The 141268-nt window shown below is 40.3% G+C and overlaps 6 protein-coding genes, 1 non-coding gene and 1 pseudogene across 26 annotated transcripts; 5 read left to right on the top strand and 3 right to left on the bottom strand.

Annotated features, from left to right (window-relative positions):
- Window positions 1-5283: 5283 nt before the first annotated feature.
- On the bottom strand, window positions 5284-6288 carry LOC123949680 (heterogeneous nuclear ribonucleoprotein A1-like). The gene has a single exon (XM_046017252.1). It carries the CDS (start codon window positions 6224-6226, stop codon window positions 5327-5329), a length of 900 nt encoding a protein of 299 aa, XP_045873208.1. The 5' UTR covers window positions 6227-6288; the 3' UTR covers window positions 5284-5326.
- A 2750-nt stretch (window positions 6289-9038) lies between these two features.
- Window positions 9039-21303, top strand: ZFP69B (ZFP69 zinc finger protein B). 2 transcript variants are annotated; one of them, XM_045998177.1, is made up of 6 exons: window positions 9039-9110; window positions 9576-9983; window positions 12323-12408; window positions 14651-14777; window positions 15041-15136; window positions 19212-21303. In XM_045998177.1, the coding sequence occupies exons 2-6, from the start codon at window positions 9857-9859 to the stop codon at window positions 20375-20377; spliced, it is 1602 nt and encodes a 533-aa protein (XP_045854133.1). In that variant the 5' UTR covers window positions 9039-9110; window positions 9576-9856; the 3' UTR covers window positions 20378-21303. The 2 variants fall into 2 exon arrangements, with proteins under 2 accessions (XP_045854133.1, XP_045854138.1); XM_045998182.1 differs by lacking the exon at window positions 15041-15136.
- A 6780-nt stretch (window positions 21304-28083) lies between these two features.
- ZFP69 (ZFP69 zinc finger protein) lies at window positions 28084-43499 on the top strand. Of its 6 annotated transcripts, none has more exons than XM_045997293.1 (6): window positions 28084-28218; window positions 29547-30178; window positions 31501-31586; window positions 36819-36945; window positions 37474-37587; window positions 41772-43499. In XM_045997293.1, the coding sequence occupies exons 2-6, from the start codon at window positions 30052-30054 to the stop codon at window positions 42902-42904; spliced, it is 1587 nt and encodes a 528-aa protein (XP_045853249.1). In that variant the 5' UTR covers window positions 28084-28218; window positions 29547-30051; the 3' UTR covers window positions 42905-43499. The 6 variants fall into 6 exon arrangements, with proteins under 6 accessions (XP_045853249.1, XP_045853272.1, XP_045853257.1 ...); XM_045997316.1 differs by lacking the exon at window positions 28084-28218 and adding an exon at window positions 28591-28725 and having other exon boundaries at window positions 37477-37572; XM_045997301.1 differs by lacking the exon at window positions 28084-28218 and adding an exon at window positions 28591-28725 and having other exon boundaries at window positions 37477-37587.
- A 2633-nt stretch (window positions 43500-46132) lies between these two features.
- On the bottom strand, window positions 46133-48854 carry LOC123947599 (annotated as a pseudogene).
- A 4172-nt stretch (window positions 48855-53026) lies between these two features.
- EXO5 (exonuclease 5) lies at window positions 53027-59221 on the top strand. 5 transcript variants are annotated; one of them, XM_046019106.1, is made up of 2 exons: window positions 53027-53044; window positions 57750-59221. In XM_046019106.1, exon 2 carries the CDS (start codon window positions 57770-57772, stop codon window positions 58883-58885), a length of 1116 nt encoding a protein of 371 aa, XP_045875062.1. In that variant the 5' UTR covers window positions 53027-53044; window positions 57750-57769; the 3' UTR covers window positions 58886-59221. The 5 variants fall into 5 exon arrangements, with proteins under 5 accessions (XP_045875062.1, XP_045875030.1, XP_045875038.1 ...); XM_046019074.1 differs by lacking the exon at window positions 53027-53044 and adding an exon at window positions 53125-53443; XM_046019082.1 differs by lacking the exon at window positions 53027-53044 and adding an exon at window positions 53721-53855.
- Window positions 53032-78137, top strand: ZNF684 (zinc finger protein 684). 5 transcript variants are annotated; one of them, XM_046019159.1, is made up of 5 exons: window positions 53032-53044; window positions 68325-68363; window positions 72284-72410; window positions 72747-72842; window positions 76806-78137. In XM_046019159.1, exons 2-5 carry the CDS (start codon window positions 68349-68351, stop codon window positions 77705-77707), a joined length of 1140 nt encoding a protein of 379 aa, XP_045875115.1. In that variant the 5' UTR covers window positions 53032-53044; window positions 68325-68348; the 3' UTR covers window positions 77708-78137. The 5 variants fall into 5 exon arrangements, with proteins under 5 accessions (XP_045875115.1, XP_045875095.1, XP_045875075.1 ...); XM_046019139.1 differs by lacking the exon at window positions 53032-53044 and adding an exon at window positions 53376-53443; XM_046019119.1 differs by lacking the exon at window positions 53032-53044 and adding an exon at window positions 53864-53973.
- Window positions 75739-75842, bottom strand: LOC123928078. Its single transcript, XR_006815600.1, has one exon. It is a non-coding gene; the product is annotated as a U6 spliceosomal RNA (small nuclear RNA).
- A 5651-nt stretch (window positions 78138-83788) lies between the features above and the next one.
- LOC123950768 (zinc finger protein 684-like) lies at window positions 83789-117859 on the top strand. 6 transcript variants are annotated; one of them, XM_046019195.1, is made up of 6 exons: window positions 83797-83912; window positions 84454-84568; window positions 88102-88228; window positions 88563-88658; window positions 111029-111075; window positions 117592-117859. In XM_046019195.1, the coding sequence occupies exons 2-6, from the start codon at window positions 84566-84568 to the stop codon at window positions 117643-117645; spliced, it is 327 nt and encodes a 108-aa protein (XP_045875151.1). In that variant the 5' UTR covers window positions 83797-83912; window positions 84454-84565; the 3' UTR covers window positions 117646-117859. The 6 variants fall into 6 exon arrangements, 4 of the variants coding, with proteins under 4 accessions (XP_045875135.1, XP_045875151.1, XP_045875131.1 ...); XM_046019179.1 differs by lacking the exons at window positions 111029-111075; window positions 117592-117859 and adding an exon at window positions 92016-92371 and having other exon boundaries at window positions 83789-83908; XR_006820298.1 differs by lacking the exons at window positions 111029-111075; window positions 117592-117859 and adding an exon at window positions 93811-93868.
- Window positions 117860-141268: the final 23409 nt, after the last annotated feature.

Here is a 141268-nt window from a genome sequence, read left to right as displayed (position 1 = left end):
GAGTTGATAAACAATTCTATTCTTTGCATTGAGAAATTTATTTTCAGATATGTACTTTAAAAATTGACTGGGTTTAGGGGACACTTGGGTGGCTCAGTCAGTTAAGCATTTGCCTTTGGCTCAGGTCATGATCCTGGGGCCTTGAGATCAAGTCCTGCATCAGGCTCCCTGCTCAGCAGGGAGTCTGCTGCTTCTCCCTTTCCCTGCATCTCCCCTTGCTTGTTCTCTCTCTCTCTCCGATAATTAAGTAAAATCTTATAAAAATAAAATAAAATCTTTTAAAAAATTGACTGGATTTAGTAATTGTTTTATTTATTTAAAAGTTTAATTTCTTCTGGGTGGCTCAGTCAGCTGGGCATCTACCTTTGGCTCAGCCTGTGATCCCCGCATCCTGGGATTGAGCACCAGGCATCTGGCTCCCTGGTGAGCTGGAAACTTCTCCCTCTCTCTCTGTCCTCTCTTCTCTCTCTCTCAAATAAACAAATAAAATCTTAAAACAAAAATATTTAAAAGTTTAATTTCTTGGATTTAACATTTTTATCATGTTTTATGGCATTGCTGCTTTCCTATTTACAGTAGATAAATCGTTCTCTTATTGAGTACATTTGTTGAAATAAAAAAGGGATTTGAGAGCTTCAGTAGGATACAACTAACATCATTTGGGATAAATCCCTAGTTTGAGCTCACGATTATAATTGCCTGCTTTTAGCTCATGTTATATTCTTTTTGTTTCATTGTACATGTCAACAACCTAATATGTATTTTTCTTTATACCCTATATTCACATAATCCTCACTACGGTGTATGCATATATATGTGTGCATATATACACACACAATTACATATTGATGGGATAATTATTAGGCTTAATCATACAAAATTGCCTTTTTGTATGTTGAAATTGATTACATACCAGGAAGCTCATATGGTTTAATCTAATACTTTCTCACTTAAAAATATCTCATGGAGGCGTGCCTGGGTGGCTCTGTCGGTAAAGTGGCCAACTCTTGATTTTTGGCTTAGGTCATGATCTCAGGGTCCTGGAATCAAGCACTGCAGGGGCTTCCGCACTCAGCAGGGAGTCTGCTTGAGAGTCTCTCTCTGCCTCTTCCTCTGTCCACTCTCCTCTTCACGTGTGCACTGTCTCTCAAATAAATAAATAAATCTTTAAAAAAAATCTCTTGGAAATTCTGCCAAGTGATGTATAGCTCTAATTCTTTTATAAGGCCTTTGTGTGCAGGTATATCATGATTTATTCATCAGTTTCTGTACTCTTGGGCATTTACCTTCACATTTTCCGCTGGTAGAAATGGTTCTGCAGTAACCATCCTCCTACAGTTGTCCTTTGTAACAGTGCTTTTGTTTCCAAGGGAGCGTGAATGCTTTGTCAAAAGAAGTATATATTTTTTATTTTAAGAGATATTGCCAGATTGATTTCCAAAAGGCTGGTGCATACTTTCTCTCTTTTTTAATTTTAATTTTTTAAGATTTTACTTATTTATTTGACAGAGATCACAAGTAGGCAGAGAGGCAGGCAGAGAGAGAGAGGAAGGGAAGCAGGCTCCCTGCTGAGCAGAGAGCCCAATACCGGGCTTTACCCCAGGACCCTGGGATCATGACCTGAGCAGAAGGTGGCCGAGGCTTTAACCCACTGAGCCACGCAGGCACCCCCCCGCCTTTTTTTAAAAGATATATTTATTTGAGAGAGAGAGAGAGCGAGCATGCATGAGCAAGGGAAGGGGTAGAGGAAAAGGAAGAGGGAGAAAGACTCTTCAAGCAGATTCCCATGTGGGTCTCGATCCCAGGACCCTGAGATCATGACCTGAGCCAAAATCAAGAATCCAGCATTTAATCAACTGAGCCACTCAGGCACCTTGGTGCAACTTCTATTAGCAATGTATGAGAATAATCTCTCTCTGCATTCCCATTTGCAATAGCTGTTCTACTTCTTATTTTTGACCAATTTGCGTATAAAGCAGTATCTCATTATTACTTCTAATTTCCGTGTTTGGCTATTTTTCATATGCTTGCTATTTGGATTTCTCTTCTGTGATTTATCTAATTATATCCTTTGCCCATTGTACTGTGGAGTTATTTTTTCTCCCTCTGCTCCCACCCCTTTTACATGGCTGAAGATAATCTGAAATCAGTAGTTGAGCTATTGTTATCGACCGTGATTGCCCAGGCATCAGTTATGTGCACTGTTGGTACTAGATGTGTTGATTTAATTACTATTTTAAATATCAATAGTTAGAGAGTGATTTGGCATTATAATGAAAAAACTGTTATGGTCATAAAGATACAGAAACCCAGCAGCATGAGATGTGATAAAAACTGTTGTGTAAAAAAATCTAAAGAGCTCTTTCATTAAGTGTAACATAAAATTCTAAGCTAAAGAAAGCATTGTGCATTAATTGCAGGATTTTTTTGTATTAGTGCTACATATAAAATGGTGTATTTTAACATAAATGGTATTTTAGAGTCAATCAAATACCTGTTTTGTCTGTCATCTGCATTACACATGTATTTCATGTCATATTGACTGTTTCAAACATCTTTTGCTTACAAAGGTTTTTAATTTTTATATAGTCAAGCATGTTAATTAGGTTCCCAGACTTGGTTAAAAGCATTTCTCTCACTGTTAAATTGTATATGTACTCTCTTGGATTTTCTTGCAAGATTTTTTTTTTCTTGGAGCGCCTGGGTGGCTCAGTCATTGGGCGTCTGCCTTCAGCTCGGGTCATGGTCCCTGGGTCCTGGGATCGAGCCCCGTGTTGGGCTCCCTGCTTGGCGGGGGGCCTGCTTCCTTCTCTCCCACTTCCCCTGCTTGTGTTCCCTCTCTTGCTGTGTGTCTCTCTGTCAAATAAATTAATTAATGAATAAATCTTTTTAAGATTTTTTCTTATAAGATTTTTGTTCTGTTTTTACATGTAAGGGTTTAATGCAACTGGCATTATTTCTTAATACAGGTTAAGATAGAGATCTATTTTTTTTAAGATTTTCATTCATTTATTTGACAGAGAGAGATCACAAGCAGGCAGAGAGGCAGGGAGAGAGAGAGAGAGAAGGAAGCAGGCCCCCTGCTGAGCAGAGAGCCCGATGCGGGACTCGATCCCAGGACCCTGAGATCATGACCTGAGCTGAAGGCAGAGGCTCAACACACTGAGCCACCCAGGCACCCTAGAGATCTATTTTTGTTTTCTTTCAGATTGCTAAATACTAAAGTTCTATAAGCTTCATTTATTAAACTACCATATTCGTCACTTACTAAAATCTCACATAAACCAGAACCTATTTTTGGATTCCCAAGTCTGTTATGTTGGTTTTCTTTGTCATTTCTCACCAGTATCATAGTTACTTGGCCATAACGACTTTGGTATGTTGTAATATCTGGAAGGCAAGTCCTCCATCACTGTTCATTTCCTTTTCTCTTTCCAAAAAAGATAATTTTTGTCTCTTCTTGGAATTATTCTTGCGATCTTTTTATCTAGTTAAGAAATCAAAGTGAAACCCTGTTGGAATTCTAAGAGGAATTGCAATGAAGTTTTATATTACTTGACAGTTATGATCAAATCTCCCTCAAGTGTAATATACTTTTTTACATTTATTCAGATCTTGTTTTATGACTTTTAATAATGCTTGTTTTTACTGCTCTCATCTACATTTCATTCTAGATGCTTCTTTCTTTCTTTCAAGATTCTACTTATTTATTTATTTAGAGAGAGAGAGAAAACATTAGCAAGGGGAGGAACAAGCAGACTTTGCCTGAGCAAGGTGCTGGACATGGGTCTCGATCCCAGGACCCCGAGACCAGACCTGAGCCGAAATCAAGAGTCAGTCGTTTAACCAACTGAGCCATTCGGGCACTCCTAGATGCTCATTTCTAGAGTGAGAAAGATACTTATTTTGTGTGTATTTCTTATGAGGCAAGTCCCTCACATGAAAGTCTCCCATTTATTTTAGTCTTTATTCAAGACTCAGGTTTTTCTAGGTGGTCTGTCATATATCATATTATCAGCAAAAGGACACATATAGCTCTAACTGTTCTTTTCCAGTATATTTGCTAGTTTCCTTATATTATTGTATTTGATAAATCCTCCAAGACAATGCTTAAAAATAATGCTCTGGCAGATTTCTGATTTTAATCAAAATGGTTTTAGTGTTGCATCATTTTAGAATACTATTTGCTATGGTCTTTTGTAAATAGTTTTTTTTTAATATTCAAGTATTTCCTTCTAGTCTTCTTTTAGTTGAGTTTTCAGTATATTAATCAGAACAATAGTTGACAAAGAGTAAGTACTCTATAACTACTTGTTAAACAAATAAATGTATATTAGTAATGACTGCTAAATGTTATTAATGCCTTTTGATCTTATGGTTTTACTCTTGACCTTACTTGGTCATATATAGTATGTCTTAAATGCATTGCTGGCTTTATTTCCTAATATTTTATTCGGAATATTTGAAATGTCATAAATTTATCTATTTGGGGTTTTTTGGTACTTAAAAATCATGTTTTAGCATCTTTCTTATGTCATTCAATGAATCAAGGAACATGCATAATTTTTCTCAGTCTGGAACACTTCTCCTTTGTTGAGAACTGCCCCCTACTCGTCGGGGTGAGTGCCCAGAAACCAGGTCTACTAGGACCCTGCCTGCCCATCTGGTCACCACTCACTGATTAAATGATCTTGCCAAGATCTAGAATTTTGAATTGAGCAACAGACTCTAGGATATGCTAAAACTGAACCATATTAAGGGTGATGGTATAGAGTGTAGAGGGCATCCCTTTGAGCACTAACCAGATACACTGGTCCCTAACCTTCCGCAGACTGGGCTAATCACTTCTTCCTTGGATTCCCAAAGACACTCCAGAATCCTGCCAATTATTATCACCACCACCATCATCCTTTTTTTTTTTTTAAAGACACATTTATTCAGCGTCATGATCAGACTATTACATTTAGCAATCAACAGCATGGGTGCAAAAAAAAAAAAATCTACATTAAAACCCTTTGTTGGAATGCTTTACACTTTCCACAGAACAGAAACTAAAATAACCTGTTATACAATTAGTCACAAATACAATCCTCGAGGTTTTTTTGCCCATACACATGAGTATTGTCTAAAACATGTCTTCTTTGTAGCAGCTAGGCCCTACCCCCACTGTGCTTGGCTGAGTTCACAAATCTGTTGTAATCTGTAGCTTCCCTGTCCCTTCTCTGGCTCTCCTCTCCTGCTAAGCTTTGTTTCCTGGCAGGAATTAAAACCTTCTGCCACTGCCGCAGCTACTGCTGCTGCTGGAACCACCATAGCCACCTTGGTTTCATGGTTTGGCGAAGTATTGGCCTCCACCACCATAAGGGCCAGAGCTTCTGCCTCCAAAATTGCCTCCTTTCATGGGTCCAAAATTTGAGGATTGATTGTTGTAATTGCCAAAATCATTATAGCTTCCGCCACCTCCAAAGTTGCTTCCATCATTACCAAATCCATTATAGCCATCCCCACGGCCACCGTATCCACCACCACCTCGACTGCCACCAAAGCCACCTCGACCACTGAAGTTTCCTCTGCGACCAAAGTTGTCCTTCCCACCAAAACCACCTCCACGACCACCACCAAAGTTTCCAGAACCACTTCGACCTCTTTGGCTGGATGAAGCACTAGCCATCTCTTGCTTAGAGAGCGCTTTCCTTACTTCACAGTTGTGGCCATTCACAGTATGGTATTTTTGAATGACAGTCTTGTCTACAGAATCATGGTCATCAAATGTTACAAAAGCAAAACCCCTCTTTTTGCCACTGCCTCGGTCAGTCATGATCTCAATCACTTCGATTTTCCCATACTGTTCGAAATCATCTCTTAGATGATGTTCTTCAGTGTCTTCTTTAATGCCACCAACAAAAATCTTTTTCACAGTTAAGTGGGCACCGGGTCTTTGAGAATCTTCTCTTGGGACAGCCCTCTTTGGTTCCACAACTCTTCCATCCACCTTGTGTGGCCTTGCATTCATGGCTGCATCCACCTCCTCCACAGGGGGATATGTGACAAACCCAAAGCCTCTGGAGCGCTTGGTGTTTGGATCTCTCATGACCACACAGTCCGGAAGTGTTCCCCATGGCTCAAAATGGCTCCTCAGACTCTCATCGGTTGTTTCAAAGCTCAGACCTCCGATGAAGAGCTTCCGCAGCTGTTCAGGCTCTTTGGGAGACTCTGACTTAGACATGACGGCGGTGGGAGGGGAGATTTTAACGATGCTTACTCGGCGGCATCCACCGGCAGAAAGCCACCATCATCCTTTTAACTTAGCAATTCTGGTGAACTTGTTACTTGCAAATAAAAGAGGCTTAATCACAAAACTAGATATAGAGTCACCTCTCTGAATATTTCAAAGCTTAACTTCCCCAGAATTACATGATGTATAACATGTATGGTAGAAATCTCATTTGATTTGTTCCTTTTATAGACAGAGTGTTTGTTGTCCCAGCCAAATTCAAATTCATGTTGAACCCCCAAAGTGACTATATTTGGAGATAGGGCCTTTATGGAAGTATTTAAGATTGAATGAGGTCATAAGGATAGGGTTAGTATCTTTATTAGAAGAAATACCAAAGAGCTCCTTCTTTCTTCCCACATACACACAGGAAGAGGTCATGTGAGCACACAGTGAGATGGCTCCCACCTACAAGAGAAGAGGCCTCAGATTGCAATCTATATTGCCAGCACCTTGATTTTGGGCCTCCCAACCTCCCAAACTGTGAGAGAATAAATTTCCACTGTTTAAAGTCATCCGGTCTATAGTAATTTATTGCGGTAGCCCAAGCAGACTAACACAATTCCCTCAAATGGCTAACTAGTGATCTAATGTAACTTATTGAACCATCTATCATTACTCCACCAATTTGAAGTATCACTTTTATAATATATTAAGTTTAAATAAATTATCAAGTCTGTTTCTGGGCTTCCAAAATCATGTCACTAATTTATGAGTTATTTTGACACTAGTTTTATCTTGATTATTGTTCCTCTATAATACAAGATTATATCTTATATCATATTAGTAGGGCAAGTCTGAATTTATTATTGCCGCACAATTTCATTGACCATTCTAGAATATCTACCATTCCAAGTAAACGTCAGCATCATTTAACTGAGTAAAAAGAAAAGTTGAGATTTAGTGGAGGAGCCTTAAAGTGGAGGAAAAGTGACATATTTAGAATACTCTATTTCAATCCATGAATGTGGTGCTTGTCATAGTCTATCTAAATCAGTAACTTTTGTAGTTTTATTTATAATGTCCCATATAATTCTTATTTATTCTTTGCCATGTTTTCCAATGTTTTATTATGAAAATATTCAAACATACAGAAAATTTGAAGTAATTTTACAGTGTGCATTCTTGTATCACTACCTGCCATTAACGTTTTACTCTATTTTATGCAGTGTTTTTGTTGGGCAGTGAATGGGAGCATAGACTACCTGGTTTCACCACCTGCAAACGGTATCATGCAGGGCAAATTACTTAACTTTTCCAGACCTGTTTTCTTATCTGCCAACTGGGAATTGCCTCAGGGGGTCTTATGAGGACTGCATAATGCACTGAGAACAAAGCCTCGTGCTCTGTAAATACTGTATGCCAAGTGCATTAAACTCCTTGGGCCATTATAACTAAATATCATAGACCTGGTGATTTAAATGACAGAAATTTATTTTCTTATATTTGTGAGGCTAGAAGTTCCAGATCAACGTCTGGCAGGGTCAGTTTAGGGTGAGAACTCTTTCCAGCCTGTAGATGGCACCTTCTTGCTAAATCCTCACATGATCTTACCTCAGTGCCTACACCTTCAGAGAGTGAGTCCTCTGGTGACTCTTCTTTTTTAAAATTTATTTATTTGTCAGAGAGACAGGCACAGCGAGAGAGGGAACACAAGCAGTGGTAGTGAGAGAGGGGAGAAGCAGGCTTCCCGCGGAGCAAGAGCAGCCGGATGTGGGGCTGGATCCCAGGACGCCGGGACCATGACCTGAGCTGAAGGCAGATGAGCCACCCAGGCGCCCCTGGTGCCTCTTCTTATAAGGACACTAATCCTGTGGGACACGGGCCCCACACTTATGGCTTCATTTAATCATAATTACTTCCTCACTCCACATACAACTACACGAGGGGTTTAGGGCTTCAACATACGAAATTGCAGAGGTGGGTGGGGAGACACAAAGATTCAGTCTACAACAGCTAGCAAGTATATAGGTTCATTTTATTTTCTAAATTTTTTATAAGCTACTGATATAGAAGTGTTTTTGGAATGATATACTCCTATTTTGTCGAGGAGACAAAACTCACCAATAAAAGTGCATTAGAGTATAATCATTTTTGCAGAGAATACATAAAAATGCATGAAAAAACATGGTGTGTGTGTGTGTGTGTGTGTGTGTGTGTGTGTAAATCTGCACCAAATGTTAGCAATGCTTATCTCTGCTTGATGAGATTCTAGGTAATAATTGTTTTTCTTTTGAGTATTTTCTGGCATTTCAGAAATACAAGGAAAGCAATTAACATAAGAATTTATTGAGGGCAGCACAAAAAACGACCTGATCACGGTATTCTTTTAGTAAGACACGGGATTCCATTCCATTCTCAGTCTTTTCCACGTACAGATGAAGTAAAAGCACTATGGAATCGTTTATAGCCACGTTGTTCGGACAAAAAAGTGATACAGATGTTTCCCTTTTGTCAAAGGTTTCCAATCTCCCCATGGAAACATTCACTTGCCTCCAGCCGGCCGAGGGCAGACGGCTCTATTCAGTAGATTGGGTGGGGACAAGAGCACCGGCTCCCTCTCCTTCCGCAGGAGTGGGGCTGCGTCCCCCGAGGTGGGGATGTGGAGTAGCAGCGAGCCTGGAGTGACGGAGCGACCGGGCCGCCGGGCGAGCGTCCCGGGAGGCGCAGCGAGTCGGAGACTGTCCCGGAGGACGCTGGGAACCACGCGCGGAGGCCGCTGCCGCGCATGCGCACCGGCCACGGCTGCGCTGCGTGGGAGCATCTCCGAGCTGTGCGGAGGGCTGCCGGCCCCGGGGCGAGGGAGCAAGGGCAAGCGGGGCGAGCGGACCACGGGGTGAGCGGGGGATTGTGCGGAGTCTGGGGCGGGGGCCACGGAAGTGCGGTCCGCCGTGGCGCGTGGTGCGCCCAGCGGCCCGGGGTCGCGCCCAAAGGCTGCGAGGTCCAGGCTTGGAGAAAGCCTTATTCTCTCCGCTGCGGGAGGAAGAGACGGGATTGCAGGGGTTCCGTGATTTGCCACGGCCAAGCAAGGCAAAGGAGCTGGGATTCAAACCCAGCGCCTTTGGGATTCTAAATCTCAAGACTAGTTTAAACATAACTACCTACAACAAAGAACTGGGCTTTCGTCATCTCTTTGTGCTTCACGACACCAGCACAGGAATTTGGACCGCGTGGGCTGCGTAGACGCACCATCTCCCTGTATCTTTCGTGAAAAATATTCGCTGATTGGTGTAAGTTCTAGAATTCTGACTGTGCGACTCAGCTTTCTAGATGCTTTTGCTGACTGATATTTTCTGTCCAGTATCCCCAGGGGGCTGCTTAGAAACCTGGAGCCTCCAGCTACCTGCTGAGGAGAGGGATGGAGCTCAAGACGAGATGGTCCTTGCGAGCCTAGACATTAAAAGGTTCAGACTCCGGATTTTGGTACTGTATGTTCCCTGGGTGTGCGAGAGTGGAGGACTCCAGCACAACTGTGAAGCCCGAGGTCCCAGCAGTTTGCTTACCCAAAGTGGCCAACCCAGATAGGACCTTCTGAGTTGTGGGCTGAGGCAGAGAGCCCCAGGAAGGAGTACTGAAGTCATCATGCTACAGCAGCGCCTGATCACCCTGCCCACGGAGGCCAGCACCTGGGTGAAGCTGCGCCATCCAAAGAAGGCCAAGGAGGGGGCGCCCCTGTGGGAGGACGTGACTAAGATGTTTGAAGGAGAAGGTGAGAATAGACTGTATGGCGGGAAGCAGGAAAGGCAGCGTCCTCTAATGTGAGAAGGAAGGTAGAGAGCTGAGCAGAAGCATTCTTTGGGGAGGCAATTGGGTAAAAAAGGTCTCTGGAGTTCTTGATTATGGCTCCTGGCCTGGGGTTTTCCTGAATAGTAGTGGTCAGTTCAACCTGACCCCATGATCTAAGTGTCATGACTGTATATGTTATTTCTTTTCATTTTCCCCATGGGCGTATGAGGCAGGGAAGACTTGCCTAATTTTCTTTATTTTACAGTGGGGAAATTTGAATCAAATGAGAGACCTGTCCAGGCACTTGGTGGCTTGGTCAGAAGTAGAAGGCAGCAGGGAAAGTACCAGGTGAGCCTGGAGTATCTTGTGCTAGAAAGTGAGGAAGAGTGCCAAGACTAATGGACGTGTATCAGCAGGATGGCAAGTTTGGACAAACTTGGGGCTGTTCACTATCCAGATTGATTGTAACACCTTGAATAAATAAAATTCCTGATGACACTTAAAATAGAGAAAGGGGAAAGACTCATTTACCAACAGTGGTGGTGATTCATACACTGATTTCTTACTTTGAAAATAAATTATTATGGGAATGAAGAATGCATTTACCTTGGATTTTAGATCATTTTCTGTTGCTGAGGGAAAGCTTTTTACAGAAAATATCTGCCAATAAAAAGAGTAGAAGGAACGATAGACTATTTTGCTATAAATGAACTAATTGAAAAGCTAATGGGGAACAGGGCATTCCCAGGGTGCCAAAGTATTGCCCCCATGAATTACTTGCTAAAGGAAAGAACATTCTTTTCCAATGGCGATATCTGGTGGTTACTGTTTTTGTTTTTGTTTTTAAGATTTTTATTTATTTACTTGAGAGGAAGAGGAAGAAGCAGGAATAAGGAGCAGGGCTCGATCCCAGGACCCTGGGATCATGACCTGAACCAAAGGCAAATGCTTAACCAACTGAGCCACCCAGGTGCCCGTGGTGGTCACTGTCCTTAACTAAGTGTGTCAATGGTGTCACAGTTTTTGTCTTCTGGGTAGTGTAATATAAAGCACATGGTATCACTCATGAAGAATTCCTGCCAAAATATTTAACCCAATCCTAAATTGAGCTTAAAGCCTGAACTTCTGTTTTAAAGAAAATACAGAGGAAAATACAGGGGATAAAGAAGTAAGGTAAACGCTAGCACAGTCAGACTGCTGGTCTCTCAAAAAGCCAATGTCAAGAAAGAAGGGGGAAGTCCTATTCTAGAGAGAACACAGATACTACCACTTTGAATGTATGACCCTTGCTTGGCTCCTGGGTTGGAATCAACACGGAATAAAAGATAGTTTGAGGAGAGTTGAGGAAATCGGAATATGAATTGTTAATTTGCTTAGGTATGATGAATGGTATTATGGTTATGCAGAAGATCCTTATTTGAAGTATTTAGGGATGATGTATCATGATGTCTGCAACTTTGAAATGTTTCAAAAAAATAGATAAATGAAGCAAATATGGCAAATGTTGACAATCATTGAATACAGGTGGTGGATATATGGGTGTTCAATATTGATGATAAAAAGTGGTGAAAAAAATACAAGGACAACAATTCATTTGCCTTAATTCCTAGTTCATATTTCTAGTACCTCAAATGCAGTCAGTATTGGAAATCTAGCAGCCTGGCAGCATGTTATGCTTAACACGTTAGCAGATAGGGAAAAAAATGAATCAGATATTTTCTACCCATATATTCATACTAATATCCAATTGAGGGAGATAATTATATAAATAAATAAAACAGGTATCTGAGATGGATATCCAAGTAGAGATAAAAACTAACTTTGTAAGAGTTTAGGGAAGAGGAAGCTTTCTTCACATTAAGAGTGTTTGAGAAAACTTCACCTGAACCGGTCCAGAAGGATGTCTCAGTTTTTCACCAAGTAAGAGGTATGTTCAAAGAACAGTGATTGGGGCTATAGGGGTGGGGGTGTCCAGTGGATGAAGAAGGGTAGAGAAGCAACGATGGACTGGTTGTGGAGGATCTTGAAATCTATGCCAACGTATTTGGATTTTTCTTATCAGTAGGGAAACTTTGAGGATTTTTGAGCAGAGGAGTGGCCAAGTAGATCTGTGCTTTTGGACCATTGTTGACCCTTGGGGAGTAGTAATGCTCAAAGCTGTGCACTGTAGCTCCTTTTCATTAAGGAGGCTTCAGCCTGCTCTGAGTTGCTGTAAATATCCCTCCCTGTGAGTGTTTTGGGAGAAGAGCCACGTTCAGCATGTCTGCAAGTTGTTTTTCTATTTGGGGAGATGTAAACCTCACGACTCTTTTCCTTTCTCAGTTTTGCTCTCTCAGGATGCTAATGAGACCCAGGGAGAAAGTTTCAAGGATCAAGTCACCTCCAGGCCCTCAACAGTGGAATCTCAGGTGAGTTGGATTTTCTTGTCACTTTCTTGAAATTGTTTCTCAGCTTTTAAGAGCCCTGGACTTTGATTTTCTTTGGCTCAACTTGCTGGATTGGATTTTCTTAGCATGTTCTAAACCAGGCCACATTAATCGTTTCACAGGTAATTTTCCCACCAATAGTAGAAGGTTCCTCATAATAGGAGGTTCATCATAATAGAAAGTTCCTCAGGAACCTTCTTGTTTCAAGCACACTTCTTGTCATTTATCCAACACATTTAAAAGTCATGGGGGATGGGCTAGATGGGGGTTGGGGATTAAGGAGGGCACTTGTTATGATGAGCATTGGGTGTTATTTGTAAGTGAGGAATCATTAAATTCTACTCCTGAAACCAATATTACACTATATTCAACTATATTCTAACTAGAATTTAAATAAAAATTTGAAAAATGAAAATAAAAAATAAAAATCATGTTGGGGTGTGTGTGTGTGCGTGCATGCATGTGAAGGTAATGTAGCTCTTGCCCTAAAATGTGTGTGTAAAATTGTGTGATGTAGTTCTTGCCCTGAAACCTCACAGGTGTCATCCAGGGGAAGGACAAACATTGTAAAACATTCTTTAATTTAAATTCAATTAGCCTTGGGGCGCCTGGGTGGCTCAGTGGGTTAAGGCTCTACCTTTGGCTCAGGTCATAATCTCAGAGTCCTGGGATTGAGCCCTGAGTTGGGTTCGCTGCTCAGCTTGGAGCCTACTTCCTCCTCTCTCTCTGCCTGCCTCTCTGCCTACTTGTGATCTCTGTCAAATAAATACATAAAATCTTAAAAAAAAAATTCAATTAGCCAACATATAGTACATTGTTAGTTTCAGATATAAAACATTTTAAGTAACATTTAAAAATTAACAGAATGCAGTTCTGACATTCTTGGAGATGTATACTCTTCATTAATGACCTTTAAGAGAGGATCTCTGGTCGGGGCGCCTGGGTGGCTCAGTGGGTTAAGCCGCTGCCTTTGGCTCAGGTCATGATCTCAGGGTCCTGGGATCGAGCCCCGCATCGGGCTCTCTGCTCTGCAGGGAGCCTGCTTCCTCCTCTCTCTCTGCCTGCCTCTCTGCCTACTTGTGATCTCTCTCTCTGTCAAATAAATAAATAAAATCTTAAAAAAAAAAAAAAAGAGAGAGGATCTCTGGTCATGTTTTGGAGCAGAATTGTAGATGAAAAGGGAAATAAGTAGAGAAGTTACTGGCAGGTCATGAAGGGCACTACATAGGCTGACCAGAAAAGGAAGGAAAACTTCTAAGAGCAGTTTAGTAGCATCTGTGTATCATAAACGAGCTGATTAGAGAATGACTGGCACTGGCAATGAGCACAGCTCTCTACTGTCAAACCCCAGAATCATAGAGAAACTCAAGAAAAATTAGAGATTAATCAGAGAAAATCGATATAGAAGGAGAGATTCTTAGAGAACAGAAGACTTTTATATATGATATGATCTTAGTTTCCAAAATAACATGGTATAGGGTTTAATCCCATATCTTCAACGTTCTTCAAATTCAGCTTTCTAATTGGTTCAATATGCATGCTGTTGCCAGCCCAAGAAGCCTCAAATGCCTTCCAGACTTTCTTATAATACATAAAAAGCATTAGAGTCATTGTTATACTTAAGGAATGTGTTATTATCTTTGCCTTCTGGCGTCTGGATTCTCTTTGCATTTGATAATATTTTTAAAAATAACCGTAAAATGGTTAATTTGTATAGATTGTACATGAGAGACTCTTGTACTTTACAACATGGTATCTACTTTGGTCAAGTCTTCCTTACTAGGTAGAATTCATGCTCCCTCCAGAAATGTGCTGTTCTCACATACTTTTCTTACTAACAGAAATACCCAGCTAATGATATTTTACCCATGCTGAAATGTTCTCATTTTAACCAATTCTCTCGGCCCACCAAAGGTCCCTGTCATCTTTTGTGACCTCAGCCTCTTTTGAACTCTCCCCTTCCTCAAATATTCCTGATCTTTATTGTCCTTAATCCAAATGATCATATACTGCTCTGAGACCTTCTTTAATAGTTCACGAGTATTTTTCCTTCAGCCAAATGATAAGCTGCAGAAGACAATTTATAAGCTTGCTGCATTGTGTTGTAACTTCCCAACCAAGTTTCAGCCAACCAAGTTTCAGGAGGGTGTCCAAGAAAACTTGGCTAGAATCTCTTAGTGTGTAGGCAATATTAGAACTGAAAAGGACATATTTGATGTTCTAGGGACTGTTGACCTTCAAGGACATATCGGTGGACTTCACCCAGGAGGAGTGGGGGCAACTGGCCCCTGCTCACCGGAATCTGTACCGGGAGGTGATGCTGGAGAACTATGGGAACCTGGTATCAGTAGGTAAGGATGAGTTCCCTTTATCACTAGAACTTGCCTGTTGGAAGAAAATCTTTGTTTCTAACCAAACTGCTGTGCTTGGGCTTTGGGTTGTGATATAGGTTTCTAGTTCCTTTTAAACAGCAAGTCAGGATTGCTCTGGTCTATTCTGCCTTGGTCTTTCTACTCTACCCTCTCAGCAGGCCTGAATAATAAAGAGTTCTCTTGAAATTCTTGGGATGGCTCTTTGACCTCAGCACATGCAGTGTTTTCTTCTTCATGAGCAGGATATCAGCTCTCCAAACCTGGTTTGATTTCCCAGTTGGAGAAGGGAGAAGAGCCATGGCTGATCGAGAGAGAGATATCAGGAAGTCCAAGTTCAGGTAAGAGCAAGGCAGATGGGGCCTTTGTCATGTTTGCTGGAGAGCTCTACTGAAGCCTTCTCCAGGCTGTGGGAGAGACCATGCCATCTGGATGGGACCCACAAGAAACCTGATTACCATCTGCACTTGCCTCTTCTTGTTAATTTCTCTAGAGTAGGGGAGGAAAGAGATGCCTTTCTCATCAGGGTTGGTTTGCTTGAGTAATTCTCCTGACCCGACGTTCATGATTTTCTTGCTTTCTCCAGAATTCCAGACCTTGCCATGATCATAGCTTCCTTCTCCTGTCTATTCAGGTATTCATGGATCTCCTCTCATTAAGTACAGCACCTTTCACCAGATTCTCGTGTCATTTTATCATAGATCTCTCTCACAATTCCATTTAAAATTTTTCCCTGAATCTTATTCTGTAATCATAGTTTCAATCAGAATTTTAAATTTGTGTAGTTTAACTTTTTATTTCAGATAACTTAGGACTCTGGGGAAAATCCCCACAGAAGTCCTTCCTACCAAATCAATACCTTTTAGCAGCCTTCTTCATCTAAGAACAGTAATAACGACAGCTGTTCATCCAGCTGGCCTCCATGAGTCCTGTGCATACGTTAGTCACATCTTACAGAGGAGGAAAAGAAGGCCCACAGGTTAAGAAATGTGTCCAGCGTCCTTAGGTACTGGTCAGTGAAATTGGTATTTGAATTTGAATCCTCCTAACTCCACAGTCTTGTTCTTATGACTCTATTCTCCACAGCAGCACTGGGTTCATAGATCTCGCCACCTTCTTGATATCTGTCCTTTCCTCCACCAGCCAGTTTAATAATTTTTATCTCCTCTATCTCTTCCGTTGCCTTTTCAGTGCTTCTCATCAATATCCTTTTTAATGCAGATACATCATTTCCACCTCCGTTAGGATAGGCTAAATAAACTACTGTAGCAGGTAGACTCTAAAATGTGGCTTCAATGAAATAGGAATTTCTGGCTCATACACTGGTCTGGGGGAACTGGGGAAGCCCATGGACATTTCTTTTGGACCTCGCACATCAGGGATTGAGATGTCTTCCACATGTGGCTGCACCATCCCCAAGGGCCTCCTCCCCATCTAAGCATAGCCAGGAGCAGAGTGAGAGCACACAGGAGCCCACCTGGGAGGTTTTTATGGGCCAGCCTGGAGTGGTTCACATGACTTTTAATCTGAGTCACTTACGGGAGAAAACTTTGTCCCTTCACTCAAATCAGAATCAAGGAAGATTGGGGAAATATAGTGTAGTTTTGTGTCCAGAAAGGGGAAGAACAGATTTTGGTGGATATCCAGCAGTGTCTGCCACAATCCCTGAGGGGCCTCTGTCTTTTATGCTGTTATTCTATATCTGCACAGATGCCCACAGATACATCGTGGTGGTTTTAGTTGTTCCTTGACACCTATATTTTCCGTGTTTCCATCTTTGTTTCATATATCCATATGAATATGATATTCCCACATATTCCCGGGATTTAGAACATCTCTATCTAGACGCACTGTTGTCACTTCAAGCCCAGTTCATCCGAAAACAGAGACAATCTTCTCTCTCAAGCAAGTTTCTCATCCTGACTCCTCCAGTTCTTTTAGTCTGAAAGACCAAAAGTCATGGTAACAGCAAGAATGTATCGTGTTTTTCTACTCTCAATGCTTCCTCATCTCTCATGCTTCTCTGATACTACCTGCTAGATCCATTTTTCCTTATCTTTAAAAAAATTTTTTTTTATTTTTAAAGATTTTATTTATTTATTTTTTGGGGGGTGGGTAGAAAGAGCACAAGCAGGCAGAGGGAGAAGCAGGTGCCCAGCTGAGCAAGAAGTCCAATGCAGGACTTAATCTGAGGACCCTGGGATAATGACCTGAGTCGAAGGCAGAGGCTTAACTAACTGAACCACCCAGGCGTCCCTTCCTCTCTTCATCTTTGTTGATGCAGTGCCAAGCCAAGTTCCCATCATCTCATGCCTATTACTAAGATTTTCAGTTGTATTTTTAATGTTTTATTATTTTTCTGAATCATTTTGAATGTTACTGTCAGGTTTGACCTCTTGAAATACATTTATCTTATTCTTACCCTGAAAAGTTGAGTGACTCCTTATTCCCTGTAATAGGTAATATAAACATCTCTACCTTCTTTTTTAAAAAAGATTTTATTTAATTTTTTTTTAAAATATGCATCTTTTTTTTAATATTTTATTTATTTATTTGACAGAGAGAGGTCACAGTAGGCAGAGAGGCAGGCAAAGAGAGAGGGTGAAACAGGCTCCCCACTGAGCAGAGAGCCCGATGCGGGGCTCAATCCCAGGACCCTGAGATCATGACCTGAGCCGAAGGCAGAGGCTTAAACCGCTGAGCCACCCAGGCGCCCCAAGATTTTATTTATTTATCTGAGAGAGGGAGTGTGAGTGCAAGCCGGGGGTGGGAGGGGCAGAGAAAGAAGGAAAGAGAGAATCTTAAGCAGACTCCATGCTGAGCATGGAGCCTGACACGGGGCTTGATTTCACAACCCTGAGATCATGACCTGAGCTGAAACCAGGAGTCAGATGCTTAACCAACCGAGTCACCCAGGCACCCCCCTCTCTATTCGCTTTTTCAGTCCACTCCAAGATTTACCCAGCTATTCTCAAGCACTTTGTACATGCTATTACTAAGGTGAGGTTAGAAATCCTGGGGAATAAGAGTTTGGTGTAAATAGGAGATATTGGTGGTTTAAGATGGCAGGGTCCAGAATGGATGAAAGGAAATAGAAAGAGAATAAAAACAAGAGAAACTCCCTCTTCCAAAAATATTGTCCCATATATACTATGGATAAACTATATAGTCTCTATCCTTCAAGATTTTACAGTATAAGGATGCCTGGGTATCTCAGTCAGTTAAGCATCTGCCTTCGACTCAGGTCATGATCCCAGGGTGCTGGGATCGAGTCCCACATTGGGCTCCTTGCTCAGCAAGGAACCTGCTTCTCCCTCTCCCTCTGCCTGTCACTCTCCCAGCTTGTGCTCTCTCCCACTCTCTCTCTCTCTGACAGATAAATAAAATCTTTACAAAAAAGATTTTACAGTAAGTTAATAATGTGTCACCTAAGAAGCCCATTTTTCATCTCATGTAGGTATAGGCAAGAATTATGAAGAGTGATAAAAATCAAATGAACTTACTGGGAAGGGCACCCACATCCACTGAGAGCGCACATACCCAGAACCCAGTAATTCCTCTATAGTAAATCCTATGAAATATTTACAGGAATGTAAACAAATGTTTGTATAATGATGACATGAAAAAGTAGAGACAACCTCAATATTTTTCAGTAAAGAAAAGTCAAATTATGCTATGTCCATCAGTGGAATATTTGAATGCATTGCACTTGTTTTAAAAAAATGAGATTAATCTAAATGTATAGACATGGAAGGGGTCCAATAAGATATAGTTGAATTAAAAAACAGATGCAGAAATAAATAAATACACACACACACACACACACACACCCCATGATCCCTTTTTGTACAAGTGTATGTTTGTGACCATACATATATAAAAATGCACACACTCACATGTGTTGGGAATATCTAAATGGACATATCCCAAAATCCTAAGAGACTAAGGAAATGGAGAGGAAATTGAGAGAGGCTATTCCTCCTATATTATTTAATGTTTTATGTAGAAAGATGAGATAAATACATGAAAAAAAATTTTTAAATAGAGAATATTTTGTCATAGAAATATGGACTTGAGATGATAATGGTGCTAGAATCCTGTGTTCCTTAATCTTATCTCTTATATTTACCCTTACAACAATGCTCTCTTCTTAGTGCACTTCCTTCTGGAATTCACATCGATGAACTCCTCCCAATTCCTAGAAATCACCTTACATACTCTGAAAGCTTCTTTCTTTTGACCATTTCTTCATTTCCTTTTATATTCGCTTTCTAGGAGGCAGAACTACCTTTGAAGATAGTCCAAGGTTTCTATGCTTAGTACATTTTCATTTTCACCCCTCCTATTCTCACTATGACCATTTATTTTTTAAAGTGCACTGAATATGGGTCAGTTCTATTTTGGGATTTCTTTCAGACTTGGAGAATAAAACAGAAACCAGGGAGTCAGCCTTAAAGAATGATATTTCATGGGAAGAATTACACCATGGCCTCATGAAGGAACAGTCCACGAGAGGAAGCACCTTATATTCAACACTGGGAAGAGTCTCCAAATGTGATAAAGAAAGCCACCAGGAAAACCAAGGAATGGGTGATGGGAAAACCCCCTTGACCCACAAGAAAACACTCACTCAGGAGAGAGGCCGAGAATCTAACAGATTTGAGAAAAGTATTAATGTGAGCTCAAAAGTTATTCCCAGACCAGAAGGTCCTCCAAGAAAAAGAGACCATAAGTATGATATATCTAGAAAGAGAAGTAGATACAATGTAGATTTGATCAATCATTCAAGGAGTTTCACAAGAATGAAAACCTTTGAATGTAATATTTGTGAAAAGATCTTCAAACAGCTCATTCACCTTACAGAACACATGAGAATTCATACTGGAGAGAAACCTTTCCGATGTAAAGAATGTGGAAAAGCCTTTAGCCAAAGTTCATCCCTTATTCCACATCAGAGAATCCATACTGGTGAGAAACCCTATGAATGTAAGGAATGTGGGAAAACCTTCAGACATCCATCATCTCTTACTCAGCATGTTAGAATCCATACTGGGGAGAAGCCCTATGAATGCGGCGTATGTGAGAAAGCATTCAGCCAGAGCATTGGGCTGATCCAGCATCTGAGAACTCATGTTAGAGAGAAACCTTTCACCTGCAAAGACTGTGGAAAAGCATTTTTCCAGATTAGACACCTTAGGCAACATGAGATTATTCATACGGGTGTGAAACCTTACATTTGTAATGTATGCAGTAAAACCTTCAGCCATAGCACGTACCTAACTCAACACCAGAGAACTCATACTGGGGAAAGACCCTATAAATGTAAGGAATGTGGGAAAGCCTTTAGCCAGAGAATTCATCTTTCTATTCATCAGAGAGTCCACACAGGAGTGAAACCTTATAAATGCAGTCATTGTGGGAAAGCCTTTAGGCATGATTCATCCTTTGCTAAACATCAGAGAATTCATACTGGAGAAAAACCTTACGACTGTAATGAATGTGGAAAAGCCTTCAGCTGTAGTTCATCACTTATTAGACATTGCAAAACACATTTAAGAAATACCTTCAGCAGTGATATGTGATATATGTTGAACATCAAAGAATCCTCATAATGGAACAAAAGTCTCTAAATCAGGTTTTCTGACTTTTGGATTTTAAGAAGCAATGATTTTTCTCTAAGGATTTGACCCAGTTTACAACTTTCTGTTTTGCTATGTTAAATAAACTACCTTTTACTAACATTGATACAGAAAAGAAAGGGCATTTTAATATTTGTAAATATAGGAAGGATGTAATCATTAGGAATAACACCCTTAACATTGAATTAAGTTAACTATGAAAATCTCCCAAATTTGTCTTTATTTTTCTCATTTCATTATGGGCCAGTGAAAAGTTCATTATTTGCAATTACTGATACTTGGATTGGCTTTTGAGAGTCACTATTTTAAATAGTCCTTAAATAATCAGAATAAAATTTGAAGTATAATTTTTTACTATAGCCCTTTATGCGGCTAGAAGAGGTATGAATAAAAATACTGATTGGCTCATTTCTAGAATAAATAGTGTTAAAGGAAGCTTTCTAGAATTGATAGACAACCTACTACACATGAAATACTGAAGTATATTTTATGGTTTCTTGTAGAGAATGGGCAAACTTTTCATAAAGGGCCAGAGAGTAAATATGTTAGGTATTGTGGGCCATATGAGCTCTGTCAGACCACTCATCCACCATGTTAGTGCAAAAACATCCAGAGAAACACATGAACCAGGGTATCTCAGCCGTGGCATTGCTGATATTTTAGGCCAGGTGTTTTGGGCAGCTGTCCTGTGCCCTACAGTCGGTTTAGCAGTATATCTGGCCACAAGTTGCCAGTCATAGATGCCATAGCTCCCCCCACCCCCCATTGTAACAACCAAAAATGTCTCCAGATGTCACAAGATGTGCTCTGGGGGTCAAGATTGTACTCACGAAGTATTTGAAAACCACTGACCTAAATGAATGGGTGTAGCTCTGTTTGAATAAACAATAAACTTTCTGTAAAAAACTGGTGTTTGGTTGCATTTAGCCTGAGAGCTGCAGTTTACCATTCCTGCTACACAGTACGTAAATAACTGTCCCTCCTTGCCCCCAAGTAAGCACAGCAAGAATAGTGATTGCTCATATAGGGGTGTTTATTTTTTAATCTGTTTTGCTGGCACTTTTGGTATGTCCTGCTATAATGTCATATTAAAACCTTAGTAATTTTATATAATTCCTGGAATAGTTCTAGTATTCAACCATATACTATAACCTGAGGAGGCTTCTCATCACTTATTTGACAAAGCTCCCCATGTGATTTGATGTACCAAATAAGCCTAATTAGTCAAAAAGACTTCATTTAGAAGTTGAATTTTGGGAAGTTTGTCTGAAATATCAGATTTTAAAGTACATTCCTAAGTAAGATTATAGATCATTTAAAAACTTAACTAACTGGGGCACCTGAGTGGCTCAGTTGGTTGAGTGTCTGACTTTTGGTTTCAGCTCAGGTCATGTCTTCAGGGTCATGAGATCAAGCCCTGTGGCAGGCTTCATGCTCAGTGGAGAGTCTACTTGAGGTTCTCTCTCATTCTCCCTCTGCCAGTTCTCCCATCGCTCACTTGCTCTCAAATCTTAGAAAAAAAAATAAATAATCTAGTTACTAAGGTGGCAATAAGATTCTAAAGATAAATGTCTTTTTATTTATTTCTTTTAATTTTTTTCAATGTTCTAAGACTCATTGTTTATGCATCACACCAAGTGTTCCATGCAATATGTGCCCTCCTTAATACCCACCACTAGACTCACCCAACCCCCTACTCCTTCCCCTCCAAAACCCTCAGTTTGTTTCTCAGAGTCCATAGTCTCTCATGGGTTTTCTCCCCCTCCCATTTCCCCCAACTTACTTCTCTACAACTCCCTGTGTTATTCCTTATGCTCCACAAGTAAGTGAAACCATATGATAATTGACTCTCTCTGCTTGACTTATTTCACTCAGCATAATCTCCATTTCCGTCTATGTTGATACAAAAGTTGGATATTCATCCTTTCTGATGGAGGCATAATACTCCATAGTGTGTATGGACCACATCTTCTTTAGCCATTCGTCTGTTGAAGGGCATCTTGGTTCTTTCCACAGTTTGGCAACTGTGGCCATTGCTACTATGAACATTGGGGTGTGGACTCTGAGGAACTAACTAAGGCTTTTGGAGGGGAGAGGGGTGGGAGGTTGGATGAGCCTAGGGGTGGGTATTGTGGAGGGCATGTATTGCAGGGAGCAGTGGGTGTGGTGCATACACAATGAATTCTGGAACACTGAAAAGAAATTTTAAAAATAAAAATTTTTAAAAAATACTGAATATTTTCCAAAATCATGTGAACTTATAAAACATTTGGGTTAGTTTTTATCTTTGAGTTTTAGAATGCCCAGCTCCTACAAGCACTTACTTTAAACCAACTAAATAAAGCTCTTTTATAAGTTAATTTTAGCAATACCACCCTGGGGTAGAGAAAATATCTCACATTTATAATATTGATGGACACACAAGTACACAAAATGCAAACAAAGTCTTAAAGGCCTAATTTCCAGATGTCTCCTTTTTGCAAAACAAATCTAGTGGTAAGATGAGATTATAATAGATGGATATATTCATTGGTCATTTTTCTCTGTATGTGGCCGAGCAGCATTATGAAAAAATGCCCAATTTTGGAGAATACAGCCCAAAGGTCTGCATGTGGGGTCAAATTGTCATTTCCCATTTTCCAATGAGAACATAACAAGTGTTATCCAAAGACACCAAAATATGCAACAACAAACCAACTGATGAGGCCCAACCTCTGTGAATGTTGATTCCTCCCCAAAAGTCAGGGCTTCACCGACCCAACCAAACAGCTTCCTCATCAACATTTTAGAAAAGGAGGCTAAGAGAGCCCAAACCCCCTATTTGGAGGCATCAGAATGGGAGGAAGAGATCTAAGATTTAAACCAAATGGGAGAAAGAAAGAAGCTCACATGCCCTCCATATAAAATACTCACCCAGAGACCTCTGTCCAAACCAAACCCCAAAATGTCTCCCTGCCACATGAGTTAAATTAAGCAGGAGATGCCCCGTAGGGTAGGGAGTGCCTGGGGGTGTTCCCCAGGACAAAGAATTTAGGCAAGGACTAGGACTCATCCTGTTACAGGCTGAGGGCCAATGAAACATACACAAATAGCTCCTCACCAAATTTGTAACCAAACCCAAGTTCATCCACCTAATGGATAGCAAAGACAATCAGGCATTGAGTATGCAGCGAGGAAAGGGTTATTCGAGAGGGGGCAAAACGAGAGGCACATTTCAAATCTGCCTCTCCCAGGAGAGTCCAGGAGATTTAAAGGCAAACAAAAAGGGTAAAAAGTTGCAGTTGCACACATAAATCTGCAGCTACAATTAGTCCCATTAACACATTGGTTACAGGTTTCACTAATTTTCTCAGAATACTGAAAATGTAATATTTACTCATGGTTGGTGTTTGGAGGGTGGGGGGGAGCACCAACCTGGACCATTCAGTATATAATACTATAGAGCTCAAATAATGTTTCACCCTCCTTCATTACAGGGAAACATAGAGGATGATTTTTGTTATCTTGAGTCTTCTTTGTGTGTGCTTTTACATAATTAGAATCATGGTTTACCTGCCTTTGGAACTGGAATTGTTTTTCACCGAATATTATGTTGTGCTCAGATCCTAAGCCTTCATAGCAGAGGGGTAGAGTTTGCATTCAGGAATCATAAAAATATGTGTTCAAATTCCAACTCTACCATCCCTAGCTTTGTGATCTTAGTCGAATTTCATCCTATTTTTTCATCTGTCAAGAGGCATTTGTAATAGACACCACACAACAGGTTTATTATGCTAGGTACACATAACCGCTCAAGCCCAGAAACTATTCATACTGCATTTTATGGCTTTCCTGCTGCTTCTTTTTAAAAAGATTTTTTTTATTTATTTGACAGAGAGAGATCACAAGTAGGCAGAGAGGCAGGCAGAGAGATAGGGGGAAGCAGGTTCCTGGAGGAGCAGAGAACCCCATGCGGGGCTCAATCCCAGGACCCTGAGATCATGACCTAAGCTGAAAGCAGAGGCTTAACCCACTGAGCCACCCAGGCACCCCAGCTTTTCTGTTTCTTATATAGAAAAACAAATGCTCATTTATGAAATCATAGAGATGTGTAAAGAAAATAAACATGACAGCACCCAGACAGATATACCAATGTTAAAACGATGTAAAAAGACAACGTTGTGGGGCGCCTGGGTGGCTGAGTCAGTTAAGTGTCTGACTCTTCGTTTTGGCTCATGTCCTGATATCAGGGTCATAGGACTGAGCCCTGTATTGGGATCCGTGCTCAGTGGAGAGTCTGCTTGTGATTCTTTCTCTCTCTCCCCCCACCTCCGCTCCTCCCCACTCTACTCACCATGTTCTCTCTTTTTCTCTGTCTAAAATAAATAAATCTTTAAAAAAAGACAACACCATATGATTTCGTTTACATAAATTATCAAAAGTAGTCCAGTTCATAGAAACATAAGGTAGAATGGCCGTTCCCAGAGACTTGGGGGAGTTCTTATGTAATGGGTATAGAGTTTCAGATTTTCAAAAGTCTGAAAAAGTTCTGGATGTCTGTTTTGCAATATGAATATAGTTAATGCTATGGAACTGTACACTTAAAAGTGGTTAAGATGATAACTTTTATGTTATGTGGTTTTTGTTTGTTTGTTTGTTTTAAAGATTTTATTTATTTATTTGACAGAGGGAGAGATCACAAGCAGGCAGAGAGGCAGGCAGAGAGAGGAAGAAGCAGGTTCCCCACAGAGCAGAGAGCCCGATGCCGGGCTCGATCCCAGGACCCTGGGATCATGGCCTGAGCCAAAGGCAGAGGCTTCAACCCACTGAGCCACCCAGGTGGCCCTGTTATGTGTTTTTTACCACACACACACACACACACACACACACACACACACACACACACATTTTTGTATTTTTTTTCCCGGTGGTCACACACTTGTACACAGTTGGAAAAATTCTTCCAAACCACTTGTACCAATGCCATATCACTTCTTCACTGACCTTTACTGGTCATGTCCTCCCTTCTCTCCCTACCCAGATTTTAGTCATGCAGCAGCAAACACCCTCCACTCCATATACATATGTCGTTAACACCTTTCCTCAGGGCAAAAGATCGTTTTACAAGTTGGATTACCTCCTGGATCCTGACTTTCTCTTTTTTGCCATCTCTTAGACATCTTGTTATGGGCAGAATTGTGTCCTCCCCCATCCTTGCCAAATTCATATGCTGAAACCCTAATCTCTAGTATGTCCAAATGTAGCTGATTAAATTTATTAATCACTTTAGGGGCACCTGGGTGGCTCAGTGGGTTAAATCCTCTGCCTTCAGCTCAGGTCATGATCCCAGGGTCCTGGAATCGAGCCCCGCATCAGGCTCTCTGCTCAGTGGGAATCCTGCTTCTCTTCCTCTCTCTCTGCCTGCCTCTCTGCCTACTTGTGATCTCTGTCTGTCAGATAAATAAATAAAATCTTTTAAAAAAGCAATTTATCAATCACTTTAAATACGGGATTAAGAGAAAGTGAGTCATTAGGGTATGCTGTAATCCAACTGGACCCGTGCCCTTATAAGAGGAAATTTGGACACACAGAGAGACACTAGGGGCCTGCAAGCACACAGAAGAAAGACCATGTAAGGACACAGAGTGAGGCTGCCATTTACAGCCAAGTCGTACGGCCTCAGGAGGAACCAACTCTGCTGACGTAGGCAGGCCTGGTCTGGGGACCTGGAGGGGTCCTTGCAGGACCAGCCAAGAGAGTCTTTCGCTTTGCACAGGACAGAAATCAGGCTCAAGCCAGGAGGAAGGGAGAGCAGAGCTTATTGAATAATGGAAGTGATAGAGCATAGTAGACGGAGCGTCTGGGAGACTCAGAAAAGGAGAAGCAAGTCTCCGTGTTGCTTGGGGTTAAGTGTTTATACTGGAAAGAGGTCCAGGATATGTGTTCCTTTAGGAATCCAGGTCTGATTAAAGGTGTCAGGTGAACAATAGCTGTTGTCCTAAAAATCACCGAAAATAGGGGGTATGGATGCCAGTGTTGGCAGAGGTTTGTTCAAAGCTTAATGTCATGGAGCTCAGGATCTGGTCCTTCTTCGATGTTATCAGTTATGTGGGAGCCCAGGATGAAACTCAGGGAATGATTAACTTTCTTGCTTCTCCCCCTTGGAGTGGGAACATATAGCTTCCTTGGCTTACTCAGATGCAAGGTGAAGTATGAAACACGAGTACATGGGGCCTAGCAAAGAAACAGCAGAAATAGAGCCTTCCTAAAATGGAGTCCCTTCAGTTTCCTTATCTCTGCTGACACCTGGATCCTGGACTTCTAGCCTCCAGAACTGTGAGAAAAGACATGTCTGCTGTTTAAAGCCACCCAGTCTGTGGTATTTTGCTGTGGCAGTCCTAGTAAACCAGTGCTCTCCTTTAAGAACATTAAAAAATATATATTCCAGGCTTTTACTTTCTTTTTTTTTCTGAGAGGGAGAGAGACAATGAGAGACAGAGAGAAAATCAAGCAGATTCCATGCCTGATGCGGGGCTTGATCTCACAACCCTGAGATCATGACCTGAGCCCAAACCACGAATCGGATGTTTTATTGAGTGAACCACCCAGGCGCCCCCAGACTTCAGTTTTTAATGTTATTGTTTTCTGAGGTCGGTTAATATAAATATTCTAGCCCCACTATTATCAGAAAGAGAAAGTCCTCATTATCCCATTTCCACAGGCTGCTCCCTCATAGCCCTTACCATCAGCTGGGATGATATTGATTTTCCCATTTTTTATTGTTAAAAGAAAACCACAGGCTCAAAATGGGGCCACTGAATTCAAGTCATTAAACCAGGACTTGATAGCTAAGCTAACTGCAATTCCAATCACCCCCAAAATGTAGTCTTAACAAGTCATCCAGGAATTTTGTGATCTGGCACCACTGAGCTAATATGGACATATGGGCCCTCTCCATCCCCCAAAGGTAAATGAGGTAATCCACCTAATTAGACCCCCAGCTCTAATCCTTAAAAGAAGGTGACCTTACCTGGAACTATCCTTTCTTTTCTTTTCCTAATAACTTCCTTGTGTTCCCCTCCCCCCCAACCAAAACCCTTCTATTTTATACAACTTGTAGTGTTCCCCTCTATTTGCTAGATGGGATGCTACCCCATTCATGAATCAATAAAGACAGATCTTCAGCTGTACTGGGTTGAATTTCTGCTCAACATTATTATCTATTTAATTCCTCACGAATGAAGAACCAAGAGAACAGGGACCATTTTGATAACTGCTCTATGCTCAGAACCTGTGACAATGCTGGACCGATGGCAGACCCTCCAGATAGTTGCTGAAGGAATGAATGACAGGATGACAAAGAAGGGATTCCCCCACCGGAGGAGGGGGCGGGCCAAGTGGTCCCTCCGGCTGCCGACTGGCCCCGCCCATAGTGGGCGGGCTGGCGTGGTCCCTGGGTCTGGGCTCCCCGGGCGCGCTCCTTCGCTCCGGCTCCGGGTTTTCGGGCGCGCCGGCTTCCCGGGAGAGGGCGGTCTCGGGGCGGCCCCTCGTGGGCGGAGCCCGCGGTGGGGCGTGCTGAGCCGCCGGAAGACGCGCGCGCAGGGAGGGTGGCTGAGCCGCAGCTTGTGGTGGCAGGACTCTGGGCGAGCGGGGCGGCGCGGGGGCAATCTGCGCCGCAGGCGACGGCGGGGCGCGGCGGGAGGACGAAGGCGCCAGGCCACCCAGGGCTGCGGCCCACGAGGCGGGGCGGCGGGTGGAGTCGGCCGCTGCCGCCGGCCCGGCGTCAGAGCGACAGCCCGCGAGGTGTATCCTCGCCCGCATCTGGGAGAAGCCGGGTCCGGACGGCCCTCCCACTGCAGCCCGCGGAGCCCCGCTCCCCGGCGCGCGGCCGCGGAAGGCCGCCTGAGAGGGCGGCGGCGGGATGCGGTGCGGCGACCGGCCTTAGGCAGGCTCCGCGGGGAGCCGGGAGAAACCCCACGTCCGGGGCGGAGGCCGAGGTCCCGCGGGCTTCCTTCGGGAGCCAGCGAGAACGTGGGGGCGTGTTTCGGAGAATCGTTGGTGAGCAGGGGTATGTGGTCTAGGAGGGCTGGGGAAGAACAAAATCTGCTACCTCCGGGTCCACCGAAGAGACACCCTGCGGCGCCGAAAGCCTCGGGAGCGAGCGCTCTTGCGGCTGCGTCCCGGATCCCAGCAGCGTCCAGGGCTGAGCTGCTGAGGCTTCGCGGGGTCTCCGCCTCTGTCCCGGGAGACACGGACGGGAGCAGTGAGGAGGGCCAGCTTCCAAACGATGCTTGGAAAGTTTCCCCACTTTGGTAACTAGACGTTTACTTTTATGTATTTGGGGCAGGATATTTCCACGTGCGGGATGCAGCTCCTTTCTGTGCATCGAGCGGGCGTAGCTTGGGGCCGGGCGGTGGGGGGGGGGGGGGGACGTAAGCTACGTACCCTTCCTCACAAACTTCAAAAAAGTTGGGCCGGCTCCCTTTGCTCGGAACTCGGACTGTGCGTGGGGAGCCAAATGTGCTGGACCAGGTCGCTGCGGAGGCACCTGCTCCAACCCCGGGGCGTTGGCTGGGATGATAGATTTGAGTTGTTTCCAGATTGTCCTGTTACAAACAGTTCTGCAGTAGTCCTCATGATACCCAGCGTACTGTATTTCCTCCGTCTGAACACATTCCCCTCCCCCATTTTAACATCTCTGAAACCAGGAGGCATCTTAACAGGTTAGAAGGACTTGCCAGTTGCTGGCCAGCTGCGTGAGTCGGGATATGTCTGGCGCTTTTTGGGCATGTGAACATGCAGTTGTGTGATTATTCCAGCCTTGTGACACTTGAACTTTAAATTGAAATCTCTAGTTGTTTTTAAAAAGTAGCTTGAAAAGACAATGCTGTGACGCAGCATTAAAACAAAAGGTTTATAGTAATATTTATTAAGGGTTTTCTGCATGCCTGACATTGTTTCAATTAGTATTACAGCGCTATAAAGTAGAATTGTTATCCCCATTTTATAGATGAAGAAACTGAAGCTTACAGAGTTGAAATGCCTTAGAGCTTTTAAGTGCAAGTGTCAGGATGCTAGCCCAGGCTGTCTGATTTCAAAGCTTGCTCTCTTAACTCCCAAAACCTGTATCCAGGCAGAAGATGCATGCAACTTACAAAGAGGGACGTCAAGGCAGCGTCTACGCTTGTATGTGCATATGGAACTGAGAGACAGCCGCATCCACGAGCATTGATCATACTTATTCCCACATTGATGCCAAATCTTTGTTTTTGGATCTTTTGCAGTTTGAAATATATTTTTGCACATTCTGGAGTTCTGACTGTGTGTTGGGTGCTTCTGGATTCCTCTTCTGCCTTTTGCTCCTCTAGAAGAATATAGAGGCATATGCACTCAAACCTACTCAAATGGCTGCCTCCCAGGGTGGCTGTACTTAATCTAAGAGAGAAGTCGGTTTTTCAGAGTTAAAGTCACCTGAGCCTCTAGGAGCCCCCAGCCTCTCTGGTGCCACAGGGACGCACCAAAGTTCCGGGGCAGGAGATTGTGCTCAAAGGAGACGACACACCTGTGAAGCCTTTCAATAGAGGTTCTGGCGGTTTTTCTCACCAGAAGTGGACAAGCTCTGTTGGGTGGGCACCATCATGCTGCAGCAGCTCCTGATCACCCTGCCCACGGAGGCCAGCACCTGGGTGAAGCTGCGCCATCCAAAGAAGGCCAAGGAGGGGGCCCCCTTGTGGGAGGACCTGACTAAGATGTTTGAAGGAGAAGGTGAGAATAGGCTGATGGAGGGGAATGGGGAAAGAAGAATTCACATTTTGTGTGTGAAAAGATGGGTACACACTTCGCTGAGGTGGTCTCTTGGGGAGAAAATTGGGGGAAAGCATGTCTTTGGGATTCATGCTTGTGACTTTTGGGAAGGGAATCGCTATGAGAGGAAATGTGGGGCTCTCAGCATGGGCTCCTTGTTTCCATGGGCTCCATGCTGCTCCCGTCTCCAGTCCTCAGATCCAGCACACAACAGTGTTCCCCCACCAGTGGCTCCCAAGTATATAGGATTCATAGACAGTGGGGTCAAAGGTTTCCAGTCCCTAAAGCCCTCCCAAAGTCTTCCTTCATAAGTTTTGGTCATTCTGGCCCAAAGCCAATGTTTTTCAAAAGGAGCAGTTCTTTTCTTCTGAGAGGAAGGAATGACATGCTTGATGACGCTCAATTTATAAGAGGTCAGTGGGAAACAAGTCCAAGGTTACACATAATCTGGTGGTCTGGTCAGGACAGACAGATGGACAGAGGAAATTATGTGTCTCACGTGGTCTCTTAGTTCATACCTTTAACACTTCAAGTCTGACTGATACCGATTCTCGCTGCAGGAGGCAGGGACCTTGCTAAGGATCTTGACGGATGGAAAAATGAATAATGATCTCCAATGCTTATTATTAATTGATGGAGATGGACACATAACCAGATCAAAATAATAGAAAGTAGCCAAAGAAAATGCTACCGTAAACTTCTTTGGAAGACAAGAGACAGGAAACATTCTTTTGATTGTATTTATTGGAGAAATTTTCACAAAGCAGATAGCATTGACTTGGGCCTTGAAAGATGTCTAAATTTCTTGTGGACGGTTTGGGGAAGGGTACAGAAATGACTGCCTTGAAGAGTGGTTCAGAGAATGGGTACTATGCTAGTCTGACTGAGGGCCAAGAATGTGGTCAGCGTATGTGTGGGGTGGATGAGGGATGGTGGATAGCAGAAACTAACGCCGGGAAAGGATGCTTCAGGTGAGTCCTAGAGCACCTTGAAGGTGATGGGAAGTGTTGGGATTTTTCTTTCTTGTCAGAAACCTTTGAACAGAGGAGGGGCCTGATAGATCTTTGCTTTTGGACCCGCATTGACCATTGGGATGCGTTAATGCCCAAAGCAACGCACTGCAGACCCTCCTCATTGAGGAGGCTCCGACTGCTCTGAGTTGCTCTAAGTGTCCCCTCTGTGAATGTTTTGAGAGAAAAGCCATGTTCAGCAGATCTGGAGGCAGTTTTTCTATTTGGGATCTATGGGGAGATGCATGCCTCATAGCTCTTTCCCTTCTTTAGCGCTGCTGTCTCAGGATGCCGATGAGACCCAAGAAGAAAGTTTGGAGGACGAAGTCACGTCTGGGTCCCGAGCAGCAGGATCCCAGGTGGGTTGGTTTCCTTTCATTTTCTTGACATGCTCTTTGGTTTTTAAGGCTTTAACTAGCCTTTTCTTTGGAGTGTGAGAGGGTGTTGAGGCTAACAGATTCAACATAAGGAGCTCTTGTACAGAAAACTGGGCTGTAATGGTGGCCATTCCCCTACTCATGGTGGCTTCCCTCCTATTAACTCTTGTTTGTGACCCACATCTAGATTTAACGTTGTGCTGATTTCTGTAAAGAAAGCAAAATGAGTGAGAATTCTAGCCCCTAAAAACAAACAGATATTACTTGGAGTCTAAGATGTACATCAATTTTTTTAAGTATTTCATATTCAGAAACAAACTTTGCTAAGGGAGAAGAAGGTTCTGACATTCCTAAGTGCCAAACACATGTCACTGGTGAACTTGAGTATTAGGAACAGAGGTCAAACTTCAACCAAAGGAGAAGTGAATGGGGAAGATGTGGTCTGGCCACACAGCACACACTTTAGACAAGATGGGCAGTTCTCACGGGCTATCCTCACTGCCTTCTGGAAGGTTAGGAGAAACAGGAGGAAAATTGTAGAATGAATGAAGGAAGACTATTAAAGATCAGATGTTATTCAATGACAGAAGAGTTTTAAGTGAAAAGAACTTGGGTTCTGAAGTTAGTGGTACAGGATTTGTACTTTTCTCTTGTATTTATTTGCTTGGCAATCAGGGGCAATTTTTTCTAGCTGTTTACAATCCCAGTTTCCTCAGCTGATTCAGATGCTGATTCCTTCTGGGATTGAAATGCATTTCAGAGTTATTTACAGCAATAGGAAAGAAGTTACAATTATCTAATTGTTTAAAAAGTATCTCTACATTGCACAGTCTGAAATTCCTTGCCTCTTGACATTTATCAGAAAACTGATGGGATTCTTAGTGCTAGGAAAAGATGAAATTTTTAAAAAATTGAGGTACAATTTAAGTATAGGAAAATATAGTTAAGAAAGTGTATAGTGCTATTTGGTCATATGAATATACTCTGTAACCAAAATATAGACCATTTCCATCATCTCAGGAAGTTCCCTCATGCCCCTTTCCAATCAAAACTTTGCTTCGTTCTGAGTAGAGAGTACATGGGATCTCTGGGTTATTTTTTTTTCACCCAGAATAATATTTTTTTTATTAAGTTCAATTATCCAGCATATAGTATATCATTAGTTTTTGATGTAGTGTTCACTGATTCATTAGTTGTGTATAACACCCATTGCTCATCAGATCACTTGCCCTTCTTAATGGCCATCACCTTATATCATCCCCCCACCACCCTCCCTTCTGCAACCCTCAGTTTGTTTCCCAGAGTCCAGAGTCTTTCATGGTTTGTCTCCCTCTCTGGCTTCTTCCCATTCAGTTTTCTCTCCCTTTCCCTATTGTCCTCTGTGCTATTCCTTATGTTCCACATATGAGTTATGTCTTTCTCAGCTTGACTCATTCACTTAGTATAATACCCTCCAGTTCCATCCACATTGATACAAATGGTAGGTATTCATCCTTTCTGATGACAGAGTAATATTCTAGTGTATATATGGACAACATCTTCTCTATCCATTCATATGTTGAAGGGCATCTCAGCTCTTTCCACAGTTTGGTTATTGTGAACATTGCTGCTATGAACATTGGCGTTCTTGTTCCCCTTCTTTTCACTATGTGTATCTGTGTTATTTCTTACAACTCTATGGGAATCTATATCTCAAAAAGTTTAAAAAAGAATTTATATTCTGTGGTTGATAATTATAGTGTTCTATAAATGTCTGTTAATTTAAGTTGGCTGATAGGTTGTTCCAATCTGAATCCTTGATACATTTCTGCCCACTTGTATCAGTTACTGAGAAAGGAGTATTAAAATCTATATTGTGGTTTCGTCTCTATCTCCCTTTAGTTCTGTCAGTTCTGCTTTGAGTTCTGTTATCAGATGCCTTAATGCCTAGGACGGTTGCCTTCTTGATGAACTGACAGTTTATGAGCTGTGTCTTCTATATGGCTCATAATATTCCTTCTCCTAAGTCCGCTTTGTCTGATTTACTATAGTTCCTCCAGTGTTCCTTTAGTTACTGCTTATAGGACATAGCTTTTTCTTTTGCTTTTAACCTTATCTGCATCTTTATATTTAGAGTGCGACCTTCCACATAGCCATGTCTTGCTTGTTTCATGCATTTACAGTTACCATAACCCTTGATACAGTTGGATTTAAGTGTATATTCTTGGTCTTCGTTTGCTGTTCACCCATCTTTGTTTCTTTGATCCTCTTCTGCGTCCTCTTGGATTGCATAGTTTTTTAGTATTCCACTTTATGTCCCCTGAATGCTTTTTAGCTATACTTGTTTGATTTGTGCTTAGTGGTTGTCCTGGCCATTACAATACACAATATTAATGTATTACAGTTGAATTACTATTATACTGTTTGGTATGAAAACCTCATATTTCCATTTACTCGTTCCCATTCTTTGTATATTGTTATACATTTCACTTTACACGTTATAAGCCCCACAGTACATTGTTCTTATTTTTATTTTTAAAAAAGATTTATTGGTTTATGTTAGAGTACGCAAGTGTGCATGCAAGCAGAGGGGAGGGGCAGAGGGAGAGAGAGAATCAGGTAGGCTCCCCATTGAGAGCACACTCCCCTCTTATTTTTATTTTTATTTATTTTTTTAAGATTTTATTTATTTATTTGACAGAGATCACAAGTAGACAGAGAGGCAGGCAGAGAGAGTGAGAGGAGGAAGCAGGCTCCCCTCCGAGCAGAGAGCCTGATGCGGGGCTCAATCCCAGGACCCTGAGATTATGACCTGAGCCAAAGGCAGAGGCTTAACCCACTGAGCTACCCAAGCACCCCTTATTTTTATTTTTAATAGTAAATTGGTTTTAAGATATTAAGAAAAGGAGGGGTGCCTGGTGGCTCAGTCAGTTTAGTGTCTGCCCTCAGCTCAGGTCATGGACCCATTAAAACATGGCATTGAGCCCCATGTTGGGCTCCTTGCTCTGCAGGTAGCCTGCTTCTCCCTTTCTCTCGGCCCTTCCTCCCCACTCATGCCCGCATGCACGCACTCTCTCTTTCTCTCTAAAATCTTTAAAGGAAAAAGAAATTAAGAAAAGGAGAAAAAGCCCAGTATTTTCATATCCGTCTGCATAATGATCAGTACAGACCCTCTTCATTCCTTCTTTTAGTTCCAAACTTCTAACTGGCATCATTTCCCTTCACCCAAAAGAGTGTTGTTTAGCATTTCTTATAGTGTGGCTGTTCTGATGGATTCTCACAGCTTCTGCTGATCTAAAGATGTCTTTCTGTCGTCTTCCTCCTTGAGAATCTTTTGCTGGATATGGAACTCTAGGGTGACTTTTTTTCTTTTCAGCAGATCGTATTCCACGATCCTTTAGCTTGTACTGTTTTGAATAAAAAGTCAGCTGTTACTGTTCTCTCCCTCTAGGTGATATGCCTTTCTGTTTGTTTATACCAAGGTTTCTTGTTTTTCTGTTCCTCCTTTCCTGCCTTCTTCTGGCTACTGTCATGATCTTCCCTTTTGACTTTGCCTTTCAGCAGTTTTACTATGATGTGCCCAGGGATGATTTTCTTTGAATTTATTCTTTTGGGGGTTTGCTGAGCTTCTTGGATCTGTGGCTAGATTTTTTTTTTTTTTCCTGTCAAATTTGGAAAATTTTCAGCCTTTGTTTCTTAGTATTTTTTCTGCCCATTCTTTTATCTCCTGAGATTCTAATTACATGTGTATTAAACCACTTGGTATTATCCTAGGTTATTTGTTTTTTCCTCTTGCTTCAGTTTGGATAATATCTATTGACCTCTCAAGTTTCAAGTTTTACAGATCTCGTCTTTGTCGGAGTTCAATCTGCCACTAAGTCCGTCCAGTGGATTTTTCTCATTTGTAGAATTTTCTTTAATTCCTTAGCATTTCTTTCTCTTCCTCAATTTCCCATGTTTTCGCCTATTCTAACCTTTTTTTTTTTTTGAGTGAGAGAGTGAGCAGGGGCAGGAAGGGGCAGACGGAAAGGGGGAGAGAGAGAGAGGCTCTCAAGCAGGCTCCACGGCCAGCACAGAACCTGACATTGGGCATGATCTCACGACCCTGAGATCATGACTTGAACTAAAATCAAGAGTCGGATGCTTAACCGACTGAGCCACCCAGGTGCCTCTCTAGCCATACTTTACTGTAAATTTTTAACATATATTTTAATAATTGCTTTAAACTTCTTGTCTGCTAATTCCAATGACTTGGTCCCCTATGGGTTTGCTTCTATTGATGTTTGTTTTCTTGATTCTAGATCAGGTTTCTTCCTCCTTCACACGTGTAACAGGTTTTTTTTAGTAGTTCAGATATTGGGTATTAAAGGACAGTGGGGGATGAAATATAGTTTTCTTAGTTCTATTTATTTCCAGGAGACTCAGCCCTGTCCTCTGTCTGGTGGTTAAGGTGGGGTCTGATTACTCATATTTCCCCTAGAGCTCTGGCTGAGATAACTTTTATTTGGTGAGTTCACTTCCGATTAACCCAACTACAAAAGCCTGTGCCACCACAGCTGGGGTGGGGGAGCAGTGATCTTTTTCAGATCTTTGAGTATTTGAGCTAGGAAGGGGTCAGACTGCGGTTCCAGACAGCTTTGTTCATCTTTGCATTAAACTCCAGTGGGGCCCCAGAATGTAAGCTCAGCAGGAATGCATTGGTGTCATGACAATAAGGGTTGAAAGCCTCTCTCTCCTTCCCTCCCCCTTCTGAAGCCTCTCTAATCTCATCTCCCACTCCTTCCTTCACCACCCTCTGCCATTGATGCTGTTCTCTCTCCTGTTCCTGAGACAAGCCGAGGATGCTCTTGCTTTAGGTCCTGTGTACCTGCTGGAGTGCTGTCCCCTCAGATCTCCACAGAGCTTCTCCCTCACTGAATTCATGTCTCTGATCAATACCACCTTTTTCCAGAGGCCTTCCCCTACCATCCTGCATAGAAGATCGTCCTCTCCCCTCACGGTGTTCTCCATGTTCCTCCCTTATCCTGCTTAATTTTTTTCGAAGGCACATTTGACCATTTGTTTTTCTAAGTATTTATTGATGATAATCTCTAGAGAAAAGATTTTCAACCACTTCCAGAGGAGGCTTCCAGTAAAACTAGTTTAGAATCTCTCAGAACTTAGAATTCTGTCAGAACTCCTTGGACCTTGATGGAGGTGGTCTCTGTCTGAAAAGGAATATATTAAATTTTCTAGGAACTATTAACCTTCAAGGACATATCCGTGGACTTCACCCAGGAGGAGTGGGGACAGTTGCCCCCTGCTCACCGGAATCTGTACCGGGAGGTGATGCTGGAGAACTATGGGAACCTGGTCTCAGTGGGTAAGGACGGGTGAGACAGTCACCCAGAAAACCTGCCCGTTTCAGGAGAGTCATTATTTCTAAATTATCAGATGTTGTGGGTTCCCTGGAATTTGGCCTTGGGTTTGTTTTCTTTCTTTTTTTTTTTTTTAAGATTTTATTTATTTATTTAACAGAGATCACAAGTTGGCAGAGAGGCAGGCAGAGAGAGAAGGGGCAAGCAGGCTTCCTGCTGAGCAGAGAGCCCAATGTGGGGCTCGATCCCAGGACCCTGGGATCACAGTCTGAGCCGAAGGCAGAAGCTTCAACACACTGAGCCACTCAGGCACCCCTGGCCTTGGGTTTTGTATTAGAGATGTCTCATTTCTTGGGGATATAGCTTTACTTGGTAGAGCTAGAATAGAAAGACATTCTGTGGTGCCCCTTTCCATCTTTAGAGACCCTGAATATCAGAGAACTAGAATGACATTCTGGGGATGGTTCTTAGAATCCAACGTAAACATTCATGCTTCTTCTTCTTCCTTTTTTTTTTTTTTTTAACTTTATAAGCAGGATATCAACTTTCCAAACCTAGTGTGATATCCCAGTTGGAGAAAGGACAAGAACCATGGGTGACAGAGAAAGAAGGCCCAGAAGATCCTAGTTCCGGTGAGACTCAGACAGGTAGTACATTTTAATATATAGGCCCGAGTTCCTGAATTCTTCCCACAGCCCCTGGACAGGACATGCGCTAAACCTGACTTCACCCCGCCCTCCGTTTCCTTCACCTGACCTTGCAAAAGTCTCTTCACGGTTGGAGGGAAGGGAATCTTGTCTTCATTAAGGTTAAACTTGACTTTTCCTCTTTACTTCAGCATCCTGACCTCTGAATTGAAAGCTCCTTTCTCTAAGCAGTAAGATGTGCATGGTCTCTCCTCACAGGAAACACCTCTTTTCAGGAGTCTCACTGCATTTGACAGATCTTTAATTTTCTCTCTTGCATTCTATTTCCACTTTTTGTTAACTTCCATTTTACAATTTCAGCTTTGATTCTCACTCTCTTTTAAACTCGTGTATCTTTTGTATTTTTGTAACTACTGTATGAAAATTCTTGCAAGAGAAATTACCACAGAATACTTTCTCCCCAAATTCAGTGGTCCTTAACCATCTCCTTAAATTTTGCTTTATTATGAAATATATGCTTTATTTTGAAATATTTTAGGTGTTCAGTAAGGGATAGAGAACATTGTGACAAACTTTTAGGTAGCTTCCAACTAGATTAAGATAAAAAAGAGTCGAAGCCCTGCCGTGACCCTCCTACCTTTTCAAATAACCAGCTCTTCAAAGTTTAAATATAGTCATTTTCACACGTGTCTTCCTACTTTTGTTACATGTGTATATCCCAAAACAATCTATAGTTTTGTTTTGCATGTTCTTATTCTGTCAGTAAATCGTGTGTGTCCTTCTCCTTGCTTTTCTCATTCAACATGGTTGATATCTGTGTTGCTCTACTTCTTTTATTTCCATTGAATCAATAAGCCACAATTCATTTAGCCATTTTCCTATTAATATGCATTTATATTGTTTCTGAGGTTGAGGGTTACCAAGGTGCAGTGTCTTCCTGTGCACATAGGCAAGGATTTCTGAGATGTCTGGTGGGAGCAAAACTGTTGGGTCATGGTGTATCTGCACCTTCATTTCGCTGCGCTACAAAGCAGTTGCACCAATTTGTACTCCCATCAGCAAGCTTTCAGAGTTTCCAGAGCAAATTCTAAAATTATCGTAGGGGTGCCTGCGTGGCTCAGTCATTTGAACATCCGCCTCTTGATTTCAGCTCAGGTCAGGATCTCAGGGTTGTGGGATCGGGCCCCATCTCAGACTCAACACTCAGCGTGGAGTCTGCTCCAGATTCTTTCTCCCCTCTGACCCCACCCCTCAAATAAGTAAAGTTTTTAAAAATTAAATAAATAAATACATACATACATAAAATTATTTTGAATTTATGGGTGAGTATGGTATCTTGTTGTGTCCTTCATTTTCCTGATTACTAGCAAGAGAAGCATACTTTTCATGTTTATTGACCATCCAGAATTCTCGTATGTAAATTATTTATGTCCTTTGCCAATTGTTCTATTATTATCTCTTTTCTGGATCATAGAAAAATGATGTAATATTTATTATATTAAATTTTTAAAATTTGGATATTCATATTTGGAGTTAATTCACCTGGAATTATTTTATATGTGAGGTGAGGATCTACTTTGACTTTTTCCACATGGATGATCAGTCCAGGAACCCTTTATTTAATAGTTAATGCCACTCTGTTACCTCTCAAGCTTCCTTAAACACTTGGTTCTGTTGTAGGCACTCTGCATTCTGTTCTGTTTTTCTATTCTAACCCTACTCTGATGGCAGGCTAATTACTGTATTTCATTGTGAAACTGCATATTTGATAGAGGTAGTTCTCCCATTTTGTTCTTCACAATTGTCCAGGTTATTCTTAGCCTCTTGCTTTTTCCATATAAATGAGTGCATCAGATTTCACACACACACACACACACACACACACACACACACACACGGTATGTGCATGTGCACAAATACTCCAGTGGTATTTTGATTGGAATAGAAGTGGATTTATAGATCAGCTTTGGGGGGAATCGATATTATGATACTGAGTTTTATTATTCCAGAAACATGGTATATTGCTCCATTTATTGGTATTTCTTAACGTTTTTAAAAATAAAGTTTCAGTATTTTCCCTATGAAGGTTTTCCTTCAAATTACATCTTTTAGGTTTGTCTTGAAGACCTTACATTTTTCTATCATAAATAATGTATATATTATATTTAAAAAATATATTTATTTATTTTAAATATTTTATTTGATAGAGAGGTAGAGAGAGCACAAGTAGGTGGGGTGGCAGGCAGTGGGAGAGGAGGAAGAAGACTCCCTGCTGAGCAGGGAATCTGATGTGGGCTCAATCCCAGAACCCTGGGATCATGACCTGAGCCGAAGGTAGATGCTTGAACGACTGAGCCACCAAGGTGCCCTGATAGTATATTTTTAAATTATGTTTTCTGTTTGTTGTTGGTGTGTAATAGCATATTTGATTTTATATATTGATCTTACAGCTAGCCACCTTGTTTTCCTCCATTATTAATTCTAATAATTTGTTTATATATTCTCTTGGGTTTTCTCTTTTTCAGCTTCTCTCTTTCCCTGTCCTCTTCTCTTCTGCCTCCCATATTCAGGACTAGAATAAGAAGCCTACAGAACATAGACTCTATTATTGCCTTTAGTCACTAAGAATTTGGAAGTACTGAGGCGCCTGGGTGGCTCAGTTGGTTAAGCGACTGCCTTTGGCTCAGGTCATGATCCTGGAGTCCCGGGATCGAATCCCGCATTGGGCTCCCAGCTCCATGGGGAGTGTGTTTCTCCCTCTGACCTTCTCCCCTCTCGTGCTCTCTCACTCTCTCTCTCTCAAATAAATAAATAAAATCGTTAAAAAAAGAATTTCGAAGTACTAATGATCCTTTTGTGTTGAACAAAAAAATCTTATAAGAAGTTATACCTTTCAGGATACAGATCTGTCATTTGAAACATTGGTAATGGGTACAACAAATTATCAGTAAAAAGCCAGTCAGAATTTTAAAGGTTAAAAGATATTTTCAGGGACACCTGGGTGGTTCAGTTAAGTATTTAACTCTTGATTTTGGCTTAGGTCATGATCTCAGGGTTGTGAGATTGAGCCCCGCTGGGCATGGAGTAGAGCCTTCCTAAGATTCTGTCTTTCCCTCCCACTCTGTTACTCCTCCCCCCCCCCCAAAAAAAAGATAAAAGATGTTTTCATAGAACATAGCAATAATAGCAACGTAGTTGGGGTTTCTTACAAGTCTCCTTTCTAGGGACAGACTACTAACCACAGAAAGTAAAACAATGTAAATATTAATACAATTCACTAAAAGCTTAATGTTTTTATGAAAGTTCTTAGTTCAGACCTTATTTTTTGAACACGCTTCTCCTGCTGCTGTTCATGTGGGGAGATGGTTTTCTTTTCTTCTTTTTTTTTTTTTTAAGATTTTATTTATTTATTTGACAGACAGAGAGGCAGGCAGAGAGAGAAGGGGAAGCAGGCTCCCTGCTGAGCAGAGAGCCCAATGCGGGGCTCGATCCGAGGACCCTGGTTTCATGACCTGAGCCGAAGGCAGAGGCTTTTAACCCACTGAGCCACCCAGGCGCCCAGGAGATGGTTTTCTAACAGTATTTGTCAATGAAAAAGATATTCATAAGCCATCACTCTGAAATTTCATAATTTAATATTAGAAAGAATAGGTCTAATGTGCTCAAATTTTACTCTGTATATTAAATCACACATTTTTCTTGTTTACTGTTTCTTAACTTCCCATTACCTTCCATGGTTGCATCACCATATTCTCTTGTGCAGTTGACCCTTGAACAACACCGGTTTATACTACGTGGGTCCACTTATATGTGGATTTTTCACAGCACTATAAATGTATTTTTTCTTCCTTATAATTTAACATTTTCTCCTTATTGTAAGACTATAGTGTATGATACATATAACATAAAAAATGTGTTAATTGACTTATCAGTAAGGCTTCTAGGCAACAGGAGGATATTAGTAGTTAAGTTCTGGGGGGGGAGTCAAGAGTTATACTTTGGATTTTGTTTACTGTGTTGGGGTTGGTATCCCAACCCCGATGTTGCTCAAGGGTCAACTGTAATCAGAACCTCGTATGTAATATGTGTAGTTATCCTAGTTTCTATTTCCTACTCATTGCAATAATTGATTTTTCAAAGCATAATGAATCGGAGTTACTTGCATTTCTTTCGATTTCTTTCAGACTTGAGGACTAAAACAGAAACTGATGCATCAGCTGCAAAGAACGACATTTTACAGGAACAGTTTGATCACGGCATTATGATGGAAGGGTTCCTGAGAGATGATGGCATTTATTCCACACTGAGAAAAGTCTCTAAATATGACGGTGACTTCGAAAGGCACCAGGAAACCCATGGGAGAGATGTAAGACAAGCCATCCTGACTCACAAGAAGAGTTGCCAAGAAACTAACAAATTTGGGGAAAATATTGTCAGTTCAAATGTTATTATAGAGCAGAGGCACCGTAAATGCGATACACCTAGAAAGAGGAACAAATACAAGTTAGACCTGATCAATCATCCGAGTTACATAAGAACAAAAACCTATGAATGTAACATATGTGAAAAAAGCTTCAAACAACCCATTCATCTCACTGAACACATGAGAATTCATACTGGTGAAAAGCCTTTCAGGTGTAAGGAGTGTGGAAGGGCCTTCAGTCAAAGTGCATCCCTGACTACACACCAGAGGATCCATACTGGCGAGAAACCCTTTGAATGTGAAGAATGTGGCAAAGCCTTCCGACATCGCTCATCTCTTAATCAGCATCACAGAACTCACACTGGAGAGAAACCCTATGTGTGTGATAAATGTCAGAAAGCTTTCAGCCAGAACATTAGCTTGATCCAGCATCTGAGAACTCATTCTGGAGAGAAACCCTTTACGTGCAATGAATGTGGGAAAACCTTCCGGCAGGTCAGGCACCTTAGTGAACACATAAGAATTCACACTGGGGAGAAGCCCTACGCGTGCACTGCGTGTTGTAAAACCTTTAGTCATAGAGCGTATCTAACACATCACCAGAGAATCCATACTGGGGAGAGACCCTACAAATGCAAGGAATGTGGGAAAGCCTTTAGGCAGAGGATACACCTTAGCAACCATAAAACTGTTCATACAGGAGTGAAAGCATATGAATGCAGCCGCTGTGGAAAAGCCTACCGGCATGATTCCTCCTTTAAGAAACATCAGAGACACCACACTGGAGAAAAACCTTATGAATGTAATGAGTGTGGAAAAGCTTTCAGCTATAACTCGTCACTTAGCCGGCACCATGAGATACACAGGAGGAATGCCTTTCGAAATAATGTGTGAAAATAGATTACTCAACATGAGAACAAAAGCCAGCTCTAAATCAATGATTCTGTGTTTTTAAATTCCAGGATTCTGAATTTGAGTAATTGGTATCACGATGCCAGCTTTTAATTTTGCCCATTATGTAAATAAACAGTATATCGATAACTACTATCTACTAACACCTCCATACAAAGTACTTAATCAAGAATAAAGGATGGTCCTTCAAATTAAATTCAGCATTATGACAAGTGCACACATAATTGTTATCTTTCTGATTTCATGGTGGATCAATTGTTCTCCATGGCCATTCACTGATTCATAGACTAACAATTGGGATGAACTGTTGAAAATGTCACCACCCCTATTTTTTAAGTAAACTTTTATTTTTTCAATGGAGAAACTTAAAAATGGGGTAAGGTTCAAAAGGCATAAACAGTCATGTAGGGAAGTCCTTTTCCTACATCCCCAAATTTTTTATAGAGGCAGCCATTTTTTATAACTAATTTTTTTTTTGTGCACCCAGAGATTTTTGTATTTGTATCCAAGAGAATACAAATGAAGAGTTTTTCTTTTTAAGCATAACACATCTGCACTTTACTTTTATCATTTACCCATATATCATGAAGGTCATTCCATATTAGTGGATAAAGTGCCTACTAGTTCCTTTTTATAACTGCATAGTATTCCATGGTTTGGATGTACTTTAATTTATTTAGCCAGTTCACTACAGAGGGACTTTTGGATTTCCATTCTTTTGTCGCAATGAATAGTCTTAAACGTTTTTAAATTTCTCAGACACATAAGTAGACATGTAGGGTAAATTTTGAGAACTGGAATCTCTTACTAGAGGGCATGTGCATTTTTATGATGGATATTGCCAGACTGGCCTTTATAGAGAGGTTCGACCAATCTCTTTTCCTACCAGCAAGATAGAGAACTGTAGGATCCACTTGATGCCGAAGCATGTCCTGGACCAACTGCCCTTTTAATCATCAAAGAAGTATCCGTTTGTCTCAGTAACTTAGCCCAGAAGTACCAGCTGAGCTGCAGCCCCAGGAAGAGTGGTGCTTGCCGTTACTGGAGCCAGAGAAGAATCTGCATCTTCCTGAAGCCAAGCCCACCAAAATCTCAGCTGGAGAAGGAGAAACCCTTTCTCCACCAACTGCTCCAGTCCCTAATTCTGAGGCTGGAGCTGCCTGATCAGTGAGAGTCCCTTTGAGACCAATACACTTGTCATAGCAAGTAAAATTGTGGCTGCAGCCCTTCTGATGGGATGGAGGAACACGGACAGTTGAGTCAGGGTACTCAGGATGGCAGGGTGTACCGTGGATGATCAACCACACAGCCTTTTACAGGACGGTTATGTTAGCAAGTTACAGTTAACACACGGAGGAAGACAGGAAAGAGGGAGGGTGTGACTTTCTAATAAGTGTTAATGAATGAATGAGAGCATTAATATTGCTTATGTCTGAGAAAACTGAGCACCAAGACTAGGAGCACATGGTTTTGTACATGTTCATTTTTCAATTTGGTAAACGTTTACCAAACGTATTGCAGTTTTAGTGATTCTGTGAAATAGTAATGGAGTTCCCCTTAGCTCCAGCCCACTGCCACTACTCGTGATAAACCAAAGCCTGGCACTTGGGTCCTCCTTTGTTACTGGTGCTACTTTATAGTTCCATCTCCTATTTTCCTCTTTCCCATGTGGGCTCTGACTAAACAGATTAGTTGAGACTCTTTGATCAAATAACACAAATCATTTGGGGGCAATTTAAGTCTTAAAGTGGGAGTGTTGTTAGAAAGATATTGGGGTATCCTGTAATTCTTGGGCTGCAACACAGTCCAACGGCAGACTTGAACTAGGACCTGAAGCACTTGAGAAAACCCAGGCAGCTTTCTCTCCATCTCTTACAGGAGCTTTTTATGTCTTTTTTTTTTTTTTTTTAACACCTTGTAGCAAATCAGTTACCATCAGCTCCAGATTTTATATATATTGTTTCTATCATCCAGAAAAAAGGTAACTGTCTTCTCTTTCTTCTTTCCAACTTTAAAATCCTAGGGAAGGTCTTGTATTGGCCCAGCCAGATCAGGTGCCCACCTCTAGGTAGGCAGAGAACTGTGGGAACCATGTGGATGGTGTGAATTGGGTGGGTGGTTTGAGGGGGTGGGGTGTCTGGAGGGGCAAGAGAGTGGAAAGGGTTACTTACTGTTCATGGAATTCCAGATCCTAACTCACTCTTTGATACCAGTGCATAGGATCAGATTTTTAGAACTGGGAAGGGTGTAGGAATTCACTTAATTAGAATTCCTCACTTTAGGGATGCCTGGGTGGCTCAGTCAGTTAAGTGTCTGCTTTCAGCTTAGGTTATGGTCCCAGGGTCCTCAGATTGAATCCTTGATTTACTCCTTGCTCAGCAGGGATCCTGCTTCTTCCTCTGCCTGCCACTCCCCCTGCTTGTGCTCTCTCTTTCACATAAATAAAATCTTAAAAAAAAAACAAACCCACTTTATAGATGAAGGAACAGAGAGTGTCCTTTAATTATTCATGTCCTTTACTTGTGTTTTTGAGCATTTTTTCTCCAGGTTTAGCTTAGCTTTACAAACACGCACCCTTAATGGCTATACGAAACTGTTCTTTGCCATTCTAAGTTTTATTTCTTATATCTGCTACTGCTTCAGGAAATCTTAATTACTTTAGAGCCTGTCCATTGGTTTTGCCTATTTTTGCCTTTCCTTCTTTCTGGTTCTCTTACAGGCACTTCTCCCTTTGCTGATCACATAAATGCTCTTCCCCAGGCCTGGGTCCTTTAGTCATGTTCTTTCCCCAAGCTACACATTTTGTCTAACTGATTTTGTTAACATCTCAACACTTTTTAAATCTACATCTGTATCTTAGGAATGTGTCCTGAACTCCAGAACATCATAGCATCCTACTGAATATCTCCATTTAGATATCCCATAGTCACCTCAAAGTATGTCCAAAACCCAACTCATAATCTTCTCAATAAAATCTGTATCCTCAGTCCGGTGCTTGGTACCACCCTCTTTCCAGTTCTCCAGTTTAAACTTCCTCCTCATCCATCACCTCTCTCAGTCACTAAGTCCTATATATTCTATTTGGAATCTCTTCACTATCTTCCTCTCTGTTCCCATTGTCATTTCTTTAATTAGGCTGTTAGCATGTCCTAACTGCTTAAATGGGATTCCAACTGGTTTTTCTATAATCTGGACTCATCATTTTTTTTGAAGTTTGACATTAATTTTATTCTATTTTCTGTATAACTTTAAGTACATAAAGGTTTATTTCCACAGGCCTCAGGAAATGGGTAGAAGTCACAGGACAATCTCTTTTCCCACCAAAAAAGTTGCATTATTTTGGTAAATGTCCTAGAGAGAAAAACTGTAATTTACATTATCAGTGCTGTGCAAGATTCTTACATAAGACCTAAAACCAGGCTGCAGTGGAGATTTTAGTCCTTTGTTCAAGTGCCTGGACAGAAGCCAAAAGCAGTTGAGCATGACAGGGCAAAGGAGGCAGTGAAGGTGGAGGACAGGCACCCAGCATGGAAGGAGGAAGGAATTCCAGATCCCTTGGAATGGTGTGTTTTCCATTTTTTTTTGTTTGTTTTTTTTCTTTTTTCTTGTTTAAATCGTCTCTGTAGGAAGGTGCTGGGCAGGGATCCCAGTGAAAGGAAGGGGCCAAGACTCCCTTAACTGGCCTGGGTGCAGGGCACTGCCACAGCGGCCGACACGGGAGAACCTACTCTCCCAGGTTCAGGCAGAGCCAGGATGGAATGCAGAATGAAAGGAATGCTTATGGGAAACAATTCTGCTTGGAATGCTAGCTGGCCAGCTTCAGCCTTTGGTCAGGTACAACCCCTGCCTCACATGTCAATGGTGAAAAATTAGTTTGGTTAGAAGAACCCGCTAGAATCACACTGGCCTCTGCTACCTTCACGCTCATTGTTAGAAAAAGGTGAACTTGTGTGAACATTCTGATCTGTTAATCCCCGGGGACTGCTTTAGTCTTCCCGAAGACTGTTGGTCAAATAGCCTGCAAAGGCTGAAAGCTTAGACACACCAGTGCTGGTGTGCGGTTCCTTAAGGAGGGACTGGCGGTGTGGTTGAGCCGATAGGGAAAAGCGGCACCTTCCTGCAGGAGATGAACTGACCTGCTCTCCCGCCCCAAATCTCAGCCTGAGGTATATTTCAGTGAGGGCAGGTAGCTGTGCTTCTCAAAGCAGAGAAGCAGTTTAAGAGCAGAAAGGTAGAGGAAACCTAGAAAAGAACCGTCTTGATACAGATTTATCCCATGGTGTGAGGGAAAGGGCAAAGAACCCGGTGGCACCTCGCTTATCCAGCAATTTCTGTCACTGTGGTGACCAACTTCTGCCCATTCCATAGGGTCTTGAATTGCTCAGGGACTGGGAATTTATTAAAGTCATGGCCTTCTGCAGGAATGAGGACATTCATCTCAGAAGATTTGGCACTGGGCCGAGCCTGGGTGGCTCAGTCTGTTAAGCATCTATCTTCAGCTCAGGTCGTGATCCGAGGGTCCTGCCCAGCGGGGAGCCTGCTTTTCCCTCTCCCTCTGCCCCAATCCCCTGCTCATTCCCTCTCTCTCTCTCTCCTCTTCTGTCTCTTAGATAAATAAATAGATAAACAAACAAACAAATAAATTAAAATCTTTAGAAAAAGAAGGTTTGGCAATAACTATCCTGCAATCCAGGGAATTCTTGCTCAGGTAAATGGGCAGGCATCTGTTTTGTTGATGAAAATTATTGGCCCTTTACACATTACCTGAACTTTGACATCCTACTATTGATTATATCCATAATGCCCACCAAGTCATCAAACACCAGACCAAGTTTCTTAGTTACCTACTGTAATGGAGTTTATTTTGCCCTTGATTTGCAGTGTCGTGTTGACACACTTGTATATGTAAGCCACCTGTTTTAGCTCTCAGTCACCAGGTTGGGATTGTTCTCATGATTTTCCACTCTCCACTTCTTGCCCTCCAGTTCCAGTACAGCTGGCTCCTTCTTTGTGGTTGGTCTGGGGAATGGGCTGACTTCTGGTTTAGGTGCAGAGAACAGTTTGGGGCCACTTCGTACTGGACCACTCTGAGTCTTCAGGGCAGGGTTCCTATCATCTGGACACAGGATTCTGTTCCTGTGTCTTTGTGTCATCAGATACAGCTTTCAGGGAATGTGTGATGCTCTCCCCCATGTTTGCTGAGTGGGAAGCAGACTCATCTGAGCCTGAACTGGGGGACTGGGTGGTGGAGGATCTCATGGTGGGGGAGGACCCGAGCCAGCACAGGGCCCAGATGGCAATGCACTCAGTTCTTCTGCCACAGGCTCCGTTTTGCTCCAGGCCAGTCCAGTGGGACGTAACTCCTTAATGTAAGCCTGTAGCTCTGTCCATATCCTCAAGTAAGCTTTGGTCCAGTGTACATGCTTCTCATCAACTTCTTTGTACTCCTTGAGGACCAGGTTTATATAAAACATGGCTGCATCATTCATTTCTTTCACACAGGGACCAGGCTTGGGAGCCAGAGCCACCCAACCTAGAGCCTGGTTGACATGGCTGACATGTGACTGAACAATGTGATGCCTTGGTTCATCTCCAGAAAGGTTCTTGGATCTGCTCTGAGCTGGGTGCCAGCAAATCAGAAAGCTTATTGCCTGCTGACTGCTGGCGCTGAGAGGCTGTGACCAAGAAAGCTTGCTTCAACTTCAGCCCTGTGTGGAACCTCTCTGCATGTTTCTACACATCTCCCCCAATTTCTTTACTGATCCAGAGGTACTCCGCCACAGACCTGGCAGGCAGTGAGTCAAATAGTTGCACGTATGGAGTGGCTCCTGCTTTGGGAGCACTGTCTCCGTACCCTCAGTGCACGTCAGAGCCATGGGATTCTGTCTCCAGGAGGTCCACTGCCCTCCAGTCTTTCTACCAGATTTTGCATGTCAACCGCAGCATACCACCTGCTCAGAGTTCTGCCTCACTTCCAGACTTGGACTCATTTTTCTCTCCTCCCCACTGCTGCTAGAGTGATCATTCCAAAACATATATAGAATCAAACTTAATCTAATTGAATCACATTGCTTAAAATCCCTCAATGAGTTCTCACAACTTGAAGATAAACTTCATCTTCTGTATTCTTTTTTTCCCCAAGATTTTAATTATTTATTTGACAGTGAGAGACACAGCAAGAGGGGAACACAAGCAGGGGGAATGGGAGAGGGAGAACAGGCTTCCTGCGGAGCAGGGAGCTGGATGTGGGGCTCGATCCCAGGACCCTGGAATCATGACCTGAGCCAAAGTCTTACACTCAACCAGTTGAGTGACCCAGATGCTCCTTCTGTATTCTTTTTAATACAGAACACCTGGCATAGAACATTACCTATTTTCCTGTCAGTGGCTCCCAAATTTCCCCTCAAGCATACTTTGCTCCGTCAGTAAGATCTTATAGTCCTGTAAATATTCCATTCAATATGTTACATGGTTTCTGGTCCTCAGTTATGCTATTTTTCTTCCTTCTGCCTAATTTCTTTGTTCAGTTATTCTCCCAGATTAAATTTGTGTCACATCATCAGGGAATACTGCACACAATTTATGCCTTCTTGGATCAACACTTGAATTTTTGGCTGAATTTACTAAATAGAGAGATAGACCTTATCTTACAGGATTTTAAAAATCAAAGACTGACAACATGGGGTTTTAATTTTATAATATTACTCTGGAATCAGCATGTAAGACCATGGGATCAACATGAAGCAAGAGCCATAAACAGTGCACCACTTCAATTTACTTTAAGTTGTTGCCTGCTTCACTTCCTTTTCTTATTCTTGCTACTATGGGTTTGCACTTCCAAAAAGAAAAAGAAAAAAAACAAAATATCTAATCTTTGCTCTAGGCTCTGTTTTCTGGAAGACTCTGGCTAAGGTCAGGTTATAACCCCGGTTTGATTAATCAGGGTCAAGGGGACAATTTTGGGATTTATCTTTGAGAAATCAGGGAAAGAGGCTTCCTTCTTTGCCACTAGACACAAATCTGGAAGGTTATATTACTGGAAGCTGCTGGCAGTGGAAAAGGAGGGAGGCTACTTGGAAATGGAGCAAACACAGAAGATCCAAGAAATGGAGACAGACAACTCAATTCTGGTCACACTATTTGATCCCTGGATCAAGTCTCATCTGAAGGTAGAACCCTGGGTTTTCAATCTCTTATAAATGAATAAGTCCTAATTGATTCAGGCTTCATCAGAAGCTGCTGGTTTTTAGAACCATGCCTCAGTCTTACATCCTTAGTGCAGTCTGACATCCTTAGCTCATTTCCATCTCCCTCAACCTCATCACTTAGGGCCATCTTCTCTGGCTCTCTCCAAGCAAGCAATGCCCTTTTGAATGACCAGAAATAGGTGTTTGGCTAAAGAGAGTCTGATCTTAATATGTGGAAGAAAAGATTTTCAAATACAGAATATTGTCAATGGGCTTCTCTTGAGCATATAAAAATTATATTAATAACTGTTCTAGCACCTGTGAGGAACACAAACAAGCAAAATAAATTCCCTGTCCTTAGGCTCTGATGCCCTAGAGCAGCATGTCCAAGAAAAATACAGGTGAGCCACAACACAAATGTGAACCATATACGTAATTTAAAATTTTCTGGCAGCTACATTAATATAATAAAAATAAGTAAAATTCATTAAAAATATATTCATTTGGACCCAATATATCAAAAATGTTATCATTTCAACATGTAATTAATATAAAATCTTGCATCATTTTCTTTTTTTTGTATTAAGTCTTCAAAATCTACTATTTTGTAGTTAGGGTAGATCTTTCTGGACTAGCCACATTTCTAGTGCTCAAGAGAACCTCATGTGGCTAGTGGTTACTTCACTTGACAGTGCAGCTCTAGAGAGTAACCATACAGAAACACTTTTATCACATAGACACTTATTTGGTAGATTATAATCAGTGCAATGTTAGAGGTACAAATCATGTGCTCTGAAAGAGGAAGGAAGGAGAGATGGAAAGAGAGACAAACAGATCATCTGTGTCTAACAGTATTTCCATGGTTACAGATATCCTTGGAGATGGATGAACTGTATCAGTGAGTTTTTTTTTTTTTAAAGATTTTATTTATTTATTTGACAGAGAGAGATCACAAGTAGGCAGAGAGGCAGGCAGAGAGAGTGAGAGGGAAGCAGGTTCCCTGCTGAGCAGAGAACCCGATGCGGGACTCGATCCCAGGACCTTGAGATCATGACCTGAGCCGAAGGCAGAGGCTTAAACCACTGAGCCACCCAGGCGCCCTATCAGTGAGTTTTGTATAGGAATGGGCCTTAAATGCCCACACTTCTTAGAATAGCCTTTTGGAGAAAAGGTATCACTTTCTAAAATTTGAGTTCCACAGTGCTGAGAATGAAAGCTTTGGGGAACATGGTCCTCCTGTCTTGGGAATCTCTTCTGCTTCACTCCCCCAAGCAGCATACCCTGCACTGCAAACTTCATTTGAAGATACGTCCATGTGTGAAAGGGTTGAGGAGAGATTTTCCTGGCTTTGGAAGTTACATTTTGGCAACAGAAAATTATACTGGGGAGGAGGCAGAAAACTTCTCCAGCCTCAACCCAGCAATACCTACTCATTTCACTTGATTAAAAAGATTGTCCTCAACTTTCATATTTCTGAGATCAAGGATGTTTTTCTACACAACCACAAAATCATTATCACACCCAGGGTACTTATAATTGATAGATAACTATTATCTAATATACAAGTCACATTTAATTTACCCAACTGCCCTTTCTAGTATTCTTTATTTTTTAAAAGATTTTATTTATTTATTTGACAGAGATCACAAGTAGGCAGAGAGGCAGGCAGAGAGGGAGAGAGGAGGAAGCAGGCTCGCCGCTGAGCAGAGAGCCCGATGTGGGGCTCGACCCTGGGATCATGACCTGAGCGGAAGGCAGAGGCTTCAGGCGCCCCCTCTTTATTTTATTTTTAAGAAATCTTTGCCTATTTTGAAGTCCAAACAATAGTTTATTGTATTATATTCTAAAAGCTTTAGGGTGCCTGGGTGGCTTAGTTGGTTAAGCATCTGCCTTGGGCTGAAGTCCTGATCCCAGGGTCCTGGGATCCAGCCCCCTGGGTGGGGGCCTCTCTGCTCAGCAGGGAGTCTGCTCTCCCTCTGCCACTCCTCTCACTCCTTTTCTCAATCTATCTCCCTCTCAAATAAAATAAATAAGATCCGAAAAAATAAAAACTTTCTAGTTTAGCTTTTCACATTTAGGACTTTAATACTCCTGGAAATGATTCTGGTGAGGAAGTAAGATAAGAGGTCTCATTTCATATATTTTTTTCATAAGGATACCCTATTGTCACAGAACGTTCATTGAAAAGACCATCTTTTTTCTCATTTGCTATGCGATGCCACCTTTATTGTAAATCAAGTTTCCCACATGTGATAAAACTGTAAAGCAAGGAAGTGACTGTCCTAAAAGTCAGGCTAGTGCGTTTCCTCAGGAAGGGGCGTTGGGGGTGTATTTGGAAAGCAACAGTCATTTTTCCATTTTTGATCTGAGGATGACGTATCTTTTCAATACTTAATATTTACCTTTATTTTCTATTTCAGAATATAGCTGTGTTAGGGGGTTACAAGACGGGCGCCAGCATCTTTGCAAAGGGAGCTCGTGGCTGTCCTCAGCAGGGAACGCTGGCGCGAGAAGCAAAGGCGGTGCGGAACCCAGGAGAGACAAAGCCAAGACCGCAGCACCGAACGGACAGAGGCCGGTGCACGGGTGTACAGGGACGCGCGCACACGTCTCTCGGACCCTGGCTGGGAGGTAGCCGGGAGCCCCGCCGCAGTGAGGGCTTCCGGGTCAGGCGACAGCGCCGTTCCGTGCCGAATTAAGCCAGACGTACAGCCAGCGGCGCGCGGGGACCGCCCGCCGCAAAGCGGCCGGTCACCTCAGCCCCCTACTCCACCTCGCCGCGAGAGGGAGTCCGGGGCGCCCCGGCACTCGCGACCACCAGGCGCCGCCGCTGAGGCCTCTGGGAGGGGGCGGGTCTCGGGCGGCCGCTGAGCATTCTGGGTGTATCTTCCTCCCGGAGGCGGTACCTACTCGGCTGCTCAAGCTCGGCGGGCAGGTAAGGGGCAGAGCCCGGGAGCAGTTCCGAGGCGGCGGAGGAGCAGGGAAGAGTCCGAGGTTCGGAGGCGTAGCCAAGGACAGGACAAGGCCGAGGAATGGGGGTGGGGAGCTGAGGGGATGCGGTGTGGAGCGCAGGGGTCTGTCCCCGCTGTCGCCGCGGCCCCCGGCTGGGAACGGCCCGGGCAGCGGCTTTTTTTTTTTTTTTTTTTGCTTTCGCAGGCCAGGCTTCTGGACCTTTCGCGGAGGTCCACTGGAACCGCTTGCCAAGCCGGCGACCCCTTGCTGTCATTTCCGACTCCCCCAAGACATTGTAGGGAGTGCTCAGTAAACTTTAGGGCAGGCGTGGAATTCCTGGGCCGACAGTGGTTTGGGGCTCTTGGAAAGGTCCGGGCTGAAGGTAAGCACTCTCGGAGCCCACAGGTCAGGATGTTGAGGGTGAAGGTCGTGGCAGCCCCACAGGCAGCAGGAACCCATCAGAGAAGCAAAGCCTTTCACCTGAGGTCTGCGGAGCACCTGGGCTGAGGTTTGGGGCTGGAAGAGGGACCTGATTTTGGAGCTCCTGGGGGACTTTCGTTATTTTTGACTCTTGCTTGTAGGGAGCAAAGATTGGATTAAGTAACTGTATCCGGGTTGCGGGAAAAACGAGGTCATGGAGAATTTGATCCAGGAGAGAAGCAAGCGTTACCTCGCATCTGGGATGAGCAACAGCCTGTGTCGAGTGCATCAGAGAGGAGGAAACGCCGCACTGTGAGGGACTGGTCAGGCGAGAAAGGACCAAAAGTCTCCGTTCTACCACAGCATGCGCAGAGGTGCTGATCTGGATTCTTCAATGCAGACCTGGTTTTTCAGAGCTGTTTTCTCCTCCCCTGGCCGTCATTTTAGCATTCTGCACTTCCTGGTGAGGAGAAAGATCAGCCACCTCCCAGGGTAGTAGAAGTTTCCTCTCTCCTAAAGTTTAATTTCATTTGTCAGAGGGAATAGATAGACTATCATCTCTTCCTTGGGAAGGGAAGGGAGCTCCACATTTGTTGAATGTTAGTATGTAAATAATGTTTTATCATTATTTTGGGTATCTGAGTAGGGTCAGAAGGAGTGCTCCAAAGTGTCAGTAGCTTCAGGAAAAGGAAAAACTTGCCCAAGAATATTCACAAGGCAAGAGCATTTTACTAAATACTACTGACCTAGTCAGGATAGGATTTAGAATGTAGATCCATAGGACTCCAGACTCTTGACATTTTTCTGTTTCCTGGACATTTCGTTTCATTCACTTAGCACCTAATAATTTTAACATTCCTATGTACTACCTGTATTGTTATTTTCATATTTAAAATTTTATACTTTCATTTATTTAAAAACCAGATTTGTCCTAAGAAACACTCTGTGAAATCATGATTTGCTGGAAACTCTAATAGCTTTATATTCTGAGATAAGTCTAAAAATGTTGACCTTTGTGCCATGTAAAATCATCTCATGTCAGAAAGATACAAACTTGCATTAGGGACACAGTGTACTACATCGCCTGGATTTTTTTCTGCATAGGAAAGTCCAGGCCACACATCTGAGTCTAAATTGTCCATCATCAGTGTATTGTTTTCTTCTTTTAGATGAATAATTCCATAGAGCATGCCCCCTTTTTGTGTCTTCTCTACGAAATGTTTCGTTTAACCTGTTCAGGGCTACCCTATGCTCATTATGTAAAATAAATACAAAGTCCATACCTTCCAGGAGCTTACTCTCTGGCAGTTAATACACATGAATTAATCTAAAACAGTCTAGGGCCATGCCACCCTGAACGCGCCCGATCTCGTCTGATCTCGGAAGCTAAGCAGGGTCGGGCCTGGTTAGTACTTGGATGAATTAATCTAAAACAGTACTGTTCAATAGAACTTTCTGTGTCAGGGTAATGTTCTGTATCTTTGCCTTATGATGTAGTACCCACTAGCCACATGTAGCTTTTGAGCACTTGAGATGTGCCTAATGCAACAGAAAAATGGGGTTTTAAATTTTATTTTATTTTAGCGACACCTGAGTGGCTCAGTCAGTAAAGCGGCTGCCTTCAGCTCAGGTCGAGTCCCACATGGGGCTCCCTGCTCAGTGGAGGGCCTGCTTCTCTTCCTCTGCCTCTGCCTCTGCCTGCTGCTCCCTCTGCTTGTGTTCGTTCTCTCTCTCTCTCTGTCAAATAAGTAAATAAAGTCTTAAAAATAAATAAATACATAAATACATAAATTTTATGTTATTTTAGTTAATTTAAATAGCCACATGTGGGGCACCTAGGTTGCTCAGTGGGTTAAGGTTCTGCCTTTGGCTCAGGTCGTGATCTGAGGTCATGATCTCAGAGTCCATGGGACTGAGCCCTGCATCGGGCTCTCTGCTCAGCAGGAAGCCTACTTCCCTCCCTCCCCTCTCCCTGCCTCTCTGCCTACTTGTGATCTCTGTCAAATAAGTAAATAAAATCTTAAAAAAAAAAAAAAATAGCCACATGTGGCTGATGGCTACATATTGGATAGCCCAGGTCTAAATAGTTGAAAAAAAAAAATACTTTCAAGGTCAGTTGATTTGGATTTAGTGCCATCCCACTAGGGGGGTAAAACACCCCAGGTATACATGTTAATTGCCATTTAACTTCAGTTTCTTGACAGAGGGTAGATTCTCTCCCAACTTCCAGGGACTTCATAGTCCAACTAACATTACTCATTTTGAAACAGACATCACCTAAGGCACATTTATAATTTAAGACACTTGTACAAATGTATAGATTCTGTGTTTTATTACTATTAAAGTATCTTATAAAGCAGTAACTGTATAGGATAGAAGTAGAAGTCTTCACATTGTATTACTTTTGTTCATTGCAAATAACTTTTCTTCCAGCTATATCTATGTTTCCTTTCATTAGGGACATTCAGACTATTTAAAAATGAGTTGGATACAACCATAACTAATAATACCATTTTCAGGGTATCAGTTCTTAAGCTTTTAATATGGGAATTGGTGCATTCAGTTTATTCATTGCTTATTAGATTAGCAAAAGGAAAACTTAGCTCATAGTTACCTTAGTTACCATAGTTATTTTACTGGCCAGAGTCAAATACTGGTGGACTGGTCATACCTTGATTTGTTTTGTCTTGTCTCTATGCTAAATTAGATATGTGAGGTTGGGAAGAAGGCTTAAGAAGAGTATCTTTACAAGGTAATTTGCCTAGTTTCTTAGGATTAAAAATGTTCGAGAGACAAAGCAAATCAAACATAATGTGTGGTCTTTGTTTCCCGGTTTAAAGAAAAGCTATCCAAGACATTATAGGGCAGTTGGGGAAATTTAAGTATCGATGGTAGTATTAGGGAATTATTAGTTTTGTTAGATGTGATAACAACATTGTAGTTAATGTAGGAGGAGGTCCTTATCTAGAAATGTATGCTGAAGCATTTGTATCTATAAATGATATGTTGTGACATCTACGATTTACTTTAAAATAGCCAAAGTAAAATAGCCAAAGAAAATGCACACACGAAAGATGCAAATACAGCAACATGTCAGCAATTGTTTGTCTACATGGTATGTGTATAGGTGTTCCTTGTTCTATTTCTCTGTATATATGCAGTTGTTTGCAGCAAATTTTTAAAAAGAGTCCCTGTCCCACAGTAGAATAGTGAGATCTTGGATGTAAAGCACTCAGTAGCTAGCACTCAGTAACTATGCAATAAAACATTCACTATTATAGCAGATATAGTGGTATTTTATAGCGCTTATTGATATTTTCAATCATAAGCTAATTTCTTGTGGAAGGAAAAAATAAACCTAGTGGGAAACACCAATTTCTGTGAAGTTAGGAGGGTAATTTACAAAGTCTGTAGGGTAAAGTAGAATGCAGCAAGAGCTTTTCCTTTTTACCTTTTCCTTGATATATCTCAAATTTAAAAAGCCACTGATTTCCGCATGTTCCTGTGAACATCCTCTCTCATTACTTCATGTCGTTAATCTGTGTGTGAGCAGATCTATTTGTATTTATCTATACTTAATCTTTGAATTTTGCCATATTGTATTTCTGAGAGCTACATTAAAAAAGAGCTGATTTTTCTCAAAGAACAGTTTCTAATTGAGTTTCCTAGTCAAGGACTTTGTATCGAAGGAATCATAGAAGTGAATATGGTTTTACCAACATTACCCCAACATTTACAAAGATCTGTACTCACTTAAAATAATGAAATAATGTCCCAAGTCAGTAGAATTTTGCAGCAGAAAAGGCAAACCTCAAATCTCCTCTTTTTTTTTTTTAAGATTTTATTTATTTATTTGACAGATCACAAGTAGGCAGAGAGGCAGGCAGAGAGAGGCAGGTGGGAAGCAGACTCCTTGCTGAGCAGAGAGCCTGATGTGGGGCTTGATCCCAGGACCCTGAGATCAGGACCTGAGCCGAAGGCAGAGACTTAACCCACTGAGCCACCCAGGCGCCCCCTCAAATGTCCTCTTAAATGAAGAAATTGAGGCCAAGGCAACTCTGTTACATTACTAATTGATCATAAATAGATAGGCTTCTATTACTGAATACTACATCTGAAACTAATGATGTACTATGTGTTGGCTAATTGAATTTAAATTTAAAAAAGGCTTCTTTAAAGAATGTAAATAGTCATGGTTCTTTTAACCTATTAGAATTTGACAGTGTTTCAGAGAAATTACTTGTTTGGATAATACATTTCTTTAACAGGATATGCAGGGCTTTGTGCCATGGCAGAGACTGGGGAAGAGGTGTCAGCAGAGGCCTCAGGGTTCTCAGACATGAGTGACTCAGAGTTTCTAGAGTATCTGGATCTGGAAGATACTCAAGAGTCAAGTGCTTCACTTAGCAAGCCTGGCCCTTCTTCTGAACTCCCTGGGAAGGATAGCAAGCTCATAAGCCTACCAACGTGGAAAAGAAAATTGGATGGCTCATCACCTATGGAGCGATTCCACCTTAAATATTTGTATGTCACTGACCTGTCTACTCAGGACTGGTGTGAACAGCAAATGGTATATGAGAAGGAGCTTCCTGGTTTCTTGGCTCCTGAGAAGGCAGCTGTTTTGGACACTGGTGCCAGTATCCACCTAGCTAGAGAACTAGAAGTTCACGATCTTGTGACTCTCTCCATCACTACTAAAGAAGATGCTTGGGCAGTTAAATTTCTGAATATATTATCAATGATTCCTGTCTTGCAGTCAGAGGGACGTGTCAGAGAGTTTCCAGTGTTTGGAGAAGTGGCCGGTGTGCTGCTCGTTGGAGTAATTGATGAGCTGCACTATACAGCCAAGGGGGAGCTGGAACTGGCTGAACTGAAGACACGCAGGCGCCCTATGCTCCCTCTGGAAGCTCAGAAAAAAAAAGACTGTTTTCAAGTCAGCCTGTATAAATATATCTTTGATGCCATGGTTCAAGGGAAAGTGACCAGCGCTAGTCTAATCCACCATACAAAATTATGTCCAGACAAGCCACTGGGACCATCAGTGCTGAAGCACGCCTGTCAGGGAGGCTTCTCTGTGAAGTCCCTGGGCGACCTCATGGAGTTGGTCTTCTTGTCTCTAACCCTGTCTGACCTCCCAGTTATTGATATCCTGAAGATTGAATATATCCACCAAGAGACTGCCACTGTGCTGGGTACAGAGGTGGTGGCCTTTGAAGAGAAGGAGGTGAAAAGCAAAGTGCAGCACTATATGGCCTACTGGATGGGCCACCGAGAGCCTCAAGGGGTTGATGTGGAGGAGGCTTGGAAATGCCGGACATGCAGCTATGCAGATATCTGTGAGTGGAGGAAGGGCGGTGGGATGCCCAGCTCCATTCTAGAGCCCCAGGCCAAAAAAGTGAAATGAACAGAAGGGCATGCCTTCTTCAGGAACTTTGATCCTTCCTGCTCCAAATGTACTCAGCAGAATGAAAGAGGACCAGTCTTTGAGCTTGGCTTTCATGGAGAATGTTCTTTGGTTCTTTTCATATTTCCTCAAATTCTAACCACTCAAATCATTCAGAGGTGAGTGGGAGGAACCTCGGATCATATGATCTCTGGAACTGTGCTGCGAATTGCCAAGAAGACACTTGCTCAGCGTGGCTGGAGCAAAAGGTATCTTTCAGCAATCATTGCTTTCCTAAGAAGATTCTAAAGTTTCTATTAAGTCTCTTCCCCTTTTTTTCTAGGTCAAGGCTTTTTACATTTTATATAATAAAATGAAATGCTATCCAGGTCAGTTGAACTGATTTTTTTTTTTTATAATCTGAATCATTCAGAGATGACCTCTATAAAGAGTTGTGCATATGTAATTCAAGCCTTTAAGTACATAACATAAACATATCTCTGAAGCAGAATTAGTGGAATGAACACACCAAGAATTTAAAATAAGCATGATAAATAGCTGAAAGAAATAAGGGAAAACGAAGCAGGAGAGGAGATCATTAAAAAATGAAAACATTAGATATAAAAAATAGAATATATGAAGTAACATGTAACATTCACACCTAACTATACCACTCCTAGGGGTAGGCCAAGAGAAGCTCTCACACATTTGAGGAAGAGTATACTTTCTAGTACTTTCACAATAGCAAAACCTAAACCTAGAAAGTATCCAGGTGCCCATCATCAGAAGAGTGTTGGTAATGTATAACAGCCAAAAGAAATGAGCCGCAATGACATGCAACATGGGTGACTCTTAGCACGATATTAAGTGAAAAGATAAGTCCCCAAAGCTTACATACAGTATGGTGCCCTTCTTATAAAGGGAGAATCAAAAAAATTAAAAACATTTTAAGGAAAATGTGAAAATAGTGGAGCGGAATCTCCATGTATTTAAGAAGGCAGTAGAACCCTTAATTGCAAACATCAGCAAAGAGGCCAGAGGAAAGAATGATATGGATATCATCCAGAAGGAAAAGGCTTGTTTATGCAAACACTGCCAGAGAATTTGCATACTTAGATGGAAGGGGGAGAAGAGTTGGCAGGGGTGGGGTTTCCATATGAACTAGAAGGCCATGAACCAGCAGAATGATGAATATTGTAAATGTGACTCCAAGTTCTACATGAACTGGTAAAACCTGGACATTTTTTGGAGTCATGGTAGATTACCTCTGGAGGTGTTCCAAGCTACACATAAAATTTTCTTATGGACAATGGGAATCTTGTGATAAGAAATCTTTTCTCATTTACTGAGTGAGTGTTATGTGCCAGGCATTGTGCTAAACACTTTCATGATTAAATCTATATATCCATTATTATCCCTGATGAGGGATTTGAGGCTTTGGAGGCTTCCAAAACTTGTCCGAGATCCTATAGTTTGAAAATGGGAGACTCCAGGCCAGATATGTCTGACGGCAGTGCTTATTAAGCTCTTAACCATTATGCCATTGAGTATTTCTTGCTGTTGTTAAGCCTCCTAACTGTATCTTATTCTAGGCCCTAGGAAGTTTGGACTGGGGCATAGTTAATAAACTGGACTTTATAGGATAAACAGTATTAAGCTAACAGTCTTCAAGAAAGCAGCTTGCTCAGGGGCGCCTGGGTGGCTCAGTGGGTTAAGCCGCTGCCTTCGGCTCAGGTCATGATCTCGGGGTCCTGGGATCGAGTCCCGCATTGGGCTCTCTGCTCAGCAGGGAGCCTGCTTCCCTCTCTCTCTCTGCCTGCCTCTCTGCCTACTTGTGATCTGTGTCTGTCAAATAAATAAATAAAATCTTTAAAAAAAAAAAAGCAGCTTGCTCAGAGTTCTGTTGGCATCATTTTTAGTTATACTAGAAGTTTTAAAAAGAGGAAAAGGAAAAATCAGTTGGTTTCAGACAATGACTGTCAGAATTCAGTAGTTCCGTAATTCAGTGATACCCTGAGCTCTCAAATCCTTATGTTAACATCTTGTCATCGTTTTATGGTCTCTCACAAGATAAGTTGAGACATCTGTAGGGATCACCCAAGGATCACTGATGCTGTTCTCTACAGCAAATGCTTCCCTGGTTTGCAGCCTCCACATGGCTAATAATGTCATCTCTCCCTTGGAAATTCTGCTCAAAGTTATCAACTCTAAATTATGTACCTCTTGGATATTTGTTCCATGAGTGGGTAAATGAAAAGAGACATAACACAAAGCTCTTTCTTGATTATTTAAAAATTTGCTTCCTGGGCCAGAGAAGAGGTTGAATATTTTAATTAGGACTAGATCCAACTGTTTATAGTAGAAATTGCCAAAACAAAGTGTTAAACAAAACAGAAATTTATTTCTCTTATGACAAAGAACCCTAAATATAGTTAGTCTAGGTCTGATGTAGCACTCCACGGTGTCAGGAACCTAAGTTCCCCTCTCTTGTTTCTCTAACATCAACAGGTATCTTCCTACTTAATAGTAGGAATAAAATTTAAAAATTATTTATTTTAGAGTGAGAGTGAGTGGGGGAGGGGCAGAGAGAGAGATAGAGAAGAAGGCTTTCCACTGAGTAGGAAGCCAGACACAGGTATCAATCCCAAGATCCTGGGATCATGACCTAAGCCGAAGGCAGATGATCAACTGTTGGAGCCGTCCAGGTGCCCCAACTTTACTATTGTTTTAAATTGCACTATTCAATAAGCTGGGAAGCTGAGTATCTGTTATTTATTGGTAATTTGTATTTCCTCTAAGAATTAACTGCTTATATTCGTTGCCCCTTTTTTTAAAAAATTTTATTTATTTATTTGACAGACAGAGATGACAAGCAGGCAGAGAGGCAGGCAGAGAGAGGGAGGGGAAGCAGGCTCCCTGCTGAGCAGAGACCCCGAAGTGGGGCTTGATCCCAGGACCCTGGGATCATGACCTGAGCCGAAAGCAGAGGCTTTAACCCACTGAGCCACACAGGCGCCCCTCATTGCCCATTTTTAATGAGGATTTTAATCTTCTAAAATAATTCTTAAAAGCCAGCATATTGCATGTCTTTTAATTTCCTCTGTGGTGGATTTTTCCAATTAAATAATACATGCTCATTTTAAGACACATTAAAACAAAAAGAAGAAAGTACTTCCACTAATATATTTTCAACCATTGCTGTATTTATTGCTTCTCTGGGTATTGCTTCTCTATTTTCTCTTTCTGGAAACTGTTGCATGTATTTCTATTATATACACTTCCTGATTCTAATTTTTTTCATTATTTTATTCTCTGTCATTTTCTTTAAATACTGAGATGATTTTTGTGCTTTTCTTCGACTGCTCAACTTAGAAAGATTTCTTTGCTTAGTATTCCAATATTCTCTTCTGCAGTGCCTGTTATGTGTTAAATTTCCTTGACTTGCCTTTTACATCTGTTATCTTCTCATATTTCACTCTTTTTGTTTTCCATCTTTACATTGTAAGACTTCTTTGACCTGGTTATCTAGTTAACTGAGATCCTAGCATTTTCCCACTCTTCTGCTATTGGCAGAAGCTATTCTGCAGTGGCTAGTGGCCATTGAAGTATTTTGTCCAGTGATTTTATTTTTCATTCCCATACCCAACTTTGCTGTTCTCTGATTTTCCCCTCTTTCCACACAGGAAATAAGTATTAGTGTAGCAAGTGTGGTAAATGCTTCAGTAAGTATTGAGCTCATTAGAAAGGTCACAGAGAAATCTTATAAGTCTGATTAACATGTTGGGGATTCAAACAGAGCATAGATCTTTGCTATAATGAGAGAATTCACACAGGGAAGAAATTAGAAATGTGATACATATGGTAAATGCTTCAGCTGTAACATAATTTTTCATGTTCTCCTGAAAAGGAAAAAAAAAAAGGTGAGGGGTGCAGAAAAGATTCAGTGCTAACTCAAATTTTCATATTCATCAGAAAATCCATATGGTTAGAAACCTGTGACAAGAGCCTCAGGTAGAATATAGGTTTTCAAGTTCTTCAGAGAGATTACATAGGAGAAAGGCCCTCTAAATGTGTGAAGAGAGGTAAAGGTTTTAGTGATAACTCAAAACTTCACATCCATCAGAGTGCAGGCAGGAGAAGAACCCAATAAGTATGTTGTGCATGGTAAGAGCTTCAGCCAAAATGCAAATCTTCATGTACATCAGAGTCCACACTGGAGAAAGACCTTATACATGTGATAATTGTTGTTCTAAAAGGGAAGTTCATGTTGATACAGGTCTACTTCAAGAAACAGAAAAATCTGAAACAAATAACTTTACACCTAAAGGAGATAGAAAAGGAAGAATAAGCAAAACCCAAATTTAGAAGAATAAAGGACCTAAGGGCAGAAATGAATGAAATAGAGATTAAAAAATAGCAAAGATCACGGAAATGAAAAACTGGTTCTTTGAAAAGATAAATATAATTGATAAACCTCTACACAGACTCATCAAGAAAAAAAAGAGAGCCAAAATAAAACCAGAAATGAAAAAGAAGTTATAACTGACAGTACAGAAATACAAAGGATCATAAGAGACTTACCAAGAACAATTATATGCCAACAAATTGGAAAACCTAGAAGAAATGGATAAATTCTGGGTGCCTGGGTGGCTCAGTGGGTTAAGCCTCTGACTCCAGCTCGGGTCATGATCTCAGGGTCCTCGGATTGAGCCCCACATTGGGGCTCTGCTCAGCAGGGAGCCTGCTTCCTCTCTCTGCCTGCCTGCCTACTTGTGATCTCTCTCTCTGTCAAATAAATACATGAAATCTTAAAAAAAAAAAAAAAAGAAATGGATAAATTCCTAGGAACATACAACTTTCCAAAACTGATTCATGAAGAAATAGAAAATCTGAATAGACCAATACAAGTGATGAAATCGAATCAGTATTTTTACCCCCCACCCCGGAAAAAAACCCCAAAATTCTAGGACCAGATAGCTTCATAGGTGAAATCTACCAAACATTTAAAGACAAGTTAGTACTTCTCCTTTTCAGGTTATTCCAAAAAATTGAAGAGGAAGGAACATTTCCAAACTCATGAGGCCAACAAGTACATGAATACATGCTCAACATCAGAAATCATCAGAGAAATGCAAATCAAAACCACAATGAGATCACCTCACACCTGTGGATTAGATATTATTAAAAGAATAAATAACAGGTGTTGGCAAGAATGCAGAGAAAATGGAAACTTTATACACCATTGGTGGGAATGTAAAGTGGTGCAGCCACAATGGAAAACAGTATGGAGATTAGTCAAAAATTAAGAATAGAACTACCATGGGGCGCCTGGGTGGCTCAGTGGGTTAAAGCCTCTGCCTTTCGCTCAGGTCATGATCCCAGGGTCCTGGGATCGAGCCCCGCATCGGGCTCTCTGCTTGGCAGGGAGCCTGCTTCCTCCTCTCTCTCTCTCTGCCTGCCTCTCTCCCTACTTGTGATCTCTATCTGTCAAATAAATAAAGAAATAAATCTTAAAAAAAAAAAAAGAATAGAACTACCATGTGATCCAGCAATACTACATCTGGGTACTTAACTGAAACAAAAACCAAAACACAAACACCAGTTTAAAGAGACACATGCACCCCACGATTCACTGCAGCATTGTTTACAATAGCCAAGATACGGAAGCAACCTAAGTGCCCAACAGGTGAATGGATAAAGAAAATGTAGTGTGTGCATGTGTACACACACACACACACACACACACAGAAATATGGAATATTTGTCATTAAAAAGAATGAAATATTACCATTTGTGACAACGTGAATAGGCCTAGACAGTATTATGCTAAGTTAAATCAGTCAGAGAAAGACAAATACCATATGATTTCACTTAAATGTGGAATCTGAAAAACAAAACAAATGAGCTGTGCTTGCTTCGGCAGCACATATACATGAGATCACAAACAAATGAGCAAATAAACAAATGAGCAAATGAGCAAATAGAACAAAACAAATGAGCAAATAAAATAGAACAGAAACAGATTCATAGTTATGGAAAACAAACAAGTTCCATGACATATTTATGGAGATAAAACTATAGACATGCCTGGTCCTCTCCCCAACTTCAGATGCCAATCACAAGTCCAGGTTGTCACCTGTGCTTTTGACCTAATGGCTATAGACTGGAGGTTCCAACAACCCCTCCTTGGGTTTGACCAATTTGCCAGGCAGCTTATAGAACTTGGAGAAACAACTTTATTTTCTAGATTACCAGTTTATTAGAAAAGGATATATAACTCAGGAACAGCCAAATGGAAGAGATGCATAAGGCAAAGTATGGGAAAGGGGTAAAGAGCTTCCATGCCCTTTCTGGGTCATCACTCTCCCTGTACCTCCATGTATTCACCAACCCAGAAAGTCTCTGAATCCCATCCTTTGAGTTCTTATGGAGACTTCATTACATAGGCATGATTGATTAAATTAATGGTCACTGGCAATAGATTCAACCATCAGCCTCTCTCCCCTCCTCAGAAGTAAGGGAGTTGGGACTGAAAGCTCCAACCCTCTAACCATATGGTTGGTTCTCCTGGTAGCCAGCCCCCATCCTTAGGTACAGTCCAAAAGCACTTCATTAATATAACAAAGGACACCATTATCATTTAGGAAATTCCAAGAGCTTTAGGAACTCTGTGCCAGATATGGGGTTGAGGATTAAATATATATTTCTTATTATGGGTCACAATATCACAAAAACAGAAATGTGTGCTTTCATAGAACATATATACAATGAGACAAAGAGAAAGGAAAAGGAATAAAAGAAATAAAGGATGTTAAAATATGAAAAGTGTATTAGAATCAATGTAATACAGTATTTCTTTTCTTTCCTCAAACCTCCAATACATTTTCCTTATCTTCTTTTTCTACTCATCTTTAAAAAACCAAACTTTTTAAAGTAGTTTATATTTGCTTTCTATGCTTCCTCTCTTCCCATTCTTTCATCCCAGTCTTATCAAATTCCTATCAAATTTAATCAAACTTCTTCCACTACGCCAAAATGGCATGTTTTCACAGCTTCCACAATGCTAAATCCAATGATCAAATTCTTAGTTATCATCCTACTTCTCATTAGCATAAAAATACTGTGAATCATTCTCCACGTCTTGAAACATTTTCTTCCCTTGATTTTGCACATCTAAACTCTTCTGCATTTAAGTCTGTCTCACTCATTATCTCTTACTCTTCTTTCTTGGGTCCTCCTCATCTCCTTTGTTGGGACCTAAGCTGGCGCATTGCTAGAAGAAACTGAACTAAGGGTAGATTATTATCGTACACTTCTGATTTAGACTTTCCAGTTTTTTTTTTTTAAGATTTTATTTATTTATTTGACAGAGATCACATGTAGGCAGAGAGGCAGGCAGAGAGAGAGGAAGGGAAACAGGCTCCCCACGGAGCAGAGAGCCTGATACGGAGCCTGATCCCAGGACCCTGGGATCATGACCTGAGCCGAAGGCAGAGGCTTTAACCCACTGAGCCACCCAGGCGCCCCTAGATTTTCCAGTTCTTAAAAATCCTGATGTCTTTTATATTTTTTAATGAAGATATATACACCTCTCTTTTATAAATGGGCGCAGCTCTCAGGGAAGCCACAGAGATACCAACCCAGGAATCTCCCCCAAAGAGGCCGAGGCTTCCGACGCCTTCCGGAAACGAGCCCCACAGGCCTTATGGGAAATGTAGTCCCCTATGAATAGCCTGCATCGCGGAGGGACCTGGGAACCTGGGCGTCAGTTACTTCCGCACACGCGCAGTGGGTCGCCAGCCGGTATTCCGTAATCTTCCAACCTGCGCCGAATGAACTGAGAGCGCGGTTTTCGCCCGAGTCTTTAAGAGAGCTCTGTAACCTGATCTCTTATAAGCAAAGCTGGGAGCTTGGCGGTGAAAGGCTGGCAGGTATGGCTCCACGGAGCCTGGGGACGTTAAGGGACGGGCGGGACCAGTTTATTGGCTTACCCAACGGAAGATCAAACTTCACAACCCCTACGTGCGGTGATTTAGTTTTTGGGTGTGTGAGTCCTGTCCGATTCTGGAGTAGTTCAGAGAGAGCAAGAGAAGGGTCTGACTACTGCTCAGTGGGTTCCCAGATTCCGTGGGGCTGGGCAGGCTCGGTTTGCATTGCTGCTCTTGTAGGAGATCACTGTGTAGGAGTATGTGCATCAGCTGTACCTTTCCTGGTTACAAGAACACCATTGGCCCTTCCAGAGCCTGCAAAAGGTAATATTAAACCATTCAAAGGGAAGAAAGCGTTTCTAGAGAAACTGCTGTGCTCTCTTTTTAGTGTATTTTCACAACAATAATCTGAAGTAAGTATTCTCTCCATTTTGCATGTGAATTAACTGAAGCTGAGAGGGGGGTTGTGTTACTTGCTTTAGACTGACGGCTTAGAAAGTGGAAGAGCTGAGATTCAAACCCAGATGAGTTTTCACCAAATTTTCTTCCTTCTCTTTCTCCTCCTCCTCTTTCTCCTCTTCTTCTTCTGAGTATAGTTGACACACAGTGTTATATTAGTTTCAGATGTACAACTTAGTGATTTGACAAGTGTATGCATTATGCCGATTTCACAAGTGTGATTGCCATTTTTACCCCTTATATGACAATTACAGTATCATTGAGAGTATTCCTTATGCTGTGCTCCAAATTCTTTTTTTTTTTTGCAAGATAGCATCCTATGAAAAAAACAAAGAGTTGAATTTATTCTCCTTTTGAAATATTTGAGCAGTGACTGAGTAAATTTCGATTTGTAGTCTTTTTTTTTTTTTTTTTTTAAAGGGTCTCTGTTGAAACTGCAGATCTTCCAGGGAAGACTGTAAATAAAGCTGTGAGTCCCCTTTGCATATTTTAGCCTTTCTATGGCCAGCTTTGCTGGTTGGAATTTTTAAAAACCGATATTGGGCTCATAGGAGATGGTGAATTTCGAGAGAGAGAGAGAAAGGCTGATTTAGACTTTAAACTGAAGGGTGCTCCAGCTTAAAAAAAAAAAAAAATCCTGGGTCCAACCTTCTCAAGAAAACCCAGCCCAGTTTGAGTTCTCTTATCCCAGCTTCAGAACAGAGATTCCAGAGAGTTTTAGAGACCAGACTTTTAGTTAGTCTTTTAATTCATTTACATTTTCTTAGGATAAATTTTGGGAGAAAAAAATGTCACTGATTCAAAGATTAACAACTTGCTGTTAGATCAGTAGGACAGAAATGTACAACATACTTGTCTAACCTTCATATATTCATCACAGAACCACCAGTAGAGTTTGGTGCTTATAAAATATGGATTTTTTTGACATCTTCTAGAATCATTCTCCCACTGGGTGACATTTACTGAAGCTGGAATGTGAGTCCTTCTGTTCTGATAGTGCTTCTTTTCTTTTCTACATTGCTTCTTGGTTTTTTATACCTTTCTATTCTTTTTTCCCATTTTTACATTCATAGATCTCTGTGTAAGAGCTGCAGAAAATGATCAACTTCCAGGTAAGGTATCCATTTATTCAGTCATTTAAATCTCTCAAAAATCCATATGAAAAGGAAATGTATAGACAGGGAAAATGTGGATTGAATAGATCAAGTCCAAAAAAAATTTAGAAAATTGTTAAGTTGATATCCAGGTCACAGGGTCTGCACATAGTTGAGAATAAATTTGAGCTGCATATGTGTACCCAGTCCTTGTAGCAATCATAGAAAATGGCTAGCCAGCCAGTTTAAGTATTGGTATTATCTGTGAGGATGAAGCAAAACAATTCCTCAGATAAATAAAGATATTCCTGATTCAATTTCTCTGGGAAAAAAAATGGATTTTCATAGAGATAATGTTAGAAATAACATTCACAGCAACAACCCTGTGATAAATATAACATCACATTTCCTATGACTTTCTTAGAGTGTTTCCCATAGTAAATAGAGAACATAGTGCCAGTAAGCAGCACTATATGATCTCAATTTGTAAGTTCAGGTACATAGCCTTTCTAATATTCTTCTGTAACCATAAGTAAACTTTGTACCCTTTTCCAGAGTCTCTTGGTGCTCCTGAGCATTTTCTCTTCCATGTGAATTTTAGAATCAACTTGTCGGACTCTATAAAGGAGTATATAAGATGTTTTAATTGTGATTGCAGTATAGTTTTACACTGATTTGTAGAGAATTCCTAACTTCAATAATGTATTCTGTGTTCAGTTTTTCTTATTGAACACAGAATACATTATTCTTCTTTACATTTTTTAAAAGATTTTATTTATTTATTTGACAGAGAGAGATCACAAATAGGCAGAACAGCAGGCAGAGAGAGAGGGGGAAGCAGGCTCCCTACTGAGCAGAGAGCCTGATGCAGGGCTCAATCCCAGGACCCTGAGATCATGACCTGAGCTGAAGGCAGAGGCTTAACCCACTGAGCCACCCACGCTCCCCCCTTCTTTACATTTTTATAGGTTTATTATTATAATTCTTGTACATTTCTTGTAATGTTTATTCTTGCATATGGTTTAGGTTACTCTTGAGAATGGGATGGATCTTTTCTCATTATATTTTCTAATTGGCTATTTTGGTGTTTGGGAAATACGCATTTATCTATTTGACTTTATGTCAACTTACAGGACTCTTATTAAGTGCAAGAATTTTTTAGTTGGTTTTTAGATTTTCTAGGTAGACAGTCATATATTCTTCAAATGGAGTTTTATGCCTTACTGGTCAATATGTATGTCTTCGTTTTTTTTCTTGTCTTATTGCGATGGACAGGATTGCTAGGAACGATAATTTTCAATGTAATTACTAGCCAATATCTTTTTTGTTCCAGTTTTAATGGAATGGTTCCAGTGTTTCATTGTTTCCTCTTGTATTTTAGTAGATAGTGGGGTTTTTTGGTTTTTTGGTTTTGTTTTGTTTTTAATCAAGTTAAAGATTTTTAGCTTGTTAAAATTGCTTTCACAAGTTGGAAACTTTTTCCCTTATGTGTTTTTTAAAATACCTGTTGATAAAATAATATATTTTGTCATCTTTAGTACCGCAGTTTAGAGAATTTCTAATACACTTTTTAATACCGAACTATCTATGCATTCATAGGACAAACCCTAGCTAGTCTCCTAACTTTTTAAGGGGCCAGATAGTAAATATTTTAGTCTTGGAAGCCATACAGACTCTGTGCAACTATTCAACTCTGACTTTGCAGGTGAAGTAAATGAATGGGTGTAAATGTTCCAGTAACAGCTGGCCAATGTATGGGTTGTAGTTTGCTGACCCCTGTTCTCTATGGTCTTACCTATCTCTTTGTGATATGTATGTAACTACATGCTTTTTAAATTTCAGCTTAAGTTAGTTAACCATGATTTTGGCCTTATGGTTGAGAGGATATATTTTATCATGTAAAAAAGAGTCCTTTTTTTCTATTTAATTATGGTCATGTGAGTCTGACATGTTAACCTTCTAACCTATATTTTTACTTTGTTGTGTCTAATATATTGTAAGATCTCTGAGACCAGTAATATCTTTAGTCCTTTTTGTATCACTAGTACAGTGTCTGGTAGGTCCTTATTAAACATTTTATGAGTGAGTGAATGAAGGACATATTAGCAATATTTTAAATAATTTTATTGAGACATAATTCAGGTATTACAGATTGACCCATTTAAAATATATACAACTCAGTGGTCTTCAGTCTATTCACTGAAACCATCTCCATTATTAACTTTGGAATATTTTCATTACCTCGAAAGAAATCCCATATTAGCAGTCATTCCCCATTCCTCTCATCTCACAGCCCTGATTTCTTTTCTGTGTCTATGGATTTGCCTTTTCTGAACATTTAATGTAGCTAAGACAAGACAGTGTGTGATTTTCTTTGACTAGCTTCTTTCACCTTTTTCAAGGGTCATCAATGTTAGATGTATGCCAAAAAATATTGCATTATATGGATATAACTCATTTTGTTTATCCATCTATTCATCAGCTAATGGATACTTATATTGTTTTCACTCTTGGATGAATACTTCTTGTGAAGATTTGTGTATAGGTTTTTATGTGGGCATATATTTTCAGTTTTCTTAGGTATATACTTAGGAGGAATTGCTGGGTCATATGGTACATTTCAAGGAACTGTAAAACTGTTTTCCATAGTTGTTGCATCATTTTACAACCCCAGTAGCAATATATGAGAGTTCCAGTTTTTCCGCATTCTTTTCACTTCTTGTCATTGTCTATCTTTGATTTTAACCATCCTAGTGGGTGTGAAGTGATATCTCATTTAGTTTTTATTTGTATTTACTAATGCTGTTGATCATCTTTTTGTGGCTTAGGGACCATGTGTGTCTTTGGAGAAAGCATCTCCAAATCCTTTGTCCATTTTTAAGTTGGGTTGTCTTTTTATTGTTGTGTTGTAAGAGTTCTTTTTATATTCTAGATACAAGTTTCTTATCAAAGTATATGATTTGCACATATTTTATCCCATTCTGTGGGTTGTCTTTCATTTTCTTTCTTTTTTTTTAATTAATTAATTTATTTATTTTTTCAGCGTAACAGTATTCATTGTTTTTGCACAACACCCAGTGCTCCATGCAATACGTGCCCTCCCTATTACCCACCACCTGGTTCCCCCAGCCTCCCACCCCTGCCCCTTCAAAACCCTCAGGTTGTTTTTCAGAGTCCATAGTCTCTTATGGTTTGCCTCATTTTCTTTCTTTTAAAAAAAAAAGATTTTATTTATTTACTTGACAGAGAGAGACACAGCAAGAGAGGGAACGCAAGCAGGGGGAGTGGGAGAGGGAGAAGCAGGCTTCCTGCCAAGCAGGGAGTCTGAAGCGGGACTCGATCCCAGGACCCCAGGACCGTGACCTGAGCTGAAGGCAGACGCTTAGTGACTGAACCACCCAGGCACCCCGTCTTTCATTTGCTTGATGGTGTCCTTTGAAGCACAGAATTTAAATTTTGATGATTTCCATTTTATCTATTTTGTTCCTTTGGTCACTTACCCTTCCTGTCATATCTAAGAAACCACTACCTAATCCAAGGTCAGAAAGAGTTAATTCTATGAATTCTAAGAATTTTATAGTTTTAGCTCTTGCATTTAGGTCTCTGATCCATTTTTAGTTCATTTTTCCATATGATATGAGGTGTTTGTGTGTGTGAAGGGAGTCCAGCTCATTTTTTTGCATGTGGATGTTTAGCTGTCACAACACCATTTGTTAAAAAGACTATTCTTTACCCAATTGAACTGTCCTGACACTAGTGAATTTTTTAATGTGATTTTTGTTTCTATCACAAAATACAATTCTGAGTCAAGCATACCGTAGTTATACTTTCTGAAAACTCAACAATGAATATGATACGATCTTAAGAGGCTGCCATGATTCTCTTGCAAGTCCCCACATGATGCACACTTTAGTTTGAAGATGAATGTGCTGTTACAGGGATCCATGACATTCCAGGATGTGGCTGTGGACTTCACCCCAGAGGAGTGGCAGCTGCTTGACTGTGATCAGAGAACCTTGTATTGGGATGTGATGTTGGAGAACTTTAGAAACCTCATCTCAGTGGGTAAGGACAGGGGGTGGTGACTCCTCAGTGGAACTAAGAATATACTCCTAGTGCCCTTCCTCTAGGACTTGTGGAAGCTGTGGACGTTCTGAAGCATTCCTAAGTTTGGCACTGAACGTTAGCGATCACAGATTCTTCATCCCCTTTGAGATGACGCATAAACAGATAGAGTGTTTATGCTTCTGGCTCCCAGGTGGAGGAGAAGGGTCTTTTTTGTTCTAAAGCCTGTCTGTCATCCTTTCCAGGCCCTGAGACTCAAGGAGGCAGACTGAATTGTGAAGTAGTCATTTGTCTCTAGCGCTTTGTCTCCAGTTCTGTGTTGTTTCCCATGAACAGGGGGCCCCGGTACCAAAACAAAAGGGATCTTCAAGGCAGAGCAAGGACAAGAGCCATGGCTGGGGGAGGGAGAGAACCCACGCTGGTGCTGTCCAGGTGAGTGAAAGAAAACCAGGCAGATGGGAGTCTTTGGAGTTGAGATTTCAGTTGGTCAGTGAGGGACAGGTAGCTTGGAAGCAGGTCTTTGAGGAAGGCCTTCTTAAAAGCCACACAGCTTTGGCAGTGACTGGGTCCCCTTGACATAACATCGTCGGATCCCCAGATGACACCTTGACTCCCTGTGCTCGCAGAGCTGCTCTTTCTCTTTGCTCAGCTTTTGTCTGGAGGGAGGTCCCTCTCTTCTCTGCCCTGGCTCCCTGCACTGCCTGTTCCATGGAGGCCATTGCTTTGTGCTCTTAATTCCTAAAATCTTCATTCTCCTTTTATCATCAATGTGAGCACACATCTTTTCCATATATCTAGTTCTTATAAGGTGGTCAGATTGTGGGGATTTAAAGTCTTACTCCACCAATCACTGTCTAACCTAATTATTTTGTAGCACAACTTTATTTATAAAACAGATATAATATTAATCCTCACTTGAACTTTCTTTTAAAGATCATATGAGTTAATCCACATAAAATCTTTCAAATAGTTGACATATAGTATGTGTTCAGTATATGTTGGTTGTTTTTATTTCAAAACTTTTAGTAACATGCTCTTTCTAATTATTTCCCCTTTTCAAAAAAACCTCTTCCTTTTCTTGGAGCATATACTCACCTGTGCATCCCACCTTGCTCATCTTTAGTCTCACTGCTAACTGGCAGTATTAACCTTGTAGTGCAGCTCTCTGCTTCACTTGGTAATACTGACATCATTTGGAAATTTCCCAGCTGCCTTTGAGTTGGTTCCTCACTAATCCATCCTCACCCTCACTTACTGCTTCTCCACCATTGCTGCGTGCCTTCTCGTCCACCTTCTTCTTGTTCTGTCATAGCAACTCCTTCAGAAACCGCATCCCTCTGAAGAACTAATGTGATTTTCTTTGTCCTATCTGTGGCATCTGCGTGGCTCCCAACTCCCCACCCCCATTTTCCCAATTCCCCATTCCCATTTTCCCAACTCCCCATTCCCATTTTCCCAACTCCCCATTCCCATTTTCCCAACTCCCCGTTCTCCAGCTCCCCATCTCCCCCACCTGGCCTCCATCTCTGTTTTCTCATAGTAACCACTATGTCGCATTCTTCAGCCTTCACCTTTCTGCTTACATTGTAATAAAAGATAATGGCTGGCTGCTTGGTGCTTGGCCTTCTCCACATCACTGTGGTAAGCAGCTTAGCTTTTTTCTCTCAAGAGCCTCTCCTTAAATACTATTATGACTTATTACCTGTGATTTCAACTATTAGTTCCTCCAAGGCTGATTTAAAATAAAATTTTCTTTTTCCACAGAGCCCATAAAAGACTTCAAATGATTGAGACACAAATTAAGTGTATTTTTAGATCCCCTAGGACCCCAAATTCTAATGGCATAATGAATGACATAATGAACCAAGTGAATTTGACCGCCCAATACTGTGTCTAGGCTGTTCGTGATTCTATATTGCCAATTTCATCCTATTTTCTGGTTTATCTTAGATGTTCCTGCAAGATGTATCCAAATCATTACATTTTCCTTGTCACTCTCCTAACAGATAAACACAGATTATTTCTTCATAACTTGTACTGTGATATTTAAAAGGCTTTTAAGGCCTTCTTTAATGTGATCCATTTTATTTGCCCAGAATGGTCCATCTTTTCCCCATGCTGTGGCAGTTGGGCTCTTTAGTGAACTTTGTACATGATTTTCTTCTGTGCCTCAGTTCTTTGGAAGCTGATGTGCTCTGCCTAGCTAAGCCCAGCATGCCAGTAAATCTGAATTCAGTTCTTCTCCTCTTTCATGGTAACTCCAGCCTAGTTGATCTCTACCTTCTGAGAACCGCCATCCTAGCTCTCCTATGACTCTACCGTGAAAACTTGATATATTCTCTTAGTTTTTTTTTTTTTTTAACCCTGTGGCTTATAAAGCATATTTTCTTATGATAATGCCCTGAAGAGAAAGTCCTATACCATTTTTTGTTTTTACACCATTGCTGAGCACACAATGGATATTTAATGAACATTTTGTTAATTCACTGCTGTAAAGTCAGGCATTGTGGGAGGTGTTTCTTATTCTTTCAGTGAGGCTTTTTTATGTTTTCCTGAGAAAGATTCAAAGAAAGCAGAAAACAAAAACAAAAAACAAAAAACAACCCATTGCCATTTTTTCGGGTGTGTAAAAGGCAAAACAACCATATAAAACATTTTAAAGTTTTAAGAGTGTGGAATATCTGTTCAGTGCACAGTAACATTGCTGTTCTAGTTAATTGTCAGAATGAATGGTTTTGGGGAGCAGTGGTGACTATCTTGGAAATACAGAGAAAATGGAGCTTAAAGTTAAAAGTATAGAAAGATTAGAGGAGTCTTTTTTTGAGATCATGGAACAATGGTTCTTCCCTAAAGAATATCTAAGGACTAGATAGGATGAGGGGGGATGAGGTAGGGGATGTTGAGGTGTGGAAGGGACATGAGCAAAATATTGTAGTTATTTAGAGTCTAGAATTCTTGGAACAGAAGGTATTTGTTCAGGACGAGAAGAATGTGTGCTTAGATACCATGAGTGAATTCATTATAATGTATAGTTTTGTTTACCAGGCTGAGTGCCTTGGATTTTTCAGTTTGTTTACTGCTAGTTGAGGTAACACAGGATACTGCTTCCCATTAGTTGAAGTAGAAAGGGAAAAAGACAGAAACTCCGATCCCTATAAAGAGATGTGTACTAATGGCTATAGCCCAGTACTCAGGGCAGCTCCACAGAGAAGAATGAGGCATGAAGGAAGAATTTGGGGTGTGGTACTAACTTTCCACAAGGAGGGAAACTTGGGAGTGGGAATATAACCCCCTCTCCCGAGTTTTCTTTCTTTTTTTTTTTTTTTTTTTAAATATGGAACGCTTCACGAATTTGCGTGTCATCCTTGCGCAGGGGCCATGCTAATCTTCTCTGTATCGTTCCAATTTTAGTATATGCGCTAAAGCAATCTCTGCACCCAGTATGGGGCTCGAACTCACAACCTTGAGATCAAGAGCCTCATGTTCTTCTGAGCCAGCAGGTGGCTCCCCCCCTTTAATGGAGAAATGGGTTGGAGATTTTAGGATTTTGAGGATAGGAATGAAAAAAATGTGACTTCAGGATTTTAAAAACTTTTTAAAAGTTTTAGAGTTTAAAGTTTAAAGACTTCACCAGCTTTCTGGGGATTAAATTTTTAGGTAGATTGAAAGAAAATGTAAAAACAGTAGTTGTCAAATACAAATATAACAAATGGTCATATATAGGGCTTCGCCCTATAAAAAAAAGAAATGCAGCCAGAATACAAGCAATAGCAAACGGGCAGAATCTGTGGCTGGGCTTACAAGAACATGGGAGAATATATCCCAGCTGTGGTAGCTGCAGGCCCGTCTCACCTGTGATATGAATGAAGTTAGAGGACTGGACACCTAAGAATGTTCCTGAAGGCAACTGCCATTGTGCCAGGTGATTAAGAAGAAAAAGAGATGTGAATGAGGGAAACAGGGAGCTCTTCCACAAGGGTAACCTAGAACTAGAGTAGTGGGGACTCTAGACCTGCCATCTCCAGGTCTAGTTTTTCCCCTGATATGTTCCCTTAGCTCCCTAGTCTCTTGTTCCTTGGGTCACCTCATCCATTGGTCATATCTCCTCAGTGGGCTCTCTTCATGTGATGTAACTATGCCTCCATGTCTGTACCCTGTTTAGTGTAACTTGTGCCTATTTCACGGTCTTTTCATAGGTCCCAAGTTAAGCCATCTATTCTCATTAATGTCATTCATCTGCTCCCATTTCCTCTTCAGCAGTTTTATTCTTAAAGCTCAGGAGCAAAGCAAATATAGGATTGTTTCAGAATTAGATACTGGATTTGAAATAATGTTTCTTTCTATAACTGGTATGGAAAAAATTAACTAGACATGTTTTATTGTACTCCTTTTTAGAAGCTGATTGCCTACTTGATGAATCAGAGAAGCACCAGGAAAGCAAAGACAATTTTTTGAATTCAGTTTTGTTCACATTCAATAAAATTCTGACTATGGACAGACTCCATGGTTATAACATGAGCACAAGTCTTAATCCTACAAGAAAAAAACCATATAAATGTAAATTATATGGGAAGAGTTTGCAACCTACTTTAGACTTACTTAGTTACGATAGATGTTATACTGGAAAAAACTCATATGAATGCACTGAATGTGGGAAAGCCTTCAAAAAGAAATTTCATTTCATTAGACATGAAAAAAATCATACAAGAAAAAAACCCTTTGAATGCAGTGACTGTGGGAAAGCCTATAGCAGGAAGGCACACCTTGCAACTCATCAGAAAATCCATAACGGAGAGAGAACCTTTGTGTGCAATGACTGTGGGAAAGCATTTATGCATAAAGCACAGCTGGTGGTCCATCAGAGACTCCACACGGGAGAGAAACCGTACGAATGCCCTCAGTGCGGGAAGTCGTTCACTTGGAACTCCTCCTTTACCCAGCATGTGAAATCGCATACACTTGAGAACTCATTTGAATGTAAGGAATGTGGGAAAACCTTCAGGTATAGCTCTTCCCTTTATAAACATTCTCGATTTCATACAGGAGAGAAACCCTACCAATGTATTGTATGTGGCAAAGCCTTTGGTAACACCTCTGTGCTTGTTACACATCAAAGAATTCATACAGGAGAGAAACCATATGGGTGCATTGAATGTGGCAAAGCCTTCATCAAGAAGTCACATCTGCTTAGACATCAGATAACTCATACAGGAGAGAAGCCCTATGAATGTAACAGATGTGGGAAAGCCTTTTCCCAGAAGTCAAATCTTATCGTACATCAGAAAATTCATACATAATATTCATGTTGAATACGACAAAGCCTTAAATATTAGATAAATCTTATTAAAACAGAATTCATGCGGAGAAATCCACCAATTTGAATGGATTTGGAAGAGTCAATTCCCACAAAAAAGAATCAATGCCATCATGTTTTGGAAGTGATAATAAAATTTTTACAGAAAAAGGTCACAGAAAACATTGATTTATAAATAAACAGCGCTTAGAAAGTAAGCATAAATTAGTCAAGGAATCAGTGAAAATTATACTTATCTCTGATTTTTATTTTTATAACATTATAGAATTATGCAAGTGTGAGTATAAATGTTTTTTACATTAAATTATATCAAGATGAGGTACCTATCATTTTTTCTTCCAATCCTAACAACATGCAAGTGAAAAAAATGTGGTTTAATATGAAATATGCATTTCAGTAATATTTTTATCCATTTGCTGGCACTTTTTTTTTTTTTTTAAGATTTTGTTTATTTATTTGACAGAGAGAGATCACAAGTAGGCAGAGAGGCAGGCAGAGAGAGTGAGAGGGAAGCAGGTTCCCTGCTGAGCAGAGAGCCCGATGCGGGACTCGATCCCAGGACCCTGAGATCATGACCTGAGCTGAAGGCAGAGGCTTAAACCACTGAGCCACCCAGGCGCCCATTTGCTGGCACTTTTAATGGGCAAGGCAGTGTTATTGATCTGTCTCCTCTTAAGTTATAAAACTTGTTACAGAGATGTTTTCCTATGTATGTAAACAGCAAAACAACCAATTTAAGACACCATTTGAGAGGGAAAAACAGTTGTATTCTGTATTACAATAAGTATTCAGTTGGGGAGAAAAAGTATTTAAATAAGTTTGTAAATAAAACATTTGCACTTCAAATATTCCTGTTCTTTTTCATTGGTGCATCTACATAAGATGTGACTGTCCACAGGGGCACCATCTCTATTGGATTTTAGTAATTAGGGTGTCCTGATACTTTGCAGCTTTTGGGGAGTGGGTTTTTTGGGTCTGTATTTGTTTTCTTGTAAGAAATTGATACAGGTTTAGCTCTTAGGGGTGCCTGGAATTGTCCCTGTGACAGCATAAGGAGCATTAGTCAAATTGAAAAGAGCAAGTTTCTCTGCTTAGGGACTTCACTCTGGAATGTGACATTATGTAAGTTAAAACATATTCCCTTAAAAGGGTGAGTTTTTGTTGCTAGAGTTTTTATTTAGGCTAGAATTTTTATTGCTGTCCACAGTGTTCCTTGATAATGTCAAAAACATTTATGCCTTCTTGAGCGGTAACAAAACAACCTGGACCTGAATTTGGAAGTCAAGCCTTTTCAAGTTTAAGCTGATTTACAACTCTGCATTGTTTTTCTTCCATTAGCCATTTTTTGAAGAACGTATTGTGTATTGACTATAAATGAATGATAGTACTTTTTTGAACAAGCATACTAGAATTTAAGGAACTGAATTAAACCCTGTCTACTGACAAAAATCCTTTGCTTCACCAAACTTTAGTCAGGGTCCCAAACCTTCTCCTAGGCCTTCTCTTCTGTGCACTTCCTTATAAAATCTAGGCTTAGTAAGAATCTCACTAAGTCAGTTTAACCAGAAATTCCTACCCTCGATACCTGATCTGGTTCCTCACCTTCTACAGTCCATCAGGTGAGGTCTGATCACCCTGGCCTTTCTTCAACAAGACTCCTGTTAGGTCAAGGGGCTGCCTTCCGCTCAACCCACGATCTCACGGATAGAGCCCCACGTTGGACTCCGTGCTCAGCAGGGAGTCTGCTTCTCCCTCTCCCTCTGTCCCTCTCCCTGCTCTTGCTCACACACACGCACCAGCCCTCCCTCCCTCTCCTTCCCTCACACATGCATACTCACTCTCAAATAAATAAATACCTTTAAAAAAGAAAGAACTCCTTTTAGGTCAATTTAGCCAGAACCCTCCCTCTCCTTCCCTCACACATGCATACTCACTCTCAAATAAATAAATACCTTTAAAAAAGAAAGAACTCGGGGCGCCTGGGTGGCTCAGTGGGTTAAGCCGCTGCCTTCGGCTCAGGTCATGATCTCAGGGTCCTGGGATCGAGTCCCGCATCGGGCTCTCTGCTCAGCAGGGAGCCTGCTTCCCTCTCTCTCTCTGTCTCTGCCTGCCTCTCTATCTACTTGTGATCTCTCTCTCTGTCAAATAAATAAATAAATAATTAAAAAAAAAAAAAAAAAAGAAAGAACTCCTTTTAGGTCAATTTAGCCAGAACCCTCCTTACCTCTGGTGTTTTCTCTTAGTAATTTTCCATCAGTTGATCACCGTTCCTCCCCTCCCCACTCCTTTGCTATAAATTCCCACTTGCCCATGCTGTATTCACAGTTGAGCCCAATCTCCCTACCCAACTAAAACCCCATTACAGCGATCGTTATACCTGTTGCGATGGCCCCGAATAAGGTCCTCCTTGCCATCTTTAACAAGTGTCCCTGAATATCTTCTTCAACACTCCCCAAGTATTTCAGGAGGCTACATGGTGGTTTCACTCTTGCAGTTCCAAGAATTTCTGGAACCTCATTCTTTCAGAATTGTCCTCGGGGCACTTGGGTGGCTCAGTGGGTTAAAGCCTCTGCCTTCCGCTGGGGTCATGATCCCAGGGTTCTGGGATCAAGCCCCACATCCGGTTCTCTGCTTGGTGGGGATCCTGCTTCCCTTCCCCTCTCTCTCTGCCTGCCTCTCTGCCAACTTGTGATCTCTCTCTCAGTCAAATCAATCAATAAATAAAATCTTAAAAAAAAGAACTGTCCTCAAAAATCAGTTTGACAGCCATGCAGGAAATTCTTTAGGTATTAATCACAGGGCTTGCCTTTTTCTCAGCTCAACTGTTTTCTCATTTCCTACATGAAATCCTCATTTTGTCCTACTTAGTTCTGCCATTCCATCTTATCTCCCTTTCCCAAGCCTTTGCCTTTCTCATCTGAGAAACCGCAAACTACTTAAAGCTACAGGAAGAGAGGAGTAGGGGTTTCTTTGCCAGCATTATGTGAGGCCCCTTAAAAGAGCTGATGTGTGTAGGTCAAGGTGGCAAGAAGTGTGCAATGGTCTGCTCTGGAAATAAGGGAATAAAACAAAGGAGTTTTCATTGTAATATATCAGGGCACATGTAATCTGGGTTTCATGAATTATTTTGCTCCCTCCTTTAAGTGGAAGTAGGAATATGAGTAGAAGATAAAAATTATTTCCAGTACTGGGAAAATATAAACTCTTTCCTAGAGAGCTTTTGTTGATGACCTCATTGTCTTGGGCTGTACAAGATTTTGGCAAGAAGAAAAACAAAACTATGCTTGGATCCATCCAAACATCTTGGATTCCCAGAACTCCCTAGTCTATTTGTGCTCTGTGGCTGAAATAGAGCATTTAGGTGAGAAATCCCTTGATTTTTCCCATCTCTGAGAGTTTGTCAGACCTTGCTATTTTTTTTTCACTCTAGAAAAATGTTCAAAAATGCCTTCTCTCTACTTTATTTATACATGGATGGTGAATTGGCATTCCCCCCCCATGAAAATTTTCATTTTTCTGATTATATCATATATGTTAATTTTTAACAATAAAATACAAAAACTGTAATGAAAACAAGAAAACAAAAAGTGGAAAAGGGAAGTTTGAGTTTAGGAGTCCTCATGTTCTAGAAAAAGGGAGAATGTTTACTAAGATGTAAAAGACTTTAAGGGTAACTAGGAAGCATAGAAACAATGTTTCTGAAGAGAGAAATAATGAAAACTTAATAAATCCAACAGTGATCAGGAAACATGAATGGTGCAGAAAAAAATGTAAAGAGAAAGTAAACAAAAGAGACATAAATAAATAATAGCCTATCAATAATAACATTAACTGCAAATGGGTTAAATTCACCTGTGAAGAATAATTTCCATTATGATTTTTCCAGAAGCACTTTAATCTTTTATTTTTATTTTAATTTTTTTATTTGGAAGGGGAAGGGCAGAGGGAGAGGAAGAATCTTAAGCAGGCTTCATGCCCAGTGCAGAGCCTGATGCAGGGCTGATGTCACAATCCTGAGATCATGAGTTGAATGGAAATCGAATTGAACACTTACCCAACTAAGCCACTCAGGTGCCCCATTATTTTAATAATTTCCCTTGCAAACTAAAAATAACTAATTTCCAGTGAGCTAGAGCATACCACTGGACACTTTTTGCCACCTTGACCTGCTCAGTTGCCCTTCACTCACCATAGCCCTCTACCCACTTCTCATTGTCTTTTTAAAAAAAAATTTATGTATTTATTTGTCAGAGAGAGAGACAACACAAGCATGGTGGTGGGGTGGATAGCGGGAGGCTGAAGGAGAAGCAGGCTCCCCACTGAGCAGGGAGCCCGATGTGGGACTCAATCCCAGGACCCTGTGATCATGACCTGAGCTGAAGACAGATGCTCAACCGACTGACCCACCCAGACATCCCTTCCTTCTTGTCTCAAATACACTTTGGAGATTCTGTAATGAGGGACAGGAGCTGGGAGAAGAGTTTCAGCACCAGTACTGTATGCTTTCTGTACCTGTTCAAAGTTATTTAAATCGCTTCCTTTCTTTACATGTTTGTTGTTGATGTAATATGCAGTTGGATTCATTTTCTTCTGTTTGGAATTAATTTTAAGGCTTTGTTTTTTCTTTTTTATTTACTTATTACTTTAGGTAATGGAAATTTTCAAACATATACATAAAGAGAGGGAATAGTATAATGAATTCCCATCCATGTACCTGTTTCCTACTTCAACAATCAGCAATTCAAGGCCAGTCTTCTTTTTTTATATTTGTTCCCAGTATCCACTCACTCTTAAATTATTTTTTAAGTGAATCACAGAAACTAGTATCACTATCTCTAGGGCTCAGATACAATGTCCAAAGGAAGAGCCCCCACCCCCACCCCAGTTGGTGCTGAGATCTGGATCTTGGTGGTAAGACCTCAGCCATGGCTCACAGAATGGCGGAGAAGTTGCTGTGCCATTGCACCTGCAGAAGCTGTTGGAAATACACCCCTTGGGGTACTTGGGGAAGCTCTTCATTGGGCGGTGTCTCACTGGGAGCTTAGTACCTGCTGTGGGAGGCCGGGAAAGCTGCTGGCCTCATTTACCACTTTCCATTCCCTACCAAGATAAATTGAGAGAGGCCTGGGGTCGGACGCTTAACTTACTGAGCCACCCAGGTGTCTCTCAATAATGTTCTTTTTAAAATAAATCTCTTTCCAGTTACAAAGTCTTTTCCCTGAGTGAAACTTGAAATTCGCTTCTTGCCAATGTTCCTTTATAGCAAGACTATATGTATACACACACACACCCCTACACATCACAACACACTTTGATGGGGCGCGAAGGGTGGGGGCTCAGTGGTTTAAGCAACCAATTCTTGATCTTGAACTCCGCTCAGGTCATGCTTTCAGGGTCCTCCGATTGAGCCCTACCTCTGGCTATACGCTCAACAGGGAGTCCGCTTCGGGATTGATTCTCTCTCCCTCGGCCTCTCCGCATGCTTGCGCGCGCACTCTCTCTCAAATAAATAAATAAATAAATAAATAAATAAATCTTTTTTTTTAAAAAACCACACAAAACTTTGAAAATATACTCATAATTAGGCTGCCTGAAACAACACACACACGCACACACACACACCCTACTTTTTAACGGGGCTAATACATCAGTTTATATTTTAAAATTATTTAAAATAAAACGTATTTATGTTATTCCTGTGTTACTCAAAATATCTTGTTTTTAAAAGGAAAATGAAAGAAGAAATTATTTGGCCATAGTATATTTTTCTTTTAATAAATTACTGTTTTCTATTTGCCGTGTCGATAAGGCATATGCTTTCTATAGGTCATGTCTATATTAATAACTAAGAATTACGTACACATTTCCCTTCAATATAACCAGAGCTCTTCCATGAAGCTTAAGTGCCAGCAAACCAGAAATGTCCACGAGGTAGAGGAAACCCCCATGGCTTTCCGGACAAAAACTCTACGAGCCTTGTGGGAAACGTAGTCTCAGTGGATTTCCCCAGAAGACCTGGGAAAGTGGGCTGGTCGCTACTTCTGCGCACGCGTAGGGAGACTTCCGGAAGTGTCCTGGGTTCTCTGGCTTGCTTGGGTACCGAGCTGCCGGTGACCGTGAATGGCTAGAGGGACAGTTGAAGAGCAAAGACTGGTTTGTTGGTTCATGCAAAGGAAGTAGAACTGTAGGTAATCCCTCTGCACGGGACCATTTGGTTCAGAGAAAGCCGAGGAAGGGTTGGACTCCCGCTTTCCTGAGGTGGAGCCCAGGTCTGGCTGGGGTGAGGCGGGTCCGTGCGTCGCTGTGTTGTAGGTGCTGTGCACTGCGTAGGGACTCCTGGACGCCTGGGCGTTGAACTGAACCTCATCTCACTCCAGGAGCTTTTGACTCGCAAACGGCTGTAAATCCCCTCAAGGTGGCGGGGGCGAGAACAAGTATACCCAGTGCCAGACACTGTTACGCACTTTTCAAGAGTATGGCATTTATTTATCATGGTTACTCTGCGATGTAGTGTCCTCATCGTTTACAGAGAGGTGGGTAGTTACCTGCTTCAAATCACACAGCCAGTAAGCGGAAGCGATGGTATTCAAACTTGTAGCGGTTTTACCTGAGATTTCATTTCTTCTTGCAACACAGCACTCTGCCTACAACAAAGAAGTTAGTTTGCATTGTTTCTGAGGAGTGAGAGCTAATCACTGTTTTTTGAGAGAACTCTTGGTGTCTCTGCAGGAAGGCTGTGTAACTGAACCCGTGGGTCCCTCTCGCATATTCCTGCCTGTGTCAGTATCCAGCAGCCCTGGGTAAAATCCGTCCGCACAAAGCCAGCCTAGGGCCACAGGTGATGGTGAGTTTACAGACGTGGGCCCCAATGTGAAAGTTCCAGTTGGAGTGTTGCTTGTCTGTCATCCAGTCCATCTTTTCTAGAAGGAAAGGGGAGGAGACTCTCTTGAACTGTGACCTTTTATCCCATTTCAGGAGAGATGGGAATCAACATTTGTCCCTCCTGTCTAGTGAGAGTAGGGCTTGACTCATGGCATTGCAAGTGAGTGCCTTCAAGGACTTTGTTGGTAGAGGTTCCCAAGTGTTTGAGGAGAGAGGTGAGAATTACATAAAAACGGAGAGTTGGGTGTATGTGGTCAGGCTCCACAGGAAAAGGAAACTCACTTGGAGGAGGAGGAGGATATGATCAAGGAAAGGAAGAAACAGGAACTACTACCCAAAGAAACTTTCTTTGCTAAACACGTTCTCTCCTCTCCCCATCTGCTGCCCCTCCCTTTGTCCTTGTCTCCCTCCCTCTCCCTCCCTCCTGGGCTCTCACAAAAACACAGTAATGCAGATGTGTTCCCTTCATTTCCTATTGGTCCATTGGATCTTTCAAGATTAGACTGGCTCCATACTGTTTGTTATGACAGTTGCCTTTTGGGGCTACTGATTCCCTCTCTCCCCTTACCTAAATGCACAAATAGTTTACAGAGTGACCACAGGCTGGTAGTTGCTAGAAGGTCTTTTAGGAATCTTCTAGTTCTGTTTCATTTTAAGAAGGAATGAAATCAGCCCAGAGATGGCCATTGAGTGTCTGCAACCTCACAGCTTGTTAATGGCTAAGTCAGGCCCCAAATCCAGTCTTTAATTCCCAGACCGTTGTTCTTTTTCCGGCCTCACAGTTCCTTTGGGCCCAAGTTGCTTAATAAGTGTGTTCAGAAAATGCCTAGCAAAAAGACCAACACTAAAAGAGGCTTATCCATCAATTCACTCAGCAAACATTTGCTAAGTATCTTGTGGACCAAATACTGTTCTGGTACTTGGTGTACCACAGTGAACAGAGTCTACTTTTCATGGGAGGAAATAAACGAAGCCCAAATGAACATGTACATAACCTGTGCTCTGAGGAAAAGGAGTAAGGGTGTCCGGAGTGATGGTGACAGTGAGGGAAGCTATTTTATGTGAGGTGGTCAGGAAAATCCTCACTGCCTAATGACATGGGGACGGTAGAGTGAGCTGTGTGGTATCTGGGTTTTTTCTGGGGAAGAACAGTCCAAGCATACGAAATATACAGAGATCTTGAGTAATCAGTCTTGGCATTTTGGAAGAGCAGCAAGAAAGTGGAAGGTCTGATCAGGGTGAGCTGTAAGAGAGTGATTGGAAGATTGAAGAAGGTGAGATTAGAAGAGGTGGAACCAAGGTGGTATAGAGACAGACCTTGGCTTAAAATTTGTATCTTTGTAAATTGTACATGTATAGCTGTTTTTTTTTATGTGTATATGTATATATGTACATATATCTTTGAAAAGTAATACATTATAAAAAATTTAGAAAGTACTAGTATAAAATAAAAGTTACATAGGACCCTGCTTTCTCTCTATAACCCTAAATAATAATTATTTACATTTTGATATATAACTGCCAAGATTGCATGTCTCTGTGTGTATATTTTTAAAATATGATATATCTCACCAAATACTTTAAAAAAATTTATTTATTTTTCAGAGAGAGAGAGAGAGCACAAGCTGGGGAGCAGGAGGCGTAGGGAGAAGTAGGCTCTCCACTGAGCAGGGAGCCTGATGTGGGACTCGATCCCAGGACCCTGAGATCATGACCTGAGCTGAAGGCAGACACTTAACCGACTGAGCCACCCAGGTGTCCCTGTGTGCATATTTTTTTAAAAGTGCAGGGAAGGATCGTATTACATATTTTATGTACTTTTTTCACCTACAAATATAAATGGATCCTTTTTCCATAACAGTTTCTTTCTATAGCATTTTTAAAAAATCAACACTATATTAATGGATATTTAGGCTGTTTTCATATTATAAGCAATAATGTGAAAACATCACTTTTTATCGCTCCTTTTTTTTTTAAACATTTTTTAAAAATTTTTTATTTATTTGACAGAGAGAGATCATAGGTGGGCAGAGAGGCAGGCAGAGAGAGAGGAGGAAGCAGGCTCCCCACTGAGGAGAGAGCCCAATGTGGGGCTCAACCCCAGGACCCCAAGATCATGACCTGAGCCGAAGGCAGAGGCTTAACCCACTGAGCCACCCAGGCGCCCCTCTCCTTCCTTATTTTTAAAAATAATTACAGTTTTACTGAGTGCTTACCATGCACCATATATTGTTCTGAATGCTTTGTAAGTATTAACTTAGTTAATCTTGACAAAATCCTATGACTGATATTACCAGCATTTCAGATAAGAAAAGTGAGCTATAAAGTGTTTAGAGTAACTCTGCCAGGGTCACACTGCTAGTAGGTGGAGTAGCTGAATTTGAAGCCAGGCTGCCTGGCTCCCCAGCCTAGGCTTTATTCTTTGCATCCATTCCATTTTATTTCTTTAGGATAAGTTTCTGGGTGAAAATAAATTACTAGCTAAGAAATGAACAGTAAGTTATAATAGATCAATAGGGAAGAAATGTGTACATCTACCCAAAAGAGAACATCTTGTCCAAGTTTCCGATGATCATATTAGAATATAAAGTAGACACGTTGGTTCTTCCAGAATGTGGACTTCCCTGACTTCCAAGTAGCCTTTTCTGTAGCTGGCATATGAGTACTTATTTCTGGGCTGGAAAGGCAGAGAAATCCCCGAAGTCTCGTTTTCATAGGTCTGTGTCCTTTTCCATGAGTATCAGAAAATTACCAGTTTCCAGACAAGACGTCCATCCATCTGTCCATCCATTATTCATTCAGATTTCACTTTGTTTTTTGGTGGATTTGCAGTGACTTAATAAGAATCCATATACTGACATGGGAAAGTATTACTATATAAGAAGCAGGAAAAATATAGATAGACATTTAAATTGAATACAAACTTAGAAAGCTGATGTGAAGGCCATCGGTCTGCACACGATTTTTCATGCTGAGATGTAAATGTTTGCAGAATCTTGGCAGTCATAGAAGAAGCATACCCAATCAGTGAATTCTTGGCCTTGTCCTAGACAATAAGCTGTAACAATTCCGTGGATAAAGGTTTGCCTGGCACGGACCACGAAAGAAAAATTGGGCTGTGTATTTATGTAGGAGATTTGTTGTAAATGCGGTAGCAGTTTTCATATGACCATTGTTTAGTTTCCTTTTGTATAAACTGAATACATGAGACCAAAGCAATGCTCAGTGAACTTAATATTTTCTATCTTTCCTTCTCTTCCTCTCTCTCTTCCCATATATACGGATGTATATTTATGTATATAGTGGGACCGTTTGAATATGATCTTTGTTTTCCCAAATTTTAATTCTGAGTCAGGTACTTAGTAGTTTTTAGTTACCCTGTATAACTGAACTGCAGACTCAGAATGATGAACATAATGGGGGGAATTGCTCCGAATCCCCTCCCCTTCCCCCGGCGGTACTTACTACAGGCTGAAGATAAATGTGCTGTTACAGGGATCCATGACATTCCAGGATGTGACTGTGGACTTAACCCCAGAGGAGTGGCAGCTGCTTGACTGTGATCAGAGAACCTTGTATTGGGAGGTGATGTTGGAGAACTTTAGAAACCTCATCTCAGTGGGTAAGGACAGGGGGTGGTGACTCCTCAGTGGAACTAAGAATATACTCCTGGTGCCCTTCCTCTAGGACTTGTGGAAGCTGTGGACGTTCTGAAGCATTCCTAAGTTTGGCACTGAACGTTAGCGATCACAGATTCTTCATCCCCTTTGAGATGACGCATAAACAGATAGAGTGTTTATGCTTCTGGCTCCCAGGTGGAGGAGAAGGGTCTTTTCTGTTCTAAAGCCTGTCTGTCATCCTTTCCAGGCCCTGAGACTCAAGGAGCAGCCTGAATTGTGAGGTAGTCATTTGTCTCTAGCACTTTTCTCCAGTTCTGTGTTATTTCCCATGAACAGGGGGCCCCGGTACCCAAACAAAAAGCATCTTCAAGGCAGATCAAGGACAAGAGCCATGGCTGCGGGAGGGAGAGAACCCACGCTGGTGCTGTCCAGGTGAGTGAAAGAAAACCAGGCAGATGGGAGTCTTTGGAATTGAGATTCAGTTGGTCAGTGAGGGACAGGTAGCTTGGAAGCAGGTCTTTGAGGAAGGCCTTCTTAAAAGCCACACAGCTTTGGCAGTGACTGGGTCCCCTTGACATAACATTGTCGGATCCCCAGATGACACCTTGACTCCCTGTGCTCACAGAGCTGCTCTTTCTCTTTGCTCAGCTTTTGTCTGGAGGGAGGTCCCTCTCCTCTCTGCCCTGGCTCCCTGCACTGCCTGTTCCATGGAGGCCATTGCTTTGTGCTCTTAATTCCTAAAATCTTCATTCTCCTTTTATCATCAATGTGAGCACACATCTTTTCCATACATCTGGTTATTATAAGGTAGTCAGATCATGTGGATTTGATAAATAAGGAATGAGCTAAGAGTCTAGAGTGTTCACTAATATCCCCTCTTCATGGAAGGGAATCAAATCTCAGAGATAATGAAGAACCATCTTCTCCCCATTTTCCCTAGTGTTATTGTATCCGTGGACTTAATGTTGTAGGGATATGAGCGCAGTGGTGATATTACACTGGACAAGGTGTGGCATCATGGTGACAATCAGAATTGACCTTGACCACAAAATATATAAAGGCAAAGGTTGCCAAAAAGTAAAAGTCTTCTGTTTCAGGTCCCCAGAGTTAATAGAAGTCACTAAGCGTGGAAACCAGAATGGGAAATTTGAGTTGGAATGTGGTGTCACAGGCAGAACAGGGTTCTAGAGACTTATATCTGGGAGCTTGAAAGAGGTTATAAAAAGCAGTTAATTTTTAGGACAAAGTCATATCAATTGGTAGAAATAACTGATGATGGATGCAAAAGCAATTTATGTTTGGTCATTTTTTAAAAAAGATTTGTTTATCTGAGAGAGTGTGTGAGTGCAGGGAGGGACAGGAAGAGAGGGAGAGAGAATTCCCAAGAAGACTCCCCTCTTGAGCATGGAGCCTGACACAGGGCTCCATCCCAGGACCCTGAGATCGTGACCTGAGCCTAAATGAAGTCAGATGCTTAACCAACTGAGCCACCCAGGTGCCCTACATGTGTTTGACTATTTTTAAATACCTCCTACGAGTGGAATTTTGCAATATTTATCCTTTTGTGGCTGGCTTATTCACTTAGTGTAATGTCTTCAGGGTTCATCCATATAGCTGATGACAGGATTTTCTTCTTTTTAAAAGTATGTGTGTATGTATACTATATTTTCTTCATCCCTTTATTTGTTGATTAACATTAGATTATTTCTAATTCTTGGCTATTGTGAATAACGCTTCAGTAAACACAAGAGTGTAAACATCTCTCGGAAATCCCGTTTTCAGTTTTTCTGATAAATGCCCAGAAGTGGGATTGCTGGATCGTATAGTGGTTCTATTTTTGAAACTTTTGAGGAAATTCCATACTGTGGCTCCATCATTTTACATTCCCACCAACAGTGCACCAGGGTTCTCGTAGCTCCACATCTTTGCCAGTACTGGTTAGTTGTTGTTTTCTAATCGACATCCTGACAGATGCAAGGTGTGATCTGACTGTGGTTTTGATTTGCATTTCCGTGATTAATGATATTGAACATCTTTCAGTATACCTGTTCACCATTTATGTCTCCTTCAGAGATAGGTCTATTCAAGTCCTTTGCCCATTGTTTTGCTATTAAGTTGTAGGGGTTCCTTATAAATTTGGGATATTAACCTCTTATCTGATAAATGTTTTTAGAATATTTTCTCCCATGCTGTAGGTTGTCTTTTCACTCTGCTGATTGTTTCCTTTGCTGCACAGAAGCTTTTGAATTTGATGTGGTCCCACTTGTATGTATTTGCTTTTGCCGCCAGTGCTCTAGGAGTCATGCAAGAAATCTTTGCCAAAACCAGTCATATGAAACTTTTCCCCTATGTTTTCTTCTAGGAGTTTTATAGTTTCGGGTCTTACATTTAAGTCTCTAATATATCTTTGTATATGGTGTAAGATTAGGGTCCATTTTCAGTCTTTTACATATGGGTATCTGGTTTTCCCAGTATCAGCCATTGAAGAGACCATCCTTTCCCCATTGTGTAGTCTTTTTTTTTTTTTTTAAAGATTTTATTTATTTATTTGACAGAGAGAGAGGTCACAAGTAGGCAGAGAGGCAGGCAGAGAGAGAGGAGGAAGCAGGCTCCCCGTGGAGCAGAGAGCCCGATGCGGGGCTCAATCCCAGGACCCTGAGATCATGACCTGAGCCGAAGGCAGCGGCTTAATCCACTGAGCCACCCAGGCGCCCCCCCCATTGTGTAGTCTTGACTCACTTGTTGAAGACCATATAAGCATGGGTTTATTTCTGGGTTCTCTCTTCTGTTCCCTTGCTCTATATGTCTGTCTTTATGCCAGTACTATACAGTTTTGATCACTGTAATTTGGTAACATGGTTTCAAGTCAGGAAGCGTCAGGCCTCCTGTTTTGTTCTTCTTTCTCAAGAAGTTTTAGTGATTTGAGTCCTTTTTGGTTCCATATGAATTTTAGAATTTTTTTTTTCTATTTCTGCAAAATTTGCGATTGGAATTACATTGAATCTGTAGACCACTTTCGGTAGTATGGACATTTTAACAGTATTAAGTCTTCTAGTCCATGAACACAAGATGTCTTTCCATTTACTTGTCTTTAATTTCTTTTATTAGTATTTTGTAGTTGTTAGTATACAAGTCTTTCACCTCCTCGGTTACCTAATTGATTCTTTCTGATAATATTGTAAATATGATGATTTTCTTAATTTCCTTTTTGGATTGTTTGTTTTAGTGTATGGAAACACAACTGATATTCGTATGTTGACTTTGCATGCTACAACTTTGCCAAATTTGTGTATTAGTTCTAATAGTTTCTTGTGGAATCTTGAGGGTTTTGTACATATGAGATCATATCATCTAGTTTGGATGTCTTTATTTCTTTTTCTTACCTAATTGATCTAGCTAGGACTTCAGGACTATGTTGAAGAGAAGTGGTCAGAATAGGCATCTTAGCTGACATTATATAATTTTTTAAAAAGATTTTATTTATTTACTTGACAGTCAGAGATCACAAGTAGGCAGACAGGCAGGCAGAGAGAGAGGAGGAAGCAGGCTCCCCGCTGAGCAGAGAGCCCAATGCATGCAGGGTTTGATGTATGCAGGGTTCGACCCCAGAACCCTGGGATCATGACCTGAGCCGAAGGCAGAGGTTTTAACCCACTGAGCCATCCAGGCGCCCCTGACATTATATGATTTAAATTTTTTCTTTTTATAATATGAGGTTGAAAAGAGTAACTGGGAATGTTGCATTTTACACTTTTTAAGAAGTTATCTGCTTACTTGATGATGCACTAGGAAGCAAAGACAATTTTTTGGACCAAGATATGTTCACCTTTGAGAAAACACTGACCAAGAAGAGAGTCCAGAATTGTAATCTGAATACAAAATGTATTTCTTCAAGACAAATACAACATAGATGCGAGTCAAATGGAAAGAGTCTGCAACCTAATTCACACTTGCTCAGTTACAATAAAAATTACATCGGAGAAAACTCTTATGAATACAAGGAATGTGGAAAAGCCTTCAAAAACAAGTTTTGTCTCATTAGGTATGGAAAAAAACCTGCAAGAAAAAAAACTTTGGATGCACTGAATGTGGGAAAGCCTTCCAAAAGAAGTCTCGTCTCATTAGACATGAGAAGAAACAGATAAGGAAAAATAAAACCTTTGAATGCAATGACTGTGGGAAAGCCTTTAGCAGTAAGGGACACCTTATAGCTCATCGAAAAATCCATAACAGAGAGAGACCCTGTGTGTGCAATGACTGTGGGAAAGCGTTTATGCATAAAGCACAGCTGGTGGTCCATCAGAGACTCCACACGGGAGAGAAACCGTACGAATGCCCTCAGTGCGGGAAGTCGTTCACTTGGCACTCCTCCTTTACCCAGCATGTGAAATCGCATACACTTGAGAACTCATTTGAATGTAAGGAATGTGGGAAAACCTTCAGGTATAGCTCTTCCCTTTATAAACATTCTAGAATTCACACAGGAGAATAACCGTACAAGTATAGAGAATGTGGCAAAGCCTTTACAGAGTCCTCAGTGCTAGTCATGCATCAGAGGATTCATACAGGCGAGAAACCCCTTGGGTGTCCTAAATGTGGAAAAGCCTTCATCAAGAAGTCACCTCTCCTTGGGCGCCTGGGTGGCTCAGTGGGTTAAAGCCTCTGCCTTCTACTCAGGTCATGATCCCAGGGTCCTGGGATCGAGCCCCACATCAGGCTCTCTGCTCCGCAGGGAGCCTGCTTCCTCCGCTCTCTCTGCCTGCCTCTCTGCCTAGTTGTGATTTCTCTCTGTCAAATAAATAAAATATTTAAAAAAAAAAAAAAAAAAAAGAAGTCACCTCTCCTTAAACATTACTTAGCTCACACAGCAGAGCAACAAAACAAATGCAGTGCGTGTGGGAAATCTTTTAACCGGAAGACACATCTCATTCTCCATCAAAGGAGTCATAACAACATGGAAGCTATGTGAATGTGGGAAGACTTACAATTAATTAGCCTTTTAATAAAGCAGCAAAGAATTCATCATGAGAAAAACTATGAATTGGATAAATGTGGAAAAGCGTGTTCTGAAATTCATATTCTGTGATACTACTAATTTTATTGAGAAGATGATAGAAAACTTTGGGTTATAAATTGACAATTTTACTGTATAGCATAAAACTGAGAAAGTTGTAAAAAATTAAAAAATCAAGGCATCGGGGCGCCTGGGTGGCTCAGTGGGTTAAAGCCTCTGCCTTCGGCTCAGGTCATGATCCCAGTGTCCTGGGATCAAGCCCCGCATCGGGCTCCCTGCACCTCAGGGAGCCTGCTTCCTCCTCTCTCTCTGCCTTCCTCTCTGCCTGCTTGTGCTCTCTGTCTCTCAAATAAATAAATAAATCTTTAAAAAAAAAAAAAATCAAGGCATCAAGCTGACTATAATTAAATATATGTACTGCCCCAATTTGATTGTCATACGAGTTATACAAACGTCTGCATTGCTTAAGAAATTTGTATAACTATAGGTTTGAAATACATGCTATGCACTTTGTTTTTTTTAAGATTTTATTTATTTATTTATTTATTTATTTATTTATTTATTTGTCAGAGAGAGAGAGACTGCGTGCACAAGCAGGCATAGTGGCAGGCAGAGGTGGAGAGAGAAGCAGGCTCCCTGTCAAGCAAGGAGACCAATGTGGAACTTGATCCCAGGAATCTGGGATCATGACCTGAGCCAAAGGCAGCAGCTTAACCGACTGAGCCACCCAGGTGTCCCTATGCTATGCACTTACACAAAATTATATGTGTTATGGTGATGGTTACTCAGCATTGTGATTGTACTTAATGCCAATGAATTGTACACTTAAAATGGTTAAAATAGTAAATTTTATGGTGTGTGTATTTTATTGCAATAAAAAATACATAAAAATCTTTAAACCAGGATTATGTTTGGTAAACATCATCATTGTCTCTTCAAACCTAAAATTACCATACGAAGGCTTGCCAGTTATAAGTGAAATCATATGGCTTAAATAGAATAAACTTCAGTCCTTGTGAACCATTTCATGGCACCTATGAATAGTTGTGGCTAAGCCTTCTGGAGCCTCCTTTTAAATAACATGTCAGGGACAGTGATGAATTCCTGTACTGCCTCTGCTCAGCTGAGGACATTGGATAATATGTTATTTCTTTTTTTGCCTATTTACTATTTATAATATTTTATTGCAATATTGTGTTTGTTTAATCCTGATTAACTGGACATTGAAAAAGAAAACAACTGTGTTTTATACTCTAAGCACTTAGAATGGGGAGAAAGACTTTTTTTCAGGTAAACAGTCATGTGAATAAAAGCCATACTATTTCACTGGCATAGCTATATAAGTAGGAATGAACCTAGCTCAAGTAGCTTATGATTGGGGTACTTTGTTTAGAAAAATTAGGTGTTATGATTCTTTGCATAGACTTCTGGAAGAAAATTACTACATTTTTGTTTTGGAAGTTGGTTTAGAGCTATCTCAGGCTTGTTTGGAAGTTGCTGGGTGACTAGCGTAGGTGTTGTATCAAGCTATTTGAAAAGCTTTTCTCTTTCCATGAGCTGCTTAGCAGCTATTTTATAATTTGATATTATGTAAGTTATGTTTTCTCTTTTAAAACCTGAACCAATGCTGATTTAAGCAGAAATTTTATATTTCACTTGAAGTATTGCTTGATAACGTAAAAAAGTCTTTACACCCTTTCTTTGGTGGTTGTGAGGCTTAGGTATAGCATTAAGCTTGAACCTAAATTCACCAAACAGGTTTTCTCTTGCAAGCCTACATTTTTGGATTAAATTTGTGAACTTGGAACTATTTATCTTTCAAGAGCATTTTTAAAAAAGATTTTATTTATTTATTGACAGGCAGAGATCACAAGTAGGCAGAGAGGCAGGCAGAGAGAGAGGAGGAAGCAGGCTCCATGCTGAGCAGAGAGCCCGATGCAGGGCTCGATCCCAGGATCCTGAGATCATGACCTGAGCCGAAGGCAGAGGCATTAACCCACTGAGCCACCCAGGTGCCCCTCAAGAGCATTTTTATAGGGTGATGATGGGTGAGGACTTCTGCATGAGAATCATTTTCAGAATATCCATCAGATCTAAGTTAAGCCTGCCTCACAAAGTTTTCAATACTAAGACTACATGCCAATTAAACAGGTAGTCACACCAAATCACTTGGAAAACCACAAAAGTTTGTATGTAAACTAGCTATAAACTCAAGCTTTTCTCAAGTTATCTCTCATTTCCTTTTAAAGCTTTGTTTTGCTTTATTTAATATTACTTCTCCCCTCCTAGTTCTTTCTCAGCTCCTGTCCTTAGCAGTAATAGCATCTGAGCAAATGCAGAGTTTAAGACAGGAAGAAGACTTCCTTAGGGATGTAAAGTCTCTCATTGCTGTGAGAACAATGTGAGATTCTTGAGAGGTCTTGTGCATCAGGGGGTAGACTGAGAATGAGAAGGAGGCTGGGACTATTATTTGACATTATGGTCTGAGCTCCATGAGCGAAACTGTTTGCTCCCTTTCTTAAATGCTGAAATTAATGGAGTAAGAGAAATAGCTAAGTATGAACCAAAATAAAATGTTTGAAAAGCTGGAACAAAGAAAATGTTTTTCTATTTAAACTACATCATTGTCAGGCGCTAAAACAAAATCGTGAATCCCACTAATTCTAATGCATTTCATGCGGCTAGGAGCTCTTGTCTGAGAAGGGAAAACTGGTCCACACTGTGGTACATATTATGCAAATGCATAAATTAGCAATATCTTGAGATTAATTGTAAAGTGTGCAGAACATTATGTTAACCAAGTATGCACATTATGTTTAGGTAAGATCAAGTGAATTTAAAGTGTTTTTTTTTTTTTTTTTTAAACATCATGTTTAGGGGTGCCTGGGTAACTTAGGTATCCGACTCTTGATTTTGGCTCAGGCCATGATCTCAGGGTCATGAGATTGAGTCCTGCATTAGGCTCTATGCTCAGCAGGGAGTCTGCTTGAGATTCTCTCTCTCCCTCTGTCCTTCCCCCTGCTCACATGCAGTCTCACTCTCTCTCAAATAAATAAATCTTTTTTTTTAAAGATTTTATTTATTTATTTGACAGACAGAAATAACAAGTAGGCAGAGAGGCAGGCAGAGAGAGAGGAGGAAGCAGGCTCTCCACAGAGCAGAGAGCCCGATGCGGGGCTCGATCCCAGGACGCTGGGATCATGACCTGAGCCGAAAGCAGAGGCTTTAACCCACTGAGCCACCCAGGCGCCCCTCAAATAAATAAATCTTAAAGAAACCATCATATTACTGAATAAAATAGGGTTACAAGGAGCACTAGGTATTCATACTTAATTGGAAGACTCTTATCTAAGCCAAGACCTGTGTTGTTAATGATTTCTGTGATCCCAAGTTATTGTCATGTTTTAGTTTCTTTTATATATATATATATATATATAAGATATAAATAAAATATATATCTTTATATATATATAAAACATATATATATATGTTTTTCAACCTCAGACATATTTGTGGGCAAAGTACTTCTACATTTAAAGCTATAAATATGATCATTAACCTGAAAAAAATTATTTTCCCACATTTCCAGACTTCTTTGACACTTAGTATTCTGGTACTGCTACGTACCTATTGCTACATGGGTAACTTTCTACCATTGACTTCACTCTTTCCTAGATAAGCTCAACGCCAGAACATGCTTTTGGCAAGAAGAAAACCAAAATGTTAGTTACACTCAGCTCAAACATGATCTTAAATTCCCCAGAAGCCTATTTTTTAAAAATTTGAAGTCTACACCTTTGTCTAGTTGTCAAGTGTCTGAAATTGTCATATATAATGTCAGCAGACTATCTTTTTTTCACATTCACCTTCCCTCTAGAATGTGACATTTGGATAGAGTTTTACTCTCATTGTTTCCCCTTTTTAAGAGGAACACTCAATATGCTACTTTATTAGGTTAAACATTAGGTTGATTTTTTTCCAGTATGAACATAGGTTTATTTCTTATACTTATTTAGTACTACTTATTTAAAAAAACACATATAACATACAAAAAATTTTTAATGAAAATATTACCTGAAATCTCATTTTTCTGAGAAAACCATCATCAGCCACTGGGGGAGAATAGAATGAGAGACACTGATGAACAAATGAATTGTAAACATATTGGTAAATCTGAATTTATGCTGGATGTAAGTAATTTAAGGATTAATTTAGGAGAGGGCTAGAAATAAGGTGAAATGAATAATCTAGATAATGTTAGAATAAGTGGGAGGAATCAGGGTTACAGTGTTACACATTATACAGTCTGTTCTGGGAGAGGATACTAACTTTATACCTTGTTGAATATGTATGATAAAAACTGAAGGCTACCCACTAAAAGAAACAGACATTCAGAAGTCACTAGAGAGAAAAAAAGGAATAAAAGAACTATAAATCTGGTAGAAAACAGGAAAGGAAAACTGAAGCAACAAAGAAAAGGCATGGTAAATATAAAGCAAAAATAAAACAGGAATGTGTCTGAGTAGATCACTAATCATAATAAAGGCAGTGGATTAAATCACTTATCCTGAGGAATAATAATGCCTGCATTATATTTAGGGTTACTTTTTTTTAAAGATTTACTTATTTATTTATTTATTTGAAAGAGAGAGAGGATGAGAGGAGAGAGGTCAGCAGGAGAAGCAGACTCCATGCCAAGCAGGGAGCCTGATGCAGGACTTGATACCAGGACTCCAGGATCATGACCTGAGCTAAAGGCAGTTGCTTAACCAACTGAGCCACCCAGGCGCCCCTAGGGTTACTTTTTTTTTTTAAATATTTTATTTATTTGACAGAGAGAAATCACAACTAGGCAGAGAGGCAGGCAGAGAGAGAGAGGAGGAAGCAGGCTCCCCGTGGAGCAGAGAGCCCGATGTGGGGCTCGATCCTAGGACCCCGGGATTATGACCTGAACCGAAGGCAGAGGCTTTAACCCACTGAGCCACCCAGGCGCCCCATAGGGTTACTTTTTTAACATGTCAAAAACACTTTATAACTTACATTGTAAAAGGGAGATAATCAAGTGCTCTCCAAAAAAAAAAAGAGTTACCAGCATTTGGATGGCATTTGAGGCTATCAGTGTAGATGAGATCACAAAAAGAGTGAGAAGAGGGCCTGGGAGCCAACCCAGGGAACCCCAACATTGATGAATAGAGAAGGAGCTTGAGAGTGATTAGTGAGGCAGGGGAAAACTATGTTACTATGATATCCAGATTCTAGGAATAGAGTTTTGAGGAAAACCATGTGGTTAGTGGGGCCAAATAATATCAAGAAATCAAGTATAAAGAGGATTGAAAACTTTCCATTGGATTTATCAGCAAGGAAGTCATTAGTTACCTTAATGAGGATGAATTTCTAGAATTGGAAGTGTTACATCAAAGGATGTTTGACAAATACTGCCAAATTGTTCTCCAAAGAAGTTTTTACCAAGTTATACTCTTCCCATCAGTATAGGAGGGTCCTGTTTCCTCATACTCTCACTAACAATGGGTATTATAAGTCTTAATCTTTACATGATGGGTAGGGGAAAATAGTATCTTATTATTTGAATGCCCATTTCTTTGCTGATTTGTGAGGCATTTATTTTTCTTCTAGGAATTATTCATTCAGATCATTTTTCACTTGTCCATTTTTAAAGGATTTTATTTTTTATTTATTTAGAGAGTGGGTAGAGGGGCGGAGGGAGAGAAAGAATCTCAAGTAGACTCAGCACTGAGTGCAGAGCCTGACACAGGGTTTGATCCCACAACCCTGAGATCATGACCTGATCCAAAATCAAGAGTCTTGACACCCAACTGACTGAGCCACCCAGGTGCCCCTCACGTCCACTTTTAACTGGGGGACTTTATCTTCTAATTGCTTTTTTTTTTAAATTTAATTTTCTTATTATGTTCAAATAGCCAACATATAGTACATCATTAGTTTTTGATGTAGTGTTTAATGATTCATCAGTTGCATATGCTTTTAAGAGTTCTTTCTGTTATTAGGGTTAGTGAGCCTATGCATAAGATAATATGTATCTTTAAAAATATTTTGATTTTTTAATTACTCTTACAGCTTGGGCCAGAACTCTGAAGTGTCCTCTATTCTGTCTACCTTTATCAGTGTTCCCAAATTTACCCTTTGTACCACAAACACTGGTGTAGATGATTAAGAGGAATTATTCTTCATTGGTGTTTTAGGAACCCTTACTTCAAGGATGTGGCCATGGACTTCACTGAGGAGGGGAGGGGGCAACTAGACCCCACACAAAGGATCTTGTACAAAGAAATGATCCTGGAGCCCTATGGCAACGTAGTCTTAGGGGGTGAGGACAACTACTCTTGGTAGGATTTTTGTTTCCTTGGTTGTTAAAACCTGTGGGCTCTTCAAGTATTTAACTAAGCAAGGGCTTCGGAGTCAAATATCAGAGTGTCCAAGTCACTATTTTTTTAAAAAATTTGATTATTGAAGTACAGTTGACAAAATGTTATATTAGTTTCAGGTGTACAGCATGATGATTTGGCAATTCTATACATTACACAATGCTCACCATGATAAATGTACTTACCATCTATCGCCATGAAGTGTTATTACAATGTTACTGACTATCCCGATGCTTTAGTATTTAAAGTAATTATAGAGGGGCACTTGGATGGCTCAGTGGTTTAAGCCTCTGCCTTCAGCTCAGGTCATGATCTCAGGGTGCTGGAATCAAGCCCCACGTCGGGCTCTCTGCTCAGTGGGGAGCCTCCTTCCCCCTCTCTCTCTGTGTACCTCTCTGCCTACTTGTGATCTCTGTCTGTTAAATAAATAAATAAAATCTTTTAAAAAATTTAAAAAATAATTATAGATAAGCATGAATTTATTGCCATTTTGTTAATTTTCTTTCTGGTTATTATAGTTCTACTCTGTTCCTTTCCTCTTCTTTTGCTCTCTTCCTTTGTGGCTTAATGGCTTTCTTTAGTGTTACAATTGGATTCTTTTCTCTTTATTTTTTGTGTATCTATTTTAGGTTTCTACACCCTATGTAGATAGCAGTCTATGTTACGTCAATGGTCACTTAAGTTCAAACAGCATTCTAAAAGCATTAAATTTTTACTTCCCCCTTCATATTTTATAATATGTCATATTTTACATCTTTTAATTTTGTGAGTCCCTTAATTTTTTATATGTAATTAATTTTACTACTTTTGTCTTTTAACCTTCATATTAGCTTTATGAGTGACTGATCTACAACATTTATTGTATCTTTGTTTTTACTCATGAAATTTTTTCCATAAACACACTCACACCCACACCCACACACCCACACACACACTTCTAGTTAAGACCTTATTTGCTTAAAGACATTCCTTTAACATTTCTTGTGAGACTGACTTAGTGGTGGTAAACTCCTTTAACTTTTGTCTGGGAAATTTTTAAATCTCTCCATCAGTTCCGAATAGTAACCTTGCTGGGCAGAGTATTATTGGTCGTAGGTTTTTTTCCTTTCAGTACTCTGAAAACATCATACCCTTCTCTGCCCTTCAGTTTCTGCTAAAAAATCAGCTGATAGCCTGTTGATGTTTCCTTTGCATGTAACTAGTTGCTTTTCTCTTGCTGCTTTTAAGACTCACAATTTTTAATCTTTAATTATTATGTGTCTTGGTGTGGACCTCTTTGGATTCATCTTGTTTGGGGACTCTGTGATTCCTGGGCCTGGATGTCCATTTTCTTCCCCATGTTAGGGAAGTTTTCTGCCCCTTTCTCCTTCTAGAGCCCCTATAATGTGAAGAGTATGCTTGATGTTGACCCGTAGATGCCTTAAACACACACACACACACACACACACACACACACACACACACACACACAATTTTATTTATTATTTTTATTATTATTTGCTTTTCAGCGTGGGTGCTCTCCAGTACCCTGTCTTCCTGATCACCAGTCCATTCTTCTGCACCTCTGATCTGCTATTGATACCCTCTTGTGTATTTTTCCACCTGATTGGTTCTTTTTTATATTTTCTATCTCTTTGTTAAAGTTCTGAGTTCATGTGCTTCTCCACGTCCAGTAAGCAACTTTATGACCATTATTTTGAACTCTTTATCAGGTAGATTGATTATTTCCATTTTGTTTAGTTCTTTTTCTGAAGGTTGTCTTTTACTTTCATTTGGAGAATATTCCCACCTGTCCTCATTTTGTTTGACTTTCTGTGTTTGTTTCTGTGAATTAGATGGAACAGCTATTTCTCTAGTCATGAGGGAATGGCCTTCTGTAGGAGCATTCCCTGTGTAGATTGTGTGGGGCTGGCTGCATAGAGTTGCATGTAGCAGGCGTGGGTTGGGGTTCCCAGAGCACTATGCACCAGGGCTGCCCTATTGAGATAGCTGGAGTTGAGGCATGCACGGGTCAAGAGGTCTCTAGGTGCTCCATGCAGAGGCAGCCCCAGCAGGCATCTAGAGCTGAAGTCGGTGTGGGCTGGGAAGTCCTATTGTGTTCCATGCAGGTGGTACCCTGATGCATCATCTGGAGTTGGAGCAGGTATGGGCTTTTTGTGTCCTGGGTGGTTTGCTGCCATGTTGCCTTGGCGAGATGGGAAGAGCTATAGTGGGTACTGTCCAAGGTTGTCCTAATGTGCACCATGCTGAGGTTGCCTTGGTGGGACAACTGGAGTTCTGGCAGGGGTTGGGGAGATACCTTGGTGTCACAGCTGGGACTCACTAAGGCAGCCAGCTGGCCAGGGCACCAACACCCTATTTCTATCTGTGATATCAAGGTGGAGGGGAAGCATAAACAATGGTGTTTCTCAGCCCCTCCAACCCTAAAGAATGTTAGTTACCAAACCTCCTCTAGGGCCACTTCCTTTATATTCCAGTTGTTCTTTTAAACCATGGCTTTTTTCCCTATGCCTCAGGGTGGCTAAGGCTAGTGTGGTCATGATGGCTATGGTTCCTGGACCATGCTCCTTTCTCTGCCATCAGGGTTTAGGAGGAAAGTAAACAATGGTGCTCACCTGCCCCTCTGACCCCAGAGAGTGTTTTGCAGGTCACCCACTATTCGGCAGAGACTCAGGGCTGGTTCCTTTAAATTCTAGTTACCCTTTTAAACTGTGGCTTTTTTTCTGTGCCCCAGAGAAGAATCTCCTCCTGGTCCCTCAGTACCGTCCCTCCTAATTTTACTGTGGTTTGCAGTATCTGGGGTAAGATTCTGGAAGTTACCATGTCTCTGTCTCTCCTGCCATTCTCTGTGTGGTCCCTCTATCCTTTGTTGTTCAGAATCTGTTCAGTCCATCCTCAGTTGTCCTTCGGGGAAATTTCTCTGTAGGTAGGCATATATTCACTGTGTCTATCTAGGTGAGTTCAGAGTCTTTCTATATCACCACCTTGGACCCTTCCTCTCAAATCACTATTGAAGAAAGAAAAATGTTGCTACCTAAAAAAAAAAAAAATGAGTTTCCCTGCCCCATTTATATTTCTTACTTTTCACTTTGAGGTAAATTTCATATAACATATAATTAAACCTTTTAGGGCATCTGGGTGGCTCAGTCATTAAGCATCTGCCTTTGGCTCAGGTCGTGATCCCAGAGTCCTGGGATCGAGGCCTGCATCAGGCTTCCTGCTCTGCGGGGAGTCTGCTTCTCCCTCTCCCTCTCCTGCTGCTTGTGTTTTCTCTCTTGCCGTGTCTCTCTCTGTCAAATAAATAAAATAAAATCTTTAAATAAAAAAATAATTAACACTTTTAAAGTATACAGTACATTTTTATTTAGTACATCAGTATTTTGTAACTACCTCCTCTATCAAGTTCTAAAATAATTTGCTAGTGAGGTACTACATGTTGGCTAATTGAATTAAAAAAAAATATTTGTGTCTCCCTAAAAGAGAGCATCATATTAAGCATCACTCCTTATTCCTCCTTCCTATAATTACTTTTTAATTAGGAAAATATTAACAGATAATGCACATAAAGTAAAAAGTATCCTACAGGCTATTTTCTTTTCTTTTTTTTCTTAAGTAGGCTCCATGCCCAGCATGGAGCCTGATGTGGGGGTTGAACTCATGACCCTGAGATCAAGATCTGAGCTGAGATCAAGAGTCAGACACTTAACTGAGTCAACCAGGTGCCTTCAGGCTATTTTTCCATTTATAGCCACATATAAGCAGTACATGTATATAAGCTAACATATATTTATTTTGTGTATTTATCTATTTTGAAGGACAAATTCTGCAACTTTCCTTTCAGTTAATAATATATGCTAGATATCTTTGCAGGTCAAGATATTTAGACCCACTTCAGTCTTTTTGATGGCTTTATCATATTTCATTTTATGAAATATTGGTGTACAGAAATTTTTAAACACATGCTTTATTGATGGATAGTTAAGGTACCATTTTTTCTCAATTATAAATAATGCTGAAAATTATGTCCTTATACTTGTATTTTGGATACTTGTTCCAATATTTCTATAGATTGAATAAGAGATTTGGTAGGTCAGAGACTGTATATTTACTGTCAAATTGCCCCCTGAAAAGTTCGAATCCATTTATATTCTCATTGTGAGAATTCCCATTCTTCACACTCATAGTGGCTCCTAATCTCTTCTTCTTCTTTTTTTTTTTTTTCGGCTCTCTAAAAAGTAACAGTTATCATCTTTTGATTTCCCCCTTCCCTTCAAGACCTGCTTTTCCTCCATTCTTCCCCTCTTCACAGAAAAAGGGAAACTCTACTCTTCTAGTTGAGTAGACCAAAAGCCTGGAGTCATTGTTGACTCCTTTCACCCCCAAATACATACATTGGCAAATCTGCCAGTTCTACTTTCAAATTATATCCAGAATCCTATCACTCCTCACTATTTGCATTGCTGTTATCCCAATCAACCCTCCCCCCTCTCATTATTAGATAACCTCTATCTTTTTATCTTTTCCAACTCAGCAATCTCTTTCAGAAAACCTTTACCCCTGAAAGTTAACAGAAGTACATGCATACAGAAGTTTTTATACATTTCAGGAGTTTCATTACCCTCTTGCAGCCCATCCATACACCCCTATCCATTCTAATAGCTGTATAATATTCAATTGTAGGAAAATACCTTGATTTATCCAAACACTTTCTAATTGAATCAAATATTTATAGTGGGCACTGTTCTAGACACTGGAGTGACAGCAGTGAACTGAACAAAGTCTCACTCACATGGCACTTACATTTGGGGATGAGGTGGATAATAAAAAAGGTAACAAATGTATATATTTCAGATGATGATGAGTGCTCTGAAGTGGGATAAAGGAAGATTGGGGAAATGGTAAGCTAGAAGTGTGACCAGGGAGGGACTTTCTGATAAGGTGACATTCCATAAAGAATCCACTATTTTTGAATCTTAGTCTGTTTGGGCTGCTATAACAAAATGCCACAGAACGAGTAACCTGTAAATAATGGAAATTATGTCTCACAGTTCTAGAGGCTGGAAGTCCATGATCACAGTGCCAGTGTGGTCAGTGAAGGTCCTCTTCAGAGCAGTAGACTTCTTGGCAAAGTGATCCTTACACAGTAGAAGGGTTAGTGAATTCTATAGGGCCTCTTTTACAAGGGCACTTGTCCCAGTCACCAAAGTTCTGACTCTATGACCTAAAGCACCTCCCAAAGACTCTACCTCTTAATACCATCACCTTGGGCATTAGGTTATCAACATACAGATTTGGGGATGGGGGAACATAAACATTCAGACCAGAGCATGATGAATGTGTGCCTTTTTTTCCCCACTTACTTTGCTGTTAGTACTTCAGTCTACATTATTGTACATTTGTCTGGTTAATTCCTTAAGAAAACTCTGTAGAAGTAGAATTATGTCAAAGTGTATGTATTTTAAGACTTTTAACACCTCCCCCTCCCAAAACACATGCAGTGGAAATATCTGTATGCTAGTCATTGTTCAAAGCACTTTATTGGAATTGATTTAATCTTCACAGTAACCCTGTGAGATAGATGGATATTGACATCCCCATTTTATAGACAAGGGAACTGAGGCATAGATCTCTGTTTTTCTATCCATTCTGTAACCTTATTTTTAATCTTTGCTTTATCATAGACATGATTCCATACCTGTATATCTGTATCTACCTCATCCTTTTTTAAAAAAAAAAAAAGGTTTCATTTATTTGTCAGAGAGAAATAACAAGAGAGCACAAGCAGGGGGAGTGGCAGCGAGATCAAGAAGCAGGCTCTCTGCTGAGCAAGGAGCCCAATGAGGGACTCAATCCCAGGACCCTATGATTATGACCTGAGCTTAACCGACTGAGCCACCTGGGCATCCCTACCTCATCCTTTTTTAAAAGCTGGGGTGTATTCCATTTGTAGAAGCACCATAATTCATAATTAACTGGTCTCTTGATGGACATTCAGACTATTTCTAGTTTGGCATATTATGCTGTAATTAACATTTTTATGTGTGTATCTACATAAAGTCTTAAAAAGATTTATACAGTGATTTTGGATTTGATAGTTTGATGTTTCTCTTCTACCAGTGGATCATATGTTTTGTCCTAGTTAATGTGTTTTTTAGAATTTTAATTCCAGTGTAGTTAACATACAGTGTAACATTAGTCTCAGTTGTATAATATAACAATTCGACAATTCCATATTTTACTCAGTACTAATGAAGAAAAGACTACTCTCTTTTTAAAAGATTTCGTTTATTTGAGACAAATTGAAGAGAGAAAGCATGAGAGAGGGGAGGGTCAGAGGGAGAAGCAGAATCCCTCCTGAGCGGGGACCCTAATGCAGGACTTGATCCTGGGACCCCAAAATCATGACCTGAGCCAAAGGCAGATGTTTAACTGACTAAGCCACTCAGACGCCCCATAATTTTCTCACTCTTACTTACAGTCTTTTTACTTAGAGTCCCCTTTAACATTTCTTGTAGGTCTGGTTTTGTGGTCATGAACTCTTTTAGCTTCTGTTTATCTTGGAAACTATCTGTTCTTCTATTCTGAATGACAGTCTTGCTGGATAAAGTATTTTTGGCTGCAGATTTTTTCCTTTCAGCACTTTGAATAGATCATGCTACTCCCTCTGTCCTGCAAAGTTTCTGCTGAAAAAATCCACTGAAAGCCTTTTGGGGTTTCTCTGTATGCAACCATCATCTTTTCTCTTGCTGTTTTAAAAATTCTCTATCACTCCTTTTTGCCATTTTAATTACTATATGTTTTGGTGTGGATCTCCTTGGGCTGATTTTTTTTTTTTTTTTTTTTTGAATCTCTGTGCATCCTGGATCTGGGTATCTTTTTCATTCTCCAGATTAGGGCAGTTTTTAGTTATTATTTCTTCAAATAAATTTTCTGCTCCCTTTTTTTTTCTCTTTCTCTGGGATCCCTATAATGCAAATGTTATTACACTTGATGGAATCACTGAGTTCCCTAAGTCTATTCTCATTTCACAGATTTTTTTTCTCTCACCTTCTCAGCTTGATTACTTTCCATTACTCTGTCCTCCTGTTGCTGATTCTCCCTCTTTGTTAAGGGTCTCACTGATGTCCTCCACGCTTTTCTCAAGTCCAGTGAGTATCTTTATGATCACTGCTTTAAATTCTCTATCAGAAATATTATTTATAGCTGTTTCACTTAGATCTCCTGCTGTGGTTTTGTCCTGTTCACTTGTGACATATTCCTGTTTCCCCGTTTTGTCTAACTCTGTGTCTCTTTCTGTGTTAGGGAAGTCCACTATTGTCTCTTGCTCTTGAAAGTGGTGGGTGGGTTGTGTACTTTTAACAAGGTGGTGCTGGTCCTCTTCCACAGGGGACATGCAGCCACCACTGAGAGACTAGGGTGGCTAGGGCTGCTGCATAAAGCAGGGGAGGAGCAGGCAGTTTCAACAAGGTATACACATCCTCCACAGGAGGTAACCAGCTACTGCAGCTGCCAGGACTGAAGCCCTACAAAGCGCACAGTTGGGAGACACTTGGTTGGCAAAATTTGCACTGGTCTTCTGGGGATGAGGACCCCCAGTGCTGGGACTGGGGCAGGCTCAGCTGGAGGGGGTGGGGCAGAATGTAAAGAAATTAGGTAGTGAATGCCTGCACCACACTGGTTCCTGCAAGTGACCATGTATTTATGTGGGGAGCAGGGGAGAGAAATGGTGCCTGCCCTCTCCTTTGCTGTTGTAGGAGTCTCCCAGTGAAATCTGCCCCTCTAGGACACACTTTGTGATTAATAAATAGCTCTCCCGGGCGCCTGGGTGGCTCAGTGGTTTAAGCCGCTGCCTTTGGCTCAGGTCATGATCTCAGGGTCCTGGGATCGAGTCCCACATCGGGCTCTCTGCTCGGCAGGGAGCCTGCTTCCCTCTCACTCTCTCTGCCTGCCTCTCTGCCTACTTGTGATCTCTCTCTGTCAAATAAATAAATAAAATCTTTAAAAAAATAAAAATAAAAATAAAAATAAATAAATAGCTCTCCCTCCACTATGCCCCAGGCATTTTTCAAACTGCTACTGCTATACTGAATCTCTATGGGCTCTTTGTTATGCTATCTCTTTAATGGCAGTGACTGTGATTCCTCTTGCCCTCTAGCCTCTCCCAGAGCCAAGCCTGCTGATTTTTGAAGTTCCAGGCTTTAAGTACTGCTGCTTGTAATAATTCATGAAATTTGACCCAAAGCCAAATGCTATGGGGATTCATCTATTCTGTGTAGGCTCCCTGGTGTGAAAATCTTTTTCTCTCCCCTCTCTGCACCTGTGGCTCCCTCCCTCCAGCCGATAGGCCACAAGTATGTTTAGTTCCTCACTGTATCTCCATCCTTCCTACCCTCTTCCATGGTAGTGGAAATTTAGTTGTAGAGTTTGTTCTGCCATTCTTGTTGTTTTCTGGGTTACTTATAGTGTTTTGAGTGTTTATCTACTTGTAGCTGTAGACAAAGTGAACTTAAGGTCCTCCTATTCCACCATCTTCCTTGGAAGTCCCCTATAGTTAGTGTGTTTTGCCTTGAATTCTGCTTTTTCAGATATTAATGTTGTTCATCTGTTCTCTTTTAGTTAGCATTTGCCTGGTATGTATTTGTCTCTTGCAAGCTGAATATGGTTGGATTTTTTTAACCCAATCTTGGAGTCTCTAAGACTTTAAGGGGAACTTAGCCTTTTTACATGTACTGTGATAAATTAATACATTAGGTCTGATTCCTGACATTTTATGCATTCTAATTCCTTACCGCCTTCCCTTATTTGGGAGTTCTAAATGAATTCTTATTTCTTTCATTTTTCCCCTTCATTATTTTTATCCTTCAAGATAATCTTTTAAGATTATAACATATTTTAAAAGTTGTATTTCTTTGGGTTTTTTTTTTTTGTTTTTTAAAAATTTTAAAAATTGATTAACATATAATGGATTATTTGCCCCCAGGGGTACAGGTCTGTGAATCATCAGGCTTATACATTTCACAGCACTCACCATAGCACGTGCCCTCCCCAATGTCCATAACTCAACCACCCTCTCCCAACCCTCCCACCCCCCAGCAACCCTCAGTTTGTTTCATAAGATTTAAGAGTCTTTTATGGTTTGTCTCCCTCCCCATCCCACCTTGTTTCATTTTTTCCCTCCCTACCCCCCACGACCTCCCACCCTGCCTCTCAAATTCCTCATATCAGAGAGATCATATGATAATTGTCTTTCTCTGATTGACTTATTTCACTCAGTGTAATACCTTCTAGTTCCACCCACATCACTGCAAATGGCAAGATTTCAGAGCTTTGATGGCTGCATAGTATTCCATTGTTTCTGTGTATCTGTGTGTGTATGTGTGTGTGTGTATATATATATACACACATATATATATGTATATATATATATATATATCACATCTTCTTTATCCATTCATCTGTTGATGGACATCTAGGCTCTTTCCATAGTTTGGCTATTGTGGACATTGCTGCCATAAACATCCAGGTGCACCTGCCCCTTCAGATCACTACTTCTGTATCTTTAGGGTAAATACCCAGTAATGCAATTGCTGGGTCGTAAGGTAGCTCTATTTTCAACTTTTCAAAGAAACTCCATTTTTTAAATTCTTAAGGAATCTCCACACTGTTTTTCAAAGTGGCTGCACCAGCTTGCATTCCCACCAACAGTGTAGGAGGGTTCCCCTTTCTTCGCATCCTCGCCAACATCTGTCGTTTTCTGACTTGTTAATTTTAGCCATTCTGACTGGTGTGAGGTGGTATCTCACTGTGGTTTTGATTTGTATTTTCGCGATGCCAAGTGATGTTGAGCACTTTTTCATGTGTCCATTGGCCATTTGGATGTCTTCTTTTTAGAAATGTCTGTTCAGATCTTCTGTCCATGTCTTAACTGGATTATTTGTTCTTTGGGTGTTGAGTTTGGTAAGTTCTTTATACATTTTGGATACTACCCCTTTATCTGATATGCCATTTGCAAATATCGTCTCCCATTCTGTCAGTTGTCTTTTGGTTTTGTTGACTGTTTCCTTTGCTGTGCAAAGCTTTTGATCTTGATGAAGCCCCAATAGTTCATTTTTGCCCTTGCTTCCCTTGCCTTTGGCGATGTTTCTAGGAAGAAGTTGCTGTGGCTGAGGTCAAAGAGATTGCTGCCTGTGTTCTCTTCAAGGATTTTGATGGATTCCTTTCTCATACTGAGGTCTTTCATCCATTTTGAGTCTGTTTTTATGTGTGGTGTAAGGAAATGGTCATTATTCTATATGTGACTGTCCAATTTTCCCAACACCATTTGTTGAAGGACTGTCTTTTTTCCATTGGACATTCTTTCCTGCTTTGTCGAAGATTAGTTGACCATAGAGTTGAGGGTCCATTTCTGGACTCTCTATTCTGTTCCATTGATCTATATGTCTGTTTTTGTGCCAGTACCATGCTGTCTTGACGATTACAGCTTTGTAATAGAGCTTGAAGTCTGGGATTGTGATGCCACCAACTTTGGCTTTCTTTTTCAACATTCCTCTGGCTATTCAGGGTCTTTTCTGGTTGCATATAAATTTTAGGATTATTTGTTCCATGTCTTTGAAAAAATGGATGGGATTTTGATAGGGATTGCATTATATGTGTAGATTGCTTCAGGTAGGATACATTATTTTCACAATGTTTGTTCTTCCAACCCATGAGCATGCAACATTTTTCCATTTCTTTGTGTCTTCCTCAATTTCTTTCATGAGTACTTTATAGTTTTCTGAGTATAGATTCTTTGCCTCTTTGGTTAGTTTTATTCCTAGGTATCTTATGGCTTTGGGTGCAGTTGTAAATGGGATCAATTCCTTAATTTCTCTTTCTTCTGTCTTACTGTTGGTATATAGAAATGCAACTGATTTCTATGCATTAATTTTATATCCTGACACTTTACTGAATTCTTATATGAGTTCTAGCGGTTTTGGAGTGGAGTCTTTTGGATTTTCCACATAAAGTATCATATCATCTGCAAAGAGTGAGAGTTTGACTTCTTTTTTGCCAACTTGGATGCCTTTTATTTGTTTTTGTTGTCTGATTGCTGAGCCTAGGACTTCTAGGACTATGTTGAATAGCAGTGGTGATAGTGGACATCCCTGCTGTGTTCCTGACCTTAGGGGGAAGCTCTCAGTTTTTAATTTTTTATTTGCTGGGGGTTTTTCATAGATGGCTTTGATGATATTGAGGTATGTACCCCCATCCCTACACTTTGAAGAGTTTTGATCAAGAAATGATGCTGTACTTTGTCAAACGCTTTTTTAGCATCTATTGAGGGTATCGTGTGGTTCTTGTTTTTTCTTTTCTTAATGTATCGTATCATATTGATTGATTTGCAGATGTTGAACCAACCTTGCAGCCCAGGAATAAATGCCACTTGGCTGTGGTGAGTAATCCTTTTAATGTACTGTTGGATCCTATTGGCTAGTATTTCTGCATCCATGTTCATCAAGGATATTGGTCTTTAATTCTTCTTTTTGATGGGATCTTTGTCTGGTTTTGGGATCAAGGTAATGCTGGCCTCATTAAATGAGTTTGGGAGTTTTCCTTCCATTCTATTTTTTTGGAACAGTTTCAGGAGAATAGGTATTAATTCCTCTTTAAGTGTTTGGTAGAATTCCCTTGGGAAGCTGTCTGGCCCTGAGCTCTTGTTTGTTGGGAGATTTTTGATGACTGCTTCAATCTCCTTACTGGTTATGGGTCTGTTCAGGTTTTCTATTTAGTCCTGGTTCAGTTTTGGTAGTTTATATGTCTCTAGGAATGCATCCATTTCTTCCAGATTGTCAAATTTGCTGGTTTATAGTTGCTCATAATATGTTCTTATAATTGTATTTGTTTGGTGTTGGTTGTGATATCTTCTCTTTCATTTGGGATTTTATTAATTTGGGTCCTTTTTCTTTTCCTTTTTTAAAAAAGATTTTATTTATTTTTTTGTCAGAGAGAAAGAGAGAGTGCACAAGCAGGCAGAGTGGCAGGCAGAGTTGGAGAGAGAAGCAGGCTCCCTGCCGACCAAGGAGCCTGATGCAGGACTCTACCCCAGGACCCTGGGATCATGACCTGAGCCGAAGGCAGCGGCTTAACTGACTGAGCCACCCAGGCATCCCTTCTTTCTCTCTCCTTTTTACAAAGTCTGGCCAGGGGGTTATCAATCTTATTAATTCTTTCAAAGAACCAGCTCCTAGTTCTGTTGATTTGTTCTACTGTTCTTTTGGTTTCTGTTTCATTAATTTCTGCTCTGGTCTTTATTATTTCTCTTCTACTGGGTTTAGGCTTTCTTTGCTGTTCTTTCTCCAGCTCATTTAGGTGTAGGGTTAGGTTGTGTACTTGAGATCTTTCTTGTTTCTTGAAAAAGGCTTGTATTGCTATATACTTTCCTCTCAGGACCGCTTTTGCTGTGTCCCAAAGACTTTGAAAAAGTTGAACATTTTCATTTGTTTCGCCAAATTTTTTAATTCTTTAATTTCCTGATTTACCCATTCATTCTTTAGTAGGATGCTCTTTAGCCTGCATATATTTGCGTTCTTTCCAACTTTCCTCTTGTGTTTGAGTTCTAGGTTCAAAGTATTGTGGTTTGAAAATATGCAGGGAATGATCCCAATCTTTTGATACCTGTTGAGACCTGATTTGTGAAATAGGATATGATCTATTCTGGAGAATGTTCCATATGCACTAGAGAAGAGTGTGTATTCTGTTGTTTGGGATGGAATATTCTAAATATATCTGTGATGTCCATCTGGGCCCACGTGTCATGTAAAGCCTTTATTTCCTTGTTGATCTTTTGCTTAGATGATCTGTCCATTTCAATGAGGGGGTGTTAAAGTCCCTTACTATTATTGTATTATTGTTGATGTGTTTCTTTTATTTTGTTATTAATTGGTTTATATAATTGACTGTTCCCATGTTAGGGGTATAGATATTTAAAATTGTTAGATCTTCTTGTTGGACAGACCCTTTAAGTATGATATAGTGTCCTTCTTCATCTTTTAGTATAGTCTTTGGCTTAAAATCCAACTTATTTGTTATAAGGATTGCTACCGCAGCTTTCTTTTGATGTCCATCAGCATGGTAAATTGTTTTCCACCCCCTCACTTTAAGTCTGGAGGTGTCTTTGGGTCTAAAATGAGTTTCTTGTAGATAGCATATCAATGGTCTTATTTTTTTTTATCTATTCTGATATGCTTTGTCATTGGAACATTTAGTCCATTTGCATTCAGGGTAACTATTGAAAGATATGAATTGAGTGCCATTGTATTGCCTATAAGGTGACTGTTACTGTATATTGTCTCTGTTCCTTTCTGGTCTGTTACTTTTAGGCTCTCTCTTTCCTTAGAGGACCCCTTTCAATATTTCCTGTAGGACTGGTTTGATGTTTGCAAATTCTTTTAGTTTTTTATATGTCCTGGAAGATTTTTATCTCTCCTTCTATTTTCAATGATCACCTAGCTGGATATAGTATTCTTGGCTGCATATTTTTCTCATTTAGTGCTCTGAATATATTGTGCCAGTCCTTTCTGGCCTTCCACGTCTCTATGGATCGGTCTGCTGCAAATCTCATATTTCTATTGTATGTTACAGACCTCCTGTCTCGAGCTGCTTTCAGGATTCTCACTGAGACTTTGTCACTGAGACTTGTAAATTTTACTATTAGATGACAGGGTATGGACTATTTTTATAGATGATTTTGTGGGGGGTGCTCTGTGCCTCCTGGATTTTGATGCTTGTTCCCCTTGCCAGATTAGAGAAATTCTCTTCTATAATTTGCTCCAATATACCTTCTGCCCCCCTCTCTCTTTCTTCTTCTTCTGGGATCCCAATTATTCTAATATTGTTTCATCGTATGGTATCACTTATGTCTTGAATTCTTCCCTCGTGGTGCAGTAGTTGTTTGTCTCTCTTTTTCTCAGCTTCTTTATTCTCCATCATTTGGTCTTCTATATCATTAATTCTCTCTTTACCCTCATTTATCCTAGCTGTAAGAGCCCCATTTTTTATTGTACTTCATTAATAGCTTTTTTTTATTTCACCTTGGTTAGATTTTAGTTCTTATATTTCTCCAGAAAGGGATTCTATTTCCCCAGGAAGGGATTCTCTAATACCTTCCATGCTTTTTTTTGAGCCCAGCTAGCACCTTGATAATCATCATTCTGAACTCTAGTTTTGACATTTTACTAATGTCTGTATTGATTAGGTCCCTAGCTGTCAGTACTGCCTCTTGTTCTTTTTTTTGTGGTGAGTTTTTCTGCCTTGTCATTTTATCCAGATAATAATAGATGGATGAAAGAACAAAATACTAAAAGGGTAGCAATGACCGGGGGGGGGGGGGATTAATTTCATATATATATATTTTTTAATATTTTATTTATTTGAGAGAGAGAGAGAGAGAGAGAATGAGAGAGAGTGTGTGTGTGAGAAGGGGGAGGGTCAGAGGGAGAAGCAGACTCCCTGACAAGCAGGGAGCCTGATGTGTGACTCGATCCTAGTACTCAAGGATCATGATGTGAGCCAAAGGCAGTTGGTTAATCAACGAGCCACCCAGGTGCCCCCAGAAAAATATATATTAACCAAAGCTGAAGATACCCGAACCTGGGGGAGAAATAAGGGGGACAAAAGAAAATATATATGTGTATGTGTGTGTGTGTGTGTGTGTGTGTGTGTGTGTGTATAAATTAGACTGGTGAATAGAACAGAGATATACACTTGATTTTGGGTGTATTTTGGTATGATAGAAGAAACTACCTCCTAAAGTTTTAAAGAAAGAAAAACATATATATATATACACACATATATATGTATATATACATATACATATATACATATATATACACACACACACACACAAATAGGGTAAACAGAATGAAGGGATGGAATATGACTGTAAAGATGAAAATTTAAAAAGATTCTAAAAAAGGAATTGATAAGAAGATGGTTGAAAAAAGAAAAAGAAGAGGAAAGAATGTGATCAGGCTGAGGACTAGAACAAAGCAATGCACTAGACTTTTGGTATATTTTGATCTATTAGAAGAAATTTTAAAGAAAAAAAAGCTGTATGTATACAAAAAAATAAGATTAAATACAATGAAGGGATAAAATATGACTATAACAATGAAAATTAAGATTTTTAAAAAGATATTTATAAGATAAAATAGTTTAAAAACATTAAAATAGGAAAGAGGAAAAATTTAAAAATAGAATAAGAAAAAAATAAAATTAAAAAAACTTAACTTTGAAAGACTAAAGGGTCATGGGAAAAAAACCATGAATTCTATGTATTGCTTTCCACTAGCTCTGGAGTTCCACAGTTCTCATTGATTGGTGACCTTGGTCTTGGCTGGATGTTTTTGCTGATCTTCTGGGGGAGGGGTCTGTTGCCATGATTCTCAAATGTTTTTGCCCGAAGTGGAATTGCACTGCCCTTGCTGGGGCTGGGCTTAGTAATCTGCTTCATTTTGGTCTTGGTAGCTTTTGTTCCCTAAACACTTTCCATACTGCTTTGGAGGATAGGAATGAAAATGGCAGCCTCCCAATCTCTGGCCCTGTAGGAGCCAAAAGCTCAGGGCCCCACTACTCAGTGCACCTTCAGAGAAAAGCAGTCAATCCCTCCTGTCTCTCTGGTCCCTGGCTGCACTCCCTGCTCACCCAGCCTGTGACTGAATGTTTCTATCTCTGGTGACAGCCCTGTCTGGAGTCTCCAAACCCAGAAGATTCCTGCAGCACATTCCCACACCGCTCCTCCCAGAGGAGGAAGGAGGGGGTCTCTCCAGATCTGCCACTTTTGGGGTTCCTGCTCAAAGAGCAGAGGCCCAACTGTGCCTTGGATCATGATTTAAGGTAACCCTGAGCTGAGAGCCCACTCCTTGGCTCTGTCTCTGCAGCCAGCTTCCCCACTCCAATACTTGGCTGCTGTGCCACACTCAGGCACCCCAGGTCTTTCTGTGACCCTGTGAGTCCTGAGACACCACTTCTCCCCTCACTTAGCCTCTGGAGCAACATCCCCCAGTGAAGCAGACCTCTAAAAGTTCCAATTTTGTGCTCTGCTGCTCTATCACTTGCCCCTCCCCCCATCCATCTTCCTGAATGTTGCCTCGGATTCACTTCTCTACACGTCCTACCTTCCAGGAAGTGGTCAGTTTTTTGTTCCTAGAATTGCTGCTCTTCTTCTCTTCTATCTGCTGTTGAGTTTGTAGGTGTTCAGAATGGTTTGATAACTATCGAGCTGAACTCCTGGGACCTGCTGATATTTAGGTCTCCTACTCCTCCACCATCTTGCTCCTCCCTCTCTAAAAATTATATTTCTGTCAGTGACAAGTTATTTATAACTTCCACTCTCCAGAATATAAGGCCATTAGCAAACTTTTTTTTAAACACTTTTTTTTAAAGATTTTATTTATTTATTTGACAGAGAGAGATCACAAGTAGATGGAGAGGCAGGCAGAGAGAGAGAGAGAGAGAGGGAAGCAGGCTCCCTGCTGAGCAGAGAGCCCAATGCGGGACTCGATCCCAGGACCCTGAGATCATGACCTGAGCCGAAGGCAGTGGCTTAACCCACTGAGTCACCCAGGCGCCCCATTAGCAAACTTTTACTTAGCTTTCACACACCCTCTCCCCATGTCCTGTGTTTTGTTGAAACCATATATAATTGTGTTAATTTTTTGCATTGTACTTCATTTTCTCAGATTAAAATGGCCTTAATTTTTATGGCAGCTATTTTTTCCATGATTTCTTAAATCCCACATCTGTTTTTTGCTTGAATCTGTTTTCACTTGCCAACAAGCTTTTTGAATCTCTGTGTGTTGGTAAAAGTATTTGTATTCACCCCCATCTTGAATACTATTGTGGCTGAGTTGAGACTTCTAGATTCAAATCATTTTCCCTGAGAATGTTTTAGCCATTTTATATCTGTTTTTGAGCTCCTGATTTTGCATCTTCCAATCTGATACATTCATTTAGTAATTTTCTCTTATTCTTCTTTAATCTGTTTTTTCTTTTCCCTCCCTTCTGAAAACATTTAGAACTTTGTTTTTTTCTGTTTCTCCTTGGAATTTTGAAGTTTTCCAGAATGTCTAGGTATGCAGCCTTTTTTCCCCCCAAAATTGTGTTTGTCAGTCACTGAGCCCATTCCTCTCTGAATCCTTCAGCTCAGAGAAGTTTTCCTATATTATTTCATGAGAATTTTGTTGAGTGAAAAGGAAGAAAAGCTTTTTTGTTTTCATTATTCATTTCTACCTTTTATATTTCATGTTTTCCCTTTTCATGAGATTTTATTTTGATTAGTTTGGGTCATCTTTGCTTTTTTGAGAGTATCTTCCTTTTGCCTATGTAAGGGAATTATCAGCTGAGGTTTAGAATTGACTATATAGTCTTTTCCCCTCAGGACACTAGAGACATTGTCACTATCTTCTGCCAATCTTATTCTCTTTTCAAGGGAGTAACTTGTTTTATTTTGTTTACTGTTTTTATGCTTTTGTTTTCTTAATCCTTGAAATTCAAACATTTCATCCAGATATGTATATGTTAGTTTGTCTTTTTTTTTTTTTTTTTTTTCAAAATTCCCACATGGTAGTGGGGGGGATACTTTCAATCTAGAGGATCAAATTTTCTTACAGATTAAATAAATTTTCTTTAATTCTTCTGTTTGTTCCTTCTGGATCTCTTATATATAGAGATCTTCTAGATCTATCCTTCACAACTTAATATTTTTCTCATAATTACACTTTTTAAATCCTTTCTGTCTGAGTCCTGGTAGAATTCTTCTAGTTGGTCTTTTAATTGACTACTATAATTTTCCACATTCTCTAGTCTGATATCCTATTGCTTGCAGCCTTGATTGAGATTTTTAACTTGATATTATTTTTCACCATTGTAAACATCTTCTTCTTCTCAAAGCATCCCGTTTTCCACACAGGCAAGAAACTTTACGACTGTGCTGAGTATGGGAAGAGCGTCCATTGGAGCATAGATCTTCACTATCATCAGAGAATTCACACTGGGGAGAAACCTTTCAGATGTGATACATGTGACAAAGGCTTCAGTTATAACACAAAACTTTGTGTTCATTGGAGAGTCCACACAGGAGAGAAACCTTTTAAGTGTGAAGAGTGTGGCAAGGGCTTCACTCAGAGCTCCAATCTTCACATCCATCAGAGAGTCCACACTGGAGAAAAACCTTTCATATGTGATACATGTGGCAAAAGCTTCAGTTACAACACAAATCTTCATGTTCATCAGAGAGTTCACACAGGAGAGAAACCTTTTAAGTATGGGGAGTGTGGCAAGGGCTTCCATCAGAGCGCTAATCCTCACATCCATAAGATAGTCCACACTGGAGAGAAACTCTACAAATATGGTAAGTGTGGTAAGGGCTTCAGTCAGAACATAGATCTCTAAGTGCATCAGAGACTCCACACAAGAGAGAAACTCTGCAATTGTGTGTGATTCAGAGCATCAGTCTCCAAGTTTATCAAAGAATTCACACAGAGAAACCATTAAATATGATAAATGTGGTAAGGGTTTCAGTTACAACATGAACTTTCATGTTCATGAGAGGGACCACAGGGTCTCACAAGGGTAGAAACCTTGTGTACCTGAGAAGTGAGCTCAAGTCTTCACATTCCTCGGATCCCAGGTGGGAGAAATCCCCCACACACATGGAACATTTGGTCAGAACTTCTGCTAGAGTGTATTTCTCCCCCTTTACCAGAGAGCCTTTTTCTGTAATAATTTGATGAGCTGTAAAAATTTGATGAGCATGAAAAGTCCAACTATGTATGTTTTGCTGTCCATTTTGTCCCCAGTTCCTGGCACACAGCCTGGCACAAGTAGCCATTCATGAAGTATTTTTGAATGCAAATCCACATGGGAGGAAACCCTGTGTCATGTTTGAAGAGGTCAAAGTTCACACCTTGCAACCTTTTTTAAAAATGCTATGTGGCAAAGATTTTGGTCAAATCATGGTTTTCATCATTAGTTAATCCCTGTCAGAGAGAAGTACTGTTTTGTTTTTGTTTTTTTAATTTATTTGACAGAGAGAGAGATCACAAGCAGGCAGAGAGGCAGGCAGAGGGGGGGAGGGGGAAGCAGGCTCCCTGTCGAGCAGAGAGCCTGATGCAGGGCTTGATCCCAGGACCTTGAGATCTTGACCCGAGCTGAATGCAGAGGCTTAACCCACTGAGCCACCCAGGCGCCCCAGAGAGAAGTACTGTTAACCTGATGAATGTACTAATGGACTTGAGATAAATATTCAAGTTGAATCAGTGTAACAAATTTAAAAATATATACCTTCAACATAAGAATTCTCATCCCTAAACTATCAATTGAAAAATCAATGTTTTAACATATGAGTATTGACAAAAGTGTCTGTTGTATTATTCAGGGAAAAATCCTATGAAATGAAATTGTGTGTCAGGCTCTGGACTGACCATCTCCACAGAAGGTTGGGTTGATTCCTTCTCAAAGAGAATTATGTTGGACATAACCCATGAGTTACCCAGCACCAGTGACAAACAAGGTCTTCTTCCTGGGAAAGACACCCCTTACCTGGCAAAGTCCTTTCTAGGATGAAAGTCTCCTGAGACTAGTTGAGCATCTCCTCATCCTTCTGTCATGTCTCCAGGGTGCTGGATGCCTTGCACCATGGATTGTAGAAATCTCCAGGTAAGGCATCTTCAGGGTAGATGTTGCTAAAAGAGACAGCTAAAGAAAGGGGCTGCATCAGGGTTTATGGAAGGGAGTTAGAGGAGAGGAAAACAAGTCTGAAAGGGAATGATTAGAAGGAAAAGGAAAAGAACAGTGTCTAGAAGGGAGCTTGTGGTAGTGGGGGTGGAAAGCCCAGAGGTTTCTCCAAAGTCTCTAGCAAGTGTGGTGACCCCCAGTACAGGGCCTTCCCTGGAAGTCTGAGCTGAGCAGAGAGTCTTCTACAGTGAGTAGATCTGGACCCCATCAGCATTAGGGCCAGTTGAGACCAGAGGTAGAAGAGTTGCTGGGAGGGGCCTTGGAAGGCAACTCTTGATAGTTTCAAGAGGCATAAATTAATCAGAGACAGAGCCTGGGGGCCTGGCAATGAAGAGGGAATACCTGGGCCATTGGATGTTAGGAAGAGGTCAAGGACCCAGTTTCGTCACTGAATTGTGGGTAAGGAAAAGAAATGCTTTGTCTGAATCCTTCACTTAGAAGCAGTATGTTCTGTATGCACCCTAAGCAGGGGAAGGATATCTACAATTAGTAGACCTTTGGGGATCTAGGAGGACTGTCAGCTGAGCTGTCCAGAGACCATCAGCTCATGTTGGGAGAGGAGCTTGGTGTGCCCGAGGGCTTTAATGGCAACTGGCATCTGAGAGGCACTCAAATATCACTGAATGAAGGTATTAATAAAATTCTAACAGCTCACATTTTATATTAGTTTCTTTTCCTTCTTCCTCTTCCTTTCCCCTCTTTTTTTCTGTTTTTAGATTTAAAAAATATTTTAAGTATGAAATATATCAGGCATACAGAAAAGTTCAAAAAACATAATGACTATAATAGTATATGAAAATTTTCGCCATATTAGCATCAGGTCTTTTTTTTTTTTTTTTTTTTTAGTAAGTAAAAAACATTTAACTAAAGCTTCAGCTGTGTCACTCTGCTCAGAGGTAACAGTTATGCATAAGTTACTGTGTATTTCTGTGTATGCTTTGAGTTTATTATGTGTATGTCTATGGTAACTTATATTTTTACATAGATAATATAATTTGCAATTTGCTTTATACCCCAAACATTACATTTTTGTGATTTTTTATGCTGATGTTTTAGAATTAATGGATTTCAGCTCCTGTCATCTTCTATCAAATAATATTTTCAGTAGATTATTTGTATACCCCTGTGACAGCAAAACATTTTCAAGTGCTATAACTTTTATGGAAATTGTCCTATTTAAAGCCCTTTATTCTTCTTTCATGTAAGTTATAGAATCACCTTGTCAAAGTCCTTGAAAAATTTGATGGGGTATAATTTGGGGGGTTTTGTTTCTTTTTCTTTCATTCCTTCCATTGGATTATGTTTTCTTTATTCTCTGTTTTCCTCTATCAGATCAGTAAATTTTATCTTTTTGTTTTGACATTTGTTAACATTCATAACTTAATAAAGTCTGCATTATGCCTTATTAGTAGAGAGTAGAACACTAACTGTGCTTCTCCTTCTCCCAGGTTATATTACGGTGGTATATGATTTTTATTTCATCAAGTTCTTTTTAAAAGATTTTATTTATTTATTTGACAGAGAGAGACACCCAGCAAGAGAGGGAACACAAGCAGGGGGAGTGGGAGAGGGAAAAGCAGGCTTCCTGCTGAGTAGGGAGCCCAATGCGGGGCTCAATCCCAGGACCCTAAGATCATGACCTGAGCCGAAGGCAGATGTTTAATGCCTGAGCCATCCAGACATCCCCAAAGTGTTTAACACATCCCTAGATTTGTCATTATTATTTTGTTATAAGTAGACAATGCAAATTTGGATTAACCTGCATATTTGTCAGTTTCTTACCACTGGTTCGTGTATTTCCTCTTTCCTTGTGAATTCCATTTCTCAGGCTCCCAGAGCAGAGGCAGCTTGTGCAGTGTCCAAAGCACTGTCACTGGGGCACCTGGGTGGCTCAGTTAGTTAAGCATCTGCCCTCACTCAGGTCATGATCCTAGGGTTCTGGGATCGAGCCCCACATTGGGCTCCTTGCTCGGCAGGAGAGCCTGCTTCTCCCTCTCCCTCTGCCTGCTGCTCCCCTACTTGTGCTCTCTATCTGTCAAATGAATGAATAAAATCTTAAAAAAAAAAAAAAAAGAGCACCAACTCTGCACCAGATGGCCTGGGTTTGATATGTGGTTCTGTCATTGATCTCTAGCTCTGTGACCTTGAGCAGATTCCTGAATTTCTTTGTGTCTCAATTTCTCTATCTGTAAAGTAGGGTGATAATAGTATCTACTTCATGGGGTTGTTATAAGGATCAGATGAATTAATATTTGTAGAATGGTTAAAATAGTGCCTGGCATGTAGCAAACCTTATAAAAGAGTTCCTTTTATAAATAATCTCTCAGATTTTTCTCATTTTTCAGCAAGTGTGTCTGTGAGTAGTAAGTTCTTTATTTCTCCCTTACTTTGAATTATAGCTTAGCTAGGTATAGAATTCTAAATTGACATTTATTTTTACTCAGCAGTTCTGAGCCTCTGGTGCTCTTTTAAAGTCTGTAATTGGACAATTTATTGTTCTCTTTGCAACAGTGTGTCTTTCCTCTCTTGTTGATGTTCAGATTACCTCTCTATCTTTAAAGAGGTTTAGCAAAATCCTGAAAAGTAGGAAAGTGTGGTGCTATCTTATGAAATGTATCTAGGTGTGGGTTTACTTATATTCTTTCCAATCAGGACATACTATGCTTCTACATGCTATTTTCTATTAATTTTTTATTCTTTATTGTATGTGTGTACTTCTGGTAGATTTGTCATTTTTCTAGCTTCTTGAGTTACTTATTTTTAGCCTTTTCTTATTTTCTATCTTCTATATTTCAGTGAATTAAATTTCCTGTGAATACTTTGGCAGCATCCTTTCCAGAACAGTTTGGCAGTCTATATCAAAGGCCTTTAAAAGGTTTATACCATGTGACTCAAATGTCACATCTAAGAATCTATATTAAGGACATAATCAGTTGAATTATATATAAAAAGGTATACACTACCATGCTATTTCTATTATTTTTTAAAAGGAAAGGATTCATTTACAGAGTTTTTCTAATGCAGTAAGAAAAATATTTGGGGTCATTTTTAATGACTCATAAAAATGCACACAATATGGTAGATGTAAAGACACAGAGGGAAACATTTAAAAAAATACACTAATATGTTAACAGTGTAAATGGATGGTATTTTTTTTATTTTGTGCTTCCCAGTCTTCTAATTACAAAATGACATATGTCTGTTGTAAAATATCACAATATTATGAAGCAAAAGTAAGTGTAACTGGTTTATTATGGAGTGTCAACTCAGTGGGGTATAGGTGTAAGATCATGAAATGCGTTATTCTCTTGAATTCGCCTGATTAATTGATCAATTGAATAAATAAAAGCACGAATATTGAGTGGGGAAGAGAGGCCCTGAGGAAGGGAAGGCTTTAAGAAAAAGGAAGACTTTCTTCCTCTCCAGTTCCCTGAGGAAGAGTACAAACTGGGTAAAAGATCACAAACTAGTGAAAATATTTGCAACCTATATCATAAAGAGATTCACCTCTCTATTTATGAAGAGCTTTTAGAAATTGAGCAAAGCATACACACACACACACACACACACACACACACACACACACAAATGGGAAGAGACTGTTCAGAGATAATATAAATCACCCTTAAATGTATGGAGAGGTGTCAAACGTTTTTTCTATGAGAAATGCAAATCAAAAATGTTTTAAGTTGCCATTTCTCAATTAACAAATTAGCAAAAAACTGAAAAGTTAAAAAATTCATTCTTAATAAGGCTATAGAGAAGCAGGCATTCTCATAAATTGCTATGGGGCAAAATAGAACTCCTATGGAGAGGAATTCAACAGTGTCTACCAAAATTATAAGATACATTTGCCTTTTGACCCAAATATCCTATTTCTGAGAACCTATCCCACAGATATATCTGCATGTGTACCTTGAAAATATTTGGCATTGTTTCCAGTAGTAAAAAATGGAAGACAACACAAATGTCCATCTATAGAGGACTGGTTTAATAGACTACATCTACAGTGGAATAGTGTGCAGCTGTAATGAAAATCTTTTTCCTATTATTGAAATGGAAATATCTCCAAGTGTATTATTAAATAAATACAAAGTAGAGAATAGTATGTTATATGCATGTATATATAAATATAAAATATATTGTATAAAAGATAATATATTTTATTAAGAAGAATGAAAATATATATCCATGTTTGCTCATACTTGCATAATATCACACTGAAAGAATAAACAAGGGACTAATTGTTGTCTAGGAGAGCAGGGCTCAGAGTGAGGGTTTTCTGTACTTTGTTTTTTATATTTTTTAAATATAGTTTTTATTTGAACATGCTATTTTAAAAACGATGCTGATGAGAGCCAGTGGCATTCAGCATTTACTGATATTATATTCCCATTTTATGTTATTTTTAATAAAATATTTCATGCAAAATTTTTGCTTTTAGGGGTTTGAGTTTTTGTTTTATTTTAATCAGGATTTGTTATTGTCTTACAGTCTTAAAAATGGGGCAATTCACTTAAGTAACCTAAAAAAAAACAAAAGCAAGCAGAAAGAAATACAGGGCAGAAATCAATGAATTAAAAACAGAAAAAGAAAATATATGCAACTGATGAATTACTGAGCTCTACGTCTAAAACTAATGATGCACTATATGTTGGCTAATAGAAGATAAATGAAACCAAAAGTTGATTCCTTTTAAAAAAGAGTTGAGGGGCACCTGAGGGGCTCAGTCATTAAGCATCTGCCTTCAGCTCAGGTCATGATCCCAGGGTCCGCAGGAAGGCACTTCTCCCTCTCACTGTCCCTGCTTGTATTCCCTCTCTCGCTGTCTCTATCTCTGTCAAATAAATAGCATCTTCAGAAAATAAAAATAAAAAGTTGATAGATGTCTAGCTAGACAAAGGAAAAAAATTATTGACAAGAAAGACTATTCTCCCTACAAACATGAAAAGAATAAGGAAATACTCTGAACAACTCTACACATCCATGCAACAACTAAAATGAAATGGACCAGTTCCTTGACAGACCAAAACTCATTCAAGAGAAATAAGGTGAACTATACCTATTAAATTAATACATGGATTAAAAAAAATTCCAGGTGCAGATGTTTTCATTATAGTGAATTCTACCAAATGTACAAGGAATAATCAGCAATTCTTCAAAATGTCTTCCAGAAGATAAAGATGCAGTACTTCCTAGCTCATTTTATAAAGCTAAAAGTACCTTCAATCAAAACCAGACAAAGAATACAAGAAAACTGCGACCAATACCCCATTAATATAAATGCAAAAATTCCTCAATATTAGCAAATCAAATTCAATATGTAAAAAGATAACACAAAACAAATGGCATTTATCCCAGGAATACAAGACTGGTTCACACTTGAAAATGAATGTAGTTCTCCACATTAACAGACTTAACAAAAACCTACCTGATTATATCAATAGGTATAGAAGAAGCATTTGACAAAATTTAACATCATTCGTAATAAAAATCCAGCAGACTAAGAATAGAAGGGAACTTCTTCAGTCTGGTAAAGATCATCTGCAAAATACTACAGCTAACATTATACTTAATGGTAAAGATGGAATGATTTCCTCCTAAGATTGGAAACTAAGGCAAAAATGTCTACTATTGTTACTATTGAATATTGCTCTGGAAGTCTTAGCAAATGCAATTTTTTTAAAAAAGCCATCTGGGGGCACCTGGGTGGCTCAGTGGGTTAAAGCCTCTGCCTTCGGCTCAGGTCATGATCCCTGGGTCCTGGGATCTAGCCCCACATTGGGCTCTCTGCTCCGCGGGGAGCCTGCTTCCTCCTCTCTCTCTGCCTGCCTCTTTGCCTAGTTGTGATTTCTCTCTGTCAAATAAATAAAATATTTTTTAAAATTTTTAAAAAGCCATCTGGCTGAAAAGGAAGAAGTAAAACTATTCACAGCTGATATGATTGTCTCTGTAGAAAATCCCAAGGAACCTGTAAAGCTCCTGGAACTCATCAGTTTAACAAGGTTGCAGGATACAAGATCAATATACAAAATCCATTGTATTTCTATACATTACTAATGAGAAGGTAGAAACTGAAAATCTTTAAACTACCATTTGTAAAAGCTCCAAAAGAGAAAGAGAAATACTTACACAACAAAATATGTGTAGGCTCATCCTAATATCTTGCCATTTGCAACAACATGGATGGGACTAGAGGGTATTATGCTGAGTGAAATAAGTCAATCAGAGAAAGACAATTATCATGTGCTCTCTCTGATACGAGGAATTTGAGAGGCAGAGGGGGGTCTGTGGGGGAAGGGAGGAAAAGATGAAACAAGATGGGACCAAACCATAAGAGACTCTTCATCTCCAGAAACAAACTGAGGGTTGCTGCGTGGGGCGGAGGGCGGAATAGGGTGGCTGGGTCATGGACATTGGGGAGGGTATGTGCTATGATGAGTGCTGTGAATTGTGTAAGATCGATGATTCACAGACCTGTACCCCTGAAACAAATAATACATTATATGTTATTTTAAAAAATACATGTGTAGGCTCTACATGCTAAAAAAATAGAGTACTAATCAAAGAGGTGGGGAAAAAATGGAAAAAATGAAGGGACCTACCATGTTCACAGATGGGAAGACTTGATGTAGTTAAGATGGCAGTTCTTCCCAAACTAGTCTATAGATTTAATACAATCCCAAACAAAAACCTATATACAAAGGTGAAGGGGACTAGATTAGCCAAGATGATTTTTGAAAAAGAACAAAGTTGAAGGACTTGTACATGATTTTAAAACATATTATAAATCTATAGTAGATGAGACAATGTAATATGGGCAAAAGGATAATGTAGAATAATGGAACAGAATAGAAAGTCCAGAAATAGACACACAAATATGATTAAATGATTTTTTGCAAAGGTTGAATAGTAATTCAGTAGAGAAAGGACATGGTGCTAGAACTGGACATCTATGTACAAAAATATGAACCTTGATCTACACTTTACAGAATATATGAAAATTAAAATGGATCACAGCAAAACTGCAGTGAGATGCCACTTTACATCCACTAACCCGGGCAATAAAAAGACTAGCAAGTGTTGGTGATTGGAACTCTCATAAATTAGTGGTGAAAGGACAAATTGTGCAACCACTTCACATAAGAGTTGAGCGGTTCTTCAAAAAGTTAAATGGAGTTACTAAAAGACCCAGCAATTCCACTCCTAGGTGTGTCCAAGAGAAATGAAAATATTTGTGTATAAGCTTTTGTATGGACATATTTATAGCAGCAGCATAATAGCTAAATTGTTGAAACAAGCAAAATGTCTAACTGATGAATGAATAAAATACAGAGTATTTACATAATGGAATATTATTCAGGTATGAAAAGAAATGAAGTACTGATACATCTTACAACATGAATGGGCCTTTAAAATATGCTAAGTCAGGGTGCCTGGGTGGCTCAGTGGTTAAGCCTCTGCCTTCAGCTCAGGTCATGATCTCAGGGTCCTGGGATCGAGTCCCGCATCGGACTCTCTGCTCTGCGGTGAGCCTGCTTCCTCCTCTCTCTCTCTCTCTCTGCCTGCCTTTCTGCCTACTTGTGATCTCTGTCTGTCAAATAAGTAAATAAAATATTAAAAAGATATATGCTAAGTCAGTCACAAAAGGTCACATATTGTATGATTCCAATTGTATGAAATGCTTGGAACAAGCAAATTTATAGAGACAAAATAGATTAGTGGTTGCTAGGGCTAAAGATGGAAGTGGAGAAGGGGACTGATTGCTAATGGGCATGGAGTTTCCTTGAGATAGGGATGCAGATGTTCCAAAAGTAGATTATGGTGATGATTACACAACTTTGAGTATGCTAAAATAAAATGAAAATGAAAAACACTGCATTTAGGGCACCTGGGTGGTTCAGTGGGTTAAGCCACTGCCTTTGGTTTAGGTCATGATCTCAGAGTCCTGGGATCGAGTCCTGCATTGGGCTCTCTGCTCAGCGGGGAGCCTGCTTCCCTCTCTCTCTGCCTGCCTCTCTGCCTACTTGTGATCTCTCTCTGTCAAATAAATAAAATCTAAAAAAAAAAAAACCCTAAAACACTGCATTTACATGTTAAATGGGTGAGTTGTATGGTATGTAAGTTAATAAGTTATACCTTAATAAAGCTATTTTTAAAAATGGATTAGAGACCTGGGTGCCTTGGTGGCTCAGTAGGTTAAGTGTCTGACTCTTGGTCTTGGCTCAGACTGTGATCTCACGGTTGTGGAACTGAGCCCCGCGTTGGTCTCCATGCTCACTACAGAGTCTGCTTGAGATTCTCTCCCTTACACTCTACCCATCTCCCCTCTCTGCACACAAATGCTTGTGCATTCTCAAATAAATAAATAAAATCTTTTAAAAAATGGATCATAGACCTAAGTGTAAAGCATACGATAATAAAACCCTTAGAAATACACATAGGAGAAAAATTTCATGACCTTTAGTTAAACAGTGTTCCTAGATAAGATACCAAATGCATAATCTATGCTTTTAAAAACTTAATTTCTTAAAAATTTAAAACTTTTGCACTGTGAAGGACACTGTTAAGAGAATAAAAAGACAAATCACAAGCTGGGCAAAAACATTTGTGTGACACATAACCAAGGAATATATCCAGAAGATATCTTTTAAAAACCTCCTAAAACTCAACCAAAAAACTCTATTAAAAAAAAGAAAGAAAGAATACGAATAGACAGTTCACCAGAGAATATAAGAATGGTAAATAAGAACCAAAAAAGATGCTCAACATCATTAGTCCTTAGGGAAATTACAACTAAAACCACAATGAGTTATTATTATATACTATATTAGTTATCTATTGCTCTAACAAATTATCACCAAATCTAGCATCTTAAAACAAAGTACATTTATTATCTGTTTCTGTGGGTCATGGATTTAGGCAAAGCATCAACAGGTCCTCTGTTTTAGAATCTCTCATAAGGTTTCAGTCAAGGTGTTGGGTGATGGGGGGCAACCTCACATGGAACCTCCACTGGGATAGGAACTGATGCTAAGCATGGTTATTAGCAGGATTCAGTTACTTGAGGGCTATTGGACCTTGTGCCTTAGGTCCTTGCTGGATGTTAGCTGAAGACTACCCTAATCCTTTGCCAAGTGGTTCTCTCTATCAAGGTGAGCTCACAAGAAAAGCCAGAAGAGAAAGCCAATAAGATAGAAGTCATTCTTTTCAGTAAACAATAAGTGTTGGAGAGGATGTGGAGAAAGGGAAACTCTCTTACACTGTTGGTGGGAATGCAAGTTGGTGCAGCCACTTTGGAAAACAGTGTGGAGATTCCTTAAGAAATTAAAAATAGAGCTTCCCTATGACCCTGCAATTGCACTACTGGGTATTTACCCCAAAGATACAGATGTAGTGAAAAGAAGGGCCATCTGTACCCTAAAGTTCATAGCAGCAGTGTCCACAGTTGCCAAACTGTGGAAAGAACCAAGATGCCCTTCAACGGACGAATGGATAAGGAAGATGTGGTCCATATACACTATGGAGTATTATGCCTCCATCAGAAAGGATGAATATCCAACTTTTGTATCAACATGGATGGAAATGGAGATTATTCTGAGTGAAATAAGTCAAGCAGAGAGAGTCAATTATCATATGGTTTCACTTACTTATGGAACATAAGGAATAACACGGGGAGTTGTAGAGAAGTAAGTTGAAAATGGGAGGGGGGGAAAACCATGAGAGACTATGGACTCTCAGAAACAAACTGAGGGTTTTGGAGGGGAAGGAGTAGGGGGTTGGGTGAGTCTAGTGGTGGGTATTAAGGAGGGCACATATTGCATGGAACACTTGGTGTGATGCATAAACAATGAGTCTTAGAACATTGAAAAAAATTAAAAGAAATAGGGGTGCCTGGGTGGCTCAGTGGGTTGAAGCCTCTGCCTTTTGCTCAGGTCGTGGTCCCGGGGTCCTGGGATCGAGCCCCGCATCGGGCTCTCTGCTTGGCAGGGAGCCTGCTTCCTCCTCTCTCTCTCTCTGCCTGCCTCTCTCCCTACTTGTGATCTCTATCTGTCAAATACATAAATAAAATTTTAAAAATTAAAATAAATAAATAAAAAGACAAAAAAGTCAGTCTTTTATAATCTTATCACAGAAGTAACACCCCATTACTGTTGCCATAATCATTTCAGTTTAAGAAAATGAAAGGGAAATTAATACTGTTACTATTTCTTATTCTGTTAGAAGCAAATTATGTAGGTCCAGCCCAAACTCAAGAGATAGGTATTATCCAAGAATGTGATTACCTGGAACAATGAACACCATGGAAGCCATGTCAGAATCTTCCTTCCAGTCTACGGCCATACCACCCTGAATGCGCCCGATCTCGTCTGATCTCGGAAGCTAAGCAGGGTCGGGCCTGGTTAGTACTTGGAAGGGAGAATCTTCCTTCCACACACCCTTTTTAGATGAGCTAAAATTTCAAAATACTGACAATTATAAGTGCTCACAAGGGTGCAAAGCACAGTGCCTTCATAGATTGTGGTGGGAATATAAAGTAATAACACCGTCTCTGGAAAACTGGCAGTTTCTTAAAATGTTGAACATACACAATGGGACCCAGCAATTTCACTTCTCGATATTTATCCTAGAAAAATGAAAGCTTACATTCACACACACACACACACACACACACACAAAGTACACGAGTGTGTAGAGCAGCATTCATAATCGCCCAAAGGTGGAACCAATCCAAATGTCCCTCAATGGGTAAATGGATAAACAAATTGTGGTATCCACAAAATAGATACTATCCATCTATAAAAGGGAATGAATTATTGATGCATGCATCAACACAGATGAATTGAAAATGAATTGTGCTAAGTGAAAGAACTCAGTCTCCAACAGTCACATACTGTATAATCTCATTTATAGGACATTCTGAAAAAGGCAAAAATGGAGAACAAATTGGTGGTTGCCAGGATTAGGGGCTGGGGGAAGCAGTCTGAATGCAAATTAGCCAGGAATAGTATATTTAACAATAAAAAGCATAAAAATGGTTTCTGAACCCGAAGAGGGAAGTGGTACCTGGACACTATAAAGAATTTCTTATGCATTGAGTAGACAATAAATACCTCTTCCCTACCTGATCTAAATCTTCATCAATAGATCACTATACCTTACATGAACCCATGAAATTCTTAATGTATTTTAAAATCAATTGCTTATACAGATGAGGGCTCTACAAACAGTATTTGCCCAGACAGTTGCACACCCTAGATAGACAATTCTACTTGACTGAAGCAGAAGACATTTGCTAGGTCCAGTGAGACAAAAATTTTATGACATAAGAAGCCCTCCCTAAAGTACATGGAGATTTTGTAATGGGGGAATATTTATATCTTCTAGACATTTGAGAGGTGAATATATGGGGTTTTTTTGGGTAATAGACATAGAAGGGAAAAGGGTAGAGATAGCAATAGTCAAAAGTTGAGAATAATAGTTGCATTTATTGCATGCTAACTACATACTAGGTATGATTTGAAGTGCTTTGTTTATATTAAACTAATTTAATCCTCCAACAATCCCCAAAATCAGATACCATTATTATCCCCACTTTATGAATGAGGAAATTGAAGCACAGGGAGGTTATACAAAGTAACACAGCTAATAAGGATTTGAGATCAGGAAAACGGGGTTCCAGAACCATGTTCTTAATTCTTTTTCTATACTTCCTTTGCAGTATAAGAACATGAAAGAAAAATTGGTATTTTTGTTATTTCTTATATACCAGCGATCGTGCAATATGTTTTATAATGAAAACCATGTACCATCCTCATTATAGCCCTAGTCAAGGAATCAGGTTACTATTCCTGTTTTAGTGAACAAGAAAACCAAGGTACAGAGATTTCATACCATGTTCCATGTTATACTGTAAAAAGTGATGGTTTCAGAATTTGAACCCAGGCCTATCTAAAAAGAGTCCTGTCTTCCTATTCTGAAATACTAAACTCTGGGGAATGAAGGGATAAGGGAGTAAGGACAGGACCTTACATGCCCGCATTGAGTCTCACATAAGACTGGAATTAAAACTGTCTAGGAAATCTTCAAGTAAAGTAAGTTTTGGAGATTTTACAGATAGAGATCTCTTGCCAGCAAATCTAGGGAAAAGTGATCATCAAAAAACTGAGAGTCACAACTACATTATGACTCCTCAAGGGGGATGATTTTAGTAACATAAAACAAAATCTTGCCCCCATAATAGATGTTAAGGAGAACTTGCAGATTTAAGAACATGAAGTTAGTTTTCAAGAGGCTGATTCTAAGAACCTAGAAAACCAAGAATATCTACCTTGAAAAATAGAAATCAGCCCACTCACATTCTTGTGTAAAATCCTATGTGAGTGAAAACAGATTTATTCTCCAAGCAGCAAAGATAACTTTGGGACCCAGAAAAGGTGTTGAAGAAGTAAAATGGGGGTAAAGAACATCTCCCATAGAACATCGCTTGGAGAAGCTCCAAGGTCAACTGTTACCTGACCTTATAGAACAAGACTCCCCATTGCTAAAGTCTAGGTAACCTCAATCAGCTCTATGTATAAAGGTATGAAACATTTATAACTGAAAATCATAATTTGTCATAAATGGTTGCCAAAGAACTCACTCAGAAGAGAAGCCCTAAATTTGTAATAGCCACAGGAAAATCCTTTATAATACCTCAAACTTAGAAGGATATAAAATCATTCAGAGAAATTATATATACATGAATTATATGTAATTATATGAATTATAAATATATGAATGAATGGCTTGGATATAGCTGAGTCCCTTAGTATATATCTTCAAATTCAGATACTCCACAAATGAGAAAAACACTGAAAATGTTTGAGCGTGGTAAGGACTTCAGTTGGAATATGCATCTTTGATTCCATCAGACAATCCAGACAGGGGAGATACTATATATTTGCAAAGAATGTGTTAAGTACTCCAGCAGAATTTATCTTGGAGTTCACAAAGTAGAAGAGGCTTACAAATGTGATGAGTGGATTGTGGGTGTCAGAAGCATCAAAATATTTGCAATCATGAAGGTGACCATTGGATCCCTAGGGAAAATGGCAGAATAGGAGGATCCTGAGCTCCCCTTGTACTGAAGACACACCAAGGCAACATCTACAGCTATGCAACTAACTCTATAAATGACCTGAAGACTGACAAAGAGATTTTCCATACCTAGTTGTAGAGGGAGGGCCATGTGAAAAAAGGCAGAAGGGGCAGAGAGGAGGTAGGGAACCTAGCGCCCAGCACAACTAGCTGTAAATGGGAATGACATCACAAACACAGGAACAAGGGCATCAGACTGTACACTGGAAAGCCCTGGACATGGGGACTCACATGGAGATGAAGCCCCATAACATCTGGCTTTGGAAATTAGCAGAACTTAACTCCAAGAGCTTTAGATATCAGTGGGGCTTAACTCTGGGAGAGCAGGAGGGTAACGGGAAAAAAAATCCCCACCTTTAAAGACCCAGCAAGATATACAACTCAGCCTGAGAGAGAGCACAGATGGTTTGAGAAGTGCTTGCCTCATGAGCCGTTTGCCTCATCTTAGAATATGTGCCAGAGAGTCAGGATCTGCAAATTTCTCCAGGAAAAGAAGTGCTGACAGTTATAGTTTTATCTGCCCTCCTCCAGCCTAGATAGATGGATGCTTACATAAATCAGTTTTAACACTCTCCATTCACTGCTACCTTGTTAGCAATGATTGCCCTGCCCTAGCATTCCCCTGCATACCCTCCCAATCCAACCTGCCCAGCGCAGCAAGCATTCTTGCACATCTAGCAGGCATCCCTAGCCAGGACCAGCACCACTGCTCTGGGGAAGGAGGGAGACAACCCCTTACACAAGTGTGTCTGTAGTGTGTGGCAGAGAGGCTAACTACAGACAGCTAGGTGAGTGCTGACCCCACCCACCAAAGAGCCCATGGTAGCGGCAGACCTTTTAATAGCAAGTTGAGCAAACCCTGCTCAGTACACTCAAAACAGACAAAGTTGGTCATTGTAACCAGGTAGGCTGAAGATAATCATGGCTCAGTCACAATAGGAAGGTGCATGCAGCTTGCACAAGCCACACCCCTAGAGTTCCTGGTTCTGATGACCAAGGGATTATGTTACAGGGCACCACAGGAACTCTTCTATGCAAAGACACTACTCTTGAAACCAAGAGAGATAGCTGACCTACCCGATATGTCAAAACACAGAGTGTGAGACAAAATGAGGAGACAGAGGAATAGGTTCCAAATGAAATAACAAGACTAAAATCACAGAAAGAGTGCTAATTGAAACAGACCAACAATATATCTGATAAAGAGTTCAAAATAATGGTCACAAAGGTACTCACTGGAGTTGAGAAAAGAGTAGACAGAAAATATAAAAAAGAACCAGAAAGAACTGAAGATTACAATAACTGAAATGAAAAATACACGAGAGGTAATCCACAGCAGATTAAAGGATGCAGAATGGATCAATGATCTGGGATACAGGGTAAGGGAAAGCAACAAAGCCAAACAGAAAAAATAAAAAATGAGAATAGGTGAAGGGAACTCTGACATCATCAAGCATAATAAAATTCACAATATAAAGACCCCAGGAGGAGAAGAGAGAGACAACAGTACAGACTTGAAGAAATAATAGCTGAAAACTTCACTTGTATGGAGAAGGGAATAGACATCCAGGTCCAGGAAATACAGAGAGACCCTAATAAAAGGGCTAGGAAGTTCACATCAGGACACATAATGATTAAAATGGCAAAAAGTAGTGATGAAGAGAGATTCTTTTTTTTTTTTCTTAAATATTTTATTCAGGTATTTATTTGACAGAGACAACAAGACAGAGAGAGCACAAGCAGGGGAAGCAGCAGATGGAGAGGCAGAAGAGGCTCTCCACTGAGCAGGGAGCCCAATGTGGGGCTCCATCCCAGAACCTTGGGATCATGACCTGAAGGCAGACGCTTAATGACTGCGCCACCCAGGTGCCCCTGAAGAGTCTTAAAAGCAGCAAGAAAAAATAAAACAGTTACATATAAGTGAAACCCCATAAAGCTGTCAGCTGATTTTCCACCAGAAACTTTGAATATATCATACCAACACCTTCTGGCCTGTAAAGTTCTTAAAAGGAAAAAATCTGCAACCAAGAATACTTTACCCAACAAGGTTATCATTCAAAATTGGAAGATAGGTAAAGAGTTGCCCCACACAAAAGTTAAAGGAGTTAATCATTGCCAAACAAGCCTTACAAGAAATTTTGAAAGCATGACTTAAGTGGAAAGAAAAAGTCATAACTAGAAAAAATATGAAAGGAAAAAATTTCATAGGTAAAAGCAAACATATTTTAAAGGTAGTAGACTTAATCACTTTTAAACCAGTATGAAGGTTAAAACACAAAAGTACTAAATCAATTACATCTACAAAAATTAGTCAAGGAGGATACATAAAATAAAAAGATATAAAATATGATATACATAAAATATGGATGGGTGAGTAAAAATTTGTGCTTTTAGGATGTTGGGCAGACTTAAGTGACCAACAATTTAATATAGACTACTACATACATGGAATGTTATATATGAACACAATGGTAACCACCCATCAAAAACCTAAAATATACACACAAAAAAATAAAGAGAAAGGAATCCAAGTATAATACTAGAGAAAGCTATCAAGTCACAAGGGAAGAGAGCAAGAGAAGAGGAAAGGAACAGAGAAGAACTACAAAAACAACCAGAAAAAAATAACAAAGTTGCAATAAGTACATACTTACCAATAATTACTTTAAATGTAAATGGACTATACACACACACAAGTTTTTTTTAAATGTAAGTGGACCAAATGTTCCAGTCAAAAGACACTGAAAGAATACAAGCACAAGACACCTACATATGTTGCCTACAAGAGACTCACTCCAGATCTAAAAACACATAACGAAAGGATGGTAAAAGATATCCCAAACAAAATGGCAGGGATGGGGAGAAGCCAGGGTAGCAATACTCTCATCAGACAAAATAGATTTTATTTATTTAAGATTTTGTTTATTTATTTGACAGAGAGGAAACACAAGCAGGGGGAGAGAGAGAGAGAGAAACAAGTTCCGTACTGAGCAGGACTCGATCCCAGGACCCTGAGGTCATAATCTGAGGCAAAGGTAGACACTTAACAACTGAGCCACTCAGGCATCCCAGACAAAATAGATTTTAAAGACTGTAGCAAGAGACAGATAAGGGCATTATGACTTAATAATAAAGGGAACAATTGAACAAGAATATACAACAATTGAAAAATATCCTAATACAGGAATACTTAAATACATAAAGTGAATATTAACAGACATAAAGGGAGAAGTGGACAGTAATTCAGTAATAGTAGGGGACTTTAACACCCCACTTACATCAACTGGTATATCATTCAGGCAGAAAATCACTAAGGAAACAGTGGCTTTGGAAGACACATTAGACCAAATAAGACTTAACAGATATATAAACATTCCATCTAAAACAGCAACATATTCTTTTTAAGCACACATGGAACATTCTCCAGGATAGATCACATGTTAGGCCACAAAATAAGTCTCAATAAATTTAAAGAAGCTTGAAACCATATGAAGCATCTCTTCTGATAATGGTATGAAACTAAAAAACAATTACAAGAAAAGAACTGGAAAAACACAAACACATGGAGGCTAGATAACATGCCACTAAACAATCAATGGGTCAATAAAGAAATTAAAGAGAAAAAAATTTTTTCAAAGAGAAAAATTTTTTAAAATACCTAGAAACTCTCTTAGACATCAGTCTTAGCAGCATATTTATGAATATGTTTCTGTGGATAAGGGAAACTGAAGAAAAAATGAACTATTGGGATGGTGCCAAAATGAACTCTTTTGCTTAAGAAAACATATATAAAACTTATGCCACTCAACACCAATAAAAGAAATATTCCAGTTTAAAATGGACAGAGGACCTGAATAGATATTTTTCCAAAGAAGACATCCAGTGGTCAAAAGACACATGAAAAGATGTTCAACATCACTTGGCATCAAGGAAAAGCAAATCAAAACCAAGGTGATAAGACATCACCTCACACCAGTCAGAATGGCTAGCATCAAACAGACAAGAAATAACAAGTGTTGTCCAGGATGTGGAGAAAAGAGAATCTTCATATGTTGTTCGTGAGAATGTATTTTGGTGCAACCACTATGGAAAACAACATGGTGGGTCCTCAAAAAAATTAAAAATAGAAATACCATATGATCCAGCAATTTCACTACTGTGTACTTACCCAAAGAAAACAAAAACAGTAATCCAAAAAGATATATATTTAGAATAAGTCAAGACATGAAAGCAACCCAAGTGTCCATGGTTAGATGAACAGATAAAGATGTGGTATACACACACACACACACACACACACACACACACACACTGGAATATTATTCAGCCATAAAATAGAATAAAATCTTGCCATCAGCAACATGAATGGACTTAGATGGTATTACCCTAAATGAAATAAGAGAAAGACAAAGACCATATGATTTCGCTTATATGTGGAATCTGAAGAATAAAGCAAACAACAACAACAACAAAAAACCCCCAAGACTCCTAAAATACAGAGAACAAACTGGGGGTTGCCAGAGGAGAGGTGAGCAGGAAGATGGGTAATTGGTGAAGGGAATTAAAAGATTCAAACTGTCAGTTATAAAATAAATAAGCCATAAAGATGAAAAGTAAAACATAGGGAATATGGTCAATAATATTATAATAACATTATATGGTGACTACACGTGTCGTGGTGAGCACTGAGTCATATAGAGAGGGATTGAATCACTATGTTGAACACCTGAAATTAATATCACTTTGTATGCCAATGAAACTTTAAAAAAAAAAAAAAGAATGATCACTATGGGATACCCACTTCATGAAGAGTTGGGTTCAGGCCATGGCCCATCCTGTGATATGAGATTCCACCAAGAAGGTATGAGATCACAAAGGTAGATCCACAATGCTACTTCTCTCAGGTAATGATGCCCTACCCATTGCATAGAATCTTGTCTTGAGATGTGTGAAATTTTCCACTTTAACATCTCTTACATGAGTATTGTTTCTCGAAGTGTAGTTTGGAGATCACCTCTATCAGAACTACTCAAGGCGAGTCCCAGAGTGTAAATAATACTTTAGTATTCAGTGCACGAAACATCAGTATACATAATTATTCAGGAGTCTTGTAAAAATTCAGATTCCTGGGCCTCACCTCATACCCACTTAACCAGTCTGTAGGTGTGGTGACTAAGGATTTGCATCCGTAAAATCTCCCCTTGCCCTCAAGTTTGGTTATCATGTCCACCAAAGTTGGAGAATCGCTGTGCTTTGGAACATTTGGATAAGGTTAAGAAACAAAATCTTGGGTAGCACTTTTGTGTTGAATCTACTAGATACCGAAATTTTTATTAGTGGGTTGATTGAAATCGGGAAGTAAAATTCAGGAGACTGGAAAATGCACATCAGGTAGCCCAAGGAAAGGTGACATTCCCACGAATGAAAGTTAATGGGGACAGTATGTCGCGAATTGTCTTTTAAATGAAGCCCGTCCTTCTTTCCTTCCTTCTTGAGAGAAAGAGCACAGCGCATAAGCAGATGTTATTTCTAAAGCCTCAAACAATGTTAAACATACTTTGGTGTGGGAATGTACAGCTTGATAAGGGGGATCTGGTAGGAGTCTCTTATATATGAGAAATAAAAGCCAGATGGAGAAATTCTTGTAGTAGAGTGGGATAATGGCAAAATCATCCTTAGTGCAACAATGATTAAATTAGAAACCTCAGCATAAATCCAGTCTGTAACTGAAATAATCTGCCGTCTCTGGCATAAGCCCGGTGACTGCAAACAGTCCTATGGAATGGCATCAAGATGTAATTTGTACCCTTATCTGAATCTGTATCTGAGGCTCCCAGATGCAACTGGGCATTGGAATCAACTTTATAGCTTGTTAACAATATAGTTTATCCTGGGGCGCCTGGGTGGCTCAGTGGGTTAAAGCCTCTGCCTTCTGCTCAGGTCATGATCCCAGGGTCCTAGGACCAAGCCCTGTATCAGACTCTCGGCTCAGCAGGGAGCCTGCTTCCTCCTCTCTCTCTCTCTCTGCCTCTGCCTGCCTCTCTGCCTACTTGTGATCTCTGTCTGTCAAGTAAATAAATCTTTGGAAAAAATATAGTTTATCCCAAAAAATCAAATATGTATATATATATACTTATATATATATATATTTTTTATTTAGGGTCCTGCCCCGGGAGACCAGGATATGGCACTTCTATGAGAAGGCCTTCATAAGTATCTCAGTTCCAGGTTGGGGAGCCCCTGTTTTATACTCCTTTTCTAAATGGAATTGGGGCTTCCTAGAGCTTGGTCATTCAGAATCTTGGTCCTGGCAGCCAAGATGGGGCCCAGCACATCATGTTAAGGTACTGATGCTTGCAGAGCCGGCTGGGGTGGTAATTAAAGTAAAGCTCTAGAAGAGAAGAAGGCTTCCACCTGTGAACAAGGCAGGCAACCCCAAGCTGAGTTGTTAGTGAAATCTCCTGTCACCCCACCGCGGGGCCCACAAATGTGTTCCTCAAGCACTGTTTAAAGAATATAAAAATAATTGTGCACTTGTCAGCAATTCCTCCCTGAAAAGGATTTCTGGTCCTGGAACATTTTGCTCTCCAAGTAAGAAGTGTCAGTCCTGGGATGCATAAGGCCTGTTTTTTGACATGGTGCCAGAGGATGAGTGAACCAATGGACTCCAAGCACTCCTCCAGCCCCGTCATGGAAGCCTTAAGATGGAGCTCTGATACTTTTTCAGACACTCCATAGAACTTGAGAAGAAGCAGGTGTCTGCTTCTGAGAACAGGCTGTGGAGAGGCAGAGAGATCACAGTGATTAAGCAGTTGTCAAAGGCAGGGCAACTGTGGTGTCCATCCAGCTTTGATGGCACTTGAAGACATTTCACAACTTGGCTTCTCTAAAACCAGCAAAGAGGGAGGGGTGATGTCCCTTCAGGAGACAAGCCAGAGTCAGGAGAGGCCACTCATCAAGGGCTTTACCAGCACACTTGTCTGAGACTAGGGGTGGGAAATTTGGGGGTGAGGTTAAAGGCATCACATTTTGGAAGGTCCACGGATCCCCAAAAATAAGCCTTTACTTAAAAGTCTACTATGAAGCAACTAAATCGATCAGGTTATGGAGGATAAGGATGACTCTTCCTTAGGACCAGGAAGGACAGACAAACCCTTATTCTGATTCCTCCTGCTAACCTGGGCCATCCGAAGAACCAAAGCCTACTTGACAAACTTGCCCATAAGCAGCTGAGGCAACTTTATCAAGATGTTCTCCCAACTTAAAATTTCCCCCTCAATGGGAAAGAATTATTTTTGTTATTTTTTAAATCTTTGTTTGTATGAAACCACGTCAAATGAGTGCCTAAACCCAGGAGTGGCTCTCAGGCATCAGAGAGTGACTTGTCTCCTCTGTCCCTACTTCCTAAATCTTGGAGACATTACCCTCTGGTGACTATGACTGTTATCTTTACTTTTGATCTCTTTCTCACCCGCTCTTTTCCTGCACGTGGATCTTCAGAATTGGGAATGAATAACCTATCTCAGGCCAGGGGTATCCTCTTTCTCAGTAGTTTCTAAGTGTGTAGCTCCTGGCAATCCTTGGTGAGCTTCTGGGACCTTCACCATCCAGAATTCTGATTGCAAGCTCTTTCACTTGGACCTCAAGGACAACCATGGCTTATTTCAGACACCCTCAGTGGAATAATAATGAGAATTTAAAAAGTTCATTTTTTAAATGGTATCAGTGGAGGGAAATGGTACACAGAAGTCAGCTTTGGTAGCATCAGGAAGCTGGCCTTCTCTCCCAGCCTCTCCATCTCCCTCTTCACCAGTTCTGAAAACAATTTTATCACATCTCTACAATTGGGATACTGAGCCAAGCTTTGCTTAATTTAGTTATATTACTCTAGCTAAATGAATTGCAACCTTCAAAATGAATTTGTATAATCCTGATATTCATTTAATTCCAAATATTGTTAACCTTCCAGCCATAAAGTCCTTGGAGCTACTTTACTCACTTGTTCTTAAAATTTCCAGAGCTTCAGTTACCCATTCAAATTGACTTAAATTCAACCATGAATTGTCCTTGACAGTCTAATTGGATGGATATATTTAGTAAATGTTCCTGCATTGAAAGCCATTCACTCATTTAAGAGGCATTCACTGAGTGCCCGTCCTGCGGCAGGCAATCTGATGTGTAAAGACCAGCCTACTCATCCCTCCTCCGCGAGCCCTTCTCTGTGATCTGGAAATGCCAGTCCTCTCTGTGAGTTAGCAAAGGTTGGCCAGTACAATGTAGGTCACTTGGAACATTCTGGAATTTCAATAAGAATTGTCATTTTTGCAGATACCAATGAGATAACTTAAAGCAAGATTCCCTTTATTCATCTTTTGTGGCTGACTGTAGCCCAGATTTCATGGAAGGCTCTCGGGATAGCAGGAAAAAGTATGATGGCCTAGAAAATTAGGTTGAGGTCTGTGACTTAAAGCAGTGAATAAGGAATCGCTTAAGGTTTTTACACCAGGTGCAGAATAAAAACAACTGAATGTTTCGGGTAGGAAATTGGGCAGAAACATTATGATTACTTAGAAAGTATGTGACACTGGTTCTATCCATGTTGTTGCAAATGGCAAGATGTCATTCTTTTTTATGGCTAAATAACATCCCATTGTATATATATACACACACCACACCTTCTTTTTCCATTCTTCAGTTGATGGACACTTGGG

Source organism: Meles meles, chromosome 1 (genome assembly GCF_922984935.1).
Source record: "Meles meles chromosome 1, mMelMel3.1 paternal haplotype, whole genome shotgun sequence".
NCBI classification, from domain to species: Eukaryota; Metazoa; Chordata; class Mammalia; order Carnivora; family Mustelidae; genus Meles; species Meles meles.
This window is presented reverse-complemented; position numbering and strand designations above follow the sequence as displayed.

Excerpts from the sequence above, each read along its gene's own strand:
- ZFP69B (XM_045998177.1), top strand. The coding sequence starts at position 9,857 with ATGCTACAGCAGCGCCTGATCACCCTGCCCACGGAGGCCAGCACCTGG. Across the intron at positions 9,984-12,322 it reads TAAGATGTTTGAAGGAGAAG|TTTTGCTCTCTCAGGATGCT; the intron begins GTGAGAATAGAC and ends TTCCTTTCTCAG. Across the intron at positions 12,409-14,650 it reads CCTCAACAGTGGAATCTCAG|GGACTGTTGACCTTCAAGGA; the intron begins GTGAGTTGGATT and ends TTGATGTTCTAG.
- LOC123949680 (XM_046017252.1), bottom strand. The coding sequence starts at position 6,226 with ATGTCTAAGTCAGAGTCTCCCAAAGAGCCTGAACAGCTGCGGAAGCTC.
- ZFP69 (XM_045997293.1), top strand. The coding sequence starts at position 30,052 with ATGCTGCAGCAGCTCCTGATCACCCTGCCCACGGAGGCCAGCACCTGG. Across the intron at positions 30,179-31,500 it reads TAAGATGTTTGAAGGAGAAG|CGCTGCTGTCTCAGGATGCC; the intron begins GTGAGAATAGGC and ends TCCCTTCTTTAG. Across the intron at positions 36,946-37,473 it reads TGGGAACCTGGTCTCAGTGG|CAGGATATCAACTTTCCAAA; the intron begins GTAAGGACGGGT and ends TAACTTTATAAG.
- EXO5 (XM_046019074.1), top strand. The coding sequence starts at position 53,164 with ATGCGGTGTGGAGCGCAGGGGTCTGTCCCCGCTGTCGCCGCGGCCCCC. Across the intron at positions 53,444-57,749 it reads TGGAAAGGTCCGGGCTGAAG|GATATGCAGGGCTTTGTGCC; the intron begins GTAAGCACTCTC and ends TTTCTTTAACAG.
- LOC123950768 (XM_046019179.1), top strand. Across the intron at positions 88,229-88,562 it reads TAGAAACCTCATCTCAGTGG|GGGGCCCCGGTACCCAAACA; the intron begins GTAAGGACAGGG and ends TCCCATGAACAG. Across the intron at positions 88,659-92,015 it reads CCCACGCTGGTGCTGTCCAG|GAAGCAAAGACAATTTTTTG; the intron begins GTGAGTGAAAGA and ends ATGATGCACTAG.
- ZNF684 (XM_046019159.1), top strand. Across the intron at positions 72,411-72,746 it reads TAGAAACCTCATCTCAGTGG|GGGGCCCCGGTACCAAAACA; the intron begins GTAAGGACAGGG and ends TCCCATGAACAG. Across the intron at positions 72,843-76,805 it reads CCCACGCTGGTGCTGTCCAG|AAGCTGATTGCCTACTTGAT; the intron begins GTGAGTGAAAGA and ends ACTCCTTTTTAG.